This window comes from Phocoena sinus, chromosome 2 (genome assembly GCF_008692025.1).
Source record: "Phocoena sinus isolate mPhoSin1 chromosome 2, mPhoSin1.pri, whole genome shotgun sequence".
In the NCBI taxonomy this organism is placed as follows: Eukaryota; Metazoa; Chordata; class Mammalia; order Artiodactyla; family Phocoenidae; genus Phocoena; species Phocoena sinus.
Genome location: NC_045764.1, coordinates 6,379,230 through 6,523,408, shown reverse-complemented (window position 1 = coordinate 6,523,408; position 144,179 = coordinate 6,379,230). Strand labels below are relative to the sequence as shown.

Sequence of the window (144,179 nt, the reverse complement as noted above, 5' to 3'; positions counted from 1 at the left end):
TAGAGACAGGCTGTGAAGTACTACAGTGGATTTTACCTTGTAACGTTCTTAATAGCTCTCACAGACAACTTTTAGCCTCATGTCTGTTTTATTGTTACACAGCCCAACATAACATAACGTCTGAATTTCTGGTGTTCTCTCACACTGAGAGTACTGAGATACTTTAATGTTTTTTTTTTTTTTAATTTTACTAGGTTCCATGTATTTTATGGCTAAACAAGTTCGAAAGGATGGTGAGGACAGGACAGCAATAACAAAACTGTAGAAAAGAAATAGCTGCAATTGTAAGGGTATCGCCCAATCTGGAATTGTGGTCCCATTCTCAAGTGGCTCAGTGGGGTAGTCCAAGTTTTCCTTTTTATTCTTAGTCATGATATTAACAATAATTAAAGATAAAAATATTAGTATCACTACTTAATTGCGGTGATAAATGTGTCTCCTTGCTTGGTGGTGCTGTTAGATGCCTTGAACTGGTTTTATCTGTTTGCTCAGTAAGTGTAATTTAAGCTATTTCACACTTGTTTAAGCCACTGAGGAAAAAGATAAGTAATTTCTCTTTTTTCTATAATTTCTCAGTGGCAACAAATTGATGTCTTACCCAAAACATGCTTGGCCTGTCTGCAGTTTGCTTTGGCTGTAAACTAATGATAAATGTAGTTCGAAAAGGTTTATCAGGTTTTATTATACATGACCATTGTTTTGTGGTCAAGTCCTTGAAAACATGTAGAGTTTGTTGTTTTTCCTTTCAGTTGCAGTGTTGTAGTGTTCGAGCAAAAGCTTCCCAAAATAGCCAACTGAAAGGCAGAGGTTTTCTAAAACTCAGGCTTTTTATAATCAACTCCATACACTCTAAAAACTTAATTTAGTTCAGAAAGTTTGCATTAAGCGAATGAGCTTTAAATGTTAACAGAAAGTGAAGGGTATAAAACATATATCAGGGCTTCCCTGGTGGCGCAGTGGTTGGGAGTCCGCCTGCCGATGCAGGGGACACGGATTCGTGCCCCGGTCCGTGAAGATCCCATATGCCGCGGAGCGGCTGGGCCCGTGAGCCATGGCCGCTGAGCCTGCTGCTCCGCAACGGGAGAGGCCACGGCAGCGGGAGGCCCGCGTACCGCAAAAAAAAAAAAACATATATCAGGTTGGTCAGTCAGTGCAGTAAAATCAAAGGGGCAGAACTTCTGTAATTAATACAATAGTGCAATATGCCATTTGTTCTAAAATTATGTGTCAAAACTCTACTAGGAGACTTCTGGAGGCTGAACGTTTGTGGTTCCCCCAGATTCATATGTTGAAACCTAGTCCCCAACATTTGGAGGTGGGACGCTTTGGGGTGATTAGGCCATGAGGGTGGAGCCATCATGAAAGGGATTAGTGCTTTTATTAAGGAGACCTCAGAGATCTCCCCTGACCTTTCTACCATGTGAGGAAAATGTCTCTCTATGAACCTGGAAGTGGGTTCTCACCAGATGCTGAATCTGCCAACACCTTGATCTTAGACTTCCAGCCTCTGGAGCTGTGAGAAATAGATTTCTGTTGTTTGTAAGTCCCCCAATCTATGGTATTTTGCTACAGCAGCCTGAGCAAAGACAGAGACATTCCAAGAGCCTTGGTGTCTTTTCAATTGTTTTTCACGTGAACCTTGAAAAATTTGGAATTTTCTTCTCTTAGCTCTTGCATTAATTCACCCAACAAATATTTTGTGCCCGGGGTGTGCCAGACACTCGGTGGACAGACACAGCTGGAGCAGATAAAAGTCCTTGCCCTCATGAGGCTTTCACTCTAGAGAGGAAAGACAATAAAATAATAAACCCGTAAGGACATAATAAACCAAATAGTAGAATATCCTATAGAAGAACAATAACACAAGTTAAGGGCAATAGCCAAGGCCTGGCCGATGGTTGGCAGGGGGACTACTTTCTTTAGAGGGGACAGGGAGGGCCTCACCAATAAGACAGCATGGTGTGAACATCTGGGCGAAATGAGGGAGTGAGCCATGGGGGTGTCCTGGAGAAAAGGATTCCAGGCAGAAAGTGCAAGAAGCACACAGGTCACGCCCAGTGGATTCTGCAGCACAGGGAGGTGGTGTGGATGTGATCTCGGAGAGACAGCAGTGAGCAGTCCTGAAGAGAGGTCCTAGTTCCCCGTAAGGAATTGGACCTGGGTATCCTGGATGAAAACCAGGAATCCTAGCCACTAGTCCACTAAGAATATTTCAAGGAGGCAAAAACTGTAAAAAACAGATACAAAGTTTATTATTAGAGACACAGCACAAGTGGGGAGAGCACACCGAGAAGCAGTTTGTTTATTTAAGTTAGAAGCAAGGCAGAAGTACACACCCAGAGAGAAAGGGTGTGGGCGTCCTCCCTAATGAGGAGCTCAGTAACCAGGTGATTTGAATCACTTCAATAGGACAGTCCTTCCGGGTCTTTGTTTACCTTTGGCCAATTATCTGGTTTCTTTTTCCACTAGGGCCCTCCCCAACATGCGTGCGCAACTTTTTGCTAAGATGGATCCCACGGCAGAAGCCTATGGGGGTGTGTCCACACTGATTATGGGGTGGTGCCCCTCCCTTTGTGACCCCCAAGGAGCCTTCCTGTGCACGTGCAGCTGGGGAGGTTTCCTTGAACCCAGGAGTGGTCATCTCATCTCTTGACTCCAGCAGAGCTCAGCTCCTGCCACTAACTTTGTCCTTGGAGTGTCTGGGTGAGAACAGAGCTTCAGTGTCACTCCACTTGGCAAGCACCAGCTGTCCGGCCCAGGGGCCCATCTACCTCCTACCTGAGATGGAGTTCAGGGGGAGAGGACCAGGCGGCGAGGTGAGACTGACGAGGAGGAGGTGAGACGGGGCTACAAAATGTGGGGTCTTTTAGGCCGTGTAAGGATGTTGGTTTGCTCTCAGTGAGCTGGGAAGTCTTTGGGGGATTTTGAGTGGAGACCGGACCTTGGGCTCTGGCTTGAATAGGATTCCTCAGCTCCTTTATTGAGAACAGATCTTAAGGAGTCAAGGTGGGGGACACAGAGGTCTAATTAGGAGGCTAGTGCAATAATCTAAGAAGAAGATCATGTAGATGGGGAGAAGTGATTAGCTCCTGGATGTATTTTGAAGGTACAGCCAACAGTTATGCTCATGGACCAGGTGAGGGATGTGAGGGAAGGAGAGGAATGAAGACAGCACGGAGGTTTTTCACCTGGGCAACTGGAAGAATGGAGTCGAGCTAACAAAAAGCAATGGCCATGCTTATCTCACTGATGGCTATGGCTGTGGTTCTGGGTCTCTTTGCATTTACTTCAGGCCGCACCACTCTACTGATTCCTTTTTTTTTTTAAATTAATAACCTAAAAAGAATAGTCTGAGGTTCACAGGAAAATTGAGCGGAAAGCATAGAGATTTCCTTTATACCACGTTGACGCACCATCGTCGCCCCAAGTCTGTAGCTTATGTTAGGGTTCCCTGGTGTTGTACATTCTGTGGGTCTTGACAAATGTATGAAGACACATATCCCCCCTTGTAGTATCCTGCTGAATCGTTTCACTGCCCTAAAAATCCTCTGTGCTCCGCCTGTTCATCCCTTCCCCGCTCCTAATGCCTGGCAACCGCTGATCTGTATATTGTCTCCATAGTTTTACCTTTTCCAGAATGTCATATAGTTTGAATCATACAGTATGTAGCTCTTTCAGATTGGTTTTTTTACACTTAGCAATATGTATTTAAGGATTGTCGGTGCCTCTTCATGGCTTGACAGCTCCTTTCTTTTTAGTGCTGAATAACGTTCTATTATCTGGATGTCCCACAATTTGGTCATCCATTTGCTTCTGAGTTTTGGTGATTATGAATGAAGCTGCTGTAAACATCCCTGTGCAGGTTTGTGTGTGGACATACATTTTTGACTTCTTCGTATAATACCAAGGAGTGCAATTGCTGGATCGTATGGTAAGAGTATGCTTAGCTTTGTAAGAAGCCGCTAAGCTGTCTTCCAAAGTAGCTGCACCATTTTGCATTCCTACCAACAATAAATGAGAGTTCCTGTTGCTGTACCCCTAACTGACATTCAGTGCTGTCAGTGTTTTGGATTTTGGCCGTTCTAGTAGATGTGTAGTGGCATTTCATTGTTTCAACCGATTCTATTTTTAATGGTTGCTAAGAATTCCTTTTTAAAAATAGATTGGCCCTTTCCAAGACCTCATCCTCCTGCATCACTAAGGCCTGTGGAGCTTCATCTCAGATTAGACAAACCAACAAACAAGGCCATTGCTAGTAGACAAAGTCACCCAGACACTGTGTTTATGCCACTTCAGTCCACTTGGTGCTCTCCCTGTTCTGGTCATTTGTCTCTGGGAATGGCCCTCTGACTCTCCTTCATCCTGCTAGCTTCTTGGAAGTAGCGTATCTTTTTTGGTAGGTTCCAGTCCTTTTCTGTTGATCATTGTTCAGCAGTTAGTTGTGATTTTGGTGTTTTTGTGGGAGGAGGTGAGCTCAGATCCTTCTACCCCACCATCCTCGCCCCAAAGCCATGCTGCTAGTTTCTAAATAAGAATATTCCCTTTGGCATGACTTGCTGTTCCCACTTTATGCTTAGTCTAATAGAATATATGAACATTGCAACCATCATACTTAGGCTAAGAAGTCTCAAATTTACATCTCCAGTCCTAACTTTTCACCTAAATTCTAGCCCTGTATTTCTAGGTACCTAGAGAATGCCCCCATCCTGAATATCTTAAAATTCTTTCTTTTGCTGTCTCTCAAACTATCTGTGTGTGTCTGTCTCTACTTCCCTCTCAGTGTCTCTCACGGTGTCTCTCTCTGGGATCTGCAGGTGTGAGTCTTGCATGATTACTGTCTGTTCCTCACACCCTACCTTGAGTCCATCAGCAAGCCTTCCATCAAAATGTATCCACCGACAGGTTATCAATATGTGTGTGTCAGCACCTCTCCTGCTAGCACCCTAATCTAGACCAAAATCTCTTCCCTGGAGCCCTTCAGTAGCTTCCAAACTGGTCTCTCACCTCCACTTTTACTCCTTAATAATACATCCACCATAGAGCAGCCAGAGCAATTTTTCCCCCCAGTTTTATTTAGATGTAATTGACATGTAACATCGTTAAGTAAATGTGTGCAGCATATTGATTTGGTACACTTACGTACTGCAACACAAGTGATTTTAAAAATCAGATCCTATTACTTTCTTGTTTAATATTCTTTGGTGGTGCCCCATTGCTATCAGAATAAAATCCAACCTTTCCACCATTACTTAAAGCCTCTATATTATCTGACCTCTGCCTCCCTTCCCCCAACCAGTGTCTTACCTTGCCTCTCTCATTTCCAGCTTTCAAATATGCAAAACTAGTTCCCACCTCAGGGCCTTTGCACTTGCTATTCCCTCTGCCTGGAACGCCTTCCCCAAATGCTCCCTTCCCTAGCTCATTTCCACCATTCACGTCTCGGATTTCCCCTGACTTCTCGAAGTAATGTGGTTACCACCCTCCCCTATGAGTCCCATTCACTCTCTCTCCCATTTCCTAGTTTTATTTTCTTTGTGTCATTTATAAATTATCTGAAATTATTTGCTTACATGTTTGCAGTCTGTCGCTCTCCAGTAGAATGTAAGCTCCCTGAGGACAGGGTCCTTGTCTTATTCCCATTGGAAGCCTAGAGCTTAGAACAGTGTCTGCACAGTGGGAGCTCAAAATATATCTGTAGAATGAATGAATGTATTTGAAACTCAACCCCCCCACCCATGCCAATAAGTCATCATCCTATTTTTTCCATCCAATTCCAAATGATTTTGTTTCTCAAATTTCATTTCTTTCAATTCCCTAAATCAATATTTTGGAGTCATCTTTATTTCCTCCCTCTTTGTGTACCCTGTATCCAATACAGCCCTCAAAGCAAGTCCTTTTGGTCTTTCCTTCCTGTGATTTTTCAGATTCCTTCTTCCCTTCCCTAGTCACGGCCCACATCATGGATCTATTTTTCCTTCTTTAGTCTTTCTATATTTTCCTAACGTTCTGGAGGGCGATGCCAGACGGATGTTGCTAAACACTTGTTTGCACATTTTATGCCCGAATCGGGTACATTCCCTTCTGGAATTGGAGGCAAGTACAAAAATGCTGCTCTGTATAACTGAGGCTAAGTAGATGCATCAAGAATTGAATGTGATTAGCTCTTGGAGTAAGGTATGTGTGAGGTATTATGTATGTATTTTGCCGTTGATACCGGTATCCTTGAATTTCATCCAGAAACCATCAATTTAAATTTAAAATAGCAGAAGCTTTGTCCTTGGTAATCTGGTGGTATTTATGTTTGAAATAAGAATTGCATACATCCATACCAAGTCTTTAAAGAAGAAATTTAGAGAATGAAATCTGGTTTCTTGGTCTAGCAGTGTCCAGAGGGCTCATTGCTTTGATTCTAATGGCCAGTTCCACTGATTGAGATGAAATATTCTGAGACTTGGAGAATGATAACACACTAGGTATTTTCAGTTTGCTGAAAATGTCCTTTTGACAGCGCAGAATTTCCTTCTTACTGATTCTTTGTGCACCACATGAACTGCCATTTGGTCTCCTGTTGACCCTTCCCACCATGAGGACCTGCTGCCCCTATGTGTATGGTTCCAAGTTTTGATACAGATTTCCCAAGAAAAATGAATTGGCATTATCACTTATAAGTCACACTCTCACAAAGTTGGTTTGTGTGAAATGAACTCCCAGATTAGTTCATACTTTATCACTTGGATACAGTGATGAATTTGAGATGTTGGTTGTTCAATCTGTATTTGGTCCAGATACTCCCTGAGATGTTCCTTTGGCTTCCCACAATGACCCAGACACCCCAGTGCTCACGTCCTGGTGTAGTTGCCTCCCTCGCTGCCTCTGATCTTGGCCGTGCGTCTGACGTTGACCAATGGAACATCAACGAATGAAACATGAGTGGAGGCTTGCTTGGCACTTAGGATTTGAAACTTGCCCTCTCAGGACATTCCTTTTTAGAATCCAGCTTCTACTCTGTTCAGAAGGCCAAGCAGCTCTATGGAGAGGGCCACGTCGCAAAGAACTGAGAACCCTGGATGTAACCCCAGCTGAAGTCCCAGCCATCAGCTGGCAACAATCTCAGCTCTGTAAGCAAGGCCATTTGGAACTTCCCACCATCCCAGTGTCCTAGACCCAACACAGAATTTTCCCATCTCAAAATGCCTTTGGCATTTATACCCTAATTCCAGTTGCATATACTCCTTGACCTACAAGTAACAATAGTAGACCTCATAGCAAACATTTATGCAGCGTTTGTTATGCGCCAAGCATACAGATGACTGGCTTACTATTGTGTGGTCTCAATGCTGTGGTATTTTTCCCCCAATCACTGGTTTAAACCATAATTTGTCAAATCTCCTTTTCCTATCCTGTGACAAATTCTTGGCTAGAGTAGTTCATTCAACCAATGCTTACTGAGTTCCCACTGCGTGTTAAACACTGGTGATATAGCAGTGAACAAAACAAGCAAAAATCCTTGCTCTCATGGAGCCTACCTTATAGTGGAAAATATAGGTAATAAACAAAATAAGTATCAGTTAGATTAGTTAGGGGGTTTACATATAGGGGGTTTACATATAATGCAAACAATTTTAAACAAGGTTATATTGTATGGCCTCTGTAGGTTGGCTGCTTCTCTGCTGCATGTCTCCTTCAAGGTCAAGGAGACATCCCTTCCTGGGACATGCTGGTCTGTGGCAGAGGGAAAAGAGAGCTGCCTCTTTTTTTTTTTTTTTTTTTTTTGGTTTTTTGCGGTACACAGGCCTCTCACTGTTGTGGCCTCTCCCGTTGCGGAGCACAGGCTCCGGACGCGCAGGCTCAGCGGCCATGGCTCACGGGCCCAGCCGCTCCACGGCATGTGGGATCTTCCCGGACCGAGGCACGAACCCGTGTCCCCTGCATCGGCAGGCAGACTTCCAACCACTGCGCCACCAGGGAAGCCCGAGAGCTGCCTCTTAAAGCTTCTGCTCAGCGGTCTCGTGCATCAATGCCTCTCATGTTTTATCAATACGTGAACAGTCCTGATGGCGAATGATTGGGAGCATAGTCTTCCACAGCTAGCAAAATACGTTAGATGTACACAAGGGCTGAGTTGAAAAATAAAGAGTAAAATGGGGAGGAGAGTGCTGGGGACCCGGCCAAGGAAATACATTTTAATAGCATAGTCAAGGGTGAACTTGTTCAGAAGGTGACATTTGAGCAAAGATTTGAAGGGGGTAAGTGGGTGAGGTTTGGACTATCTGGGTAAAGAGAGTTTTGAGAAAAAGGAAAGCAGGTGGAAAGGCCCTGAGGCAGGGGCATGTGTGGTATCTTGAAGAACAGAAAACAGGCCAGTTGTGTCTTTGTGGGAAAATGACAGGAAATAAGATCAGAGAGAAAATGGGGATGGGGTGGGTACAGATCATGTATGACTGTATCGGCAAGTGTAAAGACTTCAGTTTTGATTCTGAATGAGAAGGGCAACCACTGGAGGGTTTTGAACAGGAGTGACATGAACTGAATTGCATTTCAGTAGGATCTTTCTGTCTGCCGCATTAGAAACAGGCTGTAGTGGGGCAAGATTGGAAGCCAGGCTACAAGTGGGGAGGCTTTTTGCAATAATCCAGGCAAACAAGAATGGTAGCTTGTACCAGAATGTGTGGTGTACCGGGGTGGTGGTGAGAAGTGGTTGAATTAATGACATATTTTAAAGGTGAAACTAACAGCCTCCTTTGATCGTTTGATTGGGGTGTAGAGAGAAAGAAAGGGAATTAAGCGTAACTTTTAAGAGTCCTTAACTTTCAGCTCACTTAGTCATTAAATCAATCCAGCCCGAAGCTTCAATTTCAAATTCAATGTCAATATCACCTCCCTCTCTTCCACACCCTCACCAGGCTAGTACCGATTTGAAGTGAGACTCGGACTTCTCAGATTGGGGGGTAGGGAAAGTGTTTGGACTGATGCTCCAATGTGCGGAACAAGGATGGAGGAGGGAGAAAGGGATGGAGTTGGAAAGTTGTGCAGTCCCCTCTTGGCTGATGGTCACTCCTTTCCTGGCTACACTGACCCAGTGATATGCTCATTTCAGTGGGTTCCCACGTGATGCTCTCTCAAGGGTGTACGTGGGTGAGTCCTTTAGACTGCACCGAGGAGCTCCCTTCGGTGCAGCTACCTGGTGTGTGAAGTACTAGTCCCTGGTGGTGCTGGTCTAGCCGGGCCGCCTGGAGACAGCTCCAGCACAACTACATCCCCTGGTGCCTCCAGCAAGTGGACATGATGGCTGCCCCACCACCTCGTCACCGCTGTTCCAGCATCCTCCTCCTCCTTGATATCCCCATAGCTTCTGTCTGAGGAGGTGCCTCATTTTGCCAGCGCCCACCATCTCAGAAGTGTTTCTCTTGGTGCCCCGCTCATTTGGTTTCGGGGAGGGGAGACCCTTTCCCATCTGTGCCCAAACTCGGTGTGAGGAGAGGATGCTATTTCACCATGAATGTTCCACTCCCACAGGGATGGACAACCAGAGAGCAGCCTCTCTGCTCCTCTTCTTTCCCTTCTCATTTTCTTTTTTAATTGAGGTATAATTTTTTTTTTAAGTAAAGTTATTTATTTATTTTTGGCCGTGTTGGATCTTCGTTGCTGTGCGCGGGCTTCCTGTAGTTGCGGGGAGTGCGGGCTACTCTTCTTTGCGGTGCGTGGGCTTCTCACGGCGGTGGCTTCTCTTGTTGCGGAGCACGGGCTCTAGGCACGCAGGCTCAGTAGTTGTGGCTCACGGGCTCCAGAGCGCAGGCTCAGTAGTTGTGGCGCACGGGCTTAGTTGCTCCGCAGCATGTGGGATTGTCCCGGACCAGGGCTCGAACCTGTGTCCCCTGCATTGGCAGGAGGATTCTTAACCACTGTGCCACCAGGGAAGTGCCGAGGTATAAGTGACATGTGACATTATATTAGTTTCAGGTATACACATAATGATTCGGTATTTGTATATATTGCAAAATGATCACCACAATAAGTCTAGTTAACATCGGTTACCATACATAGATAATATATTTTTTCTTGTGATGAGAACTTTCAAAGTCTAGTCTGTTAATACTTTCAAATATGCAATATAATATTATTAACTATAGTCACCATGCTGTAAATACATCCCCAAGACTTATGTATTTTATAACTGGAAGTTTGTACCTTTAAAAAATTTTTTTAAATTGAAGAATAGTTGATTTACAATGTTGTGTTAATTTCTGCTGTACAGCAAAGTGATTCAGTTATTTATATATATACACTATTTTTTATATATTCTTTCCCATTATGGTTTATCATAGGATATTTAATATAGTTCTCTGTGCTATACAGTAGGACCTGGTTGTTTATCCATTCTCTATATAAAAGCTTACATATGCTGACCCCAACCTCCCATTCCACCCCTCCCCCTTGGCAACCACCAGTCTATGCTCTATATCCTTGATTCTGTTTTTGTTTTGTAGATAGGTTCATTTGTGTCATATTTTAGATTCCACATGTAAGTGATATCATATGGTATTAGGCTTTCTCTTTCTGACTTCACTTAGTGTGATGTTCTCTAATTGCATCCCTGTTTCTGCAAATGGCATTATTTTGTTCTTTTTTATGGCTGAGTAGTATTCCGTTGTATATATATACCACATCTTCTTTATCTGTTCTTCTGTCAATGGACATTTAAGTTGTTTCCATATCTTGGCTATTGTGAATAGTGCTGCTGTGAACATAGAGGTGCGTGGATCTTTTTGAATTACAGTTTTGTCTAGATATATGCCCAGGAGTGGGATTGCTGGATCATATGGGATTTATATATTTAGTTTTCTGAGGAACCTCCATGCTGTTCTCCATAGTGACTGAACCTATTTACATTCCTACCAACAGTGTAAGGGGGTTCCCTTTTCTCCACATTTATTATTTGTAGACTTTTTGAGGGTGGCCATTCTGACTGGTGTGAGGTGATGTCTCATTTTAGTTTCATTTGCCTTTCTCGAATAATTAGCGATGATGAGTGTCATCATCACTAGGCATCATGACGATGCCTTTTCTCTACGTCCTCACCTACACTTGTTATTGCTTGTTTTTTTTGATAATAAGCATTTTAACAGGTGTGAGGTAATGATTAGTGATCTTGAGCACTTTTTCATGTACCTGTTGGCCAACTGTATGTCCTCTTTGTAAAAATGCCTATTCAGATCTTCTGCCCCCTTTTTTAAAAAAAATCAGATTTCTTTTTGCTGTTGTGTTATATGAGTTCTTTAATATATTTTGGATATTAACTCCTTACCAGATATATGATTTACAAATATTTTCTCCTATTCAGTAGGTTGCTTTTTAATCGTGTTGATGGTTTCCTTATCTGTACAGAAGCTTTTAGTTTGATGTAATCCCACTTTTTTTGTTGTTGCCTTTGCTTTTGATGTCAGACCCAAAAAAGTCATCGCCAGAACTGATGTCAAGGAGCTTACTGCCTATGTTTTCTTCTAGGAGTTTTATGCTTTCAGGTTTTATGTGCAAGTCTTTAATCCATGTTTTTAAAATAAATTTATTTATTTATTTATTTATTTATTTTTGGCTGTGTTGGGTCTTCATTGCTGTGCGCAGACTTTCTCTAGTTGCAGCGAGCAGGGGCTACTCTTCGTTGCAGTGAGCAGGCTTCTCATTGCAGTGGCTTCTCTTGTGGTGGACCATGGGCTCTAGGCACACGGGCTTCAGTAGTTGTGGCACATGGGCTCAGTACTTGTGGCTCACGGGCTCTAGAGCACAGGCTCAGTAGTTGTGGCACATGGGCTTAGTTGCTCTGTGGCATGTGGGATCTTCCCGGACCAGGGCTTGAACCGGTGTCCCCTGCATTGACAGGTGGATTCTTAACCACTGCGCCACCGGGGAAGTCTCTTTAATCCACTTTGAGTTAATGTTTGTTTATAGTGTAGCATAGTAGTCCAGTTTCATTCTTTTGACTGTGGCTGTCCAGATTTCCCAACACCATTTATTGAAGGGACTGTTCTTTCCCGTTATATATTCTTGGGCTCTTTGCCATAATTAGTTGGTCATATATATGTGGATTTATATCTGGGCTCTCAATTCTGTTCCATTGATCTATATGTGTCTGTTTTTATGCAAATTCCATACTGTTTTGATTACTATAGCTTTGTAATATAATTGGAAATCAAGAAACATGAAGTCTCCAGCTTTGTTTTTTCTCAAGATTGCTTTGGCTATTTGGGGTCTTTTGTGGTTCCATATACATTTGAGGATTGTTTCTTCTATTTCTGTGAAAACTTCCATTGGAATTTTGATAGGAATTGTATGAAGTGTAGAGTGCGTTGGGTAGTATGAAGTGTTTAATGCTATTAATTCTTATAATTTGTGAGCCCAGAACATCTTTCCATTTATTTGTGTCTTGAATTTCTTTCTTTCTTTAAAAGAAAATTGTTTATTTATTGATTTTTGGCTGTGTTGGGTCTTCATTGCTGCACACGGGCTTTCTCTAGTTGGGGTGAGCCGGGGCTACTCTCCGTTGCAGTGCATGGGCCTCTCACCCCAGTGGCCTCTCCTGTTGTAGAGCACGGGCTCTAGGCATGCAGGCTCAGTAGTTGTGGCTCGTGGGCTCTAGAGTGCAGGATTAGTAGTCGTGGTGCATGGGCTTAGCTGCTGCATGGCATGTGGGATCTTCCTAGACCAGGGCTCGAACCCATGTCCCCTATGTTGGCAGGCGGTTCTTAACCACTGCACCACCAGGAAGTCCCTTTGAATTTCTTTCATCAGTGTCTTAAAGTTTTCAGTGTACAGGCCTTTCACTGGCTTGGTTAAATTTGTGCCTGGGTATTTTATTATTTCTTATTTCTGATGTGATTGTAAATGGGAATGTTTTCTTAATTTCTCCTTCTATAGTTTGCTATTAGCATATAGAAATGCAACATATTTTTGTATATTGATTTTTGTATCCTGCAACTGAATCTGTTTATTCTGTCTGGGTTTTGGTGGAGTCTTTGGGCTTTCTCTGTATAATATCATCCGCAAACAGTGACAGTTTTACTACTTCCTTTATAATTTGGATGCCTTTTATTTCTTTTTCTTGCATAATTGCTCTAACTAGAACTTCCAACACTATGGTAAAGGAAAGTGGTGACAGTAGACATCCTTGTCTTGTTACTGATCTTAGAGGAAAAACGTGTAGTTCTCACTTGTTGAGTATGATGTTAGTTGAGGGCTTGTCATATATGGCCTTTATTATGTTGCGATACATTTCCTCTACACCTATTTTGTTGAGATTTTCCATCATAAAAAGATGTTGAATTTTGTCAGATGCTTTTCTTGAATCTAGTGAAGTGATCATACGATTTTTATGCTTCATTTTGTTAATGTTTTATATCATATTGATTTTGAGGATGTTGACCCATTTTTGCATCCCTGGAATAAATCCCACTTGATTATGGTGTGTGATCCCTTTAATTATTATTGAATTCCGTTTGCTACTATTTTGTTGAGCATTTCAGCATCTGTGTTCATCAAAGATACTGGCCTGTCATTTTCTTTTTTTGTGATGTCCTTGTCTGGTTTTGGTATCAGAGTAATGCTGGCTTCTTAAAATGAATTTGGAGTGTTCCCTCCTCTACTATTTCTTGGAAGAGTGTGAGAAGGATTTATATCAATTCTTCTTTGAATATTTGGTAAAATTCAACAGTGAAGCCATCTGATCTTGGACTTTTGCTTTTGGGGAGGTTTTTATTACTGATTTAATCTCCTTACTAGTAATCAATCTGTTCAGATTTTCTATTTCTTCTAGATTCAGTCTTGTATGTTTCTAGGAATGTATCCATTCCTTCTAGGTTGTGCAATTTGTTGGCATAAAATTGATCATAGTAGTCTCTTATGATCTTTTTTATTTCTGTGGTATGAGTTGTAACATCTCCTCTTTCATATCTGATTTTGAGTCGTCTCTCCTTTTTTACTTGGTGAGTCTAGCTGAAGGTTTGTCATATTTGTGTATTTTTTCAAAGAACCAGATCTTAATTTCATTGATATATTTTATTGTCTTTTTAGTCTTTATTTCATTTATTTCCACTCTGATCTTTATTTCCTTCCTTCTACTAATTTTTGGCTTTGTTTTTTCTTCTTTTTCTAGTTCCTTGAGGTGTAAAGTTAGGGTGTTTGAGATTTTCCTTCTTTCTTGATATATGCATTTATTGCTATGAACTTCCCTTTTAGAACTGCTTTTGGTGCACCTCACAAGTTTTGGTATGTGGTAATTCTGTTTTCTTGATCTCAAGGCATTTTCTAGTTATCCTTTTGATTTTTCTTTGACCCATTCGTTTTTCAGTACCCTGTTGTTTAATACTCACATATTTGTGAATTTTCTGGTTTTCTTCTTATAATTGATGCCTAGTTTCATAGCACTGTGGTAGGAAACAATGCTTGATATGATTTCCATCTACTTAAATTTATCAACTCGTTTTGTACCTTAATATATGATCTATCCTGCTTTATGTTTCATGTGCCCTTGAGAAGAATGTTTACTCTGTTGTTTTTGGATGGAATGTTAAGTCCATCTGGCATAATGAGTCATGTAAGGCCGATGATTCCTTATTGATTTTATGTCTGGATGATCTATCTCTTGATGTAAGTGACCTATAAAGTCCCCTGCTATTATTGTATTGCTGTTTATTTCTCCCTTTAGGTCTGTTAATTGCTGTATATAGTTAGGTGCTCCTAGGTTGGTGCATACATACTTACAAGTGTTATATCTTCTTGCTGTTTGACCCCTTTATCATTATAGAATGCCCTCCTTTGTCTCGTATAAGAGTCCCTGTTATAGGATAGAAAGCCCAGAGATAAACCCACGCACATATGGTCACCGTATCTTTGATAAAGGAAGCAAGAATATACAATGGAGAAAAGACAGCCTCTTCAATAAGTGGTGCTGGGAAAACTGGACAGCTACATGTAAAAGAATGAAATTAGAACACTCCCTAACACCTTACACAAAAATAAACTCAAAATGGATTAAAGACCTAAATGTAAGACCAGACAGTATCAAACTCTTAGAGGAAAACATAGGCAGAACACTCTATGACATAAATCACAGCAAGATCCTTTTTGACCCACCTCCTAGAGAAATGGAAATAAAAACAAAAATAAACAAATGGGACCTAATGAAACTTAAAAGCTTTTGCACAGCAAAGGAAACCTTAAAGAAGATGAAAAGACAGCCCTCAGAATGGGAGAAAATATTTGCAATTGAAACAACTGACAAAGGATTAATCTCCAAAATATACAAGTAGCTCATGCAGCTCAATATCAGAAAAACAAACAACCCAACCCAAAAATGGGCAGAAGACCTAAATAGACATTTCTCCAAAGAAGATACACAGATTGCCAACAAACACATGAAAGGATGCTCAACATCACTATTTATTAGAGAAATGCAAGTCAAAACTACAGTGAGGTATCACCTCACACCGGTCAGAATGGCCATCATCAAAACATCTACAAACAATAAATGCTGGAGAGGGTGTGGAGAAAAGGGAACCCTTTGCAGTGTTGGTGGGAATGTAAATTTCCCACCCGCAAAGTCAAAATAGACTGGACTCAAAGTTTTGTGAGTCCCTGCTCTGCCACTTACTGCTGTAGGACCTTGAGCCTGAACCTCTGGGGTTTGCCTTCCCATCTGTGCAGTGGGGATAGAACATGACATCTACCAAGTACTGTCTACCTTTTGGGAAAGCCCCTCCTGCCTACTGTTTGAAAGTTTCCCCGTCTTGGATGGGGCTGTCTGGTTTTGGCTCCTAAATATCCCATCCCGGTTATGACACCTTTACCTTTTAAGAATATTGACCTGGGATGTTTGCATTCGGCCTTCTCCCACCTCCCTTCCTGCCAACTGCCACTTTCCACAGCCTGCACCTAGACGTCTAGGCACCAGACCTCTAATCCTCAGTACAAGAATCTACACCCAAGTCCCTGGTGCTTCCGCTCCAGAATTACTATATACCTCCTCTATGGCCAAACCAAAGCTACTATTCCCTCAAGGTTTGGCTCTGTATTAGGAGAGAGACAGAGCCCTTTCCACCTAAAGCCATCTTTCTTAGCCCAGTGCCTGAGGTTTTTACCTAATCTTGTAACCGACTCTATTTCAAATTTCATCAGTCCAGATTCATTTGGGTTACCCAGTATCCTCATTTATTGGAGTATGGGATCTGCAGATAATGTGTTATTTTAGTCCATATTCATCTCTTATCCTAGTTGTACTAGGTATTACATTTAATGAGGACAAGTGGAGGAAAGTTTTAGAACACCAGCAGTTTAAGAGAAAAATCAAATCATGAAATTTCACTTCCTCAAATGAGTGAAGATTATAATGGATTGCAAATAGGTATTATATTGAATAACAATTCAACATACCACTCTGAAGTCTCAACTGTGTTCCATAAACTGTTACTAGAATTACAGACACGAATAAGATCTGGTTGCTGCCTCTGAAAAGCTGAACACTTATTGCAGTGATTTAATTTAAAATTGTAAGTGGGTTCTCAAGCCCACTTTTGCTGAAAACTGTTGCCCCATCCCACAAAACGTTGAATTGTTTGAAAGCTTGAACATTTTAAATGTAGTTATATTTTTCTGTCTATTCCCATTTGATTTGTGTAGCGTCTCCTTTATAAAGTTAGTATTTTTGGTTGATCAGGATCCTGACTCATTTGTTGGCAAGTGAGGAAGCTGATAATCAATAATAACAATTAGAATACCCACCACTGGGAATTCCCTGGCGGTCCAGTGGTTAGGACTCGGGGCTTTCACTGCTTGGGCCCAGGTTGAATCCCTGGTGAGAGAGCTAAGATACTGTAAGTCGCTGGGCTTGGCCGGAAAAAAAAAAAAAAAAAGAATACCCACTATTTATTTCCTTTGCACCAGAAAATTTACGCATAATATTTAGTATTCTTACAACCCACTTCTCGGGTGAAGAAAATATAGAAACCAAGGAACCGATTTAAGGATTCATAGTGAGTGGTAGCACGTGTGTCAGGGGTCTACCCTGCCTTCAGAAATAACCATTATGTCATCTTCTGGCTCCAGCTTCTTGCAAGGAAATAATCTGTATTTCAGTTAGAATTTTGGAATTTTGCCATGGGAAAAAACTGGTACTCACTTTCTAGGATTTGTAAAAGTAAGCAGATAAGAAGTGTGACAGAAAACAAATAAGACCACATAAGAAATGTAGTAGGGCTTCCCTGGTGGCGCAGTGGTTGGGAGTCCGCCTGCCGATGCAGGGGACACGGGTTCGTGCCCCGGTCTGGGAGGATCCCACATGCCGCGGAGCGGCTGGGCCCGTGAGCCATGGCCGCTGAGCTTGTGCGTCCGGACCCTGTGCTCCACAACGGGAGAGGCCACAACAGTGAGAGGCCCGCGCACAGCAAAAAAAAAAAAAAAAAAAAAAAAAAGAAATGTAGTAAATAAAGAGAAACTTTTTTTTTTCCAGAGCAATGTGATTTTGACATGGCGTATTTCCCCTATTAAATTTTAACAAGATTATATATGTGTTTATAGACAAAATGTTTTAATTTAACTCTACATGACAGCTGGAAATTGCTCACATTTGCTTTTTTGCTCAGAATATTTGTTTAGAATTAGTCAATTGATTTAATATGTAACATCAGTTAGTGTGAACAAGAAAAAAAGTGCAGTCGACAGGGAAGAAAATATTATTGTATAACGTGACCATTGTGTTGATAGAATGAGTTAGTGTTCTTCAGTAGAGACATTTCGTGTTAACTCTGATGTGGAACATACTGAAAACAATTGTACTGTCAATCTTACACTCAGATAAAAAAACCTTTGTAGCATAACAGGTTTTTTTAACTCATGCTTAGAAAATTAAGTCACATACCTTGATATGATAAAGACTGTGTTACATTACAGGGAGTCATGTGATGTATTTTCTTCTTATAGTTACAAATTCTGGGCTGGTATAGATTTGGCCATGTGGTGCAAGTGTCTCCCAGGTACATAAAGCAATTCCGTCATCTTCATAAGGAAGCGGTGGGAAGAAAAGAACAAACGTTGATTTGATCATCTAGTATGATCAAAAGCTAGATATAAAGCTAGCAGGCTTTATATTTAAGATCTTATTTAGTATGCATAGTAATGCTTCCTCAGGTCTTGTGAATGAAAATGAGTATCATTTTCGTCTCCATTTTACATATAAAATGCATAGAGTGAATTGCCCAAATCCATGCTGGGAGCAAATATTCAAAGCGAGACCGGGTTCCTCTTGTGTTTCACTGTACTGAGTGTGTAAAATCATCCCTGTTTGCAGGTGTAGGTGACCTTGACTGTTCTCTGGGCTTAGTGCCACTGTGGTTTGCTGGCATTCAAGAGCAGTGTCACCAGAGATGGTTAAGCCTGCCTTGTGTCTCAGCCCTGCCATTGTTCTGATTGTGTGATTATGTGCAGTAAGTTTGTCTCTAAACCTCAGGAACTACACCTATACAACAGGGAAACTTATACCATAGGGTTGTTGAAAAGGTCATAGCTGATTCAGAGACACTGTAAAAAATGGTTCCTATAATTATAATTTAAAGACACTGAGAAAATGATACTGGACACATGGTAAGAACTAATGAAAACTTTACCCACAGTGTGACTATTTCTTTTCTAATTGCCCTCTTTTTGTTTTTTTCCTGATTATTATCCACAATCTTTATTCTGGGGACTTAAGTGAAAATGTTTTCAGTCAACTATTATTGAGTGTAGCTCACTTTGCGAGGTAGGTATAATGATTCCCATTTGATAGCAGAGGAATTAGGATTCAAAACATTTAAGTGGACTGGAGAGAGTCGATAAATGCTTGCTCAATGAATAAATAAGTAAAGTAAGTGACAGAGCCAGGATTTAAAACCAGATTTTATAAGCTTAAGTCCAGTGTTCTTTCTGCTTTATTGTTTGTCTTCCTGGAAAGGATTGGGTGAGCCTAAGCCGTCAATGGTATCCTGTGCTATGTATTCAACAATTAATGCTTGATTTTGAAAGAAGAGAATTATGTTGGTTTCATTAGCCTTTATTTAATGATAGATAAAGGGCGTGTGTACCTTTTGCTTAGCCTATAATTTATAGGCTATCCTTAAAATTATTCCCCTATCCTTCAAATTATTTTTAGATATAACTGACATATAACATTGGATTAGTTTTAGGTATGCAAAATAATGATTCCATATATGTGTATATTGCAAAGTGATTACCACAATAAATTAACATTAATCACCATGCATAGTAATAAACTTTGTTGTTCTTGTGATAAATTTTACCTCTTAGCAACTTTCCAATATACAATACGGTATTATTAACTATAGTCATCATCCGGTATGTTACCTCATCAGGACTTACTTATCTATTAATGAGAAGTTTGTACCTTTTGACCCCATTCACCCATTTCACCCACTCCCTACCTCTGGCAACCACCAATCTGTTCTCTGTATCTATGAGGTTTTTTTACCTCCAGGTTCCGCTTATAAGATCATACAGTATTTGTCTTTCTCGGTGTCACTTATTTCTCTTAGCGTTAATGTCCTCTAAGTTCATGCATGTTATTGCAGATGGCAAGATTTCCTTCTTTTTTATGGCGGAATACTATCCTTTTATGTATATACCACATTTAAACAATTCATTTATCTGTTAGTGCACACTTAGGTTGCTTCCCTGACTTGGCTTTTGTAAGTAATGGTGCAATAACCTGGGAATGCAGATACCTTTTGAGAGAGGGATGAAATTTCCTTCGAATACATACCCAGAAGAAGAATTACTGGATCATAAGGTAGTTCTACTTTTAGTATTTTGTGGAACCTCCATACTGTTTTCCATAGTGGCTGTATCAATTTACATTCCCATCAACAGTGCCCAAGGGTTTCCTTTTGTCCATATCATCTGCAACATTTGCTGTTCGTTGTCTTTTGATAATAGCTGTTCTAACAGGTGTGAGGTGATACCTCACTGTGGTTTTGATTTACATTTCCCTGATGATTAGTGATGTTGACCACCTTTTCATGTACCTGACGGTATTTGTATGTCTCTTGGAAAAATGTTTATTCAGATCCTCTGCCCATATTTTAATCAGACTTTTTTTTAGGTGCATGAGATCTATCTATCTATAGATTGAACCCTTATCAGATATACAGTTTGCAAATATTTTCTCTCATTGCTTTTTCATTTTGTTGATGGTTTCCTTTTCTGTACAGAAGCTTTTTAGTTTGATGTAGTCCCACCTTGTTTATTTTAGGTTTTGTTGCCCTTGCTTTTGCTGTCAAATCCAAAATATCATCACCAAGACCGATGTCAAGGAGCTTACCACCTATTTTCTTCTAGGAGTTTTACGGTTTCAGGTCTTACGTACAAGTCTTTAATCCATTTTTGAGTTAATTTTTGTGTCTGGTGTAACGTAGTGGTCCAGTTTCATTCTTTTGCATGTGAGCTGTCCAGTGTTCCCAGCACCTTTTACTGACAAGTCTGTCCTTTCCCTATTGTATATTCTTGGCCTCTTTGTTGTAATTAATTGACCATAGATATGTGTAGGTTTGTTTCGGAGCTCTCTATTCTGTTCCATTGATCTGTGTATCTGTTTGTAAGCAAATACCGTATTGTTTTGATTACTATAGCTTTGTAATATAATTGGAAACCAGGAAGCATGAAGCCTTCAGCTTTGTTCTTAAGATTGCTTTGGCTATTTGGGGTCTTGTATGGTTCCATATACATTTGAGGATTGTTTCTTCTATTTCTGTGAAAGCTCCCATTGGAATTTTGATAGGAATTACGTGAAGTGTAGATTGCTTTGTGTAGTATGAAACGTTTAATGCTATTAATTGTTACAATTTGTGAGCCTAGAACATCTTTCCATTCATTTGTGTCTTCCATGTCTGTCATCAATGTCTTAAAGTTTTCAGTGTACAAGTCTTTCACCTCCTTGGTTAAATTTGTCCCTGGGTATTTTATTATTTCCGATGTGATTGTAAATGGGATTGTTTTCTTAATTTCTCTTTCTGTAGTTTATTAGTGTATAAAAATGCAACAGATTTTTGCATATCAATTTTGTATCCTGCAACTCTACTGAATTTATTACTTCTGTCCATTTTTTGGTGGAGTCTGTAGGGTTTTCTATATATATCACCTGCAAATAGTGACAGTTTTACTACTTCCTTTACAGTTCGGATGCCATTTATTTATTTATTTATTGTCTAATTGCTCTGGCTAGGACTTCCATTACCACGTTGAATAAAAGTGGCAAGAGTGGGTATTCTTGTCTTGATCCTGATCTTAGAGGAAAAGATATTAGTTTTTTGTTTTTTTTTTTTAACCAATGAGTGTGATAATAGCTGTGGGCTTGTCATGTATGGCCTTTATTATATTGAGGCATGTTGTTCCCTCTACACCCAGTTTGTTGAGAGTTTTTACCATAAATGTATGTTGAATTTTGTCATTTACTTTTTCTGCCTCTATTGATTTTTGATTACTGTTTCAATCTCCCTGCTAGTAATGAGCCTGTTCAGATTTTCTCTCTCTTCATGATTCGGTCTTGACAGGTTGTATCTTTCTAGGAATTTCCATTTCTTCTAGGTTATCCAATTTGTTGGCATACAATTGTTCATAGCACTCTCTTATGATTCTTTGTATTTCTCGGTACAGTTGTGTCTCCTCTTTCATTTCTAATTTTTTTTTTTTAGTCATCAATTTTATACACATCAGTGTATACACGTCAATCCCAGTCGCCCAATTCATCACACCCCCACCGCCACCCCCTGCTGCTTCCCCCCCTGGTGTCCATACGTTTGTTTTCTACATCTGTGATTCAACTTCTACCTTGAAAACTGGTTCGTCTGTACCATTTTTCTGGGTTCCACATATATGCATTAATATACAATATTTGTTTTTCTCTTTCTGACTTACTTCACTCTGTATGACAGTCTCTAGATCCATCCACATCTCAACAAATGACCCAATTTCGTTCCTTTTTATGGCTGAGTAATATTCCGTTGTATATATGTGCCACAACTTCTTTATCTATTCATATGTCGATGGGCATTTAGGTTGCTTCCGTGACCTGGCTATTGTAAATAGTGCTGCAATGAACATTGGGGTGCATGTATCTTTTTGGTTTTCTCTGGGTATATGCCCAGTAGTGGGATTGCTGGATCATATGGTAATTCTATTTTTAGTTTTTTAAGGAACCTCCATACTGTTCTCCATAGTGGCTGTATCAGTTTACATTCCCACCAACAGTGCAAGAGGGTTCCCTTTTCTCCACACCCTCTCCAGCATTTGTTGTTTGTAGATTTTATGATGAAGCCCATTCTAACTGGTGTGAGGTGATACCTCATTGTAGTTTTGATTTGCATTTCTCTAATAATTAGTGATGTTGAGCAGCTTTTCATGTGCTTCTTGGCCATCTGTATGTTTTCTTTGGAGAAATGTCTAGTTAGGTTTTCTGCCCATTTTTGGATTGGGTTGTTTGTTTTTCTGATATTGAGCTGCATGAGCTACTTGTATATTTTGGAGATTAATCCTTTGTCAGTTGCTTCAATTGCAAATATTTTCTCCCATTCTGAGGGTTCTCTTTTTGTCTTGTTTATGGTTTCCTTTGCTTTTCAAAGGCCTTTAAGTTTCCGTAGGTCCCATTTGTTTGTTTTTGTTTTTATTTCCATTACTCTAGGAGGTGGATCAGAAAAGATCTTGCTGTGATTTATCTCAATGAGTGTTCTTCCTATGTTTTCCTCTAAGAGTTTTATAATGTCTGGTCTTACATTTAGGTCTCTAAATCATTTTGAGTTTATTTTTGTGTATGGTGTTAGGGAGTGTTCTGATTTCATTCTTTTACATGTAGCTGTCCAGTTTTCCCAGCACCATTTATTGAAGAGTATGTCTTTCCTCCATTGTATATCCTTGCCTCCTTTGTCATAGATTAGTTGACCATAGGTTCATGGGTTTACCTCTGAGATTTCTATCTTGTTCCATTGACCTATGTTTCTGTTTTTGTGCCAGTACCATACTGTCTGGTTACTGTAGCTTTGTAGTATAGTCTGAAGTCAGGGAGTCTGATTCCTCCAGCTCCATTTTTTTTTCCCTCAAGACTGCTTTGGCTATTAGGGGTCTTTTGTGTCTCCATACAAATTTTAAGATTTTTCGTTCTAGTTCTGTAAAAAATGCCATTGGTAATTTGATAAGGGTTGCATTGAATCTGTAGATTGCTTTGGGTAGTATAGTCCTTTTCACAGTATTGATTCTTCCAATCCAAGAACATGGTATATCACTCCATGTGTTGGTATCATCTTTAATTTCTTTCATCAGTGTCTTATAGTTTTCTACATACAGGTCTTTTGTCTCCCTAGGTAGGTTTATTCCTAGGTATTTTATTCTTTTAGTTGCATTGGTAAATAGGAGTGTTTCCTTAATTTCTCTTTCAGATTTTTCATCATTAGTGTATAGGAATGCAAGAGATTTCTGTGAGTTAATTTTGTATCCTGCAACTTTAGTAAATGCATTGATTAGCTCTAGTAGTTTTCTGGCGGCATTTTTAGGATTCTCTATGTATAGTATCATGTCATCTGCAAACAGTGACAGTTTTACTTCTTTTCCAATTTGTATTCCTTTTATTTCTTTTTCTTCTCTGATTGCCAAGGCTAGGACTTCCAACGCTATGTTGAATAATAGCGGTGAGAGTGGACATCCTTGTCTTGTTCCTGATCTTAGAGGAAATGCTTTCAGTTTTTCACCATTGAGAATGATGTTTGTTGTGGGTTTGTCGTATATGGCCTTTATTATGTTGAGGTAGGTTCCCTCTATGCCCACTTTCTGGAGAGTTTTTATCATAAATGGGTGTTGATTTTTTTTTTTTTTTTTTTGCGGTACACGGGCCTCTCACTGCAATGGCCTCTCTCATTGCAGACCACAGGCTCCGGACGCACAGGCCCAGTGGCCATGGCTCACGGGCCCAGCCGCTCCGCAGCATGTGGGATCTTCCTGGACCGGGGCACGAACCCGCGTCTCCTGCATCGGCAGGTGGACTCTCAACCACTGTGCCACCAGGGAAGCCCCTGGGTGTTGAATTTTGTCAAAAGCTTTTTCTGAATCTATTGAGATGATCATATGGTTTTTATTCTTCAATTTGTTAATATGGTGTATCACATTGATTGATTTGTGTATATTGAAGAATCCTTGCATCCCTGGGATAAATCCCACCTGATCATGGTGTATTATCCTTTTAATGTGTTGTTGGATTGTTTGCTAGTATTTTGTTGGGGATTCTTGCATCTATATTCATCAGTGATATTGGTCTGTAATTTTCTTTTTTTGTAGTATCTTTGTCTGGTTTTGGTATCAGGGTGATGGTAGCCTCATAGAATGAGTTTGGGAGTGTTCCTTCTGCTGCAATTTTTTTGGAAGAGTTTGAGAAGGATGGGTGTTAGCTCTTCTCTAAATGTTTGATAGAATTCACCTGTGAAGCCATCTGGTCCTGGACTTTTGTTTGTTGGAAAATTTTTAATCACAGTTTCAATTTCATTACTTGTGATTGGGCTGTTCATATTTTCTATTTCTTCCTGGTTCAGTCTTGGAAGCTTATACCTTTCTAAGAATTTGTCCATTTCTTCCAGGTTGTCCATTTTATTGGCATAGAGTTGCTTATAGTAGTCTCTTAGGATGCCTTGTATTTCTGTGGTGTCTGTTGTCTACTTTTTCATTTCTTATTTTATTGATTTGAGTCCTCTCCCTCTTTTTTCTTGATGAGTCTGGCTAATGGTTTATCAATTTTGTTTATCTTCTCAAAGAACCAGCTTTTAATTTTATTGATCTTTGCTATTGTTTTCTTTGTTTCTATTTATTTCTGCTCTGATCTTTATGATTTCTTTCCTTCTGCTAACTTTGAGTTTTGTTCTTCTTTCTCTCGTTCCCTTAGGTGTAAGGTTAGATTATTTGAGATTTTTCTTGTTTCTTGAGGTAGGCTTGTATAGCTATAAACTTCCCTCTTAGAACTGCTTTTGCTGCATCCCATAGGTTTTGGATTGTAGTGTTATCACTGTCATTTGTCTCTAGGTATTTTTTGATTTCCTCTTTGATTCATTAGTGATCTCTTGGTTATTTAGTAACGTAGTGTTTAGCCTCCACGTTTGTGTTTTTTACGTTTCTTCCCCTGTAATTCATTTCTAATCTCATAGCGTTGTTGTCAGAAAAGGTGCTTGATACGATTTCAGTTTTCTTAAATTTACTCAGGCTTTATTTGTGACCCAAGATGTGATCTATCCTGGAGAATGTTCCGTGCGCACTTGAGAAGGAAGTGTAATCTGCTGTTGGTGGATGGAATGTCCAATAAATATCAATTAAATTTATCTGGTCTATTGTGTCATTTAAAGCTTCTCTTTCCTTATTTATTTTCATTTTGGATGATCTGTCCATTGGTGTAGGTGTTAAAGTCTCCCACTATTATTGTATTACTGTCGATTTCCTCTTTTACAGCTGTTAGCAGTTGCCTTGTGTATTGAGGTGCTCCTATGTTGGGGGCATATATATTTATAATTGTTATATCTTCTTCTTGGATTGATTCCTTGATAATTATGTAGTGTCTTTCCTTATCTCTTGTAACATTCTTTAAAGTCTATTTCATCTGAGATGAGGATTGCTACTCCAGCTTTCTTTTTATTTCCGTTTGCATGGATTATCTTTTTCCATCCCCTCATTTTCAGTCTGTATGTGTCCCTAGTCTGAAGTGGGTCTCTTGTAGACAGCATATATATGGGTCTTGTTTTTGTATCCATTCAGCAAGCCTGTGTCTTTTGGTTGGAGCATTTAATCCATTCACGTTTAAGGTAATTATCGATATGTGAGTTCCTACGACCATTTTCTTGTTTTGGGTTTGTTTTTGTAGGTCCTTTTATTCTCTTGTGTTTCCCACTTAGAGAAGTTCCTTTAGCATTTGTTGTAGAGCTAGTTTGGTGGTGCTGAATTCTCTTAGCTTTTGCTTGTCTGTAAAGCTTTTGATTTCTCCATCGAATCTGTATGAGATCCTTGCCGGGTAGAGTAATCTTGGTTGTAGGTTCTTAACTTTCATCACTTTAAGTATATCATGCCACTCCCTTCTGGCTTGTAGTTTCTGCTGAGAAATCAGCTGTTAACCTTATGGGAGTTCCCTTGTATGTTATTTGTCGTTTCTCCCTTGCTGCTTTCAATAATTTTTCTTTGTCTTTAATTTTTGCCAATTTGATTACTCTGTGTCTTGGCGTGTTACTCCTTGGGTTTATCCTGTATGGGACTCACTGTGCTTCCTGGACTTGGGTGGCTATTTCCTTTCCCATGTTAGGGAAGTTTTCAACCATAATCTCTTCAAATATTTTCTTGGGTCCTTTCTCTCTTTTCCTTCTGGGACCCCTACAATGCGAATGTTGTTGCGTTTAATGTTGTCCCAGAGGTCTCTTAGGCTGTCTTCATTTCTTTTCATTCTTTTTTCTTTGTTCTGCAGCAGTGAATTCCACCATTCTGTCTTCCTGGTCACTTATCCGTTCTTCTGCCTCAGTTATTCTGCTATTGATTCCTTCTAGTGTAGTTTTCATTTCAGTTATTGTATTGTTCATCTCTGTTTGTTTGTTCTTTAATTCTTCTAGGTCTTTATTGAACATTTCTTGCATCTTCTCCATGTTTGCCTCCATTCTTTTTCCGAGGTCCTGGATCATCGCCACTATCATTATTCTGAATTCCTTTTCTGGAAGGTTGCCTATCTCCACTTGATTTAGTTGTTTTTCTGGGGTTTTATCTCATTCCTTCATCTGGTACATAGCCCTCTGCCTTTTCATCTTGTCTATCTTTCTGTGAATGTGGTTTTTGTTCCACAGGCTGCAGGACTATAGGTCTTCTTGCTTCTGCTCTCATTTCTGATGTTTGAGTTCTCTTTTTCTTGGTGAGTCTAGCCAAATGTTGTCAATTTTGTGTATCTTCAAAAACTAGCTTAGTTTCAATGATCTTTTAATTGTCTTTTTAGTCTATTTTATTTCTGCCTGATCTGTTATTTCCTTCCTTCCACAAACTTGGGATTCATTTGTTTTTCAGTGTCTTTGAGGTGTAAAGTTAGGTCGTTTATTTGAGATCTTTGTTTCTTTACATAGGCATTTATCAGTATGAACTTCCCTCTTAGAACTGCTTCTGGTGTCCCGTCAGTTTTTGTATGTTGTATTTCCATTTTCACTTGTCTTAATTTTTGATTTCTCTTTTGTATTCTTCTTTGACCCCTCGGTTGTTCAGTAGTATGCTGTTTAATATCCACATATTTGTGAATTTTCCAGCTTTCTTCTTGTAATTTCTAGTTTCATACCACTGTGGTCAGAAACAATGTTCGATATGATTTCAGTCTTCTTAAATTTGTTAAGACTTGTTTTGTGGCCTAACATCATATATCCTGGAAAATGTTTCATGTTAGCTGGAGGAAAATGTGTATCCTGTTGCTTTTGGATGGAATGTTCTGTATATGTTAAGTCCATCTGGTCTAACATGCAGTTTAAGTCCAGTGTTTCCTTTTTGACTTTATGTCTGGATGTGGTATCCACTTATTAAAGTGTATTATTAAAGTCCCCTACTATTGTTATACTGATGTCTACTTCTCCCTTTAGGGCTGTTAATATTTGCTTTATATATTTAGGTGCTCCTGTGCTGTGTGTAATTTACATGTTTACATCCTCTTGTTGGATTGACTTATTTTATAATTACCTTTCGTCTCTTATTACAGTCTTTGTCTGGGAGCCAGTTTTACCTGATTCACGTTTAGTTACCCCAGGCTTTTTCTTGTTTTCCATTTATGCAGAGTATCATTTTACATCCCTTCACTTTTGAGTGTGTCCTTACAACTGGGTCTTGTTTTTTGTTTGTTTTTATACCTATTCAGCCATGATATGTATTCTGATTGGAGAACTTAGTCCATTTACATTTTAGGTAATTATTGATAGGTATGTACTTACTGCCATTTTGTTCATTGTTTTCTGGCTGTTTTGTAATTCTCGTTTTTTTTCTTCTTCTCTTGATCTCTTCATGTGTTGTGATGATCTTCTGTAGTGATATGCCTAGATTCCTTTCTTGTTATCTTTTGTGTATCTATTACAGGTTTTTGCTTTGTTGTTACCATGAGGTTTAAATTTATGTCTCTTTTACGATAATAACAACTTAAGTTTGAATGTACTCTTAACTCCAGTCTTTTTAATATCTGGAGAATTTAAAGCAATGTTTCCCTTTTCTTTTTTGGTGTTAATAATTTATTTCTCATTTTGTTAGGTGTTTTTATCCTTTTTTTATTAGTTTCCCCCCCTCCCCCCAGAGAACTAACTTCTGGTGTTACTGACGTTTTTCGTATTACATATCTGCTATTTCATGCGTTTCGTGTTTTATCTTTTATTCTCACAATTCAGTGTTTTTTAGTATATTCTGTTGTGTAACCATCACATCTATTCTAGAACATTCTCATCACCCCAAAAGAAACCCCTATACATTGGCAATCGTTTCCCAATTCTGTGCCTCCACTCTGTCCCCATCCTAGGCTCTTGTGACTGCTAATCCCTTTTCTGTCTCTATGGTTTGCCTATTCTGGACAGTTCACATAAATGGAATCATAATGTGTGGTCTTTTGCAACAGGCTTCTTTCTCTTAGCGTGTGTTCCAAGTTCATCCGTGTGGTTGCACACATCAGTAATTCTTCTTAATTTTCAAATAATTTGTCATTGTATGTATATAGTACATTTATTTATCCACCCAATGGTTAATGGACATTTAGGTCATTTCCATTTTTGGCTAGGATGAATAACACCACTATAAATATTTAAAGAAAAAATGTGTGTATATATGTTTTGCTTCTCTTGGGTGTATCCCTAGGAGTGGAAATGCTGGGTCATATGCTCACCCTTGATTTAACTTTCTGAAGAACTGCACTACTGTTTTTCTAAAGTGACTTCACTATTTTATATCCCCACCAACAATTTAAGATTTCCATTTCCTCCACATCTTTGCCAACACTCGTTACTATATAGCTTTCTGATTTTAGACATCCTAGGGTAGGTGAAGTTGTATCTCATGGTTTTTAGTTTGATTTCCCTAATGACTAATTTTGTTAAGCATGTTTTCATGTGTTTACTGGCCATTTGTGTATGATCTTTGGCGATATCTCTCTTCAAATCATTTGCCCATTTAAAAATATTTTTAATTTTATAAGATTTCTTTATATATTCTGGATACAAATTCCTTATGAGGTATGGTTTTCAAGTATTTTCTCCCATTCTGTGGGTTGTCAATCTCACCTTCTTGATGGTGTCCTTTGATAGACAAAGGTTTTAATTTTGATGAAGTTCAATTTATCTTTGCTGCTGCTGTTGTTTTTGGTACTCTAAGAAACCACCGTCTAACCCATTAGACGGATTTGATGATGAGGATTGTTTTTTCTTTTATAGTTTTAGCTCTTACAATTAGATCTCTGATCATTTTAAGTTAACTTTTACAGATGGTGTGTAAAGTCCAGATTTGTTTTGCATGTCAGTATCTCTTTTTATCTCATTATTTACTTTACTTTCAGTTTTGTTTTTGAGATGAAAGCTTATTTTTCTCATTTCCAAACTTTCTATTTTTCTACCATATTTATTTAAAGTTATACATTTCCCTCTAAGCACTGCTTTATTTACATTCCACAATTTTTACTATGTACTATTTTCATTATCATTCATTAAAAAAATGTTCTAATTCCCGGTGCAATTCCACTTTGACCCTTGGGTTATTCAGAAGTGTGCTGCTTAATTTCCAGACTTTTGGGGATTTTCTAAGTTTGTTTTATGGTCCAGCATATAGTCTGTTTTGGTAAGTGTCCCACTTGGACGTGAAAAGAAAAGGTATCTGCAGTTGTTTGTCTGATGTTGTGTTTGACAGTTGTCAGTTAGATCAAGCTAAGGTCCCAGTCATGCCAGTCATGTGAGTTAAGAAACCTACAGTTTCCCAGCTGGGCCTCCAGATTGAGAGGCAGATAAGCCATGCCCACTGTATTCTGCTCAAACTCCTGAGCCACAGGCTTTGTAAAATGATTATGTTGTGGAATTTTGGGATGGTTTGTTATGAAGCAACTGTAAGGAGAAATGACTACCCTGTAGGCTCAATGTTTGAGAAGAATCTATGCTTTTTCATAATCCTTATGGAATTTAGGACCAGAGTTAGAGATTAATTCTAGTATAATGTGTTTTACAGCCATTTGGTAATAGGCAAGATGTACCAAAAATACACCTTACAGCTGTAACCGTAGTAGCTAGTATCACACTCCTGAACACAGTGCTACCAAAAGTTGTTATATATAAAATTTTGTGCTTTTTTCCTATGCTAAAATCTAATCATTGTAATTGTTTGTTAATGTCTATAAAAATATAAATAAAACCCCCAAGAGACTTAGGAAATACATATTCAACTATACTGTTGAAGGTAAAGTTCAGTTCTAAAATTCCTAAGAGGATATCTTGTTGGCTTCTCAAGTGAAAGAAAGAAAGTATTTTCTGGCTATTCACATCTCAAATTGCTGGGCAACAAACCTATCAACATATAGTAAATCTCTCTCTCTCAGAAATGAACAGGATGGGGCTTCTGCAACTTTGTCCACTGATGCAGACAGCTGCCCGTCAGGTTCTGGTGCTCCTGGCTGTCTGACTTACAGAAGTCCTAGGTAAGCGTAAGGTTTGGTGTCCCTGTCGAGGGGTCGTGTGCATCCGGTAGGCGTCTGTTCTATGCTGTGCTCTCAGGGTTACTGGGCAGAATCATTTAAAAGTATTTATTTTGAGCCATGAATGTGAAAAATCAAGGATATGGTTGAAGAAAAAAAAGTGTTTATTTAGGCCATCCACTAGGATCATAATAAATAATGCAATATACTAATGTAATAACAGATGTTCTCATGCATTTATCACATTTAAAATATACAAGAAAGCTGGCTTACAGGGCTGTTGGGACAAATTTGGAGAAGTGTATTTGGCAATACAGTGAAAGCTGACAGTCTTAAGACTATCAGATTCCTTCACTCTATATGTCTGTGAATAAATGGTAATGCTCCCTTATAGCTTCTACTTTTTATAAACATGCCAGAGCTAAGCCAATTGTCAAAGGTCCAGGTTGACAATTTGTTATTTATCAATCAATGTTTCTAATGGAAACCAGATTTTAGAAAATAACAAAGATAAACTCTTGCGTTTCAGTGTCGAGGCTGATATGCTGCATGCCAGAATCCTTTAAGCAAACTGTGCCTGAATGAAATAAAACCCCAAAGTTGAAGTTTATAAATAGTAACTCTGATACTCAATATAAAAATGTTATAATACGATGCTTGATAAATGACCAAATTATCTGACTGCAACAGTGATAAACCTTGATTACAGCTTAGTTTTGCTAGTAAATTTCACATAAAGAGTTTAAATAGGGTAACCTTTAACTTAAACCTTTAAAACAAATAACTTAAACATCTCTTAAACACTGAAAATGTGTTTTCAATTGTTATTTACAGTTAATCAATGATACCAGTGTATAGCTTAATTGAGCCAATCGCCAGTCTTTCATCCCTCTTTCGACATCTGCTATTACAATCTTATAAATACTTCGGCAAATCAGTTTAGTGAAGGAGACCGATCTGTGGTCCAGAGTAATTCAATGTATGGCCATTTGGTTTGGAGACAGCGTTTAATAGGAGTGTCATCTGTCTGTAGCATGGGATCTTCAAAACCCATAACAACTGCGGTTCCTTCCACATACATTACCTGTTGAACAAAATAAAGCCACCAAGGTCAATCAATCAATATTCTTAGCAGAGTCTTCTGAGGGATACAGAACTTTTCATAGGCTAGCAAACAGGGCACTGTGTACTGTTTCATATGGAACTTTATATCTAGTTTTATTTTGATAGAAATTATAAGCTAGAATATCTGCTTCCTGATTAATGTGAAAATAAATCTGGAAATGAGATAGTGAAACAATTTTAACTACTAGCTGAATTCAGATTGTAAGATCATGATTTATAAGAAGTGTATGCAAATCCCAAGAACATACTATTTCTGAAAAAGGAAAAATCATTCTTCCAGTAGTATATTTTCTTTATATAACAACATTTACTTAGCTCCTATTGCTTTAATATGGAGGCACTCAGCTATATATTCTGAGAAGGACTTTATTTTCTTCTTTCAGTCTAAATGTTGAATTTCCAGAGCTGCAAGCAAACTGGATGTTTGTCAATGAAATTTTGTATTATTGTACTAAATACTTCTGAAATACTATTCATGAATATACTTTGTTCTGCATGAAAAATCATGGAGAAAAAAAATTAAAGGACGTCAGGTCAGAAACAAAAATCTCTATATGTAATGGCAATGACTATTAAAAAGATACACTGGCAGGTGGATAGATATCAGAAAAGTTTTATTTTGATTTCTTTAAACAACTTCTAGAAGTCATTTGTGAAGTAACATACTAGCTAAAGCCCTACCTCATTATAAGCGCCCACTGTATACATTAAAGCATTCAGTCATGAATTTCGCTTTGTACCAAGAGAAATTCTAACTGCATAATTTAAAAGGAACAGATACAGACGACTGCCCTCTTCCAAAGTATGTGTAATGATTTTTACACTCAGTGGCTGATACACATGATTGTAATTACGTTCTTCCAAGATAAAAGCTATGAACTATTTGACCAAGGAGCCAAGAGAAACAACCTGATTAGCCTTAAGTTGGAGTCTCCTTAAAATACATAAACTATGGGAATATTTTCTATTACTAGGCCAGATAACTTGGTTTCATAAATCTCTTTTTAGGAGGCTCTAAAGACATACTTTAATGTGAAACAAATACTTTTACTTTTTTGCATCTGTACTTTGGTTGCTGTAGTACTTTCTAGTTTTGATGGAATAAATTTACTATTAGAACAGTTAAGTCATGCTTTTCAGCTCTCCAAAGCAAAACTTTTCTCTGAAAATCCCTTGCTCATGGTGTTAGAGCAGACCTGCTTGGGAGGAGTACCCCGACCTACCTGTGTGGCCTCCCTGGCGGGTCACATTCCCTTCCACTTGGCCAGCCTTCTGTTGTCTGTTTCCTCAGATATTTTTAGTAGTACCTTACTCTGCGGTCTACCAGATTTCTAGCTCCTGAGTAACTTTATGGTATACCTCTGCAACTTAATGGCATACATGCTTCGTGTAAAGAGTGCTTACATACTACTGTCATGTTAATAGTTCATCTTTGATTTCTGACCTCTTTGTTAGTATGTCAGACGCTTGTCATGAGCACGACTTGAAAACTTACTATATACAGGTAGCGTGGTCAAGCAGACCAAGGACACGACTGGGAATCAGGAACTCAGTTCCAATCCCTGCTCTGCCAGTGACTTGCTGTGTGACCCTGGGTGAGTCACTTAATCTCCCTGTCTCAGAGGCCTCATCTGTAAAATATGGATAATATTTGACTGACCTACCTTGCAGGGATTGTATAGGCAAGTAACTAAGTAGTGACTATAAAGTACCTTCTATGACAAGGCTACATAAAACTTCAAAATCTAGAGGAAGCACTCATTTACACATATTAGAACAGAGCATACAAGTTGGCTTACTGACAATTTATATTTTGCTATAGATATCAGTAAATCATTTTACTATGAAAAAGATCTTCAAACCTAATGTAATAAAAGTTCTAATTTATATTGTTATGAAAATACATTTTAGTCACAGGTTTAGATTTGCTCTAACTGAAATTATGCATCTAATATACATTATGATCTATTTTCTCTAGCCATCCTCAATTTAGATACATCTGAAACCAGCATGGGTATTTCAAATTAAAAAGGCATGTTAACCACCAAATGTAAAATAGCTAGTGGGAAGCAGCCGCACAGGGAGATCAGCTCGGTGCTCTGTGACCACCTACAGGGGTGGGATAGCGAGGGTGGGAGGGAGACGCAAGAGGGAGGAGATATGGGGATATATGTATATGTATAGCTGGTTCACTTTGTTATACAGCAGAAACTAACACACCGTTGTAAAGCAATTATACTCTAATACAGATGTTAATCATTTAAGGTATTAAAAACGGAACCACTTGCTTCAGGACAATGGGGCCAGTTGCTGGCACTGGAAGAAGACACCCCCTACCGCAGTATTTCAAGACACTGGAGGCCATTCATGAGGGAAGTAAATAGGGGTTCAGCACCAACTGTCTCTATGGCACCTTCCAACTCAAAAGCCAGTGGGAGCTCCCAACTGTGAGGGGTGAGTCTGTTGACGCTGCCGGGAATCGCCCTGCTCTCTGAAACACAGCGTGCTCAATTATCACCCTTTCTGTCATCATTTGTTCAAGTCTTCCTTTACTCCTTTAGTACAGTTTTATAGTTTATTATTTTATTTGTATAAATACTTGGTTTTTTGGTTTGGTTTCTGCTTTCTGAGATTTAAAAGTTATAGTAAAATAAACTTCTGTATTCCCACACACACACACACACACACACACACACACACACAAAAGGCACGTTAGGCTTTACACCTTCTAATATTAGCTATAGCTACTGTGACTGTTACTGGCATAAATGCAGACATAGGAGCTATATCTTAGGTGTAGGCAAAGCTCATTAATCAAAGAGGGTGAATGGGCGAGACCAAAGTTTTGATTTAAAGCTGGTGCGTATATCTGGATGTGAAGCACTGATGTGCCTTTGTCTGTGGAGCAAAGCACAGTGGGTGAGCCGTGGGCTCTAAGGGGGGCGCCCTCGGCTCCCGTCGCAGCTCCGCCGTTTCCCGGCTGCCTGACGGCGGCAGGCTGCTTACCTCTCCCATGTGGCACTTTCCTCCACTGTAAAAGGGGGATATACCGGCAATACTTACTTCCTGGGATGGTGTTAAACTTCAGGTAAAACAAAGTGCTTAAGCCAATTCCAGGTAAATGCTCAATAAATGCTAGGTGTTATGGACGTTAATTTAAATCCTTTAAAATATTTTTCTAAATCAAGAATCTCACTCTTACCCCTTCTTTCTCCATTTAAACGGATCAGTAGCTTTCAGCACACTAAACTTGATTTAGTAACATCTACAACACCCAAGGTCTAAAATATGCTCTGATAGTAAAGAGACTCCTAGAATAATCTCCTTCCTTAGGTGGCAAGTTTATGGGAATCAAACATTGTTATATACTCCTGTATTTTATCAAGCCAGGTGAAGACAGATTACAACGTGAGTTATCATACCTTTTCATTGTAATTTGATTGCTTCAGTCCATTGTAGTGGTAGACAGTAAAAGACTCTGGACCACTGGAACCCTGTTATAAACAAAGAACAATTAAAACTAAATCTTTATATCAGGCAATTTCTAATTAGCAATTGAAATTAAAATGGAAGTTTCTTAATTCCACATCCTTTGATTACGGAATCATCTGACAAAGCAAGACACTTAGACTTATGCAGTTAACTACCATAAAACCTAAAAGCTGAAATTTGCTTCTGGGGAAGAGACTGGAAATTGGGAGAGTGCTGATTTTTATTATAAGCTCTTCTACAGTTTATATTTTTAAATAAGTGCATGTATTACTGTAATTTTTTTAAAAAGGGACACAGTTCTAAAATGCAAAAGAATTTCCTAAAATGTATCTCTGCTTTTTTTCTGCTTATAATTTGTTCCTCTCAATAAATAAATACAGAAAGGCAGTGATACCACTTTCACTCAGATTCCAAACATATGCACCAATACTTCCAATTCGGTCCGCAGTACCAAACTGGGGCTTTCCATCCCCACAAATATCTTCTGAATATTGTGAACCTTAACTGTGAAAAGGAAACATAGTGCTGAGAGATTTAAACAACAAACATTCAATAGAGAAAGGAAACTGAATAAATCAGTAGACTTAACTTCCAGAGAAAGTGATCATGTCATTTCCCACTGTTCTTTGGTTCTCAGTTCGCTAAAGCTCAAGTTCACCTCCCTAAACGTAGCCTTGAAGGCCGTTAACGGTGGGGCCCCTGCAGGTGCCTGACTCCCAGTGATTCGCTTTAGTGCCTACGGCTGAGTGTCCCCGTGCCCATCCCCCTTAAGGATCTTCCTGGTCATATCTGATTGTGACAAAAGTTGGGCCAGTGTCCCTCCTTGGAATTTTTTCCAGTTGGAAGCAAGAGAAGGCGCTCCTTTCCAACGAGAAGGGATGAGCTGGGGATGAGACTCCTTCCAGCCCCAGAGGCTCCCGGCACCACCTTCCAGGTGCTGCTTCCTCTGTCCTCCCGTCGCTCTGAGCTACTCCTCCCAATTCCTATCATCTTTCTGGCCCACGTCAGGCAGTTCAGGCTGGGATTTGCAACCAAGAAGCCTAAACTACAGGACCTAACCTACCCTTCCAGTCTTCTCTCCAGCCACTCACCTTCCTGAATTCTGTTTGAGACAAGCATATTCTTCAACTTCCCATGAAGAGACCTTTGGTTGTTGGCTCTTTGCACATTTGTGATTTTTTAAAGTCTTTTCTCATTTTTCAAGATCTGGTTCAAATCTTACTTTGTAAAGTTTGCCTTAAATACACTATTTGGATTCCTTATTACTTTGGGATCTTTCTAACAATTGTCTCAATTAATTTGTGAATCATATACTACTTTGCATTATCTTTTCAGTTGTTACATTTTTAACTGTTTTCAACTTTTCGGGTCTAAAATCTAAGCTCATAATTTTTTGTATCCCCTTCAAATGCTTCACAAAACAGAAAACTCTAGAATTTATTCAATCATCTTAATTGTATACATGAGTCAGTGCAGTTAGTCACTTAGATAATTTGGCTGTTGATTTTCAGAGTTAGTTAATATACTTTAACCTACAAAATAAATATTTTACTACAATTGAATACAATTTACATATCTCCAGTTCTAGTAACTAACAACTGATATAAGATAAATAGCAACGAAAGGTAGTGTAAAACAGTGCTTAAAGTACTTTGTCTCTTTGCTTGGATAACCTACACTGGATCCTGAATTGGCCTCGTGCTAGCAGTATGACGTTAAACCATTTTCTTAAGTTCCCTAATCCTCTGTTTCCTCATTGACAAAAATGGGGGAAAAATAATACCTAATTTGTAGGGCACACGGTGCCTGGGTACATAGTACATGCTCAATAAATGGTAGCTGCGCCTGCTAGTCTTACCATAAACCATGCTGGTATCTGATGAAATGATCACAATACACCTGGCTAAATAATCTGGGTGGGTGGTAAAACCCTGCACTCGGATAGGAAGACAAGCCAGGTGTAGGCTGTAGAATTAGCCAATGACACAGACATAACTTGAGCATACTGAGACGGGTATAGATAGATCCTTTTAACTCAGCTCCTGTCACAGCCAGTGGAAGGCATGTCCCAGCATGAAGCAGCACAGCTCCACTCCAGTAAAAGGCTTTCCTTTTACTCAACTAAAATTCTCCTCGAACTTAGCACTGGTAGCAGTTCGCACTACATGAGGCTCCTTTACCTTCTTTGCTAGTGTTTAGAAAGTCCTAAAAAGATAGATACATACCAATCAATTAACAACAGTTACCCGAGAGAAGGAAAACAGGGGTGGGAGTGGTTTAAGAGAATCTTTCTCTTTTTACTCCACAAACTTCTGAATTTGAATCTTCCTTTAGAAAAACAATATCAATGTGTCTATATTGGTGTATATACTCTCTTCCACCACCCCTGTCCCCCAGAGTTTTGTGTTGCTGTATTGGAACACACAACTCTTCTATCCTCTCTGTTGGGAAAGTATTTACATGATAATAGTGCTTTATTAGTCTAATATCTGCATGTGAGAACATTTTTAACTAGTAGAAAAAAATGCTGAAACAATCATAATATGATCCTCCCAACAGAACAAAACAATAAATATATTTCTTCAGCTATGTTACCTGATCAGGAAAAAATTCTTGAAGAAATGGACCCAATAATATGATTCCTAATCCTTCTGGATCTAATTTATTCTTCATGAGATTTATACTGTGGGGAGAGAAAAAAGAAAACCAGTGGATACCAATGGAAAAAAAAGCTTATTTTTCTTCTTTCATGGTTAAATTACTATAACACATTTGACTGCCAAAAATCCTGACAGCTGTTCTTTTTAAACCCTTAATGACAAATACACAGGATGACATCTAATTTGCCAAAACTTGGTTATTTTTAAACCAGAGTAATCTGTTACTATTTAGAATTTAAATTATGATGATGACTTTGGAATATTGTTCCTTATTAGGTAAAGTAACTTAAAAACCCAGGCTTGTAAAAACAGGCTTTTAACCTCCCAAAGGCACATTCTCTTTGCTTCATGGCTATGCCTGTATTTAACTATCAAAAGAGGCATTTAACTTAAAATAAACTTTTTTTTTTTTTTTAAGCCCAAAGAGAAACAGAAACAGCATCAAAAGCAGTGGTACATCAGATAAACAGAAACATCTCCGAAAAAGCTTACTTTCAAGAACCAAATGAGGTGGAGGCTTAAAATTCTTACAGTGTAAACTGAAGGTCAAAAAAGGTAAGATAATTCTCAAAGAGCTGAAGTATAGGTGTAACGATCAGGTGTAGCCGAGGCTGCTGACAGGTATTATGCGTGACTAGAGAGGAGGCGGAGAAAAGTGGACTGCAGTTTGAAGAGAGTTTTAAAAATGAAAATGGTCTTTTCAGAAAATTTTCATTCTCCATGTTATCTTTCAAACTATAAATGTCAGGTTAAATACAACTTAGGATACAGTTGACCCTTGAATAACATGGGTTTGAACTGCACAGGTCCACGTATATGTGGATTTTTTTTCAATAAATACATACATGTACCATAAATAAATTCTCTTCCTTATGATTTTCCTAATAACATTTTCTCTTCTTTAGCTTACTTTAAGAATACAGTAATATAATATATGTAACATGCAAAATATGTGTTAATAGACTGTTTATGTTACGGGTAAGGTTTCCAGTTAACAGTAGGCTATTAGTAAAGTTTTGGGGGAGTCAAAAGTTACACACGGATTTTCATCTGTGCGGGGGTCAGTGCCCCTAACCCCTGTGTTCTTCAAGGGTCAACTGTACAACATGCAAAGGATATGACACTTTAATGGGTCTGAGTAATGCCAGGAGGTTATGACATGAAACAGAGAAAGGCAAGGTCATATTATATTTAATATAATTTACCAGTCCTTGATAATAAGGCCCCGTTAATGGGCCATCACATATTATAAATGTGACTAGACCAAAGGACCGAATAAATAACTCAGTGCAATCTTTCAGCTACTTCTAGAAAAACGATTTGACTCTACTGTGCTAACTTTAAGATTCAGGGTATGTTATGTATTCTGATGAAACAAGGAAAATTAAGTAGATGACGTATAGGCATCTACGTAAGACTCTGAAACAAAAAACCAACTTTGCCTTTTTCCTCCTTCCCATCTAAAGAATTGTTAGTAACCAAAATTACCTCAGTTCAATTCCCTTTTGCGTATCAGAGCAATGTAAACAAGGTCTCCACTTGGAAATCAGTTAAGAAATACGGTAGTTACTATTATCTTATTTATTGGACTAGTTCAACTGTCTCTGAATTTCTCCTCTTTAAGTTGGAATCAACAATTATGTCTACTAAGTAAGGGTCACATCACAGCGCTAGGTACTGACATTGAGACATATTAATTCAGATGTGATTGGTTTGCAAATGTTTATATGTATTTCATACTTCCGAAGAAAATACACCCTAACTATCTAAAAACAGAACAGGATCAAGTTCTAAAAACTGTGTACCAATATGTTTTATGCTGCTTTTGCTGAATCCTTTAAGCTAAAGTTTGTTCATTGTCAGATACATTTTCAGAAGGGGAAAAAAACAAAACAAGACAACTGTGCAGAAGAAGGAAAACTTAGTGTAGATCAAATGTGATTTTTAAATCACCCATATTTGATTAATATATTATATATTTGATTACCATATTTGATCAAAAGATCTATCCACTTAACCAGAGAGAGATTTTCCCATGGATAATAAAGATCCCAAATTTATGGAAGAAGTTATAGATGTAATAATGTACATTATTAACGAAGACAACGACTGGTATTAATGTTAGGCAATACTGAAAATTATATTCTGTAACATACTGGGGCCACTTGCAAAGGCTTCAGATCATTTAGAATGTTCAGGGTCTTTATAAGACTGAATGTCAAAGGCCTGCTGGTTATTTAAGCGGGACGACTAGCAATACAGACATTCTACATAACTGTCACTACTTTCGCTGAAGGTGCTAAAGACATGCACAAAATTTCAAAATATGGAAGAAGTTTCACAGTGAGAAAAATAAGGAAAAAGGCATTTACATTTTTAGGACCCTTTTTAAAAAACTAGACCATAAGTGCAGAGTGGAAAAGGAAGCTCATTTTAAGTAAGTCAAGTCTCTGCTATAATACTGATTGGTCTGACTGCTTCCTAAATTGTTGCTTAATATCAAGTGCTATGCTTCATATATGCATAAACGCTTAGATTTTTTTTAAAAAGGCAATAATGTGTGTATAACGTTTTACATTTAACAGAATCAAGAGTTGGTTAAGTAATACTTCGTATGTAGCTTACTATTCAGGATCTGAAACAAGGTCCAATGCTTTCATCACATCTTCTAGGAGTGAATCAGGTATGAATCCATTATCTGGAAAAGAATTACAGAAGCAATTTGGATTAAGTTTACTTCAAGAAATGCTATTATTGCTGCTCAGCCAGACGCCAGTGAAGAATCACATAAGAGGGATACAAAGAATTAAGAAACAGCATGTTAAGTTTGTTGTGGGCACAATATTATTATTAGGTACTCTCTTAGTTTTCTTGGGCACATAGGTGAAGATTTATTTTCAAGGTTAGTTTTCTAATACAAAAATGAACCACACGACTTCTCCCTGAGAACTGCAAGGAAACCTGAAAGCCAAGTTACTTCTTAAACAGGCTTACAAATTTAAATGAGGCAAGTTTTTTCCTACTTAGGTTTTTAGCAGTCATCCAATTAAAATAAACCTTTACCAGTAAATTCTTTTTGTCGCAATGTTATTTTAGCTTCTTGCAAGAATGTTCATGAACCACCGTTATTTAGATCTCTGACAATATACGATCAAGAAAAGATATCTCTCGACTTAAATCAACAGACCTGATTTAAATAAAAGCCATAGATTTAATAGCGAAAAAAATTCAAAGTTGGCACGCAGAGTAGAATCAAATGTTGATGCAGAGTAGTTTATGGAAAATGGGCTCGATGAGGAAATAGCATTGTAAATGGCCCAAACTCAGATGATGCAATAGGACGTGATACACACAAAAAGCTTGTAGGGCAGTTTGAAACCACAGTACTTATAAACAAGCAACTTGATTCCCTTAAATGTACAATGCCTGACTTCCTCTACCCATTTATTCTTTCCTGAAGACTGTCTCGGCTTTAAATCAACTTCCAACACAATAACCTTTTCAGGGATTAGGATAATTAAGGAAAGAAAAAAAAAACAAACCTTGTCCTTCCTGGAGGACAAGATGCCCAAAAGCCCTGCTTCTATAATCAAACTATAGAAGAAAGTGCAGTTGCTCTTTCTGCACATAGTGTGTGCTCTATCGGCAAGGAAATAAAGAACTTAAGATTTTTTAAAGTCTTTTCTTAAACCTCATAAGCACATGCTTACCCATGTGAAGACAGACTGGCTTTGACAAAAAGGCTAAGAATCATTTAGGATACTTAAAAATTATCCTAAATATAATTTTAGAAAGTGAACATTTAGAATAATTCCAGTTTGTCAGGTTACCAATAATTGAAGGTATAGAGAATAAAAAAACTTGTTTGAAGGCACCTGTGAAAAACATTCAAGCTTTGTAAGCCTCAGTTGATGAGTCTGAAAGGCAGAAAATTACTCCTTTTGCTTAGTTAGGTCACAGCTAAAAGCTTAGCATTTCCAAATGTAAAACAGGCTTTATGTGGCTACTGGCGGCCGGCAACAGTTATCCGGATAGGTTTCCATGTTTACGGGCTGTCATGTATATCCACTTGACAGCAGCAGTGTGTATTACAATATTCTTCTGAAGCACTGAATGGCAGGCAGCCTTATCTCTTCTTACTGTAACCCGAGACTCAGCTCCCATCCCCAGAAAGGGCTAATGGGCTGTATACGGACACAAACAACAACTAGGAAAACGACACAATGACCTCCTTAACTCAAAGGTGATTAACCTCAAGCTTAAACATTCCACCACGTTTCTAAGGGGCCTAAGAGATTTACAACGTGTAAACACGGACATTCTGGAGTACAGCAATGACTACACCAAGCCAGTGACTCTAGTTTTTGTACACACAGTATTTTATAACTGGAGACTGCAGAATCATTTTTTTCAATACCTCAAAGACTTTTAATACACCCAAGATTAGAAGAGGAGAGATTTGGAATTACTTTTTAAAACACTAATTTTGAAATTACTTTATTCTTTAATAATCATACCTGTCAAGACAAATTCTTTAGAAAAAGCAGCCTTAAGTCTAAGCAGATCGAAACTCACTCCATCTAGTATTTGGTCAGCTGGTTCCTCAGAGAATATGGAAACAGAGACACAATGATAAGAAGACCTCAATACCAACAGCAGAGGAAATCTGAGCGTACAATTTGTTGATTGCTCAAGCCGACCTAAGAAGCACCAAAGGAAAAAGCAGAACTTGAATGCATCGGTAATTTAACCACATGAATATAAAATGGCCTTGTACAGGCTTTCAAGCTCAGAAGAACGGGGAGGATGGGCGGGGAGGGCAAGGGGGCAGTGCCCGCGGTTGTGACGGTACGCAGCTACGGTGCCAACATTCACATACAGTTAAGTTGTGTTTAAGACATTTGAAAAGGAGGAAAAAAAGCTGTTCGTTTATAAATTTAAAAAAGAGGGGTTTCTTTGTTTCTTTAAAACCCAGTAAACAGACGGCAAGAAGCGCCCAGCTCCTAGAGCTCGGAAGAGGAACTGTGCGCAGAGCAGCGCTGGGTAGGGGCACAACGGTGAAGTGAGCTAGCAATTTGCTGGGTAGGAGGATCAGTTCAGAATGGTGAAGAAGTCGAGCTGGCCTCGAAGGAGAAGGAAGGACCCATCATGATTCCCATTTGGAAAGATGGTGCGGAGCTTGGCAGGCCTCCTAGCAGAGGCACCAGCTGAAGGGAGAGCTGCAGGAGACAGCAGGTGTCAGGAAGCCACAGCGGGACAAGAAACAGCGGACAAGAAACAGCGTGAGAGGAGATGGGGACCCAGCACTGGGGACCGTTAATGTTTTCAAACCCCTGTAGGTGAGAAAAAGTACAGTTTCTTAGGAACAGAGGAGACAAGATCAAGTTGAGAATTTAAGTGCTGTTGGTTTTAGTAAAAAATTAACAAATTATTTTATTTTTACTCAATGTTGTATCATACTTTACCTAGCTATTATTATTGACGCTTTAATAACATGTCCCTACAATTTAATAGAACTCTTAGTGAAGAAAAGTATGTTGGCTTTTGCCCAGAGGCAAGGTTAGGGCATCTTCGTAGTCACGCTTGCCCTGGTCTCCTGGCTTGTGTCTCCCTGCTGCTTCGCGCCTCTGGCCCCGTCAACAGAGGCCATGGACAGCAGGGATGCCATGACCCGGGGGCCGAGCACGGTGCTTAACACAAGCAGCTGCTCAATAACATGTGTTACGTTCAATTATTCAAGCTAATCCTAATTTCAGATTTAAACAAACTGCTCTGTTCAGGCACCATGGTCCAACCAAAAACAGCTCTGTGAATTGTACCTAGGAAGTTTACAAAGAAACGAGTAGCTGCTTTACGGCCTGTCCCGCAGAACCACTTCAATTTGTGATGGGAAAGTTGCAAACCAAACTAAACAAGGTGCACAGGATAAAGAAAAAACTATGGCTGGGGCAGCAGGAAACAGTGATGAGAATGGTACAGCAAGGTGAATGGAAGTGACGGAAGGGATGCAAAGGTAGAGAGAAGACGACGTGATTTAAAAGGAAGAGAAAAGACAGAATTAAACAAAAGACAATTTCTAGATAATGTCTAAGGATGGGTGTATACTAAACTATCTACAACAAGTAAAATTATTCTTAAAGATGAAAAAAATGTACCACACTGAAATCATTCAGACAAAAGATGCTATCAATATATTTTAGCAACCTACAAAGAATACGAGGGCTCTTTAAAATTAAAATATATATCCCTTGTCCAAAGAGGGTTGATGAAGTCTACAACGGGGGGGGGGGGGGTGGGGTGGGGTGGGGAGAAAGAATAAGAGGGAGAGAGAGAGAAGAAAACAAAACAAACCCCATTACGGGTGATGCTAAAAATTTCAAATACCATCTGTGTAGAATTCAGTTCTTTGGCGTGGCGATTACTGAATAAGCTCTATGCTACACGGTTTTGGAATTTTTTCTTTTTTAAACAACAGTATGGTCAACTTTTTGAGTACCTGAATAATGATGTAAAGTAGATACAAAGGCCATCTTACAGCTGAGGAAACTGCGGTTAAGGAACTTGCCCAACATCACACAGCTGAGTTTACAGAGGTGGGATTTAAATCCAGGTTGTCTGATACCCACTGGAATGCTTTTAGCATTTTAGAAAGCCATTTTCTGATACCTGGAGGCATTCCAAAATTCCTCTCTTGTCCAGTATCTTTGATCACATTGATCAATTTACCTCTGTCCCTACTCTTTTGTTTTTAAAAATTACTATAAAATATGTATCTGAATACAAACCAAATATCCAAACTTTCCCCCACAAAAGAGATGTAAAAAACAAAATGAAACAAAACATAAAAACAACGCCACCTCCCAACCCAAATCCCCAGGAAACAAAACTATGGACTTTCTCTAAAGCCCATATGTAACACTTTATATAGGACCAGTACCTGATTGTCTTTAGGATCTGAGCACACACACTAGTGTTCATTTCCGTTTGTGAATTTGGGATTCTTCATTAAAGGGACCATGTAATTAGAGATGGTATGTCAAGGTCCTGCTTGAAATTAAAAGGAGAGGCTAAACAGCTAAAAATATATTTTTGAACTTATTTTATATGTATGCTTGGCGTCAAAATAATTATTGAGCTCCTTAGATCCTAAAGACTCTGAAGTAGAGACTAACTGCTCAGTGGGAATGACAGTCAATATCATATCCTTATTCCAATAAATTAAAAATAGTTAAAAGTAGACAAAGAGGTTAAAACACAGCTCTTTATGACCTCAGCCTTTTAAAAAGGTACTGGTAGTGGAGAGAGGGGGAAAGATTGCTTGACCTTCTGGAAGAACACCTCGAATCTGGTCTCAGTTCTCACAACTAGGCATGCAGCTCTGAAGAAGTGACCTAAACCCTCACAAGGTTGGTTTTTCTTAAGAACAAAATGGTGCTGGTCATCCCTGCTTATCTCCTAGGTTTATGGTAAGGTTTTTAATGAGACCACGCAGGTAAACTGCTTTATAAACTGTGATGCTTCATGCAAAGGCCAGCCATCATGATAATTACTATTTTTAGACAGGTCCTCAGTTACTAATGGTCTTTTGAAACCTAAACCTGATTTTTAAGTCACCTGTTTAGAACAGTGAACATACAGTCTCACGGAGGCAATGCCGTAAATGGTGATTAGCCCGCAACTGCATGTAATTCACAAGATGCTGAAAGCAGGAGCTAACAGTGCTGATTACAGGTCTACCTACCTGACAGGCACGTGCAGACACCCGGGGTGGGAGCGAGGCTGAGGTGGGGAGGGTGAGACAGACACCAGAGTACTCACGGGTACCAGAACTTGGATTCTCTTCTCGTTAGCTTCCCTCTAGGTCAGTTTTTCTACAAATACTCTAAAGAGGGTGACAAACGGCAACTGTCACCACACCAGCCTCTGCTAAACGGAAACTGGAACTACCCAGAAACTTGTAAGTACTGTTAATATAGTAAGTGTTCTGAGAAAGCCAGATCTGTTCAGATCCTGAAATAAAAGTGTGCTATGTTGGGGGGAGGGGGGATCAAATCAGTAAATTAGCTGATTAGTTTGTGACTAAAAATGAAGAATTTTCTATTTTTAAGCTTTCAGCTTCCTAGAGTGGACTGTCAATAGCTAAACCATAAACAGGGATATTCAAATGAGAAAGTGGAGTTTATTTTCTATGTAAGTCATAGGCAGAAAGAGATAGCTTTTCTAAGATGACCGAACAAGTTTTGTTTGCTTCTTAACAATTCAGATTATAGTCCTGCTAAGTTGTCACACATAAAACCATATAGATGAAAACTAATTTATTTAATCAATAATTTTCTCTCTCTAGTAAAAACACAGCAAATTTATTTTCATATGTATTTCTCAGGACTCAATTCTGAAAAACTGCCACTGATCATACACATTGTTTTAATATTGCCAATAAGATAATTTCCCTTGTAATTTAGTAGACAGAATGGAGCCTGCTACCTCATTAATGATTTTAAAAAATTGAAATTGCAAAAAGCAAACAAATCTACTACTTGTGACTATAAGATACTAAAGTTTAGTTTTGGTATCTTTATTCCTGACGGAATTGTTTCAAACTGGCCTTCTAGATAACATCAGGCTCTTCAAGTCCACGTCTCCTACGGCTGTGAACACTCCTTCTTGCTTTCAAGGCGTTTCTCTATGCCTTTGTTCCTTCACAGCTATTATCTCCTAAGATATTCTGATACTCTCCTTGTACATTTCCTTTCTCAAGAAACTCATTCACTTCCAATTTCAGTTTCAGTTCTAAAATTCTCACTAAAGAAACTAATGCAGAGGGATCCAAAACGCCAGATTACAGAAAAGCCATACGTCTGGTCTGAGAATGGTCTGTAGTGGTCACACTGGGGTAAGAGTATGCTTGATATCTTGGACAAGCATTTCAAATCAAAATTAAGCAGCACTATAAAGACCTGACTGGAAACTCCGGAAAGACACCCAGTTTATCCATGCCACCTTACATACTTCATCCTATAATGTATTCCACTCTAGAAGGAATCCTCCTCTCATACAGTAATTACTATCAATATGGGTAGAAACATGTCACCTAACGTATCTTGAAACAGAGCAGGCATTTACATATGTATGTGTATACCACTTCACGACCACTCTGCCCTGGGATATGAGGTACAGAAAAGGCAGACATCTAGAAGCAGGGTGAGAGATGGCAGGGGAAAAAAACCTAATACTTTAAATAAATCCTTAAGAGGAGGGTATGCCACAGGAAATCGCTTGACTCATTCTCTGAAATATATTTCTTTAAAATATAAATCCAAGCCTTGACCGTTAATCTCCTTGATTATTCCAATAACCATCACTTCTCTTTAGTACATGCTACATAATTATTTTTCTTGTGTCCTGTCTTTCCATTCAAGTCAAACACTTTGCTGGCTATTCCTGGTATATTTCTATCTTCTACCTCGTGTTCATAGGTATCATTTTCTCTTCTTTGTGCTTCCATTTGCCAACATGATCGTACGTCCTCAGGTCTCCACGATAGCTCTCTAGCTAATCTCAGTTCACTTTGATCACATTTCTTTTAATCTTATGTTATTTGTATCAATCTTATTTTCATTTTAACTTGCTACCGTTTCCAAAAACTGTACTTGATTAAGTTTGATCCTAACTCAAAATATATTAAAAGCATTTAGGAATAGAAATGATTTATTTCCTATCTTTTCCATCAGAGGATTCATATTGGTAAGAGAATGACTGTATTTGTCACCCTCTATGACATAGTTCAATGTGCTACATATCCCGTTCTTTTTTCTTTCTTTTTTTTTTTTTTGCGGTACGTGGGCCTCTCACTGCTGTGGGCCCCGCCTCCCCCCGTTGCAGAGCGCAGGCTCCGGAGGCGCAGGCCCAGCGGCCATGGCTCACGGGCCCAGCCGCTCCGCGCCATGTGGGATCCTCCCGGACGGGGGCACGAACCCATGTCCCCTGCATCGGCAGGCGAACTCTCAACCTCTGCGCCACCAGGGAAGCCCAATGTGCTACATATCCCAATGATTCCAGCTGAATGTTAACTTACTATAAGACGAATTTCATTCAGTGGTGGGAAGATATAAAGGAGTAAATTACTTCTAAAGACTTGGAATGAAATGTTATTGGAAGTTTAAAAGATTATTAATTCCAAGAAGAAAGCAACACTTATTTTTCTTAAGTTAGGGAAAAGGCATAGTGGAAGAAGCTAACTGAAGGTCAACTCACCAATACCAGCACCAATTAACCTGAGGTGTAGAGAGAGAGGAACTCACATTTATGAAGTACCTACTATGTGTTAAGGACTGGGCAGGTGATTTCTACAATGCTATTCATTTAATCTTCATAATGACTCTCAAGAAACAGGTGGTTATTATCATCTGATATATAAGAAAACAGATTTATAGACTGAAAAGTAACTAAAGTTATATGGTTACTAAGATTCTTAGAATTTCTATGACTGAAATTTTTAGAGATGGAAAGAGTAGATCTCCAAGAGTTAAAAATTTCAAGACAGAAGAAAGTGTATTTATAAAGATAACTGAGTCCATTCAGGAGTTGATAAGGATTAACCCAACAACCTAGGTTCCTTCCTGGTAATTTACAATGGAACATTAGGCATGGCTCGGTTTTAAAGTTATACTGGAAAAGTCAGTGAGTTAGCTGTCATACTTTAGTCATAACCATTATCGAAGTACATAAATGCAAAGATGATTAAAATAACCTAGCTAACAATGACAGAGTTGACGCTGCAGTGACATATATGTGAACTTTTAAGACAACCTTTGTTAGTGCGGTAGAGAAGCTAAGCTCAGGCTCAAAAGAGAATCCTAAAGATGATTTTTCTTATCCTTCTTCTGTATTTTCTTCTGGCACAATTACACAGAAATATTCTGGGGAGTGACATCAGCAAGATGGAGGGCTAGGAGACCCCAACTCATGCCTCCCACACAGGAAGCCAACAAAAACAATAAACAGCACAAACTGAAGAAAACCCCCCAGGGAAAGTACTGGGCTACAAGGAAGCAGCAAAAAGCCCTGCGGAGCTCCAAAATAAATCAAGGATAGCTGCACAGGACAGTACGGGAAGTGTACTACCCGAGTCAAGCCATAACCTCGTCAAGAGCAGCCTGGCACCAGGAGGGATGGCCTCAGAGGAAGGTCACCACACGGGGAAAAGGAGAACCCCTGCAGGCCTCTCCGCTGGAGACATGTGCAGCCTTTGCTGCAGTGGTCTCCTACCAACATTGCTCCCAGCTGATGGAGCTGACCACAGTGCTTCCCAGCCCCTGCATCTACTCCCAGAGGCTAGAGTTGTCCCTCAGGAGACCTGCCCTCAGGGACCCCAGTCTCTGCTGTACCCTGCTCTCTGGAATGAGGTGCGCCTCAGCACCTCACCATATACAGGACTGGAGCTCTGGGCCTCATCCTTGGTTTCAGGGTAGTGGCTTTGTCCCACCATTACCAGCACAGTGTCTGCTGCCCTGGGCCCCGCCTACTGGATACCAGGTTATAGCTCTGACCCATCATCCTCAAGGATGCTACCATCACTGAGCCCTGCCCCACCGCCCCGAGGTTGAGGCGCTGACACATCAGTGCTGAGACTGGGCAGCACTGCCCTGAGCCCACTGCTGAAGCTCAGCTTTAACAGATCAGCACTGCAGTTGTGTTGCTGCTACTGCCTTGTGACGGCCGCGTGGGGCCAAAAGTGAGACTCCGACCCACCATCCCCAGTCTATGCTGCTACTGCAGCCTGGGCCCAAGCCACCACCACAGCTTGTCATCCCAGGGCCTGTGCCACTGTCACACACCCCCACACCCGTAACCACTATGGGGAGCCCCTGAAACTCAGGTCCCAGGTCCACGGAAGAGCTGTACGTATGTATACCGCAGACATCAGTGCCATACCTGCAGCAAGTGCACCTGTACCTCAGGACTACTGTGGTAGTTCTGTACGCACCGGATCCTAGGACCCTGGCTCTGTTACCCTGAATGAATAGCCAAAATGATCTTGAGAAAAAAAGAACAAAGCTGGAGGTAGCACACCTCCTGACTTCAAACTATATTACCAAACTATAGTAATCAAAACGGTATGGTATTGACCTAAAAACAGTCACACAGATCAAAGGAACAAAACAGAGAGCCCAGAGATAAACGTACACTTAAATGGTCAATTAATTTACAACACAGGAGCCATGATATACAATGGAGAAAGGCCAGTCTCTTCAATAAGTGGTACTGGGCAAACTGGACCACTGTCTTACACCACACACAAAATTTGATCTATTTTGAGTTAAGACTTGAATGTAAGACCAGAAACATTAAAATTCTTATTATGTAGCAAACATAGGTGGTAAGCTCCATGACATCACTCTTGGCAATGATTTTTTGGATTTAACACCAAAAGTGGGGGAGTAGGTGAAATGAGTGAGTCATGGGGATGTAAGGTACAGCATGGTGATTACAGTTTATAATACTGTACTGCTTATTTGAAAGTCTCTAAGAGAACAAATTTTAAAAGTTCTCATCACATACATAAAAAATTTGTAATTATGTATAGTGATCAATGTTAATAGGCCTACTGAGGTGATCACTTTGAAATACATAGAAATATAAAATCATTATGTTGTGCACATGAAAGTAATATAATATTAAACATCAGTTACACCTTAAAAAAATAAAAATCCTGTGGTGGTGGTGTGTAAATCACTTTGAACTCTACCGTACAGGCTAAGAGACAAGGGTTAAAAATAACTACATCTACAATATTATGTTAATGGATACACAATATAAAGAGATGTATACTGGGACATCAAAATAAATTATGGAGGTCACGTAAATGCATTGAACTTTCTTATGTAACTGAAGTTAAGTTGTTGTTAGCTTAAAATAGTTATAAGACTAAGATGTGTTACAAAAGCCTCATGATAAAGAGCAAAAACCTATAATAGACGAACCATAAAGAGAAGAGAATCAAAGCATACTACTATAAAAGAAATCAAGTCACAAAGAAACCAACAGAAGAAGAATGAAACTACAGAACTACAAAACAATTAACAAAGTGGCAATAGTAAGTCCTTACCTATCAACATTTACTGTAAATGTAAATGGTTTTATTTCTCCAATCAAAAGACACAGAGTGGCTGAATGGGTAAAAGAACAAAACCCAACTCTATGTGAGTCTATAAAGACTCACTTAAGCTTCAAGGACATGGATAGGCTGAAAGTGATGAGACGAAAAAGATATTGCATACAAATGGAAAACAAAAGAGAACCGGGGTAGCCATCCTTATGTCAGACGAAATACCTTCTAATCAGAAACTGTAACTGTAACTGTTGTCTTGTTACAGTCAGACAAACTGTAACAAGAGACAAAGAAGGTCATTATGATAAAGGGATGAATATATCAGGAGGATATAACAACTATAAACATACACGTACCATATATTGTAGCTCCTAAATGTACTAAATAATTATTAACAAATCTGAAGGGAGAACAGAGAGCAATGAAATAAAGTAGGGGACTTCAGTACCCCACATTCAACAACAGTTTGATCATGCAGACAGAAAATCAGTACGGAAATAATGGATGTGAATTACACTTTAGATAGCATGTACCTAACAGACATATACTGAACACTCCATATACCAGCAGCAGAATATGCATTTCTTCTCAAGTGTACAAAAAAGATTCTCCAGGATAGATCACATGATAGGGCATAAAACATGTCTTACCAAATTTAAAAGGACTGAAATCACACCCAGTATTTTTTCCTACCACAATGACAGGAAACTAGAAAAAAACCACAGGAAGAAAATGCAAAATATATGTAGATTAAACAACATGCTCCTGAACAACCAATGGGTCAAAGAAAAAATGAAAAGGGAAATCAAAAAATATCTTGAAACAAATGAAAACAGAAGCACAATGTATCAAAACTTAGGGATGCTGCAAAAGCAGTTTTAAGAAGGAAGTTTATACTGATAAATGCCTACATTAAGAAACAAAAAGACCTCAAATAAACAACCTCACGTTACACCTTCAGGAACTAAAAAAAGAAGAAAAACTACAACAGAGATATATGAAATAGAGAACAGAAATATAGAAAAAAGCAATAAAACTAACAGCTGATTTTCTGACAAGATAAACAAAACAGAATTAAAGAGGAGACACTGTAACTGTTACCACAGAAACACAAAGAGTCAGAAGAGACTGCTATGAACAATAACACACCAACAAATTGGACAAATGAGAAGAAATTGATTAATTCCTAGAAACATAAAACCTAGTAAAACGGACTCATGAGGACAAAGAAAATCTTAACAGAGCAGTAACAAAAAGGAGACTGACAATGTAATCCAAAACCTTCCAACAAAGAAAAGTCCAGGAACAGATGGTTTCACTGGTGAATCTATGAAACAACTAAAGAGGAATTAATGCCAATCCTTCTACAAATCATCCAAAAAAGTAAAGATGAGGGGATACTTCCACATTCACTTTGAGACCAGCATTACTCTGATACCAAAGCCAAATACGGACACTACAAGAAAAGAAAACATATCATAATCCCTGATGAATACAGATACAAAATATTAGCAAACTGAATTCAACAGCAGATTAAAAGGACCATACACTATGATCAAGTGGGATTTATTCCAGGGATGCAAGGATGGTTCAACATATGCAAATCAACAGATCTGACATACCACATTTATAAAAGAAAAAAATTGTATGATCATGTCAGTATGCAGAAAAGGCACTTGATATAATACAAAATCCTTTCATAATAAAAACGCTAAAAAATATGGTACAGAAGGAATGTTCCTCAGTGTAATAAAGGCCATAAACAACAAACCTACAGCTAATATCATACTCAGTGGTGAAAAGTTAAAATCCTTTCCTATGAGAACAGGAAAAAGACAGGATTGCCCACTTTTGCCATTTCTATTCAGCATATTATTGGAAGTCCTAGCCATAGCAATTCGGAACAAAAAGGAAATAAAAGGCATTCATACTGGAAAGGTAAAAGTAAAATGATCTCTGTTTGTGGATAACTTGGTCTTATATATAAACCCTAAAGACTCCACTAAAAAACTGTTAGAAAAATGATTTCAGTAAATTTGGAAGATACAAAATCAACATACTGTTATCAGTTGCATTTCTATACACCAACAAGAACTATCTGAAAGTGAAATTTAAAAAGCAATTGCATTTACAACAGCATCAAAAACAATGAAACGCTCAGGCACACGTTTAACCAAAGAGGTGTAAGACACTGAAAACTGTAAGACACTGATGAAAGAGACTGAAGAAAACACAAATGGAAGGATACACTGTGCTCATGGATTATATCAAGAATTAATAGTGTTAAAATGTCCATACTACCCAAAGTGATCTACACAGTCAATGCAATCCGTACCAATATTCCAGTGACATTTTTTCACAGAAATAGAAAAAATTATTCCAGAATTTATTTGGAACCGCAAAAGATACTGCACCATCAAAGCCATCTTGAGAAAGAAGAACAAAGCCAGAGGCATCGTGTTACCTGATTTCAAGCTATACTGCAAAGCTCTAATAATCAAAAGAATATGCTACTGGCATAAAAACAAGCACATAGCCCAGTGTAACAGAATAGTAAGCCCTGACATAAATTCATGAATATATGGTCAGCTAATTTTTGATCAGAGTGCCACGAACATACAATTGGGAAAGGATAGTCTCTTCAATAAATGGTGTTGGGAAAAATGGATATCCACATGCAAAAGAATGAAACTGGACCCCTATCTTACAGTATTCACAAAAAAACACTTTGAAAAGGATCAAACAGCTAGGTGTAAGACTTCAAACTGTAAAGCTACTAAAAGAAAATGTAGGGGAAAAGGTCCTCGCCATTGGTCTTGGCAGTGATTTCTTGGATAAGACAGCAAAAGAACAGGCAGCAAAACTAAAATAAACAAGTGGGACTGCATTAAACTAAAGAGGTTCTGCACAGCAAAGGAAATAATAAAATTGCAACCTATAGAGTGGAAGAAAATACTTGCAAGCCATGTATCTGATAATAGGTTAATACACAAAATATATAAAGCAAAATATATAAAGACCTCAAGAGCAAAAACACAAATAATTCAATTAAAAAGTTAGCAATGGACCTGAATAGACATTTTTCTAAAGAAGACATACAAATGGCCGATAGGTATATGAAAAAATGTTCAATATCACTAATCATCAGGAAAATGCAAATCAAAATCATAATGAGGTATCACCTCACACCTGTTAGGATGAACTTTATCAAAAAGACAGGAGACTGGATTTCCCTGGTGGTCCAGTGGTTAGGACTACGCGCTCCCAATGCAGGGGGCACGGGTTTGATCCCCGGTCAGGGAAGATCCACATGACACATGGCATGGCCAAAAAAAAAAAGACGAGATTAAATGTTGGTGAATTTGTGAAGAAAGGGGAAACCTTCTGCACTGTTGGTGAAAATATAAAATGGTATCTCTATTAAAGAAAACAGTACAGAGATTCTTCAAACAATTAAAGACAGAACTACCATATGATTCAGCAATTCCACTCCTGGGTATACATCTGAAGGTAGTGAAGTCAGTAGTTCAAAGAGATATCTGCACAATCACTGCAATGTTATTTACAACAGCCAAGCTACGGAAACAGCCTAAGTGTCTGTCAGTGGACACAGACGACACTGTTTATGCGTGTGTACACACACAGGGGATATTATTTAGCCATGACAAAGAGGGAAATCCTACCTTTTGTGACAACATGGATAAACCTTGAGGACATTACGCTAAGTGAAGTAAATCAGACGTAGAAAGACAAATACCGTATGATATCACTTATATGTGGAATCTAGAAAAGCTGAATTTGTAAAAACAGAGTAGAGTGGTGGTTACCAGGGGCTTGAGGTCGGCTAATTGGGGAGATGTTGTTTAAAGGTAGAAACTTGCAACTAGTAGATAAATAAGTTCTGGAGAACTAATGAACAGCAATGGTGATTACAGTCAACAACACTGTATTATAAACTTCAAAACTGTTAACAGATCAGATCTTAACTGTTTTCACCACAAAAAAGAAGTAATTATGTGATGTGGTAGAGGTGTTATACCTAATGCTAAAATAGTAATCATTTTGCAATATATAAATATATCAAAGCAACATGTTGTATACCTTAAACTTACAGAATGTTATATGTCAATTATATCTCAATTATTAAAAAAAGAAATATTCTGAAACATTTATTCATCTGAATAAATAAATAAATGACTTAAGCTCTTTGAAAAGTTATTCAAGAGGTGGTATTTTTCCCTATTTAACACCATCAGAGATCAAGATTCAAGTAATCATAACTTTAGTACCACAAGAAACACAAAACCCTTACACCATGTGAGAATATGATGATCACTGAAGTTTCCTATTTTTTTTGGTTCCCATTTTCACCATTTCCTATTTAAAAATTTCAAGAAATGCAAGCCTACATTTCTTTCAATAATCCCATAACTCTTTAAAAATAAAACTCAGGAAAGTATCAATATATTTCAAACATATGAAAATATAAAACAGAGGCAATGTTAATAAAAAATAAAATCTTTTACCTTCTGGATCATAAGTTTGAAAAACTCTTCTGGCTTGTTCTGAAGGAGCCTCAGGGGCAACTAAAGCCATATCCTGAAAACATAAAAAAGCATGCTATCAACGAGCTACAATATAATGGCATTGAAAATAATGACTGACAGTTTTGCTTTATATTATTGTCCAAGTAAAAAATCTAACTGGAAGCATACTCTAAGCTTTCAAATATTTAAAAATTAAATCCAGAGATATGACAGCAAACAATTACATAGGAATGCAATTGAAATTTACTACTTTAGGAAGTATGTTACATCAATACCCAGGCACAGATCAATAATCAAGTTCTGCATGTTCAGAATTTTAACTTTTATTAAAGGAAATATCGAAAAGGCGGATTTCTTTTTCCCATAAAACTAACTCTCTATCGTGACTAGTTTCTTTACAAAGTAAGCAATATTACAATTTACCAAAAATAAGCACAGAATTCACTGTTATCTTGGACTCTTCACAAACCTTTACTCCACATATATCAACCATTATGAAACTCTACACTTGACTGACATGAAACTAGAATCTAGGTTCTAATTGTTTTCCTCTATTCGTAAATCTGGTCCAAGCATCTGCCTGTAATTGTGTTCACTCAGACACACCTCATCAGAGAACAAGTTTCCAAGCATCCCTTTTTACCATCTTGAATCCTTTATAAGAAGTGGGTATAAAGGGAACATATCTCAACATGATGAAAGCTATTTATGACAAATCCACAGCCAACATAATACTCAATGGTGAAAAGCTAAAAGCCTTCCCGCATATAAATTAATGACCTTAGAACGCTCCCTCAACAACATACACAAAAATAAACTCAAAATGGCTTAAAGACTTTAATATAAGACATGACACTATAAAACTCCTAGAAGAGAACACAGGCAAAAAAACACTGACATAAACCACAGCAATGTTTTCTTAGGTCAGTCTCCCAAGGCAATAGAAATAAAAGCAAAAATAAACAAATGGGACCTAATCAAACTCGTAAGCTTTTGCACAGCAAAGGAAACCATAAAGAAAAAAAAAAAGACAACCTACAGAATGGGAGAAAATATTTGCAAATGATGCAGCTGACAAGAGCTCAATTTCCAAAATATACAAACAGCTCATACAACTCAATAACAAAAAAACAACCCACTCAAAAAATGGGCAGAAGGGGCTTCCCTGGTGGCGCAGTGGTTGAGAGTCCGCCTGCAGATGCAGGGGACATGGGTTCGTGCCCCGGTCTGGGAAGATCCCACATGCCGTGGAGCGGCTAGGCCCGTGAGCCATGGCCGCTAAGCCTGCGTGTCCGGAGCCACAACAGTGAGAGGCCCGTGTACCGCAAAAAAAAAAAAAAAAAAAAAAAAAAAATATATGGGCAGAAGACCTAAATAGACGTTTCTCCAAAGAAGATATACAGATGGCCAATAGGCACATGGAAACATGCTCATCGCTAATTATCAGAGAAATGGATTCAGAACTACAATGAGGTACAACCTTGCACAAGTCAGAATGGCCACATCATTAAAATGTCTACAAATAATAAACGCTGGAGAGGGTGTCGAGAAAAGGGAACCCTCCTGCACTGCTGGTGGGAATGTAAATTGGTGCAGCCACTATGGTGAACAGTGTGGAGGTTCCTTAAAAAACTAAAAATAGAAGTACCATACGACCCAGCAATCCCACTCCTGGGCATATATCCGGGGAAGCCCATGGTTTGAAAGGATACATGCACCCCCACGTTCATAGCAGCACTGTTTACAGGAGCCAAGACATGGAAGAAACCTAAATGCCCATTCACAGATGAATGGATAAAAAGATGTGCTGTATACATACACACACACACACACACACACACACACACACACAAACAAAATGGAATACTACTTAGCCATAAAAAAGAATGAAATAATGCCATCTGCAGTAACATGGATGCACCCAGAGATTATCATACTAAATTAAGCCAGAAAGTCAAATACTGTATGATATCACTTATATGTGCAATCTAAAATATGATACAAATGAACTTATTTACAAAACAGAAACAGACTCACAGACACAGAAAACAAACTTATGGTTACCAAAGGGGAAAGGGGGTGTGGGAGGGATAAATTCGGAGTTTCGGATTAGCTGATACAAACAACTATATATAAAATAGATAAACAACATGGTCTTCTGTACAGCATGGAGAACTATATTCAATATCCTGTAATAAACCATAATGGAAAAGAATATGAAAAAGAGTATATATATTTGTGTAACTGAATCGCTTTGCTGTACACCAGAAACTAACTCAACATTGTAAATCAACTATACTTCAATAAAAAAAAAAAAAAAAAAAAAAAAAAAAATTGTGGGGTATAAAAGTCAAAAAGAATTTAAATTGCTGTTTCTCTGTGGAAATACATTTTTGTAAGAAATGCACCAATTAACTTTTGTCCTAATCATCCTGCCCTTACCTCAAAGATGAATAAACTCTAAGAGTCAATTAGAGTAGTTATTTTTTAAAACTTAATTAATTTTTGGCTACGTTGGGTCTTCGTTGCTGCGTGCGGGCTTTCTCTAGTTGTGGTGAGCAGGGGTTACTCTTCCCTGTGGTGCGCGTGCTTCTCTTGTTGGTGGCTTCTCTTGTTGCAGAGCACGAGCTCTAGGTGCGTGGGCTTCAGTAGTTGTGGCATGTGGGCTCGGTAGCTGTGGTACTTGGGCTCGGTAGCTGTGGCTAGCGGGCTCTAGAGCGCAGGCTCAGTAGTTGTGGCGCACGGGCTTAGTTGCTCTGCAGCATGTGGGATCTTCCTGGACCAGGGCTTGAACCCGTGTCACCTGCATTGGCAGGCAGATTCTTAACCACTGTGCCACCAGGGAAGCCCCTAGAGTAGTTCTTACTGGGCCATGCCTGAACACCTCCTCGATAGTATGTTCGGTTCATACAGGAGCGGAAATCAAATGGGTACGGGAATCAAAACAACGGAATATATACAAGCTCCTGCACAGTTTTAATGTGTTAAAATAAATGATGAAGTACTTTTTAAAATCTGTTATTTTATAACATAGTAAAATTTGGTAATGTACAATTATTTCCCTTTTACCATCCTGTGTTAGCAACTTTTAGGGTCTCCTTTTCGTGCATTTTCAATGTTATTTTGTAGATAATACACATGTCAAAGGACATGCTTTCATCTGGTTCAACCTTCAATGCCTTTCTGATTTTATGATCCAGTTCTTTACTGCTGGACACTTGGATTGTGTCTAATCTTTTGCCATAACCAATGCTGCACCAAAGAAACTTGAACATGTAATTTCATACATGAACAGTTGTATCTGTAGGACAGAGTTCCAGAGTAGGATTGCTGGGCCAAAGAAAGAAGGCATTTAAAATTCTGGTAGAATACTGCCAGATTCTTGGGTTAACTTTGTTCATTTAACCTATTTTTAACAATATTTCTTAAAGTGCTTTTCTGTGTCCAGTACATCACCAGGACAGTCTTAGCTCTATAATTACCTTTATATCAAGGCTAGGATTGCAGCATCAGCTCTCAGATTTAGGGAGCAATTACTAGCACAGGGCTATCATTATTATTACTCCTTAGCTTCTTTTACCACTCCCAAACCTTAATTGCAAACATTTCTACATGGATTCCAGAATAAGCTTTAGCCCCCTGAACTACTTCCAACTCTCCTTTCTTTTTTCAATTCTTCCCTTTAGAATGGATGTTGGAATTTGTGGATGAGTGCTGTCACTGAAATTCTCTTGGAGGAGAAAGTATACAGCTGTAGACGAGAGAGATTTTACACAAGGGGGAGCATTTGGAGACACAAGATGAAGATACAGTCATTCTTCCTATTCACAATCTGTTGCATTTCAACCTGTATTACTAGTAAGTGATGAGCCAAAGTCTGAAATGAGTTTTAAGACACTACTTCAAAATTTCTAAATATTAATTAAAAGCATGATCTAAATAGTAGGAAAGGGAATATTGTTTTTCTTGGTCAAAATAAAACAAACACTCTTTTGGGGGAAGAGGTGGCAGAGAATATAAATGAAGCATCATTTTAATCTTCCTACAAAGTGAAGTTTTGGGAAATTACTACCATTTATAAAGTTGGGGGAACAAGGAAGTTTCCATTTTTAGCCAGAGAAAAAGGTCTGCATCAAATTCTCCGGCGATTAAAGATTTCAGAAAATGCAGGAGTGCAAAAAAAAGAAGTAACGTGAACTACCTGATGCCTCATCTCTAAGTTCCAAGTGCTACAAATAAAAAATATACTGTGCTTACGTAGAAAAAAATTAAACTTAATAAAATGTTCACTGCTTATCATCTGCCTCTGGTTATGAACATATAAAAAAATTAGGCTTCAGAAAATGTGTTCTTAGCTCTTGTTCGAATAGGCCTGGCCTGATACAGAAAGATCAGTTGAAGCCTAGGGAAAACTCCTGGCGTACTCTGGTTTAACAAGTGTTCATTTAGAGTAAGGGCTGCCACATGTTTTCTGTAATGGGCCAAAAAGTAAATATTTTTGGCTTTGCAGGCCATAAGGTAGCATGCTAATACAATGCATAGGCAGCAAGATGGTACGATATATAAACAAATGCACATGGCTGTGTTCCAATAAATTACAAAATAGGTGGTAGGGCTTGATTTGGCCTGTGGGCCATAGTTTGCTGACCCATGATTTAGAGAATATATTATATTTTTTCCCCAAATGCTCTAACACTGAGTAAACATGCCTTCTTTTGACTCATCTGCAGATATAATGATATCTTAATCACCTTACTAGGTTTTACCAAGATGATATTTTGGGTCTCATCTGAGAAAAGAGGGTAGGAAGTTCTAGCTGGCAGGAACAGAATCATGAGAGGCAGAAAGATGTGAATTAGTGTAGCACAAGGCGAACTGACAGAGCTGAGGAGGACTGAGAACTGTGAGAGGCAAGGAGTAGTTAGGCAGGGAAATCGGTGTTGATGGGAGAACGAACTGACTCTGAACGTGCAGGGTTTGCAGGTGATGCACGTGGCTGTCTTAATGCTCGGCACACTGCGATCACCCAGGGCTGCCCATCGTAGGCTTCTCATGCGCCAGGAGAAAGAGGCCATGGGCCCTAGAGGAGGTCAAGGCTGGAGAGCCTGCCAGGTAAGACACGGAAACAGGCAGGTGAACGCAGATTACTTCAAAGATGTCAGAATAGAGTATTTCCAAAAAGGAATTTAGAGAAGTTCTTGCTTGAAGCTTAAAAGTGTGAAACAAGTATCTCAAAACGCTGTGAGGAAACAACAAAAAACCTCCAGATGTAAACTACCAAAACAGAAATTCCTTTTTTCCTCTCCAAATACAACCCAGTGGTAGTGGTCAGGTTCCACATAATAAAACCATCAACTCTAACTGTCATGACTAATAAAGCAAATTGTGTCTTGAACGATTAAGAAACAAAAATCTTGCTTGCTCCTTTGGTCTCAGTGATATACTAATAGCTAATATGCTAAACTCCTTAGGAATTAACCATTCTTAATCATATCACTTATTTTAAGATGTGTTTATACAAGAGGGGTGGGAAAAAAACAAAGGCCAAAACAAAGAAGATTACAGTAAATTCTAATGAAAACATTCCAAAAGTTTTCATCCACAAATCAAAACCAGTACAATCTTCCAAACTGATTATTGCTTGCTTATTCTGAATGTTTACAATGCTTTTTAGATTATTATAGAAAAAGATCTCTTAGTTAAAGCTTGTTTAAATTTATATAATGTTTAAACGTTCATAGATGAAATCAGGACAAGTTACGAGACCACCTTCTATTCCCATGAAAGTGCTTCATCCTGAACTCCTTTCACCTTTCTAATTCGATTTAAAATAACAAATTCCAACACTCACTTTTACCAATTTATTTAACTTAAACACTTCTGAACAAGGCTTCCGGTTTAAGACCTGGAGCAGAATGATCCATGTAGTAATTTTGGTAATATATTAATATTATATATATTTCATACTTGCATAGCAAGTTTGAACAGCAAGTATAGAATTCCATTAATTGAGAAAGCGTCCTTTACAACCTTAAGATATACAACTCGTGTGAGATATTAACTGCCAAATTTTTCTCATTGCACATGAAATGATTTAACTAGAAAGGATAAAGTAAAACAGAACTCTTACTGTGTAGGTGTGAATAATAATACAAAGAAGAGGGTTCTACCCTCAGATTTTCCATTTCCAAGACTTAATATGGCAATAGCTTTTAGATTACATATTTATTTTTCCCATATAACTATCCACACGGCCATAATGTTTTGATACTGTCAAGCCTATTAGATGACATAAAGACCTAGTCTATACATTTAATGTCACAATCTAATGGAAGAGAGAAAAATACGTTCCTATGTTTCCACAAATATTATTAATATTATCTTAAAATTACCTTCTCAAATAACATTCAAACATACATTAATCCCCCACCCTCAAAAAACTGTTGAGTTATAAATAAGTAGAGATTCCAATGATGTAGTTCCAAATTATCTAAGTCAGCAAGGGTACTTGTAAGCATTTTCTTTTTTTTCATCCCCAGTTGTAGCACTTAGGAGAAGACTTCACTGTGTACTGCACCTGAAACTCTTTAACGTACTCCCACTAGCAAGAGATTCTAAACATGAGTCTAATATTTAAATAACATTTTAATTCACTATGCTTTTAAACTCTGATTTATCATCATTATTTTTACTTTAAAAGTAGTTCTCTACATTAGTCAAATATAATCAGATGCTTTCATCACAGGACTGTTAGGGCAAACAACCCCTTCTCAGCCAATTTACTGGTCAACAGGGATTGCTAAACAATATAGCATTTAAAATTATCTACCCTCACCCAACTTCCCTTAACTGGCAAAGTGCTACAGAAGAGAAGAGGGGGGAAGAAATCCCCCAAAAGCCAACAAACAAACCAAAAAACCACCAAGGTGTAACGGGACTATCTAATATCCTAGAGTCACGAAACAAGTATCTTTTTCATGTAGCACTGTCTGTTCACCATAAACCTTTTAAACTGTTGTAAAATTAGCTACCCTTCTAAACACCTACAGAAATGTAAGGAAGGCCCATGTTCAGCTCGTTAGCTAGGTTTAAGCATGTAGCTCATTACTGGAAAGGTCTTTAAAGCTTATTTGTTCTACCTTTCATCATCATCAGGGGCAATCTGCTGTCAGGAGTGATCAGGGGCCTCTGAGAACTTTGTCTTCAGGAATGATCAGGCACACAGAAATGACACTCTAGCGTGCAGACAACATCGGATAGTGCTGTTAAGAGTCCTTCCAAAAAAATAATGTTAACTGGTATATAATTTCCCTTTAGGCTTTAAGTAAAATTTTGCTTTAAAAATCACTTTATTGGGCTTCCCTGGTGGCGCAGTGGTTGAGAGTCCGCCTGCCGATGCAGGGGACGCAGGTTCGTGCCCGGACCGGGAAGATCCCACGTGCCGCGGAGCGGCTGGGCCCATGAGCCATGGCCGCTGAGCCTGCGCGTCCGGAGCCTGTGCTCCGCAACGGGAGAGGCCGCAACAGTGAGAGGCCCGCGTACCGCAAAAAAAAAAAAAAAAAAATCACTTTATTGTATGTTCCATATTGACTCTTCACTAACTACCTAGGAAAATAATTTGGGAACCCGTGTGAAACATATTGTAAATCAGTTGTCAAATGCTCTCAAGTATATAATGTTCTTCAGTGCCAGTGTTAGAAACAGAATTCAGTTAATGCCATTAATTGCAAGTAGGTAGGACAGTGGTCTTTTTTCTTACTCTTCCATGATTTCCCAAACAATGCGCAAAAGGCCCAGCTACTCCAAAACAGCCCACTGCTGACTTGTGTTGTGTCAGCAGAGAAGTCAGGGTAGGAAACATAAAGCAAAGCCCTTTGGGATTCTTTCTACACAGGAACATACACTCTAAATGTGTAAGTGAAATAAGGTAGTAGGAGGAAAGTCTCCGACAGAAATGATCTGCCATGATCATTACAATTATTAATATTAATCACTGGACTTCTTTTTCTCCCTATTGCCACGACTGTACAACTCACAGTAGGGACCCCTCTAGCCTTTCTCCAGTGGTTTCTGCCAGAGAATTCATCCCTCAGGCCCAAGGCGTCCACTCTCTTATGCATCCAGAATCACTTTCTGTGTTCTCTCGTTTACTATGAAGAACCGGACCGAGAGAAGCTCTTTGCCATTTAACTACTGTATGTCATCAAAGAAACAGCTAACACAGCCATTACTCTCTAGGCACATGGACACCTACAAAAATTCAAGAAAAATGATTATCTGACTTTTTTAAATGGTAGAAATACTATATAATCACCTGGGCAAAAATCAATCTGACAGTCAAAAATTCCTCCTTATTTCTAGGCAAAGACTCTTTATATCCTTTAAATTAAACTCTGTTAAATCACCTGGGCCCACAGTTACCCATGGTGGTAGATTTGGTACTGTTGTTCTCAATTCCTTGCGCTTCCCTGTAAGAGTACAATCACTGCATTTTGCTATGGGACCCGTAGTACCTCTTTGTGGGTGTCTACTTCCTAGCCGCACTGACATCAGGGATTAGCCAGGTGCCTTTTTTGGCCAGAGAAATACAAGCAGAAGCGATATTCTGCCAGCTCCTGGAAGAAGCTTTAAGTGCCATCAGTGGCTGGGGCAGGCATCTTCCTCTTCTCCCTCTGCCAGGAGAACTGCCCCTTCCTGACAGAGGCTACTCCTCGGTCCAGATCACAGCAGGGGAGAGGCACCTGGAGGACACGTGCAGCCAGCATACAAATTAAGAGAAAGAAGCTTCGGTGTGTGTGTGGGGGGAGAGGGCTATAGTGGGAACAGTTTGCCCCAGCACAGTTTGCAAAAAGACGGTGCACTGTTTGCGGTTTAAACATAATAAAACTCACTTTGTCGAATTCCTCTTTACCATCATCCCATGCAGGCAGTTCTAGACAATTTCAGTGGTCAAACATCCCACCTACCTGGGGTGGACTGCTCTCATTGCCTCCCCTCCCCACTTCTTGACTACTACTGCGTAAATCACTCAAATTTTAGGATTGTTTGTGACTTCAGGAAGCTGGCAAAAAGAATTAAACCCTAATATTCTGGCTGGGGTTTCAGCTCGCTTATGTCACATGTATAATATCTGCTCGTCCCATTCAAACTTGACCTATTTTTTCCTCTTCTATTCCTCCATGCTACCCACTGACACTGATTTTAACAATACAAGCTGCATGTGGAGAATCTCCACATATACACACTTCCTGTGTTTCCTATGAAAATGGATGCCTAGAAAGATGACTGACATGGTAGTCCACACAACACTGGTCATTTAAGCTTGGTAGGCTTGGATTAGTATAAATGCAAAGTGAGGGACCTCCCTGACCCTACATTCCCCCAAATCCTACCTCTTTTTCTATTATTTTAAACAGGGTTTGACTGTGAAAAACAGTGAAAATACTCAATTTTTAATACTCTTAAGTTTTATCAAGCTTCACAGAGAAGTTCTTACTGTTCATCAAGTAACTGTTCTACTTCCACGAATAGGCTTTACATTCATGACTTGAATGTTCATGTTTAGCCTTTCGTATCAAGATAAGCATGCAAACATAGTATAGATGGGGGCTTCACTGGTGGTGCAGTCATTGAGAGTCCGCCTGCCGATGCAGGGGACACGGGTTCGTGCCCCGGTTTGGGAAGATCCCACGTGCTGCAGAGCGGCTGGGCCCGTGAGCCATGGCCGCTGAGCCTGCGTGTCCGGAGCCTGTGCTCCGCAACGGGAGAGGCCACAGCAGTGAGAGGCCCGCGTACTGCAAAAACAAAAACAAAACGAAACAAAACAAAAAAAACATAGTATAGATGGTCTGGGGAGAAACGATTATTTCAGCTGGTACTGTACCTGATCCCAATTTTTGCTTCCATCTTAATGTCCTAGCACAACGAGTATGGTTCAGCCATACTGAACCAATTACTATTCTCCAAATATAGCCCGAAGTTTCCCATCCCACATCTCTTGCCTTTTTGCTTGCGCTTTTCCCAAGACTAGAATACATTCTTCATTTCATCTAAGTCTAATACACATCATGTCCTTTAATTCAAGTATCATCCCTCTGCACCCCCCTCCCCTCTTTCAATCTCTGTTTCACACTACAATAAAAATTTGCTTGTTTTCCTAAGGGACAGAAGTAGCTAAAAGCTCGGGAGACAGAATCCTTGCTTTAGCCAGTAGGTGTTCGTTTTCTCTGGCCCCAGAGTATAAAATGTAGATGAAAACGGAACGTATTTTACAGGGTTGCATTGAGGATTGAATGACAAATGCATGTAAGATGCTTATCACAGTGCCTGATAACGGAGCAAACACTCAGTAGAATTACCTAGTAAACTATTATAATGTATTATTATTACTATTTTTGGCCTCACGGCGTGGCATTCGGGACCTTAGTTCCCCGACCAGGGACTGAACCCGCACCCCCTGCAGTGGAAGCGTGGAGTCTTAACCACTGGACTGCCAGGGAAGTCCCTACAATGTTATTATGAATCCTTGCATTTCAACAGTACTTAGCACCATGCCCAGTGTTTGCTCTATTAGGAACTGGGGGAAAGCAGATAAATCAGGTAGTACCCTGATCACAAGGAGGTAGGAAGTTTAAAGAAATTCCAGGAGCATAAGGGAGTGAGACAATCAGCAGTCACATCACGAAGGATGTCAAGCAAGGCTGGACCACGAATGCCGAGCAGGACTGTGATCACAACCTGGGCAGATGATAACAAACAACAGCACGGGAAAATAAACAAAACCATAAACTTGTTAATACTATCATACATTAAATATATGCTATAAGGCCTTTTCTGCTACCCACTCCATTTGCTACAATTATTTTCGTCAATTCTAGACGGACAGGAGGAGGTGTGGACTCATCAATGCTGATTCTAATGAAAACTCACGGACTTCACTCATAACAGAACGCCTTTAGGCCTTTATACCAGCGATATTTTATCTTGCATGGACAATTATTTGGGTTCTACTGTAACAAACAGTTGTAAGAAACAAATTCAAATGGAAAGAGGAACTAATTTCAGTAAGCTGGGTGACATCACTGACATGATTAACTAAGAGAAAAAAAATTCATAAAAACCAATACAGAAACATGACAAGTTACGATTTAAACTATAAAGATTAATACTTTAGCTCTTAAATCCATTTCCTTTCTGTAGCAGATAAGGCATGAAATTTAAACAAATGCACAAACTCTAAAATATACTTAGGATAAACGGATGGGATGACTAAACCGCATTATACATAGGAAAACCCTATTATTTTACAAAATGCCCAACTGTGAATCTAGTTATATTCCAACTCCCAAGACTTTTACCCAGTAATTAAAGATACACAGAAGTGAATATTCTTTATAATAAGGTCTATAAAGCATCATTTTACTTCATTTCCTTAAAACTGTGGATACACGTAGAGGAATGTATTAACGGTAAAGTAGAACCGTCCAACTTTTGAACACCCTCAAAAAGGGCTCTATCATGTAACTGCAGTAGTCTTGTTAATGTTACACTGAAGAGTGATACACAAAGGAGCTTGCTCTGTAGAAAGAATTCTATCTAGATTCCCAGGAACAGATACCACTGTAAGAACAGTCTGCTCATGCAGGAACAGTTAAATGTTTTGTTTCTCCTTTGCATTAAATTCAGTTTCTCTATATACTGTGCCTTTAAACAGAAGTGTGTTTTCATGTGTTCTTATCTAAAAGGAAAACTGCTTTATCATAGGAAAGGTCAAAGGTGACACTCTGTATACACATACAAAGAGTCCTTTTATAACCATAAGAGAGAACAAAAAGGAATGTAAAACTCATATTCCCAACTTCAAAAGAAAGTCTGAAATGGATTACCAAGAAAATTAGTCACTGATCTTCTGAAGATGAAATTAGATGTTACAGGTAGGTTCCAACTATTTTTATGTTGTACCAGCAGCTGTCATCCCAGAGATTCAAATGCACAAAACCAAAAACGACAAATTTATGTGTCTAACACTTTATATATATATAATTCTAATAATATTAAAGTATCATATTTTCAAATTTAAAGCCCTCGTCTTGAATTTGCATTGAAAATTAAGTCCATAATTAGTTCCAATTCAAGGGGAAAATATGAAAGTGACCCAAGTAATTTAATCTTAGGCCCCAAATACAAAAAAGGAAGTCAATGAGGCAAAGGGAAAAATGATGATTAGAGAGATGAAAAACATAACAGGAGCAGTGGTTGAGAGTCCGCCTGCCGATGCAGGGGACGCGGGTTCGTGCCCCGGTCTGGGAGGATCCCACATGCCGCGGAGTGGCTGGCCCGTGACCCATGGCTGCTGAGCCTGCGCGTCCGGACCCTGTGCTCCGCGGCGGGAGAGGCCACAGCAGTGAGAGGCCCGCATAGCACAAAAAAAAAAAAAAAACATAACAGGACAAATGTCCAAATGTTCTATCAGGTAATTACTTGGGCATTTAAAGTGTATTAACATGTCTCAGTATGAAAAGGCCTGGCTTCTAAAAGAAGAAAAGATTTAATATATTATAAAACAAATGTTACACCACCTTGTTTTAACAATAAAGTTCTAAATTCCTTAAGCATCTACTGTTCAAAATCATTTCTTCTACCTGTTCAGGAGATCTGCAGGTTTTCAACTAACTCATGAAGAGTACCATGGTATATCTGAACACCCTGCCCATGCACACAGGGCTCGCTCCCTCCCAAGGTACAGATCCAAAGGTTTTACTCTGCCATCGTTCAGAAGGCCTTCTTGGAGCATTCTCTACCTTACTTAACAGAAACTGTCTCCTAGGTCCATGTACGAACACTGTACTATAATTCACCTCACCCACATCCTTCCCCCCCACAAGGTCGTTTTATTGTCAAACCATAAATATGACGCTGAGATGAAATCATTTAAGCAACTGATCCTCCCTAACCATTAAAACGATGTCTTTTTGCCTTGGCATCAACCAACTGGGAAATAATGTTGCAAGAATTCGGGGTGTAGGGGGTGCTGAATTTCCGGCAGGGGCTTTTGGCGATTTAAGGAACCAAGTGGAACTTTCCTCTTCTCCCTAGGAATGTCCCACTTTTGGACAAGAACAGACAGGTAAAAAGAGCAACATTTAAATAGCTCAGTTTTAAATTTGATTACCTTGTAAAAAATCTTTTTTTTTTTTTTTTTTTTTTTCTGTTCCTTTCCTCCATTTGACATCAGTAAAAGTTTTAAACACCACAAAACTGATTTGGGTGTAAATGGCAAACGGTACCAAAACGAAATGAAACCAAAAATCCAAAGGACAAACAGAAAAAAAGCCTAAATAAACCCTCAAGTTTGGTCTTGGGGGTTTACATATCACAAGAACTGTCAACTCAACCCCCGGGCAACATGACTGTTGGAGAACTGCTGGGTCCACACCAATGACACAGGAGACCAGAAACAATGTCTTTTGTTAATTAACACAGCAAGGGTGACACCAGGTAACTTGTTTTTTTAAATACTGTACATTGTACACAGGTCCCAAGAAAACCCTGCATAAGCCCCTTGTGGAGACTTGAGCCAAAGCACTGGCTGTTTATAAAAATACTGTGTTGCTACAAAAGTATAAATTAATGCTACTAGTACTAAGAAATATTAAACACATAAAACTTCCAAGGATTAAGAAGAATATTCATTAGTACCTGTAGAAAACTCTGGCCTAAAAAGATTTTTTTGTGTTTCTTTTCTTGTAAATTTTTTTTGGGTATTTTTTTAAGATGACTTGAGTTTCTTGCACTCAGAGAGAGACACACAGTCAGCTGTGCCTATAGCATTGCCTAGAACCTCTTAACTACTGAGAAAGGCTTGGGGTGCACACGCACGGGTACTGAGTGGGGCCCGGGAGGGAGGGGCACCAAGGCTTTCTCAAGATTTACCTGATGTGAAAGAATCACTGATGCGAAGTCACGGGGAAAAGAAAAAGGCAGGATCATCACAGCACAACTGAGAATAATTTATGCTTTTTAAAAAATATCTCTGCTTCAGGTGGTTGCACAAAATGATTTCCTGATGCTTGGCATCTGAATGGCCCTGGACGCACTGCCCGGCGAGGCCGGGAGACTCCAGCCCCGTGCCAGTCCACGAGCTCGCTCACCACTTTGGAACCCAGCCCCCCGGCTGGGTGGGAGGGAAGAGTCCCAGGTAGGGACCGGCTGCCACCTGGGTTGCTGGAGGAGCCCCCCTTCCGGCTGGCCTCAGACCCCATGGTCTCTTGCCAACCTGGACTTCAGGAAGCGCCACAGGGATCCCAGACCCCTAAGGCTGAGGACCAGGCCAGGCTGTGCCCCTTTAAGGAACTTTGGATCAAAGAGTCAAGGTGCCCGGTGGGACGCGTGGGTGGGGAAGACACCCATGGGTCCTGATGCTGACACCCAGCTGCAAACGTAGCAAATCCTTCTCTGTACAGGAGTTGAACCTTTAAAGCATCGCCCATGGTGGTGGAGGGGCATGAATATAACAAACGGCAACCCGCTGCCCTTCACCCTCATCAGAGTGGGAGCAGGTGCCTCTTCGCACAGAAACCACAGGGTCCCTCCAGGGGATGGCGGGGCTCCACCGACCACGATCCTCAAACGCAAATGAGAGAGGAAGAAAAACAACAACAAAATCCTCCAGAAAACCCTGAAAAGGGGACACTGGGAGGGAAACAGAAGAGGGAAAACACCGCATCACTGGTGCACCATAACTGGCCTAGCAAACATTAGCCACAGTGAAGAGGGGGCAGGCCCCTTCCCAGTTCTCCCACTGGCCCGGCTGGATACAGGGGGCTGAGGTGGGGCTGGCGGGGCTGGCGGGGCTGAAACAGGAGCCCCCAGCCACTGTCTCCAGCGGACGGACAGCCTGAGCCTTACTTAGCCTCCTGGTTTCATCTAAACCAGCAGCCTTTCTAGAGGCCCTCCCTCAGGTACGTCCCAGGGACAGAGGCACTGCCGCTGTGCCCAAGGCAAGGGCAGAGCTATGAACCTGCCCGGCTCAGTGGGCAGGAGGAGACTGCTGGCCGTGCTTTGGGTGCCTCCTCTTCCCGTCTCTGCAGGCACATCCATCGTCACGGCAACACTCAAGTACAGTCCCCTTCTGGGCCATGGCTCACAGGACCTCCCTTCTCTCTGCATCCCAGGTTCATTCCAAACCTTTCTTGTGAACCTGTGCCCGCAAGGGTGCATGCTGCATCCCTGACAGCTCTTCAGGTGCCCACTTTCCAAGGAGTCTAGTCCAAGTCCAGGCGCAAGCCTAGGGGACCCCTAAAGGCAGAAGGTCGGGTCTGCTTCACAGTGGAAAACACGCCTTGCAGAGTTTTTCTCTGGTGTTTCTCGGAAGTGCAGGAGAGAAAGGAACAAACTCAAGGAGAAGACGCTTGCCAGCCTACAGAGCTGGTGTCAAAAAAAGTCCTTCCCAGAAATCTGGAGATTGCAGAACGTCTCAACTGTGTCATCGGACTGTCCTCTCTTCACCAAGAAACCTTCTATTGGCGGGTTCTGTGAAACCCCTGCTGCTTGATGACTCTGAGTTCCTAAAAGGTCCCTGCAGTTAGATTCTGTGCTTTCCCCCTCAATATTAACTAGAAAACTCCTATTTACATAGGATAGCAAGCTACATTTTTTCCAACCACGTTCTCTAAAATACGTCAGAGTACAATATCATGTTTGTTGCTTCACACAGATGCTAAGATTAAAAAGATGACCATGTCTACACTGGATAGAAAAGATGACTTATAAAACATGGCAGAGTTCAATTTAAAAATTTAAAGATTACATAGAGAAGATGGTCATAAATTATCTGAAGTTTTACAACCTGTTCATAAAGGTTATTAAAATTTATTTTCAACATTGACATTCAAATAAAACTCAATTGTGAAAAATCTCTCCCAGTCCTACAAAATGTGTTCAGTGATTCTCCATGGGTCAAGAAGACAGTTCCAATGATATAAAAATAAGTTCTGGGCCATTGGACATCTCAAATATCAAGTGATTTTATTAAGTAAACAGATGGCACTGAAATTTAAAATGACAAACTTATAACTCTTTTTAAAAAATTGTAATTACTTAGACTCCTAAAGATAAGCTGTTCATCTCGAAAAGAAAAACCAAAACAGTTATTTCACTGAACAGAAGCAATTTTCTTACCCATGAAGGCAAATTTTAAATATGATAGTGTATATAATGTGACAATGTTTACTTACAAATACTCCTCCAAATTGTTTTTATTCACTAATCTGGAGGAAGAATCTGTGTATGTGTATTTAAGTTGATCAGGCAGAAGAATAAAAGCAAGTTATCCTGTTTTTGTCGCCATATAGGATACTGCATGCATTAACTGTTATTTCTTGATTTATAAGCTTAAGATCTACTGAATAATTTTTTTAACAACCTTATGGGAATATGTATAATTGCTTTACAATGGTATGTTAATTTCTGCTTTATAACAAAATGAATCAGCTATACATATACATATATCCCCATATCTCCTCCCTCTTGCGTCTCCCTCCCACCCTCCCTATCCCATCACTCAGGGTGGTCACAAAGCACAGGGCTGCTTCCCACTAGCTATCTATTTTACATTTGGTAGTGTATATATGTCCATGCCACTCTCTCACTTTGTCACAACTTACCCTTCCCCCTCCCTGTGTCCTCAAGTCCATTCTCTATGTCTGTGTCTTTATTCCTGTCCTGGCCCTACGTTCATCAGAACCATTTTCTTTTTAGATTCCATATATATGTGTTAGCATATGGTATTTGTTTTTCTCCTTCTGACTAACTTCACTCTGTATGACAGACTCTAGGTCCATCCACGTCTCTACAAATAACTCAATTGCGTTTCTTTTTATGGCTGACTAATATTCCATGGTATATATGTGCCACATCTTCTTTATCCATTCATCTCTCGATGGACACTTAGGTTGCTTCCATGTCCTGGCTATTGTAAATAGAGCTGCAATGAACATTGTGGTACATGACTCTTTTTGAATTATGGTTTTCTCAGGGTGTATGCCCAGTAGTGGGATTGTTGGGTCGTATGGTAGTTCTATTTGTAGTTTTCTAAGGAACCTCCATACTGTTCTCCACAGTGGCTGTATCACTTTACATTCCCACCAACAGTGCAAATGGTTCCCTTTTCTCCACACCCTCTCCAGCATTTATTGTTTGTAAATTTTTTGATGACGGCCATTCTGACTGGTGTGAAGTGATACCTCATTGCAGTTTTGATTTGCATTTCTCTAATGATTAGTGATGTTGAGCATCCTTTCATGTCTTTGTTGGCAATCTGTTTATCTTCTTTCAAGAAATGTCTATTTAGGTCTTCTGCCCATTTTTGGATTGGGTTGTTTGTTTTTTTGATATTCAGCTGCATGAACTGCTTGTAAATTTTGGAGATTAATCCTTTGTCAGTTGCTTCAACTGCAAGGATTTTCTCCCATTCTGAGGGTTCGCTTTTGGTCTTGTTTATGGTTTCCTTTGCTGTGCGAAAGCTTTTAAGTTTCATTAGGTCCCATTTGTTTATTTTTGTTTTTATCTCCATTTCTCTAGGAGGTGGGTCAAAAAGGATCTTGCTGTGATTTCTGTCACAGGTGTTCTGCCTATGTTTTTCTCTAAGAGTTTTATAGTGTCTGGCCTTACATTTAGCTCTTTAATCTCTTTTGAGTTTATTTTTGTGTCTGGTGTTAGGGAGTGTCCTAATTTCATTCTTTTACATGTAGCTGTCCAGTTTCCCCAGCACCACAGATTGAAGAGGATGTCTTTTCTCCACTGTATATTCTTGCCTCCTTTATCAAAAATAAGGTGACTATAGGTGCATGGGTTTATCTCTGGGCTTTCTAGCCACTGACATATATTTCTGTTTTTGTGCCAGTACCATACTGTCTTGATTACTGTAGCTCTGTAGTACAGTCTGAAGTCTGGGAGCCTGATTCCTCCAGCTCCATTTTTCTTTCTCAAGATTGCTTTGGCTAGTTGGGATCTTTTGTGTTTCCATACAAATTGTGAAACTTATTGTTCTAGTTCTGTGAAAAATGCCTTTGGTAGTTTGATAGGGATTGGACTGAATCTGTAGGTTGCTTTGGGGAGTATAGTCATTTTCACAGTATTGATTCTTCCAACCAAGATAATAGTATATCTCTCCATCTGTTAGTATCATCTTTTAATTTCTTTCATCGGTGTCTTATAGTTTTCTGCATACAGACCTTTTGTCTCCTTAGGTAGGTTTATTCCTAGGTGTTTTATTCTTTTTGTTGCAGTGGTAAATGCTTAATTTCTCTTTCAGATTTTTCATCATTAGTGTATAGGAATGCAAGAGATTTCTGTGCATTAATTTTGTATCCTGCCACTTTACCAAATTCATTGATTAGCTCTAGTAGTTTTCTGGTAGCATCTTTAGGATTCTCTATGTGTAGTATCATCTCATCTGCAAACAGTGACAGTTTTACTTCTTCTTTTCCGATTTGGACTCCTTTATCTTCTCTTATTGCCATGGCTAAAATTTCCAAAACTTTGGTGAATAATAGTGGTGAGGGCTGGCAACCTTGTCTTGTTCCTGATCTTAGAGGAAATGGTTTCAGTTTTTCACCACTGAGAACGATGTTGGCTGTGGGTTTGTCACATATGGCCTTTATTATGTCGAGGTAGGTTCCCTGTATGCCTACTTTCTGGAGAGTTTTTTTAATCAAAATGGTTGCTGAATTTTGTCGAAAGCTTCTTCTGCATTTATTGAGATGATCATATGGTTTTTCTCCTTCAATTTGTTAATATGGTGTATCACATTGATTGATTTGTGTATATTGAAGAATCCTTGCATTCCTGGGATAAACCCCACTTGATCATGGTGTATGACTGTTTGGATTAATGTGCTGTTGGATTCTGTTTGCTAGTATTTTGTGGAGGATTTTTGCATGTATTTTCATCACTGATATTGGCCTGTAGTTTTCTTTCTTTGTGACATCTTTGGTTTCGGTAACAGGGTGACGGTGGCCTCGTAGGGTGAGTTTGGGAGTGTTCCTCCCTCTGCTATATTTTGGAAGAGTTTGAGAAGGATAGGTGTTAGCTCTTCTCTAAATGTTTGATAGAATTTGCCTGTGAAGCCCTCTGGTCCTCAGCTTTTGTTTGTTGGAAGATTTTTAATTATAGTCTCAATTTCAGTGCTTGTGATTGGTCTGTTTATATTTTCTATTTCTTCCTGGTTCAGTCTTGGAAGATTGTGCTTTCCTAAGAATGTGTCCATTTCTTCCAGGTCGTCCATTTTATTGGCATAAAGTTGCCTGTAGTAATCTTTCATGATCCTTTGTATTTCTGCATTGTCAGTTGTTACTTCTCCTTTTTCATTTCTAATTCTGTTGATTTGAGTCTTCCTTTTTTTCCTGTTGAGTCTGGCTAATGGTTTATCAATTTTGTTTATCTTCTCAATGAAACAGCTGTTAGTTTTATTGATCTTTGCTCTTGTTTCCTTCATTTATTTTTCATTTATATACTGATCTGATCTTTATGATTTCTTTCCTTCTGCTAATTTTGGGGTTTTTTTTTTTCTTTCTTTCTCTTAATGCTTTAGGTGAACGGTTAGGTTGTTTGAGATTTTCTTGTTTCTTGACGTAGGACTGTATTGCTACAGACTTCCTCTTAGAACTGCTTTTGCTGCATCCCATAAGTTTTGGGTGGTTGTGTTTTCATTGTCATTTGTCTCTAGGTATTTTTTGATTTCCTCTTTGATTTCCTCAGTGATCTCTTGGTTATTTAGTAGCATACTGTTTAGCCACCATGTGTTTGTAGTTTTTACAGTTTTTTTCTTGTAATTGATATCTAGTTTCACAGCATTGTGATCGGAAAAGATACTTGATATGATTTCAATATTCTAAAATTTACCAAGGCTTGATTTGTGACCCAAATATGATCTATCCTGAAGAATGTTCCATAAGCACTTGAGAAGAAAGTGTATTCTGCTGTTTTCGGATGGAATGTCCTATAAATATCTGTTAAGTCTATCTTGTTTAATGTATCATTTAAAGCTTGTGTTTCCTTATTTTCATTTTGGATGATCTGTCCATTGGTGAAAGTGCAGTGTTAAAGTCCCCTACTATGACTGTGTTACTGTCGATTTCCCCTTTTATGGCTGTTAGCATTTGCCTTATGTATTGAGGTACTCCTATGTTGGGTGCATAAATATTTACAATTGTTGTATCTTCTTCTTGGACTGATCCCTTGATCATTATGTAGTGTCCTTCTTTGTCTCTTCTAATAGCCTTTATTTTAAAGTCTATTTTGTCTGATAGGAGAATTGCTACTCCAGCTTTCTTTTGATTTCCATTTGCATGGAATATCTTTTTCCATCCCCTCACTTTCAGTCTGTATGTGTCCCTAGGTCTGAAGTGGGTCTCTTGTAGACAGCAGATATATGGGTCTTATTTTTGTATCCATTCAGCCAGTCTATGTCTTTTGGTTGGAGCATTTAATCCACTTACATTTAAGGTAGTTATTGATATATATGTTCCTATTACCACTTTCTTAATTGTTCTGGGTTTGTTATTGTAGGTCTTTTCCTTCTCTTGTGGTTTCCTGCCTAAAGAAGTTCCTTTAGCATGTTTTGTAAAGCTGGTTTGCTGGTGCTGAATTCTCTTAGCTTTTGCTTCGCTATAAAGGTTTTAATTTCTCCTTCGAATCTGAATGAGATCCTTGCTACGTACAGTAATCTTGGTTGTAGGTTTTTCCCTTTCATCACTTTAAATATGTCCTGCACAGTCCTTTCTGGCTTGAAGAGTTTCTGCTGAAAGATTAGCTGTTAACCTTATATGGATTCCCCTGTATGTTATTTGTTGTTTTTCCCTTGCTGCTATTAATATTTTTTCTTTGTATTTAATTTTTGTGATTAATATGTGTCTTGGCATATTTCTCCTTGGATTTATCCTGTGTGGGACTCTCTGCGCTTCCTAGCCTTGAATGACTATTTCCTTTCCCATATTAGGGAAGTTTTCAACTATAATCTCTTCAAGTATTTTCTCAGTCCCTTTATTTTTCTCTTCTTTTTCTGGGATACCTATAATTTGAATGTTGGTGCATTGAATGTTTTCCCAGAGGTCTCTGAGACTCTCCTCGATTCTTTTCATTCTTTTTTCTTTATTCTTCTCTTTGGTATTATTTCCACTATTTTATCTTCCAGGTCACTTATCTGTTCTTCTGCCTCAGTTATTCTGCTATTGATTTCTTCTAGAGAATTTTTAATTTCATTTATTATGTTGTTCATCGTTTGTTTGCTCTTTAGGTCTTCTAGGTCCTTGTTAAACATTTCTCATATTTTCTCCATTCTATTTCCAAGATTTTGGATCATCTTTACTATCATTACTCTGAATTCTTTTTCAGGTAGACTGCTTATTTCCTCTTCATTTGTTTGGTCTGGTGGGTTTTTACCTCGTTCCTTCATCTGCTGTGTGTTTCTCTGCCTTCTCATTTTGCTTAACTTACTGTATTTAGGGTCTCCTTTTTGCAGGTTCGTAGTTCCCATTGTTTTTGGTGTCTGCCCCCAGTGGGTGAGGTTGGTTCCATGGGTTGTGTAGGCTTCCTGGTGGAGGGGACTGGTGCCCGTGTTCTGGTAGATGAGGATGGATCTTGTCTTTCTGGTGGGCAGGACTGCATCCAGTGGTGTGTTTTGAGGTGTCTATGTCCTTATTATGATTTTAGGCAGCCTCTCTGCTAATGGGTGGGGTTGTGTTCCTGTCTTGCAGTTGTTTGGCACAGGGTGCCCAGCAATATAGCTTGCTGGTCGTTGAATGGAGCTGGGTCTTAGTGTTGAGATGGAGATCTCTGGGAGAGCTTTTGCCGTTTGATATTACGTGGAGCTGGGAGGTCACTCTTGGACCAATGTCCTGAACTCGGCTCTCCCACCTCAGAGCCGGAGCATGAAGACCCTGTCAGCCACATGGCAGGGATCAGCTCCACGGACTGCAGGGGCCTGTAGGGGCACCCAGGTGCCAGGGGGGGACCATCCTCCCACAGCAGCCTCTAGGGTAGGGCCCATGTCAGACCACCGGGATCTACTGAATTCTTGTAATCAAAGACAACTTGGCACACTTATGTCCCCTTTCCCCCCTTTATCAAGTACTAACATGCCTATATCACAATGTGAAATAAATCTTCGGTGTTTTCTGCTAATTTATTTCTTTAACAGCAATCTATAGAGCATGAACACTGTGCCTGACACGGTTCTTGGTGTTAGGAAACAGAAACAAAACGGACCAAAATCCTGCTGTCATAAAGCTGACTAGTGAGGCAGGTAATACATAAAACAAATAAGTAAGATATATAGTATGTGCCTAGTAACCAGGATTTATTAAAACCTTACATTTCAATAAAAAGACAAACAACCTAATTCAAAAATAGACAAGGGACCTGAATAGACAATTCTCCATAGAAGATATACAAATGGCCAAAAAGCACATAAAAAGATGATCAACATCATCAGTCATGAGGAAAATGTAAATCAAACCACAAAGACCACTTAGCTGCAACTAAGAGTCCACATGCTGCAAGTAAGAAGTCTACATGCTGCAACTAAGAGCCCGCAGGCTGCAACCAACACCCAGTGTGGCCAAAATAAATAAATAATATTTTTTAAAAAAATCTATTTTTGGGGGAATTCCCTGGTGGTACAGTGGTCGGGACTCCTCACTTTCACTGCCAATGGTGTGGGCTCAATCCCTGGACAGGGAACCAAAATCCCGCAAGCTGCGTGGTGCGGCACGGCCCCCCCGCCAAAAATAAATCTATTTTCAAGAATGAGCGGGAGAGAGAATCTTAATGAAAAGGGGGAAAGGACGGGGTTGAGCTTTTAGAAAAGGTGGCTAGAGAAGGCCTCACTAAGGAGGTGACACTTGAATGCTGACCTGAAGGTAGGAAGGAATCCTTTATACAGACATCTGAATCAAGATCCTAAAGGGAAGAGCAGGGGCAGAGGGCTTGCCTCACTTTTGAGGCAGAGGGACGGCCACCGTGGCCAAGCAAGACAGGAGGGGAGAGTAGTAGGAAATGAGATTAGAGGGCAACAGGGAATCTGATTAGCAAAGGAAGGGCCTAGGGGGTCATTCTAAGGACTTTGGCTTTTACTCTTAGTGAAAAGGGAGCCAATGACGTGAAGTGACTTACATTTTAATGGGCTCCTTTTAGTCCTGAATTGAGAAGCTACTACAGACCCATGAAGGGCAACAGCATGGTCTAGTCATCAGTTAGGAAGCTAGAGCAATGACGGAGGAAAGAGAATTCTCCAATTTGTCTTTCAATTCTTTCAGTAAGTTTTCAGTTTCTCTTTCGTCCTTCAAATGTTCTGTCCTTATTGCCTCCATAATTTCATGGATATAATAACTTCTCTTATGGTTTTTGGTTTTTTGAAGTTTTTCTTTGATGCCTTCACTGTCTCTAATCTTTTCGGTTCCTTTTTCCTTATTTGCTTTTATTTCTGTTTTTCTTTTTCTTTTTTCTTTGGCCAAGCCACTTGGCTTGCAGAATCTTAGTTTCCCAATCAGGAACTGAACCCGTGCCCCCTGCAGTGAGAGCGTGGAGTTCTAACCACTGGAATGCCAGGGAAGTCCTTGATTTTTGTTTTTCACGTTAGCATTCCTCAAATATCTGATGATCCTTGGTGGTCTGCTAATATGTGGAAAAACTAAAAAGCACTGTCTGTGTGGGCAGGAATTGGAAACCTCACTGTGAGATTATTTGGTTGGGCCGTTTCATTGCAGTATCTTGACCTGGTCAATTTGGCCAAAGAAAAATAAATTGCTTTAATCATGAGTGCGTACATTCAACAAGTGCAAAGCTGCTGAGATCTAATCATTAAAAACACACATCTCATAAGGCTTCTCACCCCTCATCTATCCGAGCCACTCTATCACCAAGTCCTGTCAGCTTAACTCAGGTATAAATCTCTCAAATTTATATGCAGTTGATCCTTGAACAATGCAGGGGTTGGGGGTGCTGACCCTCACTCAGCACCATCGAAAACTCACATTTAACTTATAATCGGTCCTATGTATCCATGGTTCCTCTGTATCCGTGGTTCCGCATCCACGGATTCAACCACCTGGGGATCCAACCAACTGGGAAGTGTGTAGGATTTGCTATGGAAAAATAATCCGTGTGTAAGTGGCCCCGCTCAGTTCAAACCTGGTGTTGTTCAAGCTGTACTTCTATCCATCTCTATCATCATTCCCCTGGACCAAACTACACTTTGCTCACCAGGAAGACTACGGGAGTCTTGTTCACCTACTCCTAGGATATCCTTCAGTGTCTGTCTTCCACAATTGGCCAGAGTGATCTTTACAAAGTGCATTTTTAGTCCTGTTCCCTTCCTTCATATCTCCCCCCCAAACTACTCCCACCGATTTTTAAAGTCTAGTGGCGGTCCTTACTCTTAGAAGAGAGTCGCATGGGCTGCCTACCTTTGCAGCCTCCTCCCGCCCCCGGCCCCGCCCCCAGTTCTCAGCGCTCCCGCTCTTCTCTCCGTTGTTCACACCACAGTCCTTTCTTCTATGGCTGTTTGCTTACTCCAACTGTTTCTTTAAGTAGGGAATGCTCTTTTTTCCCTCTCCCTGTAGTTTCATCTTACTGATGCCTCAGGGCTCACTTTCAACATCAATTCCTCAAGGAGACGTTCCTAATCTTCCTTAAAGCTTTACAGACCTGTGTTTTGTTAGCATCCATCACAGCTGTAATTTTATAAGTGTGACTCTTTGATTAATGCCTTCCCCGTTAAAATGCACACTTCCATAAAAACAGGTGCCTAATCCTTTCCCTTACCATGTATTCACAGCACCCTGCATAATACCAGGCACATATTATACGCCCTGTAAATATCTGACAAGTGGGTTTATACGTGAAGGCAGAGAACTGCAACTATTACCACCTCCAGTGTGTAAGTCACATGAAGAAGGTGACTGCTTTTCAAAGGCATTTTACAATGCCAAATTACAGACTGCCTTGAAAACTGTGACCTTAAAACATGCTTTTTTACTTCATCGTAATCAGGACAAAGAAATCAGCACACAAAATACATTTCCAGACAAACAAACACACCAGTTTTACAGAAAAAGATATAAACATTCATATTAAGGTCTGGGGCAGGTGGGGGGCCGGGAACAAAACTCTGTTGTTCATTTCAGGCCAAGAACATAAAGTGAACCTACCTACCAGAAACAAAGAAACCAAAAATCAAACAGAATAACAAAAACAAAGCCATAGCTAAAATTACTTGTGCAAATACATAAATATCCAAGAAAGAATGACCAAATAATGGATCTTGTTGTAACATAAAGAAAAGCAAAATTGACAGTATTTTCTATATGATAAAGACTATATAAATACTGCTTCATTTAAAAAAATTTAAAATTGGACCTAGTAAATGCTATCAAGTATCATCAATGTTATTTACCATTTACATGTTCTTCCAGCTTTAGAATACTTTATTTCAAAGGGAAAAATTTTTTACCTGTAACTCTATAAAGATAACATGTTCAAGCAATCCGAATTCAATTGTGCTAAAATTCACGGAAAAGGAAGTACCCGTGCTTTTAAGAAGCTTCAGAGTGAGTCATGAGGACATATTTTTAGAAGATATAAACGTCACTGGAACCCAACTGTAGGAAATTCGTGCAAAGGCTTTATTCATTAAACTAATGAATTTCTCTACAGTACGTGCCAGTCTATATACCAGATGGGGAAAACACAAAGGTAAGTATCAAAACAATCAGTACAAAATTTAAGAGTTCTAAAAGAGAGATAAGGTATTTGGAATACCTGGTCTTTATGATTTATAACAGTAGAAGAACCTGAAATCTTAACGTAAGCTTTTCTATAATCACTTCACGTGTGTGTACACTTTCCTATCAGGATTATTAGCAGCTTCAAGGATGCAAATACATGAAGACAGATTTTAAAACCCTGACTGACATCCACGGTGTACGCTGAGTGTGTTTTGTCAGGTCCACAACTGGTGTGGCAGGGTTTTTAAAGTTTTTCTATGTACTTCATGGCTCAATTCCACTTTTCAATGCAGTGGCTGGGGCCTACGGATAAGAAGATGAATGAGAGAGTCCGTGCCCCACGCAAGGCTCACTGCTGACCACGGGCCATGCAAAGAAAGGCGCGGGTAGTAGCAACGGTGCCTCATGTGATAAATGCAACAGCACAATGGACCCACTGCTATGGGAACAACAAAAAATACCAGGACAGGTAGGTAAGGAGTGTCTACTCCATAGAAAGGTGGGTATCATTCACTCCCATGAATCTCTCAACACACCTAACATTTCGATGTTTGAAAACAAAATGTCTGCATATTTACATAGTGCAAGTGACACTGTTCCTTCTATTAACCTCCCGTGAAACCTCTTCTGCTGTTTTGACAACAAAATCATTTCTTAAATATCAATCATAAAATTTAAGGTTTAAAATATTTTTATCTTACTATCTTTTATATTTGACACGTATAGTTTGATAGAATTTATTAGTTTTCCTAATGTTAAAGAATAGGGTTGGTGATAAAAATAATAATTGGCTTGAAAATACATTTCTGTATTTGAATTGGAATTGATTTCCTTTTCTGGAAATTTGTAACACTTGACACTAAAATGAGTCAAATGATGAAATCCTCACAGGCAGGAATTAGTTGTTTAGGTTCTGTAGTTTACATTTGCTTTTAACTTCTTCCTTTCTACTTCAGGAGGAAAATATATAGCAAAAGCTGTCAGACGAAATGTAACAAATCAGTATGGTCTGTACTCTTACGGTTGTATTTTATAGCTTTCCCCGTTTAAGGAAAGGTAAGTATGTTCCTTTCACTAAATCCACTAGCTGGATGTTCGCCAGCACAATAAAAGTGAATACAGTAATAAATAATGAAATAGATCCACAAAACTTAGCACTGTCAGTTCAGTCTTTGGTACAATTTATACAAATCATACTTCTTACAGACACAAATAAAGTACTTTAGCAAGTACAAGCTGAAAAAGCACGTTGAGTAATCAGGAAAGTGCAACAGAATTAAGAAACATCAAAAATAGAATTATATATTTTCTTCCTTTAGTCCAACATCTAGCAACTCTATGTAGGCATACCAGAAATGTTTAATAAACGTAGAATAATGAAAACGGCAATGATGATGATGACAACAGCTAAGATATACTGGGCATTTAACTTGTACTAGGTACTGCTAATTGTTTCCTATTTAAGCCTGACAACAATCCTAAGAGCAAGGCACTATTATTAAACCCTATTTTAAAGACACGGGAGAAGAGGCTGAGCCATGTTAGGGAGTGGCATGGCTGGGATTCTAACGAAGGCTGTCTGACTTCAAGGCTCTTAACCACTCAATTGTGGAAAAAGAAATATTATAAAGGCTGGGATTTAGCAACAGTTTTGTTCCAAGAATTTTATAACAAACATATTCAAATGTATTTAATCTATTTCAATATTGTAATACTGTATCTACTAAAACTGTAGGAAATATTCCATCCTGAAAGAGCAACTGACTTGTATACCACTGAACTATTAATAGATTTTAAAATGCTTTTTCCTAGATGTTATAACTAAAACTATTTTATATCACGTAAGTTAGATTCTTATCCTCTCTGCAAAAGAGTAACCCAAAACATTTAATTTCAATTATTTTCACCATAACACAAGTGATTTCTGTAAAAAATCAAGAGCCAAAGTTCTAAAGTTGGAAAAGATAAAGAAATTATAAGTAAATCATGACTGATTTTACTGAAATGATTCCAAAACCAAAGCAGTACAACAGTACGTCCTTTAGTATTAACTTTTTAGATTTTGAAACAATCCACTTCACAGTGGGAATACACTGAAGTCTGTACAAAGATCCAAACTAAACATGGACTTATATTACTTGTTTGCCTGATGTCATACTTACAAAAAAAAAAAAAATCCTGCAATAAGCATACCTTGGCAAAAAATACGGTGAGGTGAGTTTCACTGCCGACAATCCAAATAGGGAATTTTGGAGATTTCAAGTAAGAACCAACCTAGAACAAATGTAGCAAAATAAATAAACAAATGAAAATTTTATACTGCCTGTTAAATATCTGCCAACGAATATCTGAAGCATAACTGAAGTGTCTAATTCATATTGAAAGGGAATAATGGATTGTGCCAGAATGCCTTACCCATAATGGTCAAATGCTAAGTGTAAAAATGAATGTTATAAAGACTGTCAGGGCTAAGTTTTTACTGCACCTTTCCACTAGAAGAATAATACAGATTTAACACAGCTAAAAAGAATTAGTTTAGCTCTAAGAATCATTCTCAGGTTTCACTAAAGATCCTAGATAAAATGACCACTTCTAGAATTTCAGATTGGTACCTCAAACCCTGAAACTATAACCTTGACAACAATTATCAGGAAAATAATTATAAATTAACAAGTGAGTAGATATATGAATAAATAGGGGGAAAAACCTTAAGAACATTCTGTCTTCAAAGAACCTGGGGCAACACAGTAATCTCTCTAAAGCAAAACACACACTCCCAAACATTTAAGAATATAAAAGAATCCTGTCATTTGATTCTTCATGGTAGGAAGTAAATTCAAAGTTTTACAGTATTAAGTCTCTTTAAAATATGTAAGAAGTTATACTTTATAGCCTGCCTTGGAGGTTATATATTTAATATAAAAATGACAGTACCCCAAATTTGAGAGTATCATTTTTTTGTGCGTGACCGAGAAAAAAAAGCTTAAAATTCAACAGACTTGTGAACTCGGATCACGTTCACATGAATCACCCACACTCTTAGATGGACAAAGACTCTGACAACTAACCTTACCAATCACATGTGCTGAATTTTCTTTTCTCACACAGACTCCCTAGAACTGGAAAATTCCAAGTGGCTGCTCGCAGCAGTCAGGGCCAACTATTCGCCCCTAACCAGCCAAAAGCCCTGCTCTGGTGCCCGGCTTTCAACCACCCTTTGGAACTGACTGCTATCATTAGGAGGGAAATGGGAAAGAGGCAGGTACTCTTGTATTCGGGGATCGTAAAGCTAGTATCTTTGACCTACGAGGACAGGGAGGGATGAGTGGATGTGCTAACAGCAGTGGTGAACCATCAGAGGAGGAAGGATGGTTTGAGGACAACAGAAAAGTGTTAACAGCACAAGGACAAAGAAACAGGAAAAGCTCTGGTCACAGTTCAGAGTGAAGGGATTTTAGAGGTGTTCAGTGCAAGGCCTTCCACTTTACATAAGGAAGCTGCGAACTCCACAGGACCTGTGCTTGGCCGGAATTCAGACAGCTAACTAGTACAGAGCTGGGGTCAAAGCTCAGGTTTTATAATTCCTCATGTGGCAGCTTTCTGTTACATCACGCTGCCTCTTGTAGTGAAAAGTTCAGGTGCTGTTTAACTTCTCCTTCAGAAAAAGTGTGTGTGTATATATATGTGTATGCATTTAAGGTAGAAGTAAAACATGAGGATAAAATTACAAACAGTGGGATCAAAGGGTAAATGAGTGCTGAGCTCACGAAGTGTTCGTAATAAGAAAAATAAATAAAAGAAGGCATAAATGGAGCAACCACTTTGGAAAACAGTTTGACAGTTCCTCCAAAAGCTACGTATATAACTACCATATGACCAAGTAATTTCACTCCTGGGTATACACTCAAGACAAATAAAAATATGCTCACTAAAGACATATATTAATGTTCATAGCAGTATTATGCATAATAGTCAAAAATCAGAAACAAGCCAAATGTCCATCAACTGATAGATAGAAAAATGAAACTGATATAAACTCATATATCATACAATAGAATATTATGTGGTCATACAAAGGAATGAAGTACTAATACATGTTAAAACATGAATGAACACTGAGAACATTATGCTAAGTGAAAGAAGACAGACACTAAAGGCCACATACTGTAGGATTCCATTTAAATGAAATGTCCAAAACAGGCAAAACTGCAGAGACAGAAAGTTGCCAGGGGCTGGGGAGGAACGAGGAGGTGACAGCTAAAGGGTTTAGAGCAGGAGTCCCCAACCTTTTTGGCCGGTTACGTGGAAGACAATTTTTCCATGGACCGGGGTTGCAGGGGAGTGGGGGGAACGGGGGGGGTGGATGGCTCAGGCGGTAACGCGAGCAATGGGGAGCAGTGGGGAGCGGCAGATGAAGCTTCGCCTGCTCGCTCGCCCGCCGCTTACTTCCTGCTGTGAGGCCTGGGGTTTGGGGACCCCTGGTTTAGAGGATCTTTTTGGAGAGAGGAAAACATACTGAAATTAGATAGCGGTCATAATGGCACAGCCCTATGAATATATGAAAAACCACTCGATAACACACTTTAAAATGGTGAATTTTATGCATGAGTTATATATGAGTTTTTTAAAAGGTGCACAGCCAAAAGCACTGAGTTACCTTTTATCTCGCACGTGCGCGCGCACGCGTACAGGGGCAGGAGAGGGAAAGAGAGAGAGAGAGACCTAGAGAGCCCGTGAGAGAGACTGTTTCATTTGTCTTAATGAACACATATGAGCAAAATGATATGAAAATGTTCATTTCAATTCTAAAGGGCAATTTGCTGCACTATCAAAGAACAGGGAGATGTTCAGATCAGATTCACAAAACTAATACAAACACAATTATTCCCTTAATGCCATTTCTCTAAATGTTTGATGATAAGTGAATGTATATATATTTTCAGAAGGATATCTACAGTTATATACAGATGGGCACCAGAGTGTAAGACAGAGTGTTTTTTTTTGTTTCTGTTTTGTTTCTTTTTTTTTTTTTTTTTTTTTTTGCCGTACGCAGGCCTCTCACTGTTGTGGCCTCTCCCGTTGCGGAGCACAGGCTCCGGATGCACAGGCCCAGCGGCCATGGCTCGCTCACGGGCCCAGTGGCTCCGCGGCATGTGGGATCTTCCCAGACCGGGGCATGAACCCGTGACCCCTGCATCAGCAGGCAGACTCTCAACCACTGCGCCACCAGGGAGGCCCTGTTTTGTTTCTTTAATGCTGTCTTAACTCAGCTTTGAGGCCCTGACTGGGGGCTGGTCAATTCCCTTAAAAAAGACAGCTCATAAGTCCAAACCCCAGACACCTGACATGTCTCCCCACCCCAGGCCACTCTGCATGGCCCTAATCACTCTGGAGTCAGGCCCCAGACAAAAGGGACAACTCCCAAGCCCAGAGCTCACCCAAACTATTCAAACCAGCCAGGTCACAGGGAGCCCAGGCAACCCAGCTAACTTCATCCCAATTTCCACACGTAAGCTGCTCCCTAGGGCTGCAGCCTGCTGTTGCCTTGTCCCCAGGTATAATTCTCTTCTTGGCCCTGCCTGGTAGCATTCTCTTGTTTGGAGCTGTAGGTCACAGAGTTCTGCCTTTCATCTATCTGAGTATCAGTGTGCTGTATCCCACCATTAAAAATATCTTTAAACCTAGAAAACACCATAGTTACCGCTAGAACACTAGAGCAGTAACACTAGGTTGGCACTAGAGCAATAATACTGGAGTAACAGGAGAATATACAGCAGCTAATGACTTCCCACTAAGATCTTGGGGATAAAACAGACGTTCCTCTGTTCTATCTAACCGTTAAAGAAAAGCAAATGCACATATTTAGAAAATTACAATTCTGGTGAAATTGTCTGCTCATTCATTCAACAAATATTGACTGAGCATCTAATATGTACCCAGAAAGACAATGTGCCTGCCTTCAAAGAGTTCATATTCCATTAGGGACAACAGAAAAACAAATTCAAGATTAAAAAGAAGATAACTAAATCAATAAAAAAGATCACTGCAAAGTGATTATTCCTATGAAATAATGTGAAAGAGTCACTGAGGGAATGGTCCAGGAAAGGGTCTTTGAGGCACAGTCTGAGGTAGAGTCTGAAGGAGAACGTGAGCCATCCATTTAAGAGCTGGAGTATTCCAGGCAGAAATGAAGTAAGTACGAAAAGGCTCACCAGGCAGGAAAGGGCCTGGCGTGTATGAAAAACTGACAGGAGACCAGCGTGGCTGGAGCACAGCAATGGAGAGAGTGCAACCAACTCTGGAAGGACAGACAGAATCCAGACCATCAGGGCCTTAAGGCCACAGGGTGAAGATTTCAAAGTATATCATCTTCACACCCTATCTGCCTGCAAAACACACACCACACACTTTTTAGAAAACAGCTTCACTGACGTATCTTTGACATACAAAAATTGTATGTATTTAAGGTGTACAACTTGATACCTGGATATATGTACACACCGTAAAAAGATCACCACAATCAAGCTAAGTAACATATCCACCGCTTCTGTGTGGTCACCATTTTTTACGTGCACACACACTTTTAGGAATATGAGCGTCTGCGGGTGTGCTGGGGAGGAGATGCAGTTTGATTCTCCAGTCGCTAGGCTGCCTCAGAATAGCTTTACCTTGTGTAATTAAAGTCACTGAAAATATAAGAGTTGCTACTGTTTGACAGTACAATTACTACTAATGAATAAGGGCAGGATGACACCTATTTGATTATTTGATTATCATATCCCCGTCACCCCTGTCCAAGTGTTGTCATGAAAGAGGAATGCTGTCTGGTAAAAAAGAAAGGGAGGGGAGGAAGGGAAGGAAGGCAGAAAGGAAAAAAGAAAGAAAGACACTGTTACTGTTACTAAAAATAATCAACCACTGCTATGGAACCACCATTCTAAAATGGAAAAGAATATGAGAGCTACTTCCTTCTTTCCCCAAAATCAGAACATCTTATTAAGCGCAAATCATTAACGATTTAAACTCCATTTAAAACTATCTGGAATATCCAATAGGTATTTCAGAATGTGCAGGAAAGCTATGAAATATATATCAAAAAACGAGAGTTTCATGGCAGTTCCTAATTCTAGCACATGTGTTAAAGAGTTTAATGCTGTGAAGTGCTTGGATTTTGTTTCTTAGTGTGAAATCAGTTTTCAGATGAAAAAGACAAGTTAGAATTTCAGGCATTTAGCAGACTCTTTTTCTTTGCCTGATAAAGTAGTATCAGTTTTTTCAGCGAAGCATACTGTTAGTGAGGAACAGACAGGGCATTCTTTCCCCTCAGTTTACCCAAAACTATATTTATATTCGCTAATGGATATCTGTTTTTATAAATTATTTCATGCTGGGTTCTGCCCCCGACCCTCAAAAAGGAACAAGCCTCAAAAAATAAGGAGACTCAGCATGATCAGCCAGCTTAACTCCATCCTTGATAAGCCTGTCAGTTCAGGAAGGGTGGTCAGAACAGAACTGAGAGTACACACTGTCTGTAGTAAGCTAAAATATGTTGTCCCACGAGAAAAATGCTCTCTGCAACAGTGGACATGTGAATAAAAACCATTCCAAGTATCTTAAAAATCAACTTACCTTACAGTATCTTAATGCTTCCATTAGTGTTAAGAATCCTACAGCTGCTTGTTCATGTATACCAAGAAGTTCTGCAACAAAAAAGTTAGCACTGCATTAGCACATAAATCTGAAAAGCACTTCAGTGTAAATATATATGTAAACATATATATATTCTACACCAAAACTTTTACCCAAAACTATACTTTAAAGCTCAGCATATATTTATTGTTAGGAGTTGATTGTTAGGAGTTCACATCAAGTCATCATGACAGTACTGCTCATTATAAAATACCATTAAATTAGGTAGTGGGTAATGTGATCCTTCAGATGTACATTAAATGTATTTATAAAACTTTATATTCAATGTTAACTTTTGATGGACATTTGATACCATTCCTCTCTCCCATAAACAAACACAAGCAGCATGCTTAAGACTGGGGAAATAAGGATGAATAGAACACAGTAACTGCTTTACAAAGGCTAAGAGCTTATCAAAGGAGGCAGATGAAAATACTTGTGCTCTCTGTTTATATGAACACACACATCCTATAGTAGTATTAAAGCATCTGCTTACTGTGTTAGGGAAGGCGTACACAAGTGGTAACATCTGAGTTGAATCTTGTAGCATATGTAGGAATTTTCCAGGCCAAGAAGAGGATAAGAAGAAAATTCAAAGCAGAGGAAATGGCAAAGAACTATGATAAATCAATGTATCTAAGGGGTGAAGAATTTGTCAAAGCTTCCTTAAAGGTTTCTAGCCTGGGGAACTTGATAAATGGTGATTAACTAAGGGAAAGAATTAAGAAAAAGTAGGTTCTCAAGTGGCGTGAAGAGAGAATATGAGTTTGGTTTTAGACAAGCTAGGATGGAGGCGCCATTAGGACTTCTAGCTAGAGATGGATACACAACTAGAAGTAAGGCTCAGGAACACGGAATAGAAATCAGGGTTGGATGTCAAGTTTGGGGAATCACCTGCATAGAGATGAGAGCTGACATCATGGAAATGGGTAAGAAAGAATAGAAAAAGCATAGAAAATGAAAAGACAGATTATTCCACATGAGAGATGTAACTGTGATGGTAATAAAGTCTTTTCAGACTACAGCTTTCAGCTAAAGTACATCAAGTACCACTATAATAGTAATTTGGATCCACACATATTTCTAAAAAGCATGTTTTTTTCCGGTTAAAAATTATGTCCACTGTAAACACAATGTATATATAACTCTACATCCTTTTTACCATCTGGTTATATATCATCCATTTTCCTATTAGGATATTATGTTTTTCTTATCAATTAATGTAATAATATCAACGTATTTGCTTTTGTTGTAAATATTTTACTGTGTACCCTGAAGTACAACATCCAGATGGTGTAAACCTAGAACTTGTTGCCTAAGCTTTAAGCTTTGTAAATTCAAAATTAACAGAAGGCACGTATACATAGAGTTTGTATTTTTTCACAAACTTCTTACAGGCAGAGAAGACATAGTGATAGTTCCCAAATTTTGGTTATGATCCTTAGGGATGCCTAAGTCCCTTTTAGAGACTACATGAAACCGAAATGATTTACATGAAAAGACGTTAATTGTCTTTTTCACTCTTACTCTCTCATGAGTGTATAGTGGGGTTTTCCAGAGGCTAACTGATACGTTATTTCCCAACAGATTGAATCTATAAACAGATATGAGAATCCAGCTGTCTGCTAATAAACTAGACATTAAAGGGATCTGCAAAATTTTAAAGCAATGTCACTCTTCTTACGAAAGTTTTTTCTTATTTGGGAAGATAGTTTAGTTTAAAATATTTATATTTAAAGTAATTTTAAAATGAATACGTCTTTTAAAATTTCTCAGTCTTAATTTTTAACAAAAAACCCAGTGATTATTATTTTCTTATAAACCAAATAAGCGAGAGCTTTTTGGGATCCTCACTACATTTAATAGTGTAAAGGTCATGAGACCAAAAAAATCTGAGAATCGTTGAATTATAGCCTTCAAAGGAAAAAGAGCAGCCCAAACAGGCAGTGATGGTCCTCCACAGCCTTTCGAATTTTTTCCTCCTCTTCCTTCCAAAATGTAAGCAGCACTAAATGTTTTCAAGTTCAAAGAATACATGTTAAGAAACATTTTCACACTTTAATTTCTAAAATCAGTTACCACCACCTAGTGTTACAACTAGATACTACATCATCTATTTCCTTAGAATTGTAAACAAATGTCTAGAATAGTATATTTATAATATCATGCTACTAAATATAGCAAATTAGCTGTTCATAATTCTTGAATAATGAATTGTTCAGATTAGGTCAGTAATCACATGTTTAGGTATGTTGTTTGAATGGTAGCATTTTAAAAATGTGTTAACTCCTATTTCCTTAAACAGGACATGTACTTATAATTTTTATCTTCTTTTGATAGCTAAAGTGCATCATTAAGAATATTTATTGGACAAAGTTGTAATTATAGTGAGGATATACTATCCTCATATTAAAACTTACAGAATTTAGTTATAAGAGACTTCATAAGTCTCAAAGAAGTCTGCTTACATTTGCAGAAAGTTCTAATAATTAAGTCATTACATTTCAGAATTTTCTGTCTAACTTCGTTTTCTTACCCTAGCATTTAAGACTAATCATGGTGATCGTCTACCAACCTTGCCATTCAGTCAGTGGCACTGTACCTAAATGCAGAGTTTTGTATTCCTGAGTTCGCTTCTCTATAGCCTTCTCCTCCACTCCCAACTATCACTTCTCACTACTGTCAGGGTGTCTACAGAAGTCCTTCTTGGGCCTTTCAAACTTGACGCTGACTTGGAAAGCAGATAACTGCACTACATTTATTTAACAAACATGCTCTGGGTGCCGAGTATGCAAACGAACAATGCTAAGCACAGTGTAGGAGTACAAAGGTACCACTGGGAATATGAAGACGAAGAAGCAAAGAGCCTCTCTGCAAACCATGTATCTGATGAGGGGTTAATATCCACAATATATAAGGAACTCCTACAACTCAGCTGCAAAAGACCAAACAACCCAGAAAGCAAAACAAGACGCCAAAACAAAAAAATCTGGGCAAAGGACTTAGACATTTCTCTAAAGAATACATAAAATGGCCAACGGTATATGGAAAGATGCTGAACATCACTGATCATCAGAGACGTGCAAACTGAAACCACAATGTCAGGCTAACCATCCTCAAGAACACAAAAGATAAATGCCGGCGAGGGTGTGTAGAATCTGAATCCTTGTACACTGTTGGTGGGGATCTAAAATGGAAAACAGGATGGAGGTTCCTCAAAATAATTAAAACAGAACCACCATATGATCCAACAGTTCCACTTCGGTGTATTTAGCCCAAAAGAATGAAATCAGGATCGCAAAGAGATATCTACATTCCCATGCTCACTGCAGCGCTGTTCACAATAGCTGAGAAACTGAAACAAACGAAATGTCTAGAAAAAAGTGAATGGGTAAAGAAACTGTGCAATATCCATACAATGGAATATTATTCAGGCTTACAAAAGAAGGGACTCTTATTATATGTGCACATGTATGAACCTCGAGGACCTTATGCTAAGCGACATATGCCAGTCACAGAAGGAGAAATACTGCATGATTCCACTTGGATGAGGTTTCTAAAATAGTCAAACTCCTAGAAGCTGAGAGTACAAGGGTGGTTTTGCCAGGAGCTGGGAGGAGGAGATGGGGTGGGGAACTGCTGTTCCACAGACAGAGACTTTCTGTGATGTAAGACGAATAAGTCGTAAATATCTGCTACACAATCTTGTACCTACAGTTAATACCATACTTAAAAATTCGTTACAGGATAGATCTCATGTTAAATGTTCTTACTACAGTTAAAAAAATTCAACCCCTCCACCCCCTCCAAAAACACCAAAGTAGAATGTGGTAAGTGCCATGCAGGCAAAGTGCTCACAGGCAGGATGGATGACCTGCAGCTGTGGGAATCAGGAAGTGCCCCGGGGAAGGGAGGGCACACGAAGTGCGAGCTGAAGGACTGGACAGGCACAGATGCGAGGGATACAGGTCTTCAGGCACAGGGAGCGGCGTGAACAAAGAAATGAAAGCAAGTAGCAAGATTCTGTTCAAGCACAGGTTCATGATGGCTGAAAACTTAAGCTGGGGTGAGATTATGTAGGGTCCTCGAGTAAGTAAGGTAAAGAATCTATAGTTAAAAATACGGAGAAAAAAAGGACTTGAAGGATGTTAGAATACCTAAAACAAAAAGCAATACAATACAGAAAAAGGCTTGGCTGTCTCACTTATAGGTAAAGGTACATGCCATCTGAGCCATAAACTTTGTGAAATCTATTTTTGAAGTGAGGAGCTTTTTAAAACCCCCTTATTAGCTGTCTGTCGAATTGCTGAGAAGTCAGGTTGCTAGAGAATTGGTGTCTAGCCAGGGTTGCCAGATCTAGCAAATAAAAACAAAGATGCCCAGTTAAATATAAATTTCAGATACAAAATATAATTTTTCAGTATAAGTATATTCCAAATACTGAACGGGACATACTTACACTAAAAATGATTGTTTATTTGAAATTTAAATGGGAGTCCTGCATTTTGTCTGGCAACTTAGTTCCAGCTAACTTAATATATTTTTACAACTAATAGAATTTGGAGAAAAGGAGCACTTCTGACCTTTCCTCACATAAATTCTGATAAACCAAACACGTTTCAAATTTGTATAGCACCTGGCCACTAACTGCAATTCACATTAACTACTTAAAAATATGAAAATTTCAAAATGATCTTAATCTTCAGAGTTTAGATTCTCGTACTGTCTATGTATCTTGAGTCTATCAGCTTTCAATTAACTATGCCTGGAAGGACTGCCATAGTGATTTATATCAAAAGAAAAAAGAAACGAAGAATGTGGGTTTCTGATTTATAAGACCTGACTCTATTTCAATCCCATAAAATGAAGAAAACATTAAAATAAAAATAATCATCAAATAAACATACGAAAGCAATAAATGTACAATACATACAAAAAGAGAGGGTGTGCAAACGCTATGGGATTCGTTTACGAAAGAAAGGAGGCCATGGGAAGACTGATCTATGGGAAAATAAAATCAAAGAAAACCTCAGCTCAAAATACAGGCAACAGTAAAAATGTAGATATCTGGCAGGTTAATAGGGGCCAGACCACAAAAGGATTTTAAGACCCTGCTAAGAAGTTTGGATTTTATTTTAAGTGCATGGGGAAGCCAGCTATTGAATGGTTTTAAGTGAGAGAATATCATCATCTGATTTATTGTTTAAAATACCGGGCTAGTTACGGCGAAGGACTGAGGCGTGGGCAGGAATGCATTCAGTGATTAGTTCTACTGCAGTTTTATTTGTACTCTATGGCAGAAGCAAAAGCTAGTTTTAATAACTGAGGTAGAATAATGTACATGAATTCAAGAACTATATGATCAAAAATATATACTTTCATTTAAAGATATAAAAAACTATCTAGATGGGAAGACCTAATATTGTAAAGATGTCACTTCTCTAAAATAATACACAAATTTACTGTAAGCTCAAGCAAAATGTTTAGAGATTTCTTAAAACTAGAAATTAAGAAGCTGGAAAAGCATTTAATTGGAATAGATAGTATGGAAAAGACCATTATAAATTTGAAAAAGTACAATATTAGGGAACGTGCTAACAAATACCAAAGTGTATTATATAACTATGTAACAGTGTAGTTTTGGCATAAGAACTCACAAATAGATTAGTGGAATAGAAGACTCCAAAATATGACTCATACCTATGGGAAAATCTGTTATTTGATAAAGCTGGTGTTTCGTATCTGTGGAGAACTGACTGGAATTAGGAAATTCTTTGGGAAAAAGTCAAAAGGTAGATCCCTACCTCATACCACTCATAAATAAATAACCAGATGGATTAACGAGCTAAACATTAAAAAAAAAATAACATCTACAAAAGCATTTGAAGAAAATACTAGAGAGTATTAGTTTTAATCTTGGGTAGGAGAAACATAAAACAGATACAAGGAAAAAATTTAAAAACAAAAGCCGTAACAGAAGAGATCAAATGATTTAATCTCATAAAAATGAAAAGCTTTGGTATATAAAAGATACCAGTGGCAAAGTTAAAGGAGACAGAGAAGGCTGAGAGAAAATATTTGCAACACAGATTTAACACACAAAGAACGAAGAATTTATAAAGCATCCCTAGAAATTGTAAATAAAAGAAAATAAATAACCTCTCCCCAAAAAATGCCAAAAAATAGAAAGAGACAATTCCCAGAAGAAACACTGAAAGTTGAGAAACATATGAAAAGATGGTCAACTGCAGCCTCACTAGGAATCAGAGAAACATGAATCAAAACAGGCTACCAGGTGTCAATAAACTGATGGACAAAATATTAAAGATGGAGAGCTCTGAGTGTTGGCCAGTATGCAGAAAAACAGGAACTCTCCTACATGCTGGAAGCATAAGTTTATACTTCTCTAGTTGGTAAAGCAAATTTTACAAGGTAATTTGGCATTATCTATCAAAGTTTAACAGGTGTTCCTTAAAAGGTTAAATAAACACAGAATTATCATATGACCCAGGATTTTCACTCCTGGGAAGATGCTAAAGAAAAATAAAAACATATTCTCACAAACATTTGTACATAAATGTTCCTAACCACATTACTCATCACAACCTTGTTTCCACTTGTCCTTGGGCCAAATGTCCATCAACTGATGAACGAAAAAAGAAAATGTGGTATAAAGCATACAATGAAATATTGTTCAATAAAATGGAGTGAAGTGCTGGTACATGCTAAAACATGGATGAACCTTGAAAACATTATGCTAAGTGAAATAAGCTGGTACGGAAGACCAGATATTAAAGACATGATTCTGTTACCAGAAATGTCCAGAACAGGCAAACCTACAGAGACAGGAAGCAGATTAATGGCTGCTAAGGGTTTTGGGGAAGTTACTGCTAATGGGATCAAGGGGTATTGTGGAGATGATACAAACATTCTAAAATTGATGTGGTGATGGCTGCACAACTCTTAAGAACATAACTAAAACCAGTGACGTGTACATTTTAAATGGGAGATGTGTAAGGTATGTGAATTACATCTCAATAAATCCACTTAGTTAAAAACAAAAAACAAAAAACCCAGAAGCCTAAATTTTGTTAACATACGTTCTGCTTTTAGGAATCTATCCTACAGGAATACTTGAATTTGAACAGAGAGGTATATACAAAAATGTTCACTGCAGAATTGTTTGTAACAGCCAAAAATGGTAGTACCATCTAAACGTTCATAAAAAATAAACTAGGGGCAAAAGACAAACTGGGGAAAAAATGTTTACTACATATATGACAGATCAAGCATTGACATCCTGTATAAATAAAGGTGAGAAAACTGCCCATTTATCTTTCATTGAAACTTCTTGGCCTTTCCTGGATAAACGCGTAATGTCCATTTTCTTTCCCACTGCCAGATTGATGATTATTGCTAGGAAAAAGCCTAATTATAAGCTTTACTGGTTAGATCCACTCTAAATAATTCTATGTAACCTCATCTCAGCTCTTAATTCTGACTGCACGTTTAAAAACTTCTTTCATAATCCATCTTTATATTCCTTCTTACAGTAGCTGATTCAAACTCTTTCTCTCCTTTATATGCCTCTTTCTGTCCACTCATTCTCAGCAACTTCAAACTCTCAAGAGTTCTCCCAATTCAAATCTTGCATATTTCAAAATGCCTTTTTCTTTTCTCAACACATTCTTTCTTCCTGTTTTAGAAGAAGAAGAACTGTGCATCTTTCCAAGGTCACTGTTACTCTTGACTCCATTTACTCTCTCTCCTATTAAAAGCAGTTCCCTTTCTAACAAACAATTTAGGTGACTTCTATCCCTTAAAACTATACCTGTGTATACCATCTCTTGGCCTTATTTTGACCAGGCAGTGAACTCCTGTTTCCATCCTTTCACCAGCAAAATTTCCTTGCTTACACTGCTAAAATATTTACTCCCTATGATATGGCTTCTATCTCAATTGCTCTTTTAATTGCTAAATTCATAGCCTCCCCATAGCCCTCATTCGCCTTGATTGAGGGATACAGCACAGCTCATTCACTAACTCTGTGTCATGGACAAAAATCTTTGGATTAAATTCTCAATCTCAGCTTCCCTCCATAAATGAGGCAAATAACCACCTCTCAGGGCTACTGTGAAACTTAATAAAATAAACTTCTTCCACATCATCCTACGTATTTATTTTCACACTGAAGACTCTGTTAAGTATAGTTTAAGAGGCTGTATATCAAGATGATTAAGTATGCTGGTTGCAGGGAACCAGACTACTGTGGTTGAAATCCCAGCTCTGCTGTTTACTAAACTGTATGGATGAAGCAAGATACTTAATTCGGTGCCTTACTTTCCTTTATTCTATGACCTTCATAGAGTAGTTATAAGAACGAAGTGAGAAAATGGAAAAAAAAAACAGACAGTCATTAAATACTAAGAACAGAGCTTGGCGTTCTTAAGATAATGTGTGTCACTGCTGCATAATGGGCGTTCTTAACAATCGTCAACAGTTGTAACTGCTCTTTAAAGAAAATGAAATACTGAGGAAAAGGATTGTTTTCTGTCACCAAAACATACACAGTGACTTAAAGCTGACTTCCCATGATGTTTCTTTCACGTGTTCATTTATTCATAAACTTTATTTGAAAACCTACTGGTTATTTGTACCTTACCCTCATCTGTCTAATTCATAGCTGAATTCTACAAATTCTACTTTCCTGTAGGCTCTTTCACAGAGGAAGAGTGGTCCAGGAGGAGAATGTACTACGGGGGACTGAGTGCAGGCCTTGGCTATGGTCAAAAGCTGTGTGTGCCTGCCGTTGGACACTGGGCGGATTACTAAATTATCTGAGCCTCAGTTTTCTTACCTGTATATATTGAGGTTGAGAAGATACATATTCAATACATACTGCTTAGCACAAGGTAACTAAATCCTAGTGGCTCTGTTTCTCTTCCTCTGCCATGCCTATTTCATCTCGTTACCTCCCAGCTGTCTTGACTATGTGCTATAGCTTTCGACTTGTCATCCCATCCCATTCCAATGCATTCTACAAGCTGACAGATTAGTGCTCTTATCTTGTGTCTTACGTTATTGCTCTGTTTAAATATCTTCAATGACTCTCTTCGTAACGTCTGCCAGCTAATGTTTAAACTTCTTCAAATCAAGACCCTCTGGGTTCTTACCCAGCCCTACGTTTGCCATCTTCCCTCCCACTGTCTCCTTCACAGAAGCCAATTCTCTTGTCTCCTCAAACCTGGCTGCACATTAAACTCATCTAAGGGTAATTTTAAAATGATCCATGTCCAGACCCCACTACCTAGAAATTCTAATTTGTTTATTTATTCTCAGCTGGGGCCTGAGCACTGACTTGCTCTTAGGCACCCTAAGTGATAACACAGGGTCGGGATTAAGATGCACTGCTCTAATCAGATTCATCTGTCTCCCTGTTCCTAGAGACACAACCTATATTTTTCCCTCTCTCTCATTCCACGTGGCCCCATTAAAAGGGTAACTCTTACTTTATGGCTCTCCACCTATCCCAAAGGTTTTCTCCTTCCCCTGAATTGTATAACACTTTATTTCAACATGCTTCATTTTACCTCGCACTATAGTTATTTGTGTGCATGTTCCTGTTTTCCTCTTTTGAGGGAAAGCCAAGTTCTTCCCATGGGCCAGCTGAGGCATTTTAGAAATTTAATCTTAGTCTTTACAATCTAACAACCCTCTGAGGAAGATATTACCTCCCTATTAGCCAAGAGAAGTAAAGCAGCTCGCCTAAAGATTTATAAAACTAGTAACTCTTTAATTATAATTTTTCTTTGTATATTACATATATCACAACCTCCTCCCATGTTGTCAGACAGAAAAATATCTAATAAATGCTGAATGAATGTATGGAATTTTATTTTAAGTTTGGTGACTGAAATCAGATTCAACCTTAAGTCAACATTCCTAACGATTAAGGGAAAATGCAAGAAATATACCCCGCCTATTTTCTTTTCCAAGATCATTATTTCAAAGTTATCGCTTAGTTTTGATATTTAAACTATACTTTTAAAAAAATCCACAGCAAGACAACAGCTTTGAAAGCTAATATTTCAAGAAACAGAAAAGGATGAATTAGTACACATCAAGAACCTAAACTGGAATAATTGACCAATATCCTGTAAAGGAAGTACACAGCATGAAGAAGAGCCTATGGGAGACTTGAGAGACTGACATGCCTTTAACCAGGAGGATTAAATACTTTCAGCTATCAATCAGAATGAGGGCTCAAGAATAGGATGGGTGATGGGCTCAATTACCAAAAAAAAAAAAAAAAAAAATAGAGCAAGATAACCTGGCTACTTTTTCTGTCAGTGAATTTTACCAGAAATCACCTAAATTAGGTTCTCATCCTAACCTCATCACTCAGATAATTTTGCATATATTATCTAACGTAGGAAGGAAGGGTAGCTCTTAAATTTCTTAAACAGTAAAATGAAGGGCTGGATTGTGTTAAGGTGCTTTTTAATTTTGAAATTCATTAATTTTTACTGATTTTTTCCCCCATAATATTGTATTCTTTCATGTTTCTGTTAACTATGAGTCTTTCTAAAATTTGAGAGAACTTCAAATTTAAGATCAAGATTCACTCATTTAAATGGGAGCAAAAAGCAGTAACTATTATTTTCTCAATCATAATCTTTGCTTCTGTCATTTGGTGACAGTTTTATCTAACTATAGAAGAAAAAATAAATTTCCCTGTGAACCATAGGAGCCATGATGCTTTCTGTTCTGTACCACATACTTCAAGAGGAGGTACACGGCAGTTACTCAGTAGAAATGAAAGCAGGGTGACTGAGTAAGAACAAACCAAAGGGAATCTCTTCGGGGCTGTGTGTCAGCCCTGCCTACTGGATGGCCTGGCCAAAGGGGTTTCATGCCAACATCCCTGGCAACAACATGAGGCTACAGGCAAGAAATGATGAAGGTCAGAAATGGAGGCGATGGTGGTTTAAAATGCTCGGATAACCTTAAATGTGCCCCACATTTTAAAGGAAATTACGAACATTAAAAGTAATACAGGAAAAAACCCACTAGTCTCTTAAAGCAAATATTTCAAATCACAATACTTGTAATTCTCAATTTCAAGCAAAATGCAACAGTGTTCCAGACTCACAGATACCACTGGATAAATATGTACTAACTTTACGTATACTAAGAGGACTATTTATTACTTTTTCTAAAGAAGTCCTACAATCCTAGTTTTATACTAGAGAAAACTAAAGGCTTGAGAAGTAACTTGACTCAAGTCATACACTTGGGATTTGAACCCAAGTTTGTCTGCCTCCAAAGTCTATGCTCTTCACGTTACAGCACCTTGAAAACTGTAAGGGATTCTCCTATAACAAAGCATTTATCTTAACCTCTAAGTAATGCAGAGCCACTAAACAGATTAATTAACCATCAACTGTATTCTAGTGAAATATTAATCATAAACGAGATAAACACAATGAAGAACATACTTACTCATTCCTGAGCATTCTCTATCACCGTCCCATACGTTAGAAACTGCGTGTCCCGTTAGAAGGAGGTTAATTAAACTTTGGCTATTAATAAAAATTAAAAAGTAATTAAAATATGAATACACTAATTTTCAAAACAAATGATTCCTAAGGTAAGGCATAAAATAATGACTTTTTACATTAAATTATATTGTTTAGAAAACCAAGTTAGAGAGAAACCTTATAGTTCTCATTTTATGTACTTTGCTGAACAACCACCTTGCTAAATGTGTCACTTGCTGTATCACCGCAATCGTATCCATTGTTCTACATGTGCATATAAACTTAACAACTTTATCCAAGACATCGTATTTAAATGGATGGAAAAAAAATGATACTTAGACTAACGCTTTACTGAATATTTATAATCGCCTTAAAAAATACAGATGTAATTGTAAAATTTGTGTTTGATGGAAGATACGTGAATTTTAACCTCTGAGGCAGAAAGATCTCAAGAAAAGGACTTATGTTTTAGAGTGAGTTAACAATCGATCACTGTGTTATTAATTTTACTAGAAATAGCTATAAAGAGCTTGAGAGGGAGGGTATTCTCAGAGAAAAATAAATAAAAAATTTTTTTCACCCAAGCAGGAAAGCATTTACAAATAAGGGTATACTTATTTCTAAGTCGAAATGAGTAAATTTCATCTATTAGAAAATTTCAGGAACAGAATATTAAGCAGAATTTGTTAAAATATCCCCAGTGTCATCTTAAAACAAAATATTTCCTATAATAAATCCAATGCACACATAAACCTAAAGTGGAAATTAACACTTCACACCTAAAGCAAACACTGCATAAAGCATAAGACTGCTCAAGTTCATAGACTTTATGCTGCTAGCACTGACGGACAAAATTATCTGACCCAGTAGTGTTTTATCTTAGGTCAAGTCCCTAAAAACCGAAGTCCCTATGAGGAAATAATAGATTTTAGTTAATTACCTGCCATGTCCATACACAGGATCTATCAAAGGTTCACTTGAATCTTCAATTTCATTTTTTATGTTTTCAATGCCCTAAAGAAACCAAGAATTCATTGGCTTATTTTAAAAACTAAAAATGAAAATTATGGTAGTTTAAAAACTGATCAATTTATACTATACATTAATAAAACACAATTACTTAATTAACTTTTCTCCCAAAGAATTACCCAGATTTGAAATGGGGGGGTGCATTTGAGATGATAATGGTGAGTAGTAGTCAGTCTAAGAATCTTTTATTTTCTTCCATGGGCTGTACATAAGAACACACGTAACAGATCCAGTGTTGGTATGTGGGTTAAAGGGGTAGAGAGAGAAAAAGAATGTTTAAGCTTCAAGAGGAGGGAGGAGAAAATTATTGTATCTGAAAGTCAACACTCACTTAACTTCAGGTGAAACTGTATTCAAACCTAATATACCTGCTAAGGCGTCTGATGTATTTTCTTAGATCATTAAAAAAACTTACTGGCACTAAATACATACACACATGAATGCTAATAAAGATATGAATTTAAATACACAAAAGGTATATCTGGTACATAAGAAGATGGAAGGTTTGCTTCTGATTGTGTGTTCTTACATATTGGTAATTCAAACGTGCACTGACAAAATTAAATGTAGACTAGGGGGGCAGGAAGCTTCCTATTTTTCCTGAAAGCCAATTTTCAGATATTTTTAACCCCCCAAAAGAGCATCCAAATCCCTGAAGTCTAGATACTGGATAAGTACAAGAAGAGCTAGGCATTTTAACTCCATCAATTCCAAAATGACAAAGATAAACTGCCATTCATTGTGCTATTCACCTAACTTTAACCTTTGGTTCTATCTGATAACAGGCCATTTCTAAGAATTAAAGAGATGATAATCAATAATCAAAATAGTAATGATTGTGTAAATATTACAGAAGGATACAAACAAGTGTGAGATCTTGCACTGGCCTTCTTTGTATACAACTACACAAAACAGACTATGATACAGCCATGATGAATAATACGAACAAATGACATAATCACTGGGGAGAAAGGGCTCATCATTTTAAAGACCAGCTCAAGGGGAACAACTAGACATGATGGTTTTATTGGCTGTAAAGGACAAGGGACAGAGGAGGCATCAAAATTTTTGAGCATAAAAAATTGGGAGAATACTGAACGGTCACGATGAACTCATAAGAAACCAGTCATCTTAGATACCTCCATGACTGCCATTCCCCAACTGCTAATGAACTACCAAGTACTTTAAGTTCTTTCTCTTAAATATTCTCCTAAATGTGTTGAAATTTCTAAGTTTAAAACATGCTCCTTTCCTTTTCCATGGTCACTGCTCTGGCTTAGGTTCACCTATTTCAGTAACTACTTTTCCATTTTTTCCTGACTCTAGTCTTGTACTCCACACACCAACGCCCTCCAGTACAACTCTGATACCAATTTAAAGAATCTTTTATCAACAAAAAGATCTCATTACCCCATTGTTCACAATTTTTGTTTTGTTCTAAGTTTGGCCACATGAAAGGAAATCTTAAGTATTTCTGCACAGTATACAAGGATCTTCATATTCTGAGTCTTTTCTACGTAAATGCCCAGTCTCATCTTCCACAATTGCCTTTCTGGTATATTATGCTACACTAATACTGAACTACTTAGAGTTTCCCAAATGTGTGTTATATCCCCAATTATAAAGGCATAATCGTATGCCTTTATACTTGCAGTTCCTACAGCTTGGAATATCTTCCAACAGCAATTCCGTCCAGAAAACTTCTCCTCATCCATCAAATGATCCCTACAATACAAGGTCTGCCCTTGACCTCACCAAATGAACTTTGGCATCCCTTCACCTATTTCCCACCATGCTTTGTGCATGCAACAAACAAATAACACCAAAACACACTGCCATGATGGAAGTAACTGTTAATGTGCCCACTTTTTTTTGTTTGTTTACAACACTGAAGAGGAATGATTTAAAAAAACTGTATCCCATATTATAAGTTTAGTTCCTAGCACAGAGTCAATGCCCAATAAATATTTGTCAAATGAATGAAGTCTGATTTCAGATACAGCAAATCTAGCAGTCTAACTGAGACTTAACAGGCTGCTAGAGATGTGAGGTTGGCATTTGGGGAAAAGGGCAGGACTGGAAGTGTTCGTGTTGGAATTAACCACATAAAGGTAAGCTGAGAAAATAAAAGAGGTAAACAACAGGAAAAGATGGAAATGAAGCTATAAGCAAAAATGTAATTATGAGGCATTACAGAAAGAGAACTAGTGATGTATCAGGTAAGTTAAGAAGGGAGTGGGGATTAGAAAGAGCTTCCAGAAGGGGTTAAGGGGTCAAGTGCCAGAAACTGCTAATATTAAAGAAAATAAAATTCCAAAGAACTGACTGTTCTTCATAATTAGAACATTACTGATAATCTCCGCAGTCCAGAAGATCATGGGTGAAAGCTGGAAAGTGGTTAAGTAACAGATGAGTGAAGAAAGAGAAGTCAATTCTTCATTATCAGCATAAGAGATTTTAATTCTGAGATTTAGAAACAACATGAAGAATAAAATTTCTCTTCACCTCAGGAAAAATACTAAACTCAAACTAATAAAAAACAGAAGAAGTATCTTCTTCAACAAACCTTTGTCAGTAACACAGAATACAGAAAAAGCAATACTCCAAATTTGTTTCCCCACACTGAATACTGGTCCAAGACAGCATCTTTTAATTCTGATAAACTTCTGAATGATCTTTTTCTGGGGAGGGGGAAAAGAATTAAGTATTAACAACATGATGAGACTGACTACATTCATAAATAGGAAAAATTTTTAATTGTTTTCTACATTAAAATGCATACATACAAATAGGAGATTTTTGTAAGCATCAAATTTTCAAATACAAATTTAGCCATTAAAGGCAAAAGCTACTGCTGACAACTGTCACTATCTATAATAGATACCATTAAAATAGAATGCCTACGTAGTAGGGACCTCTTCATCTCTTAGGCGAACTGTCTGGCAACAACTTCTTCAATGATCATACAGTTATTTAAGGAATGAGGTGGCCATCTTCTAGGATACGGTTAAGAACAAAGAAAACTTGACTTTTTAAAGCCTGTAAATTATTTAACAAATATCTGAACACCAAAGATAAGGTGTACATTTGTGGCTTCTGTTAACATAATGTTATATTTCAAATCAAACGCCACCCGTAATTCTATCAACATAGTTATCCCTTACCTTTTATTTTATAACAAAAAATTTAAATACTCTGATGAAAATATGGCGCTTTTAATGAAAATTATAGAAAGCGTATTTTGGCAAACAATAAATAATAATGCAAATATTTATCACACTTGAAATCTTTATATTCAGTCAGACAGAAACATTAAGCTAAAATGATTTTTTCATTATAATGATGAAAAAGCTTTTAATGTTATGAAAGGGTATATTTCCATAGTTAATTTGGGAATCAGAATATTTTAAGTACACATTTACAAATTATTTTTTTTTGAAATCGGAAAACAAATTAATCCTCAAGCATACAAATCTAACTACCTTTCCACAGTACGAACAGACTTAAAATGGCAATGTGTCCAGAAGGTAAGTATTTTAAATGTTCCAACGTTACTTACTGAATTAATGCATGAAATCGCTCAAAGCCAAGCTCTTCGACAGCCAAGGCAGCTATACATAAAAGACACTTTTCAGCACTACACATGGCAAATAAATGACACAAGATACACACAGCAGGCTGTAAATACTTTCAAGCAATTAAGTTTCCCTCTTTCCTTACTCCCTTAAAGTTCTCAGTTTATTTTCAACTTTACTGTAACATAAATTTACATTTCAACATCTTAGTTACCATGATTATAACTAAAATGGATTTAATACTGAGGATGGAGAAGGGTGATTAAATAATAAACATTTCTTTTTTAATTCAGTTGTGCTGAAATCGTTAAAATATGAGAAATTATTGACAATCATAGTGCTTCACACATAGCTGTAATGTGTCCTGCGCTTTAAATAATCTTTCAATTCATAGCGCCAAGTAAAATCCTCATAGCTAACCTTCCTCCTACATAATATAAAATCTTTAGGCTTGATGCTTAATTATTAAACAGATGTATATAAAAAGGCAGAGCACTTTGAAAGTACACAGGTTCAACGACAGCTATAAGTTTGTTTCCGCATTTATTTGTATAACTGTTGGGAAGTTTTCAGTAACTTATTTAGATTACGTTTATTAATACAGTACAATTATAAGTTTTTAAGAAATCAAAGGTAAAGTTTACTTAACACTTTTCTAAGTGCCAGGCCCCTTTCTAAATGCTCTACGGGCCTTAACCTCATTTAATCCTCAAACAACCCTATTACCCCATTTTACAGAGGAGGAACCTGAAGCCCACAGAAGAATCCTCCCAAGAGCACAAAGCAATAAACAGCAGAGCTGAGATCCGAACCCAGATAGTCTCAGCTGCCCAAAGATGAAGTCTTTAAAGATATCCTACACGGATCAAAATGCCTACTCTCATTTATCACAATGAACAATTTCATATATATTTTATACAGTAAATCTTGGTACTTTCAAATATTAATTCTCACTAGAGAACTGAATTGATTCGTTATGAAATCAAAATTAAAATTTTGATTTACAATGTAAAATGTCACATTATTCTAGCCTTCCAAAGTCCAGTTTTAATTTTCAAATGTTTCAAATTACTTTTTTAAATCTTTAAAAGTCCAAAAGGATTAATTTAAATAATCTTTTGATTTGTGTGTGGGAAACAAACTGAAATTGAACCTGAATATTCACTACTGCAAACGAGTGTGCATTACCAAAAGCCAAAACTACACACCACACAAGCCAATGAAATTAACGTTTGTACAGAATGTAATACTGACAAGGAGGAAAACAGTTCATGTTTAAAATTTCAGGATAAAATAAAAATTCTACCTAATCTTTGCCAAACTGTAATTGTTCTGCAGTGCCTGATTATCTGAATCATTTTCCTGGGTATATACCATGAAAGTTGACATCAAGATAGTGATTTAGAGAAAAGAGGCAAGCAAAATAAAAAGCTTAGCAGGCAGGATGGTGGAAAAATATAACACAAGAAAAAGAACAGAGCTGGGAATAAAGGAAGGAACAGGTAAAACAGATTGTTATATGGAATAAAATTTTTAATATAAGTTCATTTAATTGTCAACATCTAAGGTGAATTTTCAAATTTTCAGTTACCAAAACTTTTCAAATTTATACCACATTAAAAACGAATATAAAATACAGTTTCATTTCATGTCCATTTTTAAAATGAGACAAAGTAAATTGGAAAATTACTGACCTATGTTTTTTGGAGGGGAATTCAATATAATATGCCCACCTAAATTAATTACTGAAGTGCCAAAGTTAATGAATCATGAGGCCATTTAACCTAAAGCTATGTAACCTCTCAACACAGAAATGTACAGCGCATCCCAGGGAGCACACAGTATACTAAGATACTAATGAAAAATGTTACAAGAAAAGATCTTACCATTTTCTTACAAATTAATACGCAGACCAGTTTTAAGCGCATATTCTTTAAAACCACTTCTAACTAGTTCAATTATTCCTATTAAAATTTTAGTATCTTAAACAACACTTTTAACCATGCTTACATGCAAGCCAGTAAAACCTGGAAAGTATTTTAAAACCAGTGTCAATGACACATTTTTTGACTATCAACCTTGTGAATACTTTCCACTTGTTTTCTTCAATTGTCATTATCAACTCTAAAAATATATTAAATTCTCTTTGAAAGGCTATGTTTGAAAGGCCTGAAAAGGAAATGCCATTCAACTGTTTAAATTTTAAAAATTCTTCCTTGCAAATGTACTATTAGTAGAACCTGCCACTGTAACTGCAAAGGTGAGAGAGAGAAGGCGCTGGCATCACAGAGATGGTTCAGCTCAAGGAGGCAATGTGCCTCACAATCCCACCAGGAAAGCCAGGTGTGCGTCTCAAGCAACTGAAATCTACTTTCTAGAAACTGGGTGTCTCGTTTCTCTAAAAACAAGTTCCGCAGAGATGACAGTTAATGGATTGCACCACAGGTAGATTAAGTCACTTATTCAATATAAGCACCTGGAACTACCAATTATCAAAAGCAACCTACTGGCAAGTTAATTCCTGCAAAGAAAACCAGAAAAGCAACTCTTTTTATCTAGTTTCTGTACCATCAGAAGTCTCCATTTTACTAGCTCATTTTGGCAGTTTTTAGGTCAACTATGTAAGAATTTTCAAATACTAAAGACCATAGAATTCTTGTGAATGAGAACAGCTGTTATTTAATTTATCTTAAAGAGAAATCTTCAAAGTATGAAAAACTTAAATGAATGCAAAATTAAAACTCATAATTAAAACTATCTTAAAATAATTCATCCATAGTAACCATGTCCAAAAAGTTCAGGAGGAAAAGAAACAACATGTAGTGAAGAAAAACGTCCCCTTCTTTGCTTTAGGAAACAACTAAAGATATTTAAGACATTTTCTAATGTTAAAAAAAAAAAAAATCTCCTTTTTCCCCAATACCAGAGAAAACATTAAGGTATTTGAAATGAAAGAATATAGAAACATGTTATTTAAGCTTTCTAAACGAGAGTTCCAAAGCTCAAAAGTGATTGTCATCAAGCAGAAGTTAACTAGAAATTTTACCTAAGTTTATTTTTAGAGATGTATTTCCTGTTTTTTCAAAAATGAAAGAAAAAATAAACAATGTAACATCCTCTAGTTAATTAAAATAATCAAAAGGGAAATGAAAAATACTAACAAAGCTCATGAATTAAGCTTAGGCTAAAAAAGAGACCTTATAAAATGTTTAAAGCTTTTTTCCTTTAAAATTTTCAATAGTTTTATTTAAACCAACATACAAGAAATTACTTCAGGAAATCGAAGTGTATCTTACAAGAATGGTCCACTTGGCAACTAGACTGTGCAGGACTCCCAGGAAGACCAGCAGTCTCCTCAGCCGTCTTTCCTCTTAACCATGAAGCCAAGCAGTACGGTCCAGAGTCGCTACAACAAGCACTTTCTAAAATAGCACATAAGGTGTGACAAAGGAGTTCCTTCCGCTCTCCCTCTAAAAATAACCAAAGGGTAAGTTATAACGGTTGTCTGTAGGGAAAAAAATCCTGTCATAAATAACAATATTAAGAATGCATTAATTTAATGGTGAAAATCAAGCATTTTTAGTGGAGGAAAAATCCATAAACCACTGATCTTAAACTACAGTTCAGAAAAATGTGCTTGAGGGTTAAAATGTCACCTCTGTTAAATATTTCCATTAATGAGAAAAAGAATCCTGGAAAATGCAGAATTAAACATAAGGAGAAAGAATATGCTACGTGGAATAACCTGATACTGATCGTCCCTTTCTTAGGCTGCAAATGGAGCCTTTCAGCCATGAGGATTCCTTTACTGTAGAACCAGGCCAGCGTATGGGCCTGCTGAGACCTCTGTTTTTCCCCATTTCCGAATTACTCTAACGTCTTTAATCTCCCAGTCCCACAGGGGTAAGGATAATAAGAGAACACACCGTCAGCACACACAATACCACCATCCGTTACATTAGCAGAGGCCACAGCGCTTATGCTGCATAATACAGAAACCACCGATACTGTATTGCAGCGATTTGAGCATTAGACATTTACAGAAAATAGCACAAATGCACAATTTCTTCCTGAACCTTAGCCACCCTCCCCCTTTCAAGAAGTATTAATCTTCAGAAGTAGTACCATTTTCTGAAACTTTCAAACAAAGGGGATAAGACGTATACACATCCTATGTAAAATTTTATGCCGAAACAAGCTTTCTCTCTCTCCTAATTAAAAGTTCTTTAAAGACAGGAACTGTGCCATTCACCCTCTAGCCACCAGAGCGTTTACGACATTTACGACAATGCTACATAATTTTTTTATCCATATGAATATATTTCTGTGCAAGGAATATTATAAATTTTATTAATAAAATCTTCATGTTAATAATAGTATTTTTTGAATAGTTTCTTCTCTCCTCAAATTTATTTTGCATTTTGGCTATTAATTAAAAATACATGACAGTGACACTTTTAACTCAAGTTCACAACCACTAGTAGAGTCTACCTGCATGGTTTGGAATGGAAGCTGTTTTGCCCTTATATACAAAACTGCAATTACAATATATCCCACCTTCTTTCAGCGGTTACTGTGAGTTCACATAAAACTGTGCAAGTGAAGGAAATATTTTTGTAAACTGTCAAGCAGGATGCAAATGTCTGTTATTATCAGGTAGCACATACAGTTCTCCGATTTAATCATATTGCAGAAGCCATGAAAGCTTCATTTGCAATTTAATTCAGAATTACTTGAGGTATTATCTGAATTGTGTAAGGCGTTATACTAAAAGATGCAGGAATACAAAGATAATTCTGACTTTTTGCTCAAAGCTAAATAAGACAAAACAAACATAAATGACTATCCTTATAGTATGCTATCATTTAACAGTTCAGGGAAATGCCCCAAAGGATTTTTCCCTTAGTGTAATATCCTGTCTTATACCTCTTAGGAAAGACAAATTTGGAAATATACGTTTTAAAATTTGGAGTCATCCATGAAACTTTCTGAGACATTTAAAAAGTAAATCTCACGAAAAAGTAACCCACTGATAGTTTACTTTTTAAGACAGATAATTTCAACTAAATTACTGCCAATGAACACTGAACTTCTATAAAATAGAAGATGGAGTAAAAGTTGATAAAAGACAGCTATCATACCTTGGCAATCCCTCCAAGAAGACTTCTCAGAAGAAAACAGGAGCTTCTTCAAAAGAAATGCCTTTATACAATTAAAGCAATAATTATTAGAATGTATTATAAACATACCTTATATCATTCTTTTATTTTAAAATGGAAAATAAAACTAATTTGCACCTCCTTTCTGATCTTTTGAATAGTGCTATAAAAATTTCAAATGGCTTCCCTTCACGTTCAACAGTAACTGAGCATAATTACTTACTCAGAATATACTACTATAAGCTTGATTCTACATCCATACAATTCTTCCTCCTTTATAATACATATTTTCTGTCAAAGAGAAAAATTGACTCAAAATAATAACCACATAACTGGAAAGTTAAAGAAATTTACTGCTCCATTCACAGAGTGAAGGCCCTTTAGACCAGGAAAAAAATCCATATTTCTCTTTGATTCCTTAGAGGAAAAGAAATCTAAATACAAAAGTGGTTCTGCTCTCCTAGCTCTGATTTATGACACAAGATGACCAAGGTGTGGGTCATCACTTTGTTATGAGGAGTCCTAACTTCCTGGTTTAACTCATAAAGCTTTAAGATTCCAAAGAAAAAACAAACTCATTTCTAACCTTTCCTTAAGTGAGCCAACTATGTTACATCGGTGATTTGATAGGTAACAGTTCAGTGTGTAACAGTGTTTCCTTCTCAAAGTGTAGCTCAAGGACTATTTGCATCCTAGTCACCTGACTTGTTTATTTAAAAGGCAGATTCTGACACTCCACCTATTTTATCTCTAGGGGGCAGATTCAAGAAAAAAGAGGTTACTATGGTGATTCTTACTCACAGGTGTTTGAAAACAGTAGTATTCAGATAAGAGGACTGCTTATAGTCAGACAGACCTAGATTTGAATCCTGGTTTCATTACTTTACTAATTAAAAATAATAATAGCACAAACTTTAAAAGGTTGTAGTGAGGATTATATGAGATAAACTATTAATACACTTAGCACAGTACCTGGTACCTAATAAGCAATCAATTCAAAGTATTTTAACAAAAAAATAAGTAACGTTCTGTAATATTCACGTTGAAATAAAATCTACAAATACTACAGTGATTCCCCCCACCCACCCAATAACAAAAGCCATAAAACTAATATAACTACACTTGAAAATTTTGGAATGGTGAGGTGGGACAACCATTATTTCAACACTAATAGAACCACCATTAGCATTTTGATATACTTCCTTCCAGTCTTCCTTTCATACCTGTTTTAAATTTTATTTTAAGTGAGAAGCATAATGGGTACGTGATTGTTTTCCACTTTTCTGTTTTCCCACACAATTCATAACTTTAACTCTTAATCTCTAAATGTCTATTCAAGCTATTAAAATTTATTTAAACATTAGTCCATGTTTAAACTACATTACATTGTTTGCAATTTTTTTATACTATAAAATATATAATATATATAAAAATATATGTTTTATATATATATAAATATATATAAAATATATCTGGACTTGCTCTAAAAAAAGCTTCTTCTTGAATACAACCTTTTCCATATTAAGGATTATTTCTTTAGGAAAGATCCACAGAAGTACAATTATTCTCATCAAAGAATCTGCCTTATCATGGTTCCAATTATAACGTAAAATTCCTTCCCTAGGTCGAAGTACCAATTTGTACTACATAGAGGTATCTGAGTATGCCAGCATCACCCTACCCTTATATGCACTGCCAATTATTTTATATCTAAAGATTAGAAAGAGTAAGCAATAGAATCTAGTTAAAGTTTTATTTGTACTTTCTTGGATTCCTAGCGAGGTTGGACATCTCGATTCTTTGGTTGTCCAGCATCATACCACCTGTCATGATTGCATACACTTGCCCGTTTCACCTCTGAGGTTTCAGTGTTTTTCTAACCAATTTGTAGCTCTCTGTGTAAGAAAGACACTGATTTATTGCTAATATTACCTCACATTTTTTTCTGAGCCTGGAACTCATCTTTTATCTTAGTTGGTAATGCATTATTTTCAGCTTTCTGTGATTAAGTATTATATCAAGAATAAACTTGGTATATGCTACAAATGACCTAAATTCAGTTTTTCCCCTCAAATTATCAACCAGTCCTATCAGTGACACTTAGTAAACATTTTATTTCACCACTGATTTATATTCCTTCTTATCATGGTATGTGATTAGTTCTTGGTAAATTATTATATGTAATGTGGTCCACTACTGTATTATCTATCGGGTTCCATAATATGCCTATTCTTCTAGCAAAAGTGTCATGTTCTAGTTTATATAGTTTAAAAAAGTTTTAATACCTGGACTCGCACATTTCCCTTCATCACTCTTGGTAATTTAGTTTTGACTTTTACATTGAAATATTAATATAAACAAAATTCTTCTATGAATGAAAACATTTATATGACTATGAAGCTAAATTACTACCTCAAAGATACATCACGGTTTTGAACATTACAATTAACCCTTGTTACACAGCAACCCCATTTGTAAAAATAACTACCATTTTGGAAATATACTAAATTTTATAAACATGAAACTGCTGTGGTTTACTTTGATTTAACTATATTCAAAGACTTGCAATAAAGACCCTAAGGGTATTATTATTATGGTCCAAGAGGGTCTATGTTAATATAATCTAACATGCATATGAACAGGACAAGTAATCTTCAAATTCAGGGAAGATTCCTACTAGCAACCAAAATCTGTCTCCATTACTCAAAATAACAGCCTCATAACTAATTTATAGTTAAATTTTATTCTTTATACTCTGTAATCCCCAGGCAAAGCTCAAACATTCAAGTTTTTCTTAAATTTTTTTTGTAAATCTACTAATGAAAAAAATGTATCAACTTTACTCTTCAAAGAAATAAAACAACGACCTACAAAGGATATATTTTAGAATGAACCATAAAGGAAAACTTTTTTTCTCCTTCAGAAAATACATTTTAAATTTAATAATGTAAGTGTATGGAGTATAAGGTTTGAGAGACAAATTTACTTTGCAGCTAACAGTTCAGGAATGCATTCTTTATGCCCAATGAATAATAAATACCACATTAAATATGTATTTTCAAAATGTGCTGATTAAAACAAACAATAAATTCAAGCTTCTTTTATAACAGTTCTAAAGTTATACTCCTGTTTAGACATTGTAAATATTATAGCAAACTGAAAATTCAATTCTCCATTTTAATAACGTAATGGTTTATAGCAAATCAGCCTCTGAATTTCAAACAATGCAACACATAAAGATTCAAAATCAAATACATACATTGAGATTCACTCTACCTTTTGCCCAAAGAAAAAATCTTTTTTTTATTTTGGGGATTGTTTGAAATTGGTTGCTACGAATTTTATTTTAAAGACCAAAGCTAGAGCCTAAAACAGTATATACTGTCAACTTATTTTAAAATTTGATAAAGTTTTAGGCCATGAAAATATTAATGCATCTTCAACATTTTAGAAAAACCGTTTTTAAAGATAGAACAAATGTAAGTAGTACCACTGCTACGGTGTCACTATCTTTGGCATGAAATGTTATTACTCAACAGATCACTGTATAAGAAAGATGCCATGATCATTAAGTCCAAATTTTCTGAAAGTCAGAGAACACCTACTATGTTTTCTTGAAAATAAAGACGGCCAAATGGCTATTGCTGTGTAACCTACTCATGTTCTGAAATCATTTTTATTTTGGATATTTAAAGCAATTTACAAGAACAAAAGTTAAGAGGTAACTGATCATGCCTCATGATTACAGAGTACAGGTATTAGAAAACAGAAAGTAAAGCATGAAACGTTTGAGCACGTCCCTCTAAGGAGTTGGTAAAGTAGCAGTCTATGTTACCTGAACGGGTGCAATAACAGCACAGGGGCCACCTTCAAACTGTTCTAATGCAGATCCCTCTGATTCACTAAACACAAACCCTAAAAATGAAAGCAAGTAGCAAAGATTAAAAATGTAATTCAAGTAGTAGCTAAAAGAATTTTTAATGTACTTTGCTTTGAGAAAGATCACTTATCACAACAGCAAAATATCCTCAAGTCAGTCAAGTGCAGTGGTTCTTAACTTTTTGGAGGATAAAGGAGCTCTTTGAAAAAAGATATGGAACCTAGGCTCCCTGCCAAATGCACATAAACACACACACACACACACACACAATTTTGCATCCAGGGACCCCACTAAGTGGACCAGAGAGATAAAGTGTGGCCTTCAGTAAAAGGACACTAAATCTGATTTTTAAATAATTTACTGAAAGGAAGATTAGACAGTCTACATACTGAATTTAAACAGATATTTTAGGACCCTTTTCAGAAAGTATCTTTTTTAGTTTCAATCTTTGAGTCACATTCTCTAAGCTAAAAATTAAAGAACATCATACACAGTGCATGTGGCCATATTGGTTCTATCTTAATTTAAACACTACCCAACTAGCACTGACTGAGTATCTAGTACAAGTTCCCACAGAGAGCACCGGCACACTGCAGAGAGCTTGGGGCCGGAAGTCAGGAGAAGTGAGTTACTATCTGTATAAGCTTCAGGAAATCATTTCACCTCCCTAGGCCTCAGTGTACTTAGCTTTAAAATGATCACTTCCAATTCCAACATGCTAGGAATGTGTGAAATTTCACTAATGGTCATAATTCTGTCATTTATTTAACAAACATTTAATGACCCTGAGATACTATACCAAGCATCTACGATACATAAATGACGTGAACGACAAAGTCCCTAGTCTGGAGAAGCCAACAGTCCAGGTGAAGACAGACATCTGAACAAATAATTACTAAGATGAAGGGATAAACGAATGTTGTAACAGAAGTATGAAGTGTTGAGGATACACAAAGTAGTGACTTGATCTGAGTCAAGTCATACCAGCTAACTTCAAGGCTGACCTTGAACAGAAATTTATCAGAGAGGCAAGGGTGGCAGAATGACTTTCAGGTAAAGAAAATACCTTTATTAAAAGAAAGAGGTTTCGTAAGAGCAGGACAAGTTTATGGATCAGAGGGAACGTTAATGCAGCCAAAGGGCAGTATGGAGGCACACGGGAGAGATGGGAAAGGGGAGGAGGGAGAGCTGAAAGGATGTTAATACTGGGAAGGGCCACACCATGACAAGTACTAATTAAAGGAGTAATACAATCATACTGGTATTTTTTTCTTTTTTAAAGGACCAGAATGGGGAAGAGACCATTTCAACACACCTATACAGTGCCAAACTAATAAAAGAAACTTAAGTGTGGAGGGAAGACACTATATCCAAACAGTATTTCTAAGGTAAAAATTAATATTTGATGAATATGTGCAAGTGGGGAAAGGCTTGGGACATAAGAAATTAGAACTGACTGAAGTTTCTAGCTTGAGACACTAGATAGCAGGACAGATAAGAAACAGTATGAAGCTTCCCATTCCATCCCACTTCCTCTCTCTTTACCCTTCAATCTCTCTCAAACAGTATTTAAACGTATCTCACATATTTAAAAACAAAAAAAAATTCTCTTCAAGATTCTACCAAAAGGTCCTTGGTATTTACCCAAAGGAGTTGAAAACTTATGTCCACACACAAAAACCTACACACGTTGTTTACTGCACCTTTATTCCTAATTGCCAAAACTTGCAAGCAGCCAAGATGTCCTTCAGTAGGTGAATGGATAAATAGTACATATTATTCAGCATTTAAAAAATATTAGCTTGCAAGTTGTGAAAAGACATGGAGGAAACTTAATTACATATTACTAAGTGAAAGAAACCAATCTGAAAAGGCTACATACCATATGATTCTAACCATACAGACAGTCTGAAAAAGGCAAAACTATGCAGACAGTAAAAAGATCAGTGGCTGCCAAGAGGAGGGGAGTGGGTGAAGGGTTGAACAGACAAGGCACAGAGGATTTTTAGGACAGTGAAAATACTCTGCTCTTATAATGATGGATACATTCCATTACACATTTGTCTCGACCCACAGGATGTGCCGCACCAAGAATGAAAACTGTGGACTTTGGGTGATAATGACAAGTCCACGCAGGTTCAAAACTGTAATAACCAACGTACTACTCTGGTGGGGGACACTGACAGTGGGGTGTGGGGCTGTGCATGTTGAGGGAGCAGGAGGTATGTGGGAAATCTCTGTATCTTGCCCACAGTTTTGCTGTGAACCTAAGATTGTTCTAAAAAGTAAAGTCTTAATTTAAAAAATCATTTGACCGTAGAAACAAGAACCACCTTCCACCCAAAACTCCAAACACCACTCTCTCAAAGCCCACCTACTTGTCTACATGCACTGCCTCAATTCCCTTACCTCCTAATTTACCCAAAACCCACAATAATTTGGCTTTCAACCTGTGACTGCACCAAACTCATTCTCACCAAATTCATCAATGACCAGACAGGCTACTTCTCAAGTCTTTCTTATTTCAGATGAATCTCCCAGAGAATCATCTGAAATGCTGACCACTGACTTCTGAAGATCTTTTGGCCCTTGGCTCTAGTGGTACATCTTGTTCCAAATTTTCCTTTTCTGTTTCTTCTCAGTATGAGCGGTGATCAACTCCTTCTAAATGCTAATGTTCCTCAGGTCTTGGCTTTAGAATCTTTTTTCTTTGCATTCTCCCTGTGTAACTCATCTACTCACAAGGTTTCCATTATGGGTGATAATCCCAATAGAGCTCAGATGAGAACTCCAGACACAGACAGAATCCAAATTCCTCAACATGGTCTTGCATGGTCCGGCTTCTGCCTATATCTCCTCCCTCATCCTTTGCCACTCTCCTTCTTTAGGCTCTAGGCATGCTGAACTTCTTCCAGGCCCTCAAATATCCATTTTCTCTCTGGTTTCTTACATTTTGAACATGTTGTTCCCTCCGCATGAAACACTTGCTAACACTTTCTCTGAAAAAATCGGACTTATCTTTAAGGCTTCACCTTAAGGTAAGGTCCTCTTGGTTCAAGGACCCAAAACGTATCTCTACCCCATTTCTAGTCCACCTTCAGGTTCAAACCACCATCATCTTTCACTTAGAACACTGTTAAGAGTTTCCAACCAGGTCCCCCCCTTCTGCCCACATTCCCTCTCCCACCCCACCCCTTATCTATTCACCATAGTTACCAGAGAAATATTTTAGAAACGGACATCAGGTTTTGTCACAGCCTGCAATGGCTTCTCATTGCAATTGCAATAAAACTCCTTTTCATGACCTAAGAGACACTGTATGATCTATCAACCCCACCTTCCCTCAGTTCACTCTTACCTTCATCATCTACAGTGATCTTAGGCCCTCAGAACATCCCAAGGTCTTTACCTGGGGTCTTGATGCTTGCTGTTCCCTCTGCACGAAATGCTCTTTTTCCTTCTCTTGTCATATAGCTGAATCCTTCTCATCCTTAAAGACCCAGTTTAGGTATTAACTCCTCAGAGAGATATTCCCTGATAGGCCTATCTAAGTAGATCTTTCCCACCATCCCTCAGCACAACCAGTACTTATAATCATCTGTAATTATATGATTGTTCACTTGTTTATTGTTTGTCTTGCCTTACAAGTATCTTGCCTGCTCTATTAACTACTGCTTTCCTAGTATGTTATATAGTTAATACTCAATAAATGCTTGCTGAAGTTTTGGGAGTGAAGATAATGGGGATGTCTGTTTCTAAATTCAGTCTCTAAAATGTGAAACAACAATTTGGTTGGGGAAATGTGGGTCTGGAGCCCAGGGCAGGGTTTAGGATTAGAGATAGCAAGTTGAATCACCTTAAACATGGCAGTTAAAGTGAATGAGAACATGCAGAACACAGATAATGAAGCCGGTTAACATAGAAAAAAAAAAAAAAGTGAGCAGACGCTGAATCAGCAAAGGAGATTGACAAAGACTTGAAAGGTAAGAGAAAAAACACACTGAGGTCCTAGAAAGGAAAAATCAGCAGTCACCTGTTACAAATGCTGAGTGGAATAAAAACATTAAATGAAAATACTGGATTAAGCATGTCACTGGGAACACTAAAAAAAGAAATTTAGAATGCTGGGAAGAGCAGCCAAATTTTAAAGGGCTGAGGCGTGATTCAGAATACAAGGAGAAAGAGAAAAGGCAAACTATTTGTTAAACAAGTGAAGGGGAAAAGAATGATGGCTTGAAGGGTAGTTGGATAAAGAATTATTATTTTACAGAGGGAAGGGCATGAGTTTAAAAGAAGGAAAAGAGTGATTAAATGGGAAAGAGAGTTTAAGGACTCCAAGTCCTGAAAGAACTGAGCCAGTGCGGTGTGGTGGTGGTGGTCGTGGACTGAATAAAGATAGGTTCTCAAGGTGTGGCCTACAGACCCCGGGAAGTTCCAGAGACCCTTTAGGGGACCTGCTAGAGGTGAAAATCATTTTTATTATAATACTAACATATTTGCCCTTTTCACTGTGTTGATATTCACAACGATGGTACAAAATGAATAGCAGGTTACATTACTGGTGCCTTAGCACACATTAAGTGACATTAAGCTGTACCAGCAGTCACTGTACTAGGAAACACCACAATACGCTCTCAAACACACAAAAAAGCCAATTTAACTTTAAAAAGCCCTTACTAATGCTAATCTTATTAAATCTTGACTTTGAATACAATATACTTAAAAAAAATAGTGTGTGACAAAATGGGAACTACCCATAAAGCACCTCTGCTACATACCTTGAGCGATGATTGACAGATTCTCAAAGCACATGTGTAATTTTTTGAACTGTGAGCTGAACTAACAGCTTTTCTGTGGAATGCTGTTTTTACTTTGAAGAGCTACTAACAAATTATGATTATTTAGACTTTTTCTCAGAAGTGAATGAAGTGAGCCTGATACTTCAAGGAAAATAACTTGACAGTATTTCTGCCAGTGATAAAATCTCAAGCTTTCAAGTAACAACTAAACTTCTGGAAAACTCAAGTCCAGCACTGTAGCTTGACAGCTTCTCAATACTCAGAGATTTTTCTGACAAGATCAGAAATAATGTGACTTTTGATATTGTATAACTATATGTGTTAACATTTAGAAGATCTGCATAAACCAGCAGACCAATAACTTCCAAATGACCAATGCACACTGTTACAAATTAACGCATGGGTAAAAAGATCCAGTCAAAGTACAAGACAAACCAATGAATTTCAATTTAACAGAGGACGAAAAGTTCATTGATGTGGCTTCAGATTCTGTATTTCAAGTAACCGCTAAGAAACTACCACTTGTAGAGTTTTGGTGTAATGTCAAAGAAGAATAGCCACAATTATCTGAAAAGACTATTACAAGACTCCTGTATTACCAACCGCATATCTGTGTGAAGCTGGATTTTCCGCAGATACTTCAACCGAAACAACATATTGAAACAACATATTGTAACATATTGTTAAGACAGAAAGGAGAAGCAAGTGGGAGAATCCACCTGTCTTCCTATGAGCTAGACACTGAAGAGATTTTTTTAAAATGTAAAATAATGCCACAGGCCTCATTTTTTTTTTTTTTTCATACTGAAGCCTGTAATAGTTTTTAAGAATGTAACAGGGCCCTGAGTTTAACAAACTTGAGAAAAAGGAAACCTTAGCAGGCTTCCAAGTTAGACATGCAGGCAAAGAGGAAGGGAAGAGATGCTGCTGATTGCGAGTGGGGGGCATGAGGGCATAGAAAATTGAGGAGAATGTTAATTCCAAAACACATAAGAAAAGCAGACAGGATAAAGAACTAAGAGATACTGAGGGCTCAGCTAAGGTTTAATTCCTACATGTGTATTGATGCTGACCACAATTTTCCCCAGCAACACACACCACCACCTTGGGAGAAACAGAATAGAGGATAAGAAAAATGCAGGGTAAGAAATAGGTATGGTGGATGGGGCAAATTTAATAAAGACAAATGAGAACTGAGGGTGCTGGTTATCACATCAAGACAACCAAATCTGAGAGCCAATCTAGAAACAAGAGGTGAAGCCAAGGGGCCTCTGCTCTTCGTCTACCTCTTCTACTGGGAAGAAAGGGTCATTGGTGTTGGGCCTAAGTGCAGAGGTGAAACTAGGCTCTTTCAAACTTCCAGTGTATGGGATAAACAGGTCTCAGTAATGGATTCTTGCCTTCCTTAAAATGACTAATAATGTACCTCAATTTTCAAGATCCATGGGTGGGGCTTTTAGATGGAAATGCATTCTGATAAGTTGCTTCTGTACTTTAGAGATAAAAACCCCAGGCAGAGAATTCTAGGCAGATCTGCTTTATGCCAAATTCCGTTTAATTACAGTATATATGCTTGAGTGCGTTATTTGATAATGAACAAAGGCTCCTAGAGCTTAAAAATGAAATAAAGTTAGACAAATGGAAATTATTCTATCCTAAAACAGGATAATGCTAAGTAGGCACCCCCTTTTATAATAAGGTTTCACTTGAGTTTGAATTTTTTAGGATAGTTATTTTTCTTGTCAAGTGTTCTCATATTCATCTTATTTCCTAGTTTTAAGAGGAATTAACTTATCACAAAATGGCTGTTTTCCTAATTAGATCTGAAATAGGCCATCTAAAGCATCTGATCTTAAATATACAATTTTGTATCACATTCCACAGCACTACAGACATAGAAGTCTTTCTCAGTTCTACAGCTCATAACTAATTTAAACCTGAGTCATGAACCTCTTTGCAATTTCCCAGTCTTTTATTTTCATATGACTGACTTACATTATTCAAACCAGTCTGACAACTACTGCCTCTATAGTTCTAGCCTTCCATGTTAACAAAAGGCCACAGAAAGACTTCATTTGTCATTATATGTCAGATAATACTGGTTGAGTGGAATCTGAACTGAGCCTTAGTTTCCTCATCTACAAAAGGAGGATAACTATTGATACATCTATCCTTTGCTACCTCTTGGGGTTGCTGTAAGTAAGATTTTCAAAACCTGTAAAGCCTAATACAGATGTAAGGTATTATGATAGATGCGTTGAGCTGAAAAACACATTATGTACTCAAAAGTACCAAGAAATTAACTTTGTCACATAAGCTTCCAAATTGTGAGTTTAAAAAAATTGGTTTTTAGGTGACATATGATGTAGGTAGGTGGAAGAAAGTAAAACCTATATTTGAAATAAAAGGATTCCATCAACAACAAAATCTCTGAAATGATATGACCCACAATATTAATTTACCTTCACTCTGGAAGACAAATTAACGATACTGGCGTATCACTTTAGTACTTTGGTAAAATGTTAAATCACATTATAATAGACATCATACTTTTGGACTTTAATCCAAACGCTTTAACTCCTGCATACCATTTATGCTTATATTTTAACTGATCCCTCACTTTTCCAAAGTTACTTAGAATCTTTTTTTTTCATATTACATAACAAAAATTGTCCTATACCGGAAAGTCCAAAAGTCTAATTTCAATCCACTACAGCTCCCTCCCCATCTCCACCCCAAAACACCACTGAACTGCTATAAACTGACAAATTGGGTTTCTCTTCTAGCTAATCTTTAGGTGAAACAACGAAGTAACTTAAAACTTGAAGGAAGGGGGCCAAGAAAAGGAAAAAATGGGTTCTCAGAGTTTATAATTTAGACCAGGGTTGGCCTGTTTTTTAAATGCAGTTTTGGAACACAGCCATGCCCTTATTATCCAGGGCTGTTTTTGCTGCAATGGCAGAGATGAGACAGAGACAATAGAGGCACTGGCCCTTTAAAGAAAACATTTGCCAAACACTGGCTAGACAATCAGTACCGAAAAGAAAACAAATTCTCAATAAGTCAAAATGTTTGCCTTTGTAATAAGATTAACACTTACTTTTGTTAGATCTAGATGACTCTTATTTTGCTTCTGCTGGGATGAGGTCAATGTGACCACTTCCTACTATCCTGGTCTAAGCCATGGTCTTTTACCCTCGGATTACTGCAACTGTCTCTCATTTGGTCTTGCTGTCTCACTCAATACACTACTGTCTATCCTCAAACTTAACAGTCAGATCAGCCCTTTAAAAACCTGTCCTGTCGTGTCTCTCCTCTGCTCCAAACCTTCCAATGACCTCTCATCTCATTTAGAAGAAAAACCAAAGTTCTTACAATGGCCTATAAAATCTTAGTGATTTGGGCCATATTATTTCTTACACCATCTTTATCACTGTCCCGTTCCCTCATTCCCTCTCCAGCCAAACTAACCTCCTTCCTGTTCCTTGAACAAAAAGCCAGACGTATTCTGCATAAGTCATTAAGTCTTTCACGATGGCCATCCTCACTGCCTGGAACACTCTTCAGATACCTGCATGACTAACTCAGTTACTTCAATAGTCTGCTCAAATCTCACCTTAAAATGAGGCCCGTCCAGGCTGCTTCACCCTGTAATTCCTTATCTCTCTACCTTCTAGTATATATGCTTAACTTATGCTATATTATGTTTATCATTTGTCTTCCCTCCCACCCTATCAAGTCTAGGTCTGGAACACTGGTCAGTTTGTGGGAGAAGGGAAAGAAGGATAAATGTGCTTACAAATAAGGAGGTAGAAAATATACGCTTTTCTTTAAAAAGTATTATAGGCAATTGAGCAGGAGGGAAGCAGGCAGGAGTAGGGAGTAAATTTCCAAGTTAAAAAACAAAACAACTTCAAAGCTTTACATAATGTGACTTATTGCCTTTAAACTAAAAACTATTAAGAAAAAAAAAAAAAAACCAAACCAAAACCCTATTTTTTTCTTCTCTTAAGAAAAAGTATTTGCAAAAGAGAATTATCTAAAACTGTCAAATCAATTTTAAACGAACAAAAAAATATTATATGCCACTCTTGCACTTACTGCTTTAACATATTATCTAAAACTGCCGTAGCAATTAAAAGAGAGAGAAAAACAAAAAACCCAACTGCTGCAGCTGTTTAACATATCAAAGGAATTTAACACGACCAATTAACATGACCATTTAACATGACCAATCAATAAACGGAATACCCCTGGACATAGTTCTGTCTCTACCCCAAACACCTCACACCTATAACTTGCTTCCAAAAGACTAATGAGATTACAGCTGTCAATTCAAAGCACAGATAGATGATGAAATAAAGCCAAAGCTGATGTCACAGTACGAACGCAGTAAGGCAAGCGCAGCAAAGCAGTGTCCTGTGCTCGTTCCCACAATCCCAAGTCACGGCCACAGCAATCGTCAGCAATGGTCTCTGCCTCCTCTAAGAATGGATAAATGAATACAAAGTTAACACAGCAAGATCGATGACAACATCCCTCTGAGTCAGAGGTGACAACTTAAAAGTACATATTTGGTTGCCTTAAAAATCATGATCAGTTTAAGACCTTGAAGAATTACATAGCCACAATATAACCGCACTCTCTGTAGAGCAATAAATAATCCTTTATTTTGAAATGGTATTGATTGAACAAATCTTGTAAAGGAACTTCTGTATGACTACAAGGTGGCAGAGCATTCTCGTATGTCATTACGAAGTTCTCTTTTAGTGATTATCCATCAAATTAACAATAACTTCTTGCAACTGCCAGGGCATGGCCAGAGAGCAAACTTCGGCTTGGTTTACAATTAAACACTTTTTAAATCAAGCTACCCTTTTCTGAGCATTTACTCCATGTCAGATATTGTGCTAAGCGCCTAAACGAATTCACCTGCCTTTAATCCTCACAACAACCCTGTAAGATTGGCACTACTATTATCTGCACTCTACAGAGAAGGAAACTGAGGTTTAAGTAAGCTAAAAACCTTGAACCTAGAACCCAAGTATGCCTATTCCAAAGCCTGTTCTTAACCATTATTAGAACTGCCTCTCTGAATTCTCCTTGCCTCTGCATCACAGTACTAAAATAAATGAGGCTGAATATCACCTTATTCTGTGTTGTATTACCAATTAATTGACAGGAAGGAAAACTTTTCTCAATCCTTCACAGTCTTGCGTACTTTAGGGCTGTTCACTATTAGGATAAATGAGACAAACTGGAAAATAAATTTTAAAACCTGCAAATGTGGATGTCCAACATTTCAGAAAATATTAGTTAAGCGACATAATTAAATCTGTAAAAAAAAAAAAAAGCCAAACTAATTACATGCCTGGTTGAGCCACACAAAGGAAAACAACAAAGACAGCTGAATTAGGAAATGGGAGAGTTGGAATTCGTTCCCAGTTCTATCAATTTGTGCAACTTTGGCCTGGTCATTTAACCCTTCACAACTCATTTTTCTCATCTTCAGAACAAGAGTAATGGACTAAATAACCTACCTGGCTGTAATATATTACGATTCTAATTTTACCAGCTCTTACCAGTATCTGGGAGGAAGGAAGGTTAAACCCTGAACTTTTGTTACTAAATACACATTACGAAGTAAGGACTTAGATTTACTATGCTAAACTTCCCCCAAACCCTCTGAGAATCGGTATTTTCTAAATAAATATTTTAATAACAAAATGTTTCAGTAATAGTACTAACTAGCTATTATTTGTGTGCTTGGGATGTTTTACATACGTCCATTACTCATCCTCCTGACTCCAAACACTATACTCTTAACCTCAGCCTCACCACTGTCCCTTTTAAGTCACCTGAAGTAATATGCTCGTTGTGTTTTAATACTGAAACTTACGAGTTAGGGATCATCACTAATAAATATAAATAGATGGTGCTTTTTCATTTCACAATTACTCGCAGTATTAACAAAACTTCTTATATAACTCAAAAGCCTATCTGGGTAATTAGATCGGCCCAGGAAGTCCTATGGGCCATATTCCTTTGAACTGGAACAGATCCCACACCACCTCAAAACCGGGGACACTTCGGGTCAAGGGAACAAACACTCTGCAGCCGCAACATTACATTTCTGCACCGAGTACCACGCCTAACCCCGCCTAACTGAAATACAAGCAACACAATCGCTTTCTGGAATTAACCACTGCGACTTTCACGTGGACGTCCCTCTCTCCAAAATGAGACCAAACGACCAGACTCGTTAGCGGGTAAAGATCCAGGCGGCCGGAGCCCTGCTGGAGGAACGGACGCCGGGGCACAGGGCACACCTTCAGTGTCACCCGCTGCAGCCCGGCAGCCGCCCCCTCCTCCTCTCCAACCCAAAGGCAGCCCAGGGAGTGACAGGGGCGCCTCGGGTCTTTGGCGGCCCGCTGGCACCGTTCACCTACTTAGCCTCTAACCCTCAAGACAGGGAGGGCTTTTCTAGAAGTCCCGTTTCTGGGCTGAGCAGAGGAACCGGCACGGAGTGCGGGGCACGCGAGCGGGGTGGCGCGAGAGGCGTCACGGCTCGACTCTCGCGGGGCTAAAGGAAGCGGCGGCCGGAAGCCAGAGTCCAGCCAGGGTACCTTGCGTCCAGCGGCAGAAGATGGTGTCAGAGAGACCGGGGCTGCTCTTGGCGCCCCACACCAGCTCCATCAGCTCTTTAGTCAGTTCGGACATGATGGGGTACCGGCGAGCGGGTCTTGGCTTTCCGGACTCCTGCCCCGGCACATGGGGAAGGGGCGGCTTCGGAGACCGGCGTGGCGGGACGGCAGCGGCAAACGAGCTGGAAGGTTAGACGCAAGGAAGGCAACAGGAGAGAGACCTACTTGCAGGGACCGAGCCTGTCAAGCCCGCTCGGAGCCGCAGCGAGGAGTTTCCCGCACCGGAAGTACTGGGGCCACTTCCGGCTTTTCTTTCACTACCGGCCCCAAGGCCGGAGGGCCAGGCGGCGCCTCCCCGGAAGCGGAAGTGGGGGGGCGGTGTTGGGAAGATCCGAGGGCGGCTTGGCGAGCACCTGGCGGTTTCTGAGCTCAGTCCCAGGGGCCGATGGTGCGGTGGCGTCTTTTGTGTTGGGAGAAGCGTCGCGTCCCGTGGGCGCTGGCACATTCCTACACCTGGAGTACCCCCTTCGTGTCCGCGCTGCTTTGGCCTTAGCTGGGGTGTCTGAGGCCCAAGCCCTAGGGCCCAGGAACATGGCCTATACCTTAAAATGTGTAATATTAATTCTGCCAAACCAGAGCTTTGAGACGATGGTTGAATCTCCAGGAGGAAACATCTGTGTCTGTGTCGAGGAGCCGCCGATAAATTGAAGGCTCTCAGCCTCTTGATCAGTCATATAAAGTCAAACCAACTATTAACAGAACCGAAAAATGTCGCGTAATGGGCACTGGAAATGCCTCTCCCAGGTGTCTAACGCAGAATTACAAAGCTACTTAGAGGAAAACAGATTCAAAGCGGCCTGTTTGTAAATGGTAGTGCAATTTCATCTACAGTTTTCTAGACTGTAGGGTGCGTGGGCTAAAGACCAGGTTATAAGTCATTGACAAGCATTCAGTTAAATTTAGTTTGGGTGAAAACTTCTATCTGTGCTGCTTCAAAAGAAGGAAATTTATTCTGGCTGAGCTTTGAATTTACAACGAAAAGGCAAACTCTGATGGGTTTCTTTCAGGTAGCAAGTAAGAGGGTGTGCTAATTTATACTTTATTTCCGACTTAGGCAACCCTTGCTGTAGTTAAAAGGAACTGTTCAAAGTGCCTGAACCATACCCATAGCCTTCCTCCTAATTGTTATTCCCTTCGGAATATCCTTTATCTTACTATTTTTTCAAACCAAATCTTACCCATTCTTCAGGACGTAGTATAAGTGGCACTTTGTAGTAAAGCTTTCTCCAGTTATTAAAACCTAAAGGAAAAATTGTAGCTTCTGAAATTTCATACTACCTTATCTATAACTTGCTTATATTTGCAAAGAATTATTTACTCTTCTCATGCGGTATACGTTTATGGAAGCCAAGGAGCTGTCTTATTCATGACACCTAATACAGAGCCTTGAATATACCTGGGTCTCAGTACCTGTTAGATGACAGAATGAAACTTGTCTTTATTGGAACTAAAGAATTCACTATCTTTCAGTAAGTGAGGGAACCAGGGGAAGTACCATTGACTGGTCCAATTAAATATCTAATATTTGCATGGGTGATTTACAATTTGCATAATTATTTCACTTCCTGAAAGACAGAGAAGGGTCAATGTTCATAGATCCTGTAAGTGGCAGAACTCTTAAGGTGAGGTGTTTGCCACATTTGGTTTCCTTCCATTAATATACAGATAGTAGTTATAGATTTGACTAACTGTCATAGATAGAAAAAGCTATACTTTCAAAATATTTTTGAAAATGAATTATTTCTTGATCTGTGATTTTTCTTAGTTTCGGGCTATGGGGAAGCTGGCAAAATCTTGGGTAGACATTGATATGTATGTTCTTTCCACCTTTAGATTGTAGTCTTTATTTGCAGTGTTCTACATTTTTTAATTAGCAGGACATATTTTTAAGTAGGAATATTTGATTAATGTTAAATTATTTATGTTCCTTAATTATTCATTACTTACTGCATTTAAATCATGAACTTGCTTAAATTAGAGTAAAAATGCAAATTAATCGTCATTTAAAATGTTCTTATTCAGTAATTACCTAGGAAAATAAAAATTGCAAACAGTCAAGTTTGTTGCATATATTTCTGGTACAGGACAATAAAGCCTTTTTCCTTTTTTACAATGACTTGAAAATTATGTAAATTTCCTTCGGAGTATTTATCGTACTCCATACTTCAGCATACTATTATTTTTTTTCCTTAGGACCATCTATGGTTTTGATTAAATTGATGTGTCTCATTAAGATGCACATAGGTTGCATAAAAGATCTTTAATCCTAAAACAGAGTTTCCTGTTCACACATTAAGTTTTATTTGTGGTATTTCTCTTTCTTTCAAATTCAAGTCAGGGCACTTCCATAAAACTGGGCTTAGATTTCCATAATAATTAATTCTCTTTAGCCATCTTTACTACTTCACAGAAGCAGTATTAATTACTCATTATCAAACACTCACTCTGTGCTTAATTATCTTTTTGTCTTTCCCCAAATTTCCCTGTCAACTAAAAGCAAAACAGCTTCATTACCAGGTTCTTAGCAAGTATCATGAAAAGAACAATTCTCTAACTAGAAGCTCTTGACTCCTAATTTAGTGTATTTGCACTACCACTTATTTAGGAGAAATCAATCTTTCAAAAAACCTGCCCTTCAATAAGGTTAATAAGTTCTAGGCAGGTTGCTAAGACAATCCCCTACTCATTTATTAATAAAACTATTTAATTTATATGCCCTATGTCTTCCAATAACAGTGTAAATCTATCAAGCAAATGAAACTCTTTCCTTTGCATGACCCTAAACTCATCTCAGCAGGATAATTTTCCTATCAAGCATACCAAGTTCCTTTTAAACCCACCATTGTCATACTCAAGTATAACACAGTGTGTCATTTCCCAAAGCATTGCCTACGAACATTAATACCTGGTGGAAAAGGGGTTCTATCATTAAATGTGGGGTTAAATAAAGTTAAACAAGAGATGGGATTATATTCAGGGTTAAAAGACACCTAAGTGTCCATCATCGGATGAATGGATACGGAAGATGTGGCACATATATACAATGGAATATTACTCAGCCATAGAAAGAAACGAAATTGAGCTATTTGTAATGAGGTGGATAGACCTAGAGTCTGTCCTACAGAGTGAAGTAAGTCAGAAAGAGAAAGACAAATACCGTATGCTAACACATATCTATGGAATTTAAGAAAAAAAAAATGTCATGAAGAACCTAGGGGTAAGACAGGAATAAAGACACAGACCTACTAGAGAATGGACTTGAGGATATGGGGAGGGAGAAGGGTAAGCTGTGACAAAGCGTGAGAGAGGCATGGACATATATACAGTACCAAACGTAAGGTAGATAGCTAGTGGGAAGCAGCCGCATAGCACAGGGAGATCAGCTCGGTGCTTTGTGACCGCCTGGAGGGGTGGGATAGGGAGGGTGGGAGGGAGGGAGACGCAAGAGGGAAGAGATATGGGAACATATGTATATGTATAACTGATTCACTTTGTTATAAAGCAGAAACTAACCATTGTAAAGCAATTATACTCCAATTTAAAAAAAAAGGACACATTTGAATCATTTTGTTCACTGAGCTTCTCACAGTTTATGTTCTGCAGAATACTGTTTGGGAATCACTGATATAATGGAATAGACTTTTGATAGGAATTAGAAAACTGAATGTTAGTTTTTATTTGGGTACTGTGACCTTGGATGAGTCACTTAACTCGCCATACTGTGCTTTCTTCATCTATAGAGAGGACTAACTTGGATCATCTCAATATCCCATTTACTTTAGATACTGCTCAACTTCTATGATTTAAAAAATTGGCTGTTTAGAAGTTTAAATATATGGAAGGAGTGAGAAGGAAAAGAATGTTGAGCAAGCATAAAGAGTAAACAAATAATTTAACATTATTCTTCACTAACACATAGAATAAAAGAAGTTAATTTGCCACTGATCACTTACTTGTGCTAACATTTTAACTAAGATCCAATCCAAACTTGCGAATTAATCCAGAACTAGCTATATTAGATGAGTACATGATATATGCACACTTGGATGTGTCATAGGTGCTTCAAACTCAGTGTGTGCCAAATCAAACATCTTTCCCCATAAAACCTGCTCCCCTTTCAATGTTTCATAATCAGTGAATGGTGCCATTATCCATAAAAAAGCACATTTTTAAAAACATCTTTATTGGAGTATAATTGTTTTACAGTGGTGTGTTAGTTTCTGTTGTATAACAAAGTGAATCAGCTATACATATACATATATCCCCATATCCCCTCCCTCTTGCGACTCCCTCCCACCCTCCCTATCCCACCCCTCTAGGTGGTCACAAAACACCGAGCTGATCTCCCCGTGCGATGCAGCAGAAGTACTTTTTTTTTTTTTTTTTTTTTTTTTTTTTTTGCGGTACACGGGCCTCTCACTGTTGTGGCCTCTCCCGTTGCAGAGCACAGGCTCCGGACGCACAGGCGCAGCGGCCATGGCTCACGGGCCCAGCCGCTCGGTGGCATGTGGGATCTTCCCGGACCAGGGCACGAACCCGCGTCCCCTGCATCGGCAGGCGGACTCCCAACCACTGCGCCACCAGGGAAGCCCAAAAGCACATTTTTTAATGGTACCAATAAATAACTTCTTTGAGCCTCAGTTGCCACATATATAAAATAAGCTTATTAATAAGAATTACATTGTACAGTGATTATGGGATTTAACAGAGTATGTAAAAGATATATGCACGATGAAAAATCCTATTCTTATATTAGCTATATTAATGGTTTGAACAAGGAGGCATAGGAGGAAAGGTGGAAGATGAATTATTCCTGCATTTGAGCTGGAGAAGGCATCAGAGAAGTTTGAACTGGATAGAATTTTGACTAGAGAAGAAAGGGAGGATGTACATTTAGGCATTAAATAACCCATTGTGGCAGGAGCCTGGTATTTGTGTCACTAGAGAGAGATGAGTTAAGAATATAAGGTTAAGGAGGGTGCCATAGACTGAATTGTGTCTCTTCTGAATTCATATGTTGAAGTCCTCACCTCAATGTGACTGAATGTGGAGGTAGTGCCTTTAAAGAGGTAATTAAGGTTAAATGAGGTCATAAAAATAGGGCCCTAATCCAATAGAACTGGTGTCCTAATAAGAGGAAGAAACACCAGGTCTCTCCCTCTCTCTACTTTTCTGTCTCTCTCTCTCTCTCTCTCTCTCTCTCTCTCTCTCTCTCTCTCTCTCTCTCTCTCTCTCTCTCTCTCTGTCTCCATATGTACACAGAGAAAAGGCCACGTGAGGGCACAGTAAAAAGGCAGCATTCTCTAAGCCAGGAAGAGAGGCTTTACCATTAATCAATGCTGACAGCACCTTGGTCTTGTACTTGCAGCTTCCAGAACTGCGAGAACATTAATTTCTATTGTTTAGACCACTCAATTTCTGGCATTTTGTTAGGGCAGTCTGAATAGAATAATATCGAGAGCCAGAATCTTAAGAATATTGAATACTATCTTACACAATTATAGAAGCAAGTATTGACTGAGCACAAATTACCAGTTCCTGTAGTAAGCTCCTTATATGCATCCCAGTGCAAACCCCTCAAAACGCAGTGAAGCACTGCAATGATCTCCTAGCAGGATAAGGACTTTGCCCTGAATCATGCAGTAAACGGAAAAACCAGGAGGCAAACCTAGGTTTTTCTGACCTAGAATCTGTGCTGAAACAAGGTTCAGAACACAGGCGATTTGATTCCAGGGTCTACGGCCTCGGTTCTTAATAAACAAACTTTCTTCTAAATATGACAGGAGCTAGTTAAGATTTTTTAATAGGGGAGTGATAACATCATCTTTCCATTTTATAATGATACCTGGAAGAAGGCAGTGAGATGAGAAAGCCTGGAAACATCTAAACCAGTTAGGAAGGAAATTATTGGAATAAATGCAATCATGAAGAGATGCTTAGCACTTGAACTAGAGCAGTCCATGGAGATTTCAAGGAGGGGCAAATTCCGTGGACATTTTAGAAGCACAACGGATAAAACCTGGTGATTGACTAAGAAAAGACGGTGCTATTAAAAAGTTAATAAAACACAACTAGGTGTCAATACAAAATTAGCATTTCTGTTGACCAGAAACATGAATGGGGATTAAAGCTGGAGGTTCCAGGTGTGGGAATAGGACTAGATGAGCAGGAAGTTGACTTCTGAAGGCTGAAGTTGACTGAAGCCAGTACATGAAAACTGGAGTTGAGGGAGGGAACACCTTGCCCATTAAAGGAAGCTACGACCTCTGACTAAAAGTGTGTCCCTGGTAATAAAGAGGGTAGAGGAGAACAGGCAGATCTGAGGAGAATGGGGAGGAAGTGTGTCAGTTTTCTGTGCAGTCTAACAACCTACCACAAAATTTAGTGGCTTAAACAACACAAATGTATTACCTTAGTTCTGCAGGTCAGAAGTCTGAAATGGGTCTCAGCAGCCCAAAGTCAAAGCATTAGCAGGGTTGTTCTCCTTTCTGTAGGTTTGGGGAAGGGTTCATCTCCTCGCCTCTTCCAGCTTGTAGGGGCTGCCTGCACTCCATGCCTTGTCACCCCTTCATCCATCTTGAAAGCTGCCGGAAAGCCAGTTGTTGAGTCCTTCTGCTATCCCGTCACGTCACTCTGAGTTCCTCCTCTTGTTCGTCTTCCACCTTTAAGGACTCATGATTACATTGAGCCCGTCCAGCTACCCTGGGATAATCTCCTTATTTTAAGGTCAGTTAATCAGCAATCTTAATTTTTATCTGAAGCCTGATTCCCCAATTACATAGGTTATACCCCCAAATTGCAGGGATTAGGACATGAGCATCTTTGGAGGGGTGCACGCCTCTGCCTATTGCAGGGCATGGGAGATAATGACTGATCAGTGTCTTGGAAGCAATGAGATGAAGATATTCATTAGGCAATTAAAATCTGGGGTCATTCACCCAATAACTATATATATATATATATATATATATATATATATATATATATATATATATATATAGGATCAAGCAGTTTAAAAAAATGGAAAAATATACTTGCCCTCATTGAATTTACGCTCTAATGCGAATGACATGGAGAAAAACAGATAAATGAAGTATATAGTGTGTTACGTTAAATTCTCTAGGAAAAAATAAGGCAGAGGAAGAAGAATAGAGTGTTGGGTGAGGAGTAGAGGACTGCAGTATTAAATAGAGCCCATTCCTGACTCACAATAAAGTGGTGTGTAAGCGTGAGCCAAGATGTGTGAGGAAGGAGTATTTCAGGCAGAGGAAACAGCAAGTGCAAAGAAAAATCGAGAGTTTGCCAGGACAGTTGGCAAAGCTACAAGAAGAATCCTGAAGTTGAGGACAAGTGAGGAACTGACCTTTGTTCTGTGCTGCAAATTTCCTACTGGGGTGCATTGCGGGTCCACCCAGCTTTTTTCTTCCCCACAGATATGTTATCTTGGGAACCACGAGGGCTGTAAGATTCTATGGAGGAAGGGGCAGAGTTGCTTTAACTGTAGTCTGACCTTGCAGCAAGGTATCTTCTTGCTCTAGGCGCCACTCAAAACTTCTGTTTCGCATGATGAATGAGACTGAACATTATACTCAAGTATGGAATGTATTGCTTCTGAAACATAAAGCAAGGTCCTCAGCATTGTTCTTCCTCAGTGGCAGGAGGTGCAAGGTACAATAACTTGTCCTTTATTTTGGAGGGATGTCTTGAAACGCCCAGACAGTGGAACCCATTAAGACTTCACCGATTTGGTAGGCCCTTGAATCTTTGTAGAGTTTATCTCTTAACCTCTTCAGGCATCCAGAGTACTTGCCACTTCTTAGTTAACAGGTCCAGTTAACAGGATGTCCTGTGCAGTAGCCAGCCTCCAAGGATGTCCCCAGTGGTTCTCTCTTTCCGCTACTCCTGCACGTGTGTATTCCCTCTTCACAATGAATAGAGCTATCATTCCCAAGTCAAGGTCATGAAAGTTTCTTCTTTACTTTCTTAGGGGATGCGAGCTGCTATGTTACAAAGACACTCAAGTAGCCCTTAGGAGAGATCCATGTGATGAGGAACTGAGGTTTTCTGTCTGTAGCTAGCACCCTCTCACCAGTCGTGTGTGTGAGCCTAGGTGAAAGTGGGACCTCTACCACCAGGCAAGACATCAGATGACTGCCGTCCTGACCAACACCTTGAATGTAAACTCATCAGAGACCCTGAGCCACAACCTCTGAGCTAAGGTGCTCCCAAATTCCTGACCAACAGAAACTACCTGAGATAATAAATATTGATTGTCATTTTAAGTCACTAAGCTTTGGGATCCTTTGTTACGCAGCAATAGATAATGCACCATCGATATACTGTATCCATGTGCTGTTCTGTGCAATTTCTAGATCGTCCCAATCTCTTGGGGTATACAGTAACAGAGAGCAGCAAAATAAATACAAATTTGGGGCCAGACAGTGCATATGTACGGTTGTCCGTCCTGCGTGAATGTGAACTCTCTCTGATCCTCCTTCCAGATAGGTAATGACAAGACACATTCATCACGTCAACAGCCATTTTCCATGTACCCAAAGTCATTTTAATCAACTGTGGTAAAGATACCACAGCCTGTGCGGCAGCTGCAATCAGGGCCACTCTTTAGCTAAGTTTGTAGTAATCTGCTGACATCCACCTTTATCCATCCAGTTTCGGGAGGGGCCAGACTGGTGAATTAAATGGAGAACATGCTGGCCACCATTACCCCAGCATCCTTTAAGTCTTCCAGTGTGGCACTCATCTTTGACATTCCCCTCAGGGTGCCGTATTGTACTTGATGTTCTGTCTCAGCTGGAGAAGTCTCAGGGGCTTCCACTTGACCTTTCCTACTCTTATTCTGTGAATAGAAACCCAAATATGAAAAGTCTGATGAATGTCAAGTATGTCTGGGGCGGCCAGCCCCCAAGAGGGCTCCCAGTGACCCTTACCTCTTGCTGTTCATGTCCTATGTAGTCCCTTCCAAGAACTGACCAATAAGATATCGCACAAGTGACACTGTGTGATTTCTGCAGCTAAGTCATAAAGGGGACTGCAGTTTCCGCGTTTGTTCTTTAGGATCCCCCCCCCCCCCACCAGGGAGAAGCCAGCTGCTATGTCATGAGCACGAGGAGAGTCCAGTGGAAAGCTCACATAGAGAAGAACTAAAACGTTGCCCCAGCAGCCAAACACCTCGGCAGCCGTGTAAGTGAGTCACCTTGACGTGGATGCCCCAGTCCCACTCCTGTCCGAGATCACTGCAGCCTCAGCTGACATCTGACTGAACCTCATGAGAACCGCTCAGCCAGAATTGCCCAGCCAAGCTACACCCAAATTCCTGCCTAAAGAAGCTAGAACGTGATACATGTTTATTTTTATTCTAAATCATGAAATTTGAAGGTAATTGGTTATGTGGCAATAGATAATTCGTACAGGTTTTGATACTGGGAGTATGGTAATACTCTAAAATTCTAAAAAATATAGGAATTGCTTTGAGTCTAGGCAGTGGGGGAAAGCAGAGGCCTTTTTTTTTTTTTTTTTTTTTTTTTTTTTTTTTGCGGTACGAGGGCCTCTCGCTGTTGTGGCCTCTCCCGTTGCGGAGCACAGGCTCTGGACACCCAGGCTCAGCGGCCATGGTTCACTGCGCCACCAGGGAAGCCCCAGAAGGCCTTTTTAATTTTTTTTTTCACATCTTTATTGGAGTATAAATGCTTTGCAACGTCGTGTTAGTTTCTGTTGTACAACAGTGCGTATCAGCTCTATGTATACATATACATATCCCCATATAACCACATATCTCCTCCCGCTTGCGTCTCCCTCCCACCCTCCCTATCCCACCCCTCTAGGTGGTCACAAAGCACCAAGATGATCTCCCTGTGCTATGCGGCTGCTTCCCGCTAGCCATCCATTTTACATTTGGTAGTGTGTATACATCAATGCTACTCTCACTTCATCCCAGCTTCCCCCCATGCCCTCAATGCCGCTCTCTATGTCTTATTTCCTGCCTTGCCACTAGGTTCATCAGTACCGCTTTTTAAAATTCCATATATATGCATTAGCATACAGTATTTGTTTTTCTCTTTCTGACTCACTTCACTCTGTATGACAGATTCTAGGTCCATCCATCTCACTACCAATAACTCAATTTCATTTCTTTTTATGGCTGAGTGATATGCCATTGTATATATGTGCCACATAGAAGGCCTTTAAAAGGAATGTTAGTGAAAGCCTAAATGGTAGCAAAGAGACTGTTAGTGCTGGTTCCAAGGAGACCAACAGTGAGGAAAGTGAGAAAAATATTGGAAACTACAGAGAAAGGGATCCCTGTGTAACATGCTATCTCCTGCAGTAATGCGGAAAGTAGAAAATTTCCTTAGTGAACCAGGTGATCTGGCTTAGAAGATTTCCAGGCACAGTGTTGAATGTGCCAGTTGGCTTCTTCTTGTCACCTGTAGTAAAATGCAAGAGGAGAGCAATACACTCCGGAAATAACGGTTAAGCATAAAAGAGCTAGGCCTTGCTGATTTGGACAATCCCTAGACTTTCCATATGACAAATGATGTAAAAGCTAAGAAACGGCTTCCAGGTGAAGATTAAATACAGGGAAATGTAAAAACACGTGATCTAAAGATGGAAAGAAGAATGTGACTGTAAAAACCTTAGAAAAATCAAGCAAGCAAAAGACCCTCTGAAGATTTCAAGGGTGTGTGTCTCATGGATCTTCTACTTTAGACAGAAGGGCTTCTAAGAATCTATAGTATGTTATGCTTCAGCAACCTCACTGGGAAGTCCAATTAGAAGAAGGCTTATCTCCAAGAGAGCCACAGTCTGGCTATTTTCCAATAGATTAAACTCTGATAAGATTCACAGGAGACCCACAGAGTTGAAAAAATAATCATACTTATGGAAACAGCACCAGTTTAGACAGAAAGGAATAGAGACAATAAAAATAAAAGTTGGACTTTGAACCCTTAAATTTATAGAGGAAGAAGGCTGAGAAAACTACCTAGCTGTAAACATGAGATACCTTTCATGGTAAAAGGAAGGGTGACAAAAAACCCCCAAGGGCTCAGAGAGCAGACCGAAAACTACAGTGAATCATCCCTAGGACTTAAGTCCTAAATCAAGGAACTATCAACACGTGTCCCATTGTGTCCTTCTATATTTCAGAAATGTTAGGGACCCATAACTCCTGAATACCTCCTTTTTTACCAGTTTTGGATGGAAGAGATTATCGTGATTATCCTATCCTGCCCCACCAGGATGTATGGACCAGGCAACTTGTCTCAGCTCCCAAGTCTTCAGAAACTACAGGCGAGGAAGCTCATACCCACCTAATTTAGATAAGGTTCATGGAGTTCAAGCTGATGCTATAATGGTTTGAGACCCTTAGGGCCTTTAGGCAGGGAATAAATAGATGTTACATGTAGGAGAGACTTAGTATTAGAGGACAAAGGATGGTCTGTGGGACCTCCAAGATGGCAACCAGTGATCCCTACCCTTGAGTAGTCCCATCCTACACTGAATGGGGCTGAACTGTGTGACCCACACAGTATTGTGGAAGTAATGATACGTGATTTCTAAAACTCAGTCACGAAAGGTATTGCAGTTCTGCCTGATCTCTTAGACATTCCACTTTGTGGGAAGCTAATTGCCGTGATGTGAGGATACTCAAGCTGTCTGTGAACAGGCACACATATTGAGGAACTGAGGCTAGATACGTCCTTCCCAAATCTCTGAATCCCACTTCTTTATGATCAGGGCCCTGACTTGGGCAAGGAGAATTTGGCCTTCTCTGAAGTTCAGCTACTCTCACAAATAAATTGTATATCTGGCCTTCAGGTTTGTTTGTTCCCTCATTGCAGAAAATGAGTTTTTGATTTTTTTTTTTTAAATGCTGCCTAGGAGAATTTTTGAGTCGCCTACTTTGTCTTAGATTGCTGATTAATGGACATGAGCCTACATGTTCTTCAGTGTCTCATTGGTATTTACAAAGTGTTCAGTCTTTGCGATCCCGTGTGTGTCAGTCATTCGACACTGGTTGCCCCAGGGGCTCCAGTTGGGTCAAGGGTAATTCTTTGTAGAAAGGGGCAACTGTCAACTTTAACTGACAATAATTTCCAGTAGCTGGGGAATGACTACACTGACCGGTTCAATGAAAGGAACCTAGGTAGGGTCTAAGAGCATCCATTACAGGTACCAAAACCAAAAAGCCTTTGGCAACGTCATACTTAGTGGAGGAACTAGAACATTTCCCCTTTTAGACTGGCAACAAATTACAGATGCCTACTATCATCACTTTCGTTCAACGCAAAAAGGAGGTCCTAGTCAGCAAGGCAAGAAAAAGAAATGAAAGGATTGATAAAGTGGAAACAAAACTATCGTTATTCATAGCCTGCCTCATGTTTTATTCTATAGATAGTACTTTTTTCTGGAGTTCTATAGCACAGTTTGCCTTTAATGCTCAAGACCTTTCTTTCTTGCTGTTACTAGTGATTTCTTCTAGGGCTTGTCTGAGTTCCTCACAGCATTTACTGAATCCCCTTTGGGCAGGTTGAGACTGTAATAAATGAATATGGAATTGAGCTGCTTAATTTTTGCCAGTCTAATATCTAATTCTTCACCTATATTCTGGAAGAAGAATGGCAATTTCTGTTGGGTAAAGCTCAGAAACTGGATGGAACGGGACAGCCAGAAAAGAACATGCTACTGGTTTTAAATGAAGTCAGCAGTGGTAAAACTGGATAGGAAAACTGGTTCCCTAAGTTGAAGCTGCTTTTAATTTTATCCTGGACTGTCTCTGCAGTTTTTCTGGACATCTTCAGTGGGAGCTGTCCAAGTCTGCTTGACTCAGAGTTGACATCGGAATGCTGTGTACAAAACCAGAGGAGGAAAAGGTGTATGATCATCAACTCTCTGGTTCATTTAGTGTCAGGATGACGAGCAGGGCTTCTGCTCAGGCAGAATGCCACACTCGCTGAAGGATGAGCGACGTCTTCTCCTGAATCTTTTGGTGCTACATGTTCTGCAACATGGGGAGGCAGCCATAGGTGAGACTGGAGTCTAGACAGACAGAGGTCTGGTTCACATTAACCCCTTCTAAAGCAAACAACAGTAGAGCCCCAAGGCTGCTTCTATTTTCTTTGGTTTTCACTTGTGAAACTTGTTACTATAAAAAAAATTTTAAACATACAAAAAAAAAGAGAAGAGGATTATAAATATCTCTCTCCTAGATTTAACAATGAAGTCATTTGTTTCATCTATTTTTGGTAAACTTTTGAATATAAATTACAGACATCGTAACAAGATACCTGTAATTATTTCAGTATGCATCTCTAAATTTAAGATACTTTTCTACATAATCATAACAGCATCATCACTCCTAACAAAATTAATAATAGTTCCCTAAAATAATATTATTTCACATTACTCACATGTCTCCATTAGTTCATACAATGCTCTTTAAAGCTAGTTGCTTCAGACCATGGTTCAATCAATGACAATATATGGCATTTCTCTAAAGAATATGTTAATATAGAATATTCCTCTAATCTCTCCTTTTTCCATTACAGTAATGTTTTGAAGAGACTGGATCAATTTTACTTTAGAATATCTGATTTTTTAAAAATGTGTATGATTGTTTCCTTGTGGGGATTATTTGACTTGTACCTTACTATACATTTTGGTACTTCCTGTAAATTGAAAGTTTAGGGGTAAAAATTTTATTTGATTAATTTGAATAAATTAATTCGATGGCAAAACACTTCTTTGTAAGAATACTTTAAGAATAAAGCTATGGGGCTTCCCTGGTGGCGCAGTGGTTGAGAGTCCGCCTGCCGATGCAGGGGACGCAGGTTCGTGCCCCGGTCCGGGAAGATCCCACATGCCGTGGAGCGGCTGGGCCCGTGAGCCATGGCCGCTGAGCCTGCGCGTCCGGAGCCTGTGCTCCGCAACGGGAGAGGCCACAGCAGTGAGAGGCCCGCGTACCGCAAAAAAAAAAAAAAAAAAAAAAAAAAAAAAAAAAAAAAAAAAAAAAAGAATAAAGCTATGTATTTCTCATTGTATCACATCAAAGGGACGGGTGTCTAATTATTGTTGTTAAAATTGATCACTTGAGTAAGGTGTCACCAGTGGGTAATCTGTAGGCTCTACTTTAGCTCTGTGTCCATTCAATTTTCTGTCAACCTTTTATCTAACGGTTAAGCATCCACTGAAAATCCTTGTGTGAGTCAATTAATTCATTAGGAGTTGCAAAATGATGTTCTTTTTTTGTTGTTCTTTTTCCTAACTTCTTGAGATGAATGGTTAGTTCATTATTTTTCAATCTTTTTAATGTAGCATTTAGTGCTACAAAATTACTATCTAAGAATTATACAAGTTTTGATATATAGCATGTTCATAATTATCATTCAGTTCAAATATTTAATGATTCCCATGATTTTTCTTTCTTAACTCGTTATTTCCAAGTAAATTTTAAATCTTCAAATATTTCTTAGAGGAATCTATTTATTATTCATTTCTAGTTTAATTATATTCTGTTCAGCAGACACACATTTCTGTGATCCTGATTCTCTGGTATTTGGTGAGATTTGCTTTCAGGCTTAGTTCATGGTGAATTTTTATAAAAGTTTTGTGCATGATTGAGAAGAATATCTGCTCTCTGATTTCTTGGTACAAGCTTCTGTGTATTACTAGTAAATTAAAATGTCAGCTAATTGTTTTATACATCCACAGCCTTAAAACTTTAAAACAATCTAGTTCATTAGTCATCTGGGGAGGAGAATGTTAGCTCTCCCATGGTTGATATAGATTTGTCAGTATTTTTTCTAATACCAAGCATTGCTTTATACATATTCCTATATTATATATTAGGTGTTTACACATTTGGAATTGTTATGTCTATCTGGAAAATTATCCTTTTATCTGTAAGTAATGAACCGAATAAGTAGTGGTGGTGTCCAATACTTAGTTTTCCCTTGTTTAAGTCATCTATAAATTATGTTTCTCTTTTTTACACTTAAGGTTTATTTTTGTTTACCATCCCTTCCTTTAGGATTTAACTTCTTACTTCCTAAAGCATATCTTTTCTGAATTCTGCTAATGAGAAGCTTTTTGTGGTCACTATATATTTGTTTGTAAAAATGTCTTTTTTCTCAGTGATAATTTCGTTAGGTACAAAATACAAGTTCAGGTTCTTCCTTGCTATATGACTTTGAGAATACTACTTTACGTCGATGTTCCTCAATTTTCTTATCAGTGAAATGAAAGTTTAAAATTGTACCTACATTATGGCCTTATGAGGCTTAAATTATGTCAGTTAAATGGGTTAACATTTGTAAGGTCCTAAAGAGTGCTGGCTCATGGTAAGTGCCATGTAAATGTTTGTTAAATAAAAATAAAATGTATGAATAAGGTGGGAGTTGTTTTCTCTTACTCCTTAAAGATAACATTCTACAGTTGTCTGTAGTTTATTGTTACTTTTGAGAAGTCTTTAGTTTATCTAATGGTCATTTATTTTTAGGAAATCTGTCTTGTCTCTCTGTTTGCATTTGAGAACACGTCTTTATCTTTGGTTTTCTATTGTGTTATCTCAGTATGGTTCACTTCTATTTATCCTGCTTGGTGTTGTACATTTTCAAATTGGAAATTCAGGTCTTTCATCAATTTGGGAAAAGTTCCAGCCATTTAATTTTTAATATTTTCTCTCAGTCATTATTTATTTATTTATTTAAAGAATTTATTTATTTTTGGCTGTGCTGGGTCTTTGTTGCAGCGCACGGGCTTTCTCTAGTAGTGGCGAGCGGGGACTACTCTTTGTTGCGGTGCGCGGGCTTCCTATTGCGGTGGCTTGTTGCAGAGCAAGGGCTGTAGGCATGTGAGCTTCAGTAGTTGGGGCACGTGGGCTCAGTACTTGTGGCGCACAGGCTTAGTTGCTCCGCGGCATGTGGGATCTTCCTGGACCGGGGATCGAACCTGTGTCCCCTGCATTGGCAGGCGGATTCTTAACCACTGCGCCACCAGGCAAGTCCCTCTCTCAGTCATTATTGTCCCTCTCTGGAAATCTGAAGAGACATACGTTGGGTTTAGTCATTCCATCTTCTATGCCTCAACTTGTCTTCTGTATTTTCTGTTTATTTTTCTCTACAAAATTATATATAATTTTGTGAAATAAAGTCTTCTATTTATTAATCTCTGCTTACCTCTGTCTTTCCTGCTTTTAGCCAACTTAATTGAATTTTAAATCAATTATTTTATTTTTATTTATACAAATCAAAACCTTTGATTGTTTTCCAGATTTTCCAGAACTTTTATAATAGTATTTTCTGACTCACTTATGAGGAAATGTTTTCTTGTTAAGTTTTATGATTTGGATTATGAGGACTTTTTTTTTTTTTGGCCACGCTGTGTGGCTTATGGTATCTCAGGTCCTTGACCAGGTATTGACCCCAGGCCACAGCAGTGAAAGCCCAGAATCCTAACCACTAGGCCACCAGGGAACACCCAAGCTTATTTTCAATTCAGTTTTATTTGTGGGAATCGTGTATGGCTGTATTATCTAGATCGAGTATTTGTCCCCCAAAGAGATTTTGAACTTGGAGTATTGTGCAGCCATAGACCAATTTTTTTTTTTTTTTTTTTTTTTTTTATGCGTTACGCGGGCCTCTCACTGTTGTGGCCTCTCCCGTTGCGGAGGACAGGCTCCGGACGCGCAGGCTCAGCGGCCATGGCTCACGGGCCCAGCCGCTCCGCGGCATGTGGGATCTTCCCAGACCGGGGCACGAACCCGTGTCCCCTGCATCGGCAGGCGGACTCTCAACCACTGCGCCACCAGGGAAGCCCCCATAGACCAATTTTAAGTTACTTTCTGAGCTGAAATATTCCTGGACAACATAGATAGTGGAAATAAGAACTTCATCCTATGTGAGGAAAACCTCTTATCACAAATTCTCAAATCTGACTTTTTATTGATCCATCTAGACTCCGTGTCAAGCCAAGACAAGCTTACTTATTTGTTTTTCGAGTGTTCGGCATATTTTCTTTTTATTCTATGCTTTCACTAAAGGTACAGCCATTTGAAAGTCTCAGTTTCAATTAGTGACATCACACAAGTCCAAGTTATCATCTTTTGATTTGATGCCTTAAAGACCCAAGAATTTTGTTTTTATATCTTTATTGGAGTATAATTACTTTACAATGCTGTGTTAGTTTCTGCTGTACAACAAAGCAAATCAGCTATATGTATACATATATCCCTGTATCCCCTCGCTCTTGAGCCTCCCTCCCACCCTCCCATCCCACCCCGCTAGGTCGTCACAAAGCATCGAACTGATTTCCCTGTGCTATGCAGCAGCTTTCCACTAGCCATCCATTTTACATTTGGTAGTGTATATATGTTCATGCTACTCTTTCACTTCATCCCTGCTTCCCCTTCCCACCGTGTTTTCACGTCCGTTCTCTATGTCTGTCTTTATTCCTGCCCTGCCACCAGGTTCATCAGTACCGGTTTTAAAGATTCCATATATGTGTGTTAGCATACTGTATTTTTTTTTGTCTTTCTGACTTACTTCACTCTGTATGACAGAGTCTAGGTCCATCCACCTCATTACAAATAATTCAGTTTCGTTCCTTTTATGGCCGAGTAATATTCCATTGTATATATGTGCCACATCTGTCGATAGACACTTAGGTTGCTTCCATGACCTGGCTATTGTAAATAGTGTGGCAATGAACATTGTGGTACATGACTCTTTCTGAATTATGAAAACCCAAGAATTTTGAAAGCAAACCCCAACCCCTAACACACACATGTCTTCTTCCAGGACACCTGGGGAATATCCAACTCATTGGATTATTGGTCTTTTTTCGGAGCTCTTCTTTAGGTTTGGTCCATGGGGTTATCTCTTATTTTCTTGCAAGTACTAGTATGCAGCTGAGAGTATGTTTTATAAAGTTATTTTTAAACATTCTGCAGATTCCGAATGTTCAATCCAATGTCACTATGTGTTATATAAAAAATCAATCTTACAGTATTTTTCTTCTAAAATTTGCTTTAAAATTTATGTAAGGAAACTAATCTTGAGTTATTTGTAGTGACGTTGATGGACCTAGAGTCTGTCATACAGAGTGAAGTCAGAAAGAGAAAAACAAATACCATATGCTAATGCATATATACGGAATCTAAAAAAAAAAAAAAAAAAGGTACTGATGAACCTACTGGCAGGGCAGGAATAAAGACATAGACATAGAGAATGGATTCAGGACGTGGGGTGGGGGAGGTGGAAGCTGGGGCGAAGTGAGAGTAGAAGCGACAAATAGACACTACCAAATGTAAAACAGTTAGCTAGTGTGAAGCAGCAGCATAGCACAGGGA

General features: G+C 38.5%; 1 protein-coding gene and 1 long non-coding RNA gene across 4 annotated transcripts; one reads left to right on the top strand and one right to left on the bottom strand.

The window, feature by feature from the left end:
• Positions 1-30,859: 30,859 nt before the first annotated feature.
• On the bottom strand, positions 30,860-126,066 carry MINDY3 (MINDY lysine 48 deubiquitinase 3). Of its 3 annotated transcripts, none has more exons than XR_004348523.1 (15): positions 125,735-126,066; positions 114,265-114,344; positions 110,412-110,472; positions 108,567-108,740; positions 105,255-105,306; positions 104,262-104,376; positions 101,607-101,680; positions 100,629-100,708; positions 89,067-89,137; positions 83,631-83,711; positions 55,633-55,705; positions 40,621-40,693; positions 35,266-38,018; positions 33,339-33,474; positions 30,860-31,802 (listed from the first exon to the last, which is right to left on the bottom strand). XR_004348523.1 is itself a non-coding variant. In XM_032623198.1 (15 exons), the coding sequence occupies exons 1-15, from the start codon at positions 125,826-125,828 to the stop codon at positions 31,653-31,655; spliced, it is 1,338 nt and encodes a 445-aa protein (XP_032479089.1). In that variant the 5' UTR covers positions 125,829-126,065; the 3' UTR covers positions 30,860-31,652. The 3 variants fall into 3 exon arrangements, 2 of the variants coding, with proteins under 2 accessions (XP_032479089.1, XP_032479090.1); XM_032623198.1 differs by lacking the exon at positions 33,339-33,474 and having other exon boundaries at positions 35,266-35,337; positions 37,931-38,018; positions 125,735-126,065; XM_032623199.1 differs by lacking the exon at positions 30,860-31,802 and having other exon boundaries at positions 31,810-33,474; positions 35,266-35,337; positions 37,931-38,018.
• Positions 42,935-50,188, top strand: LOC116749151. The gene is made up of 3 exons (XR_004348524.1): positions 42,935-43,334; positions 45,846-45,952; positions 48,908-50,188. It is a non-coding gene; the product is annotated as an uncharacterized LOC116749151 (long non-coding RNA).
• Positions 126,067-144,179: the final 18,113 nt, after the last annotated feature.

What these genes read in the sequence shown, in the direction of transcription:
- MINDY3 (XM_032623198.1), bottom strand. Translation starts at nt 125,828, where the DNA reads ATGTCCGAACTGACTAAAGAGCTGATGGAGCTGGTGTGGGGCGCCAAG. An exon ending in TTGCCAAGTGGACCATTCTT is followed by an intron (nt 105,307 to 108,566) that starts GTAAGATACACT and finishes TTTTATGTATAG; the next exon opens with CTGCCTTGGCTGTCGAAGAG. An exon ending in AAGCATTAAGATACTGTAAG is followed by an intron (nt 83,712 to 89,066) that starts GTAAGTTGATTT and finishes CATTTGTTCTAG; the next exon opens with GTTGGTTCTTACTTGAAATC.